The sequence below is a fragment of the Muntiacus reevesi genome, chromosome 5 (assembly GCF_963930625.1).
Source record: "Muntiacus reevesi chromosome 5, mMunRee1.1, whole genome shotgun sequence".
Classification (NCBI taxonomy): Eukaryota; Metazoa; Chordata; class Mammalia; order Artiodactyla; family Cervidae; genus Muntiacus; species Muntiacus reevesi.
This window is the reverse complement of record NC_089253.1, coordinates 1,408,947-1,553,125: the sequence shown is the minus strand read 5'-3', so window position 1 is coordinate 1,553,125 and position 144,179 is coordinate 1,408,947. Positions and strand designations below refer to the sequence as shown.

Here is a 144,179-nt window from a genome sequence, read left to right as displayed (position 1 = left end):
GCTTATTTAACTTATATGAAGGCCTACGTCATGAAAAATGCTGGGCTGGATGAAACACAAGCTGGAATCAAGATTGCTGGGAGAAATATCAATAACCTCAGATATGCAGATGACACCACCCTTATGGCAGAAAGTGAAGAAGAACTAAAGAGCCTCTTGATGAAAGTGAAAGAGGAGAGTGAAAAAGTTGACTTAAAACTCAACATTCAGAAAACTAAGATCATGGCATCTGGTCCCATCACTTCATGGCAAATAGATGGGGAAACAGTGGCTGACTATTTTTCTGGGCTCCAAAATCACTGCAGATAGTGATTGCAGCCACGAAATTAAAAGACGCTTACTCCTTGGAAGAAAAGCTATTACCAACCTAGACAGCATATTAAAAAGCTGACATTAAATAGACATTATCTTTCCAACAAAGGTCCATCTAGTCAAAGCTATGGTTTTTCCAGTAGTCATATATGGATGTGAGAGTTGTACTATAAAGAAAGTTGAGTGCTGAAGAATTGATGCTCTTGAACTGTGGTGTTGGAGAAGACTCTTGTCAGTCCCTTGAACTACAAGGAAATACATGTCCATCCTAAAGAAGATCAGTCCTGGGTGTTCATTGGAAGGACTGAAGCTGAAGCTGAAGCTCCAGTACTTTGGCCATCTTATGTGAAGAACTGACTCACTAGAAAAACCCCTGATGCTGGTAAAGATTGAAGGCAGGAAAAGGGGACAACAGAGGGTGAGATGTTTGGATGGTGTCACTGACTCAATGGACATGAGTTTGAGTAAACTCTGGGAATGGTGATGGACAGGGAGGCCTGGAGTGCTGCAGTCCATGGGGTTACAAAGAGTAGGACATGGCCGAGGGACTGAACTGAACTGAATAGAATTGGGAAATTTAATATTTTATCTAAAAGGAGTTTTGTTTCATCTGTTCTGGTTCCTCCCATTCTGTCAAAACACATTTGATAAGGAAACTGAGCCCTTTCTCCCTTTTTTACAGACTTGGTTTTTATTTTTTATTTTTGAGCAGTTTTAGGTTTACAGAAAAAGTGAGCAGAAAGCTGTAGAGTTCCTGTATAGCTCCTCACTCTCCACTCAGTTTCTCCTATTATTAACATCTTGTACTAGTGTGGTGCATTTGTTACAAATGATGAACCAATACGGATGCATAATATTTTTGACTATTAGAGTTCATTCCTGGTATACAATCTATGGGTTAGGACAAATGTATAATGACATATACCCACAATTTCAGTGTCATACTGTACAGTTACAATGTCCTTAAATAATCACACTGTCCTAAAATCCCATCTGTAGCTCCTTTTGCTCATTTATCTTGACGTTCTCAGGGTCTGCCTCCCTACCTCCTCTGCCCACACCACAAGGTAAGATTGCACTCCCCTGGATGCAGATCAAGGTGCAACTTATATTCAGGTCACCTTGCCCCACCCCAGTATCTTGGCTATCTCACTTTCCAGACATCTCTAAATTTCCGCTAAACTTGACAAAAAAATTCACCCTGCCTGCTCAGTGGAAAGACCCATAGGGAGAGTAAGAGTGAGTCTCTAGGCTCTGAAAGTTACCAAGAATCCAGCTAGCTAGCAGGGCGATTTAATTTTCTGCTGAACAGCCTCAGGGAATTTCTCAAGAAATGCCAAGATTGTGGAATTGGCTTTTCTTTAATCGTTATGACTCATTCCTCCTAAGCCAGCCCTAGTCCTTTAATGAAGCGTTTTTTGCAGATGTAATTTTGGTGGTGCTACAATGTGTCTAATGAAGTAATAATTTGTGGGTGTGCAGGGTGTTATGAGGCAGCAGGGGGCCAGTTTAGGCAGTTTCTGCAGGAAGCAAAGCCAAGGCACCCACCCCATTTGAAAGCTGTGCATTTCCCAGGCCCCACTGTCTGCTGCATGTTGGGCATTTTGGAAACCCACAGTTGGCAAGGATCTGAACAATATATTCTATATTTTATCTTTCAAATCATTGTTCCAGGAAGGCAGCAGGGCAGACAGCAATCATTCCAGTTTGAAAGATATTATCTGAACCTGCTGGCAACAGGTTCTACTGGGCTTGGGAGCTGCTAATTTCCTCCTTAGAAGGACGTTGATCTTTGGAAGGCAAGATTCCTCATGGTCTGCAAGGCCACTCCACGTGACAGTTCAGGAGGCCAGGACCGTCCTCAGGTCTCTTCCAGGCCCTCCTGCTGCTGCTCCCCCATTCCGGATTCCATGACCTCTGCTACAGACGCCCCCTCCCCCCATTTCCCCATCACAGAGCGCTTCATAACTAATTGTCACTTGCTCCTTACTTGTCCAGGCCCCTTTGGACTGTTTCGTCACTGAGGTCTGGACAGCTCTCTCCACAATAATGTTGGCAACGTATACAGATTAGTTGAAGGAATGAATGAACTGAATGGCTGTGATGGTTCTTTACCTCCATGAATGGCCCTTCTGTGTTGTAAAACAAGCCTCAATGCAATTCATACGTCCTCTCTGTTCAGCACAAGCTCATTCCATTTGGTCACCAAGTCCATTAGATTAAATCCTAAAATATCTCCCGAACCCTCTGCATTACTTTGTCCCTACCTGAGTTTAGATTCTGTGCATCTCTTGTGAGGGTTGCCACATAAAATACAGGATGCCCCATTACATTTGAATGTTAGGAAAACAGCACATTAATTTTTTTTAGTATAAGTTGATCCCAGGTATTGCAAGGGGCTTCTGCTAAAAATTATTCATAGCTTATGTGAATTTCACATGTAATTTGCTGGTCCAGTGTTTAAATTTTCTTGTTATAAAATAATGCATTTTTATTGTTATAAAATCTATAAAATTTTACTCATTTAGCCATTTTCACGTGTACAATTCAGTGGTGTTAAGTACATTCACAATATGCCACCACCACTGCTATGCATTTCCAGAACTTTTCCATCATCCCAAATAGAAACTCTACCTCTTATAAAACAAATCCTCACTCCCCACTCCCTACATTCTCTGTAGATGTACTATTACTTCCTGTCTATATGAGTTTCCCTATTCTAGTACTTTATGTAAGATGAGTCATACAGTATTTGGTTTTTGTATGTGGCTTATTTCACTTAGTGTATTATCTTTCAGGCTCACTCATGTTGTAGCATAAACCAGGATTTCATTTCTTTTAAAATCTAAATAATATTCCATTGCATGTGTATACTATGTTTTGTTTATCCATTCATCTGTTGTTCCATCTTTTGGCTATTGCAAATAATTCTGCTATAAACATTGGTCTGTAATTATTTGAGTTCCCGCTTTTCCTGGTGGCTCAGAGGGTAAAGCATCTGACTACAATGCAGAAGACCAGGGTTTGATCTCTGGGTCAGGAAGATCCCCTGGAGAAGGAAATGGCAACCCACTCCAGTATTCTTGCCTAGAGAATCCCATGGACAGAGGAGTCTGGCAGGCTACAGTGCATGGGGACACAACTGAGCAACTTCACTTTCTTTCACTTTTAAAATTCTTTTGGGTACATGCCTAGACATGAAATTGCAGATCATAGGGTAATTCTATGCTTAACTTTTTGAAGAACTGTCAAACTGTTAGTACATAATTTTTTATTTCCAAGTTTTTGACTGCAAGGTCAGCAACTCTCATGTCCATGACTCTCATGTCCATGTGTTAAAGGATCAACTGTAACTGAAAACTCAGCTGCCAGAGAAGCTGCCACCAAGATGAGGTGGACTTCTGTGTCTACCTTGCTGATGAAAACTGGTTTTAATTTAGTAGTGGCACAGCAAGGATTGAAATAGCTAGCAAGCATTCTCAATATTAGACGAGTTCAATATTTGCCATCAAAATCATAGCAATCAACATTACATCTTTGAAATTATCATGTAAAAGTAAAACCAGAATAATATCTGCCTAGGTCAAACTAATATAGGAGGTACTGATAGGTACTGTATCAGCAGGTTAACCAAGAACACATCCCAGAGTTGATTTCTGATTGTCCAAATTTTGAACAAAAACTTCATTCAACAAATTGAGTAGACCAGCTAAAGCAAAAACTCCTAATGCAATATGAAAATCTTCTCTGGTAACCAAATAGCCCTAAAGTGGAGGCAAGCCAGTTTTCACTCACAAAACATCTAGACTTGTCCATGGTTTCACATGGCCTGGTTGTGCTTTCCTAGCCCTGCCATTGCCTGACCCTCGGCAGTGATACTGCCATTTTTTCCCAAGAAGGCACTCCAGTTAATTTTTAAACATTTGTCATTTGGGTGCTTTATTGTCTCTTCATGTATCTAATAACCTATTTTACTCATTCATTACATGTAATTATGAGAGCTATAGTTTTATTTCTAGAAATTCTATTCTTTAAAAAAAAAAACTACTAATTATTTTCTCTTTTTCATTAAAAATTATTTATTTATTTATTTATTTGACTGCACTGCATCTTAGCTGTGGCACATGGGGTCTCTAACTGCAGCATGCAAACTCTTAACTGTGGCATGTGGGATATAACTCCCCAGCTAGGGATTGAACCTGGGCCCCCTGCATTGGGAGCTGGGAGCTTTAGCCACTGGTCCACCGGGGAAGACCCTCATTGTTTTTCATAGTGACACTCTTTTCTTAGTGTTTATTCCTTCATTGATTAATTTAAATATGCTTATGCCATGACTTTTAGAGTTACATTATACTATCTCAAGTCTTTAGGGCTCTAATCCTGCTGTTTACTGTGTCTGTGAACTCATGCATAGTTTTTCCTTATGTATTTTTTAAAAATTTTGATTGTGAGCTCATCATTTGATTGATGAGACTAGCTTATGGCCTGGATTGTGAAAGTCTCCTCCTAGAGAGATGTTCCATTTAGTTCTGGGGTATCACTGGCCTGGTGAAAATTGTATCACTAGTGGTATAAACTGTTATAAGAATTTCATGGTCTAGAGGTTCTGGGACCATGAGAATAACCAAAAATGAAATAGCCAAGAGAAAAGCAAAACCAAAGCCCCATGAAACAAAGCTCCAGGTTTTCCATCTCAACTGAAAGTATTGTATTTTAATATTTTTCTCATTTAAAGTCTAAGCAAAAAGTAGTGATGTTCCTTGTTATTCAGCATTGGTGGATGGATTTTTTTCCTAGGTCACCTTTTTTTACTGAACATTCTGCTTATAGATGATCCTGGCTGTGTGTGTGGGTCTTAGGTCCAATTTCCTAGTCTTTGCAGAACTAAAAACTTATCTCCAGATCTTACAAGGTGGTAAAACCTAAGCCCTTAAGTTACTGAGTTCTATCATCTTCCTTTGAAGCCCCAGAGTCTCAGTATTCTAACTACTCTGTGCCTTTCTCTTGTCTCTATGTATATTTCTTCTTGTGTGTTCATCTATGTGTGTGTGTGTTTGCGACCTGACTGACTAAATCCAGCTTGAACATCTGGAAGTTTTCGGTTCGTGTACTGTTGAAGCCTAGCTTGGAGAATTTTGAGCATTACCTTGCTAGCATGTGAAATGAGTGCAATTGTGTCTGACTCTTTGTGACCCTCTGGACTTTAGCCAACCGGGCTATTCTGTCCACAGGATTCTCCAGGCAAGAATACTGTAGCAGGTTGCCATTTCCTACTCCATGGGATCTTCCTGACCCAGGCATCCAACGTGTCTCTTGCACCTCCTGCATCGGCAGGCATCTATACATTTAAGCTTTTATCTTTTCAGTCATAATTTTATCCAACATTTCCAAGGCATGAAAATGGAGAACTTTTAGGTACCTTACCTAATTATTTCTTATTTTGCAAAATTAGAAGGCACTAGGAATTTTATGAATCCATTGAACCCCAAATCTCTCATTTTTAAAATAAGAATCATTATACTATCTCACAGCCTTGTTTGGACAATTCAGTTAAAATATTCACCTACTCACCTAGCCCAGAAACTGGCATGTGGTGAATACTAAGTGATCACCTAGTGTTTATTCTCTTCATGGAACTCTAAAGTGTTACAGCTACATCTCACCCTACTCTGCAATACTGACCAAGGAAGGACCTAGGGTGGCAAATACCATGACCTCTGGATGCTTCTAGTGTATTAACTGATATTGCTGTTGACACCAGAAGCATTGAAAAGATGTATTTTAAGTCCATTCTAGAAAGTAAAAAGTAAATATTTAAAGAAGCATTTTAGATAGTGTCATTCTATTAAGCAGGGCTCGGTAGTGAGAATAAACTAGGGGCTGCATCCAGGTCAGAATTTTTTTTCTGTTCCTTTTCAAACATTTCCAGACTGATTTGTCCTTGAACCCTCATGGTAGGAGGTATCTCTGTGCACTTTTTGGTTTTTCTATGCTCCTTTTTAAAATTCAAACTCAAGATTTGAGAAAGGGATAGAGTAGACAATCACTGTCTAATGACACCAAAAATGCTTTACAAATATTATTAAAATTACAAGCAAAAGAAAGAAAATATTCCTGTATAATCCCATAATCTTACAGTGTTATAATTTTAATTATTCTTGATCCACGTACTCCTTTTCACCTGTATACAGTTGGCATTCTTAAATCATTCCAATCCCAAAGAAGGGCAATGCTAAAGAACGCTCAAACTACCACACAATTGCACTCATTTCACATGCTAGCGAGATAATGCTCAAGTTTCTCCAAGCTAGGCTTCAATGGTACATGAACCGAGAACTTCCAAATGTTCAAGCTAGATTTAGAAAAGACAGAGGAACCAGAGATCAATTTGCCAACATCTGTTGGATTACAGAAAAATCAGGAGAATTGCAGAAAGACATCTACTTCTGTTTCATTGACTACGCTAAAGCCTTTGACTGTGTGGATCACAACAAACTGTGGAAAATTCTTAAAGAGATGGAAATGCCAGACCACCTTGCCTGCCTCCTGTGAACCCTGTATGCAGGTCAAGAAGCAATAGCTAGCACCGGACATGAAACAATGGACTGGCTTCAAACTGGGAAAGGAGGGCATCAAGGCTGTATATTGTCACCCTGCTTATTTAACTTATATGCAGGGTACATCATGAGAAATTCTAGGCTGGATGAAGCACAATCTGGAATCAAGATTGCTGGGAGAAATACCAGTAACTGCAGATATGCAAATGACACCACCCTTATGGCAGAAAGTGAAGAGGAACTAAAGAGCCTCTTGATGAAAGTGAAAGAGGAGAGTGAAAAAGTTGTCTTAAAACTCAACATTCAAAAAACAAAGATCATGGCATCTGGTCCCATCACTTCAAGGCAAATAGATGGGAAAACAATGGAAACAGTGACAAACTTTATTTTTCTGGGCTCCAAAGTCACTGCAGATGGTGACTGCAGCCACAAAATTAAAAGATGCTAGGTTGCTCCTTGGTAGAAAAGCTATGACCAACCTAGAGAGCATATTAAAAAGCCGAGACATTACTTTACCGATAAAGGTCTGCCTAGTCAAAGCTATGGTTTTTCCAGCAGTCATATATGGATGTGAGAGTTGGACTATAAAGAAAGCTGAGCAACAAAGAATTGATGCTTTTGAACTGTGGTGTTGGAGAAGACTCTTGAGAGTCCCTTAGACTGCAAGGAGATCCAACCAGTCAATCCTAAAGGACATCAATCCTGAATACTCATTAGAAAGACTTATGCTGAAGCTGAATGCTTTGGCCACCTGAAGCGAAGAGCTGACTCACTGGAAAAGTCCCTGATGCTGGGAAAGACTGAAGGCGGGAGGAGAAGGGGATGACAGAGGATGAGATGGTTGGATGGGATCACCAACATGAGTTTGAGCAAGCTCTGGGAGATGGTGAAACACAGGGAAGCCTGGTGTGCTGCAGTCCATGGGGTCACAAAGAGTCGGACTGAGCAACTGAACAACAACAATGACAGTATGGATACAAGTTTCTGTCATCCTTTATATCAGAAATATTTTTCATTATTCTTTAGAGCTTTTTTTTACAGACTTGTGGTGAAGTATATTTAACACAAAATTATTCTTTTAACATTTTAAAATGTACAATTCAGTGGTAAATATACTCATATCATTGTGCGACCATCACTGTTCTCTATTAATTTCCAGAACATTTCATCATCCCAAACTGAAATTCTAATCTGTGAAACACTAGTTTCATGTAACCTTCTTCCTTCAGTCTGTAGTAAAACTACTGCACTTTCTGTCTCTGTGAATTTGTAGGTTTATAACCTTTATGATTAAATAATATTCTATCAAAGTTTCATATCATAAAAATCCTCCCTCTACTTAATTACCAAATTTTTGGTTATGACAAGTTCTGCTGTGTTGACCATAACTATACATAATGCTGTCTCCTTTTGGACTGTCTTGGAATTTTTTCTTATGTGTAATGACCAGCATCTTTTGACCATGCTTACTTCACCCCATATTTGAAGAGTTTTGCACATACTGAGAAACACCTCCCCAAAGTGGACGCTAAATCTCACTCTCCCAGTGTCCCTGCTATGTGAAGGACCTGGGAACGTCCACATATACATCTATAAGAGACTCCAGTTTGGAAAGGAGCAGCGTGAGGGGGAAGTGTAGGGTCTACCCACTAACAAGCTTGTGGGGAAAGGCTTCAGGCACCTTGGAGGCAATAGCTTGGTGCTGGATGTCCAGGACCTGAGCTGTCTGGAGACTCAGGTCTGTCCAGGCAAAGTGGTGGTGCTTCTGGAGTACCTTCTGGTGACCCATGATGTGGTTGGCCCTTCTCCCTGGATGCATTGCTCCCAAGGCTCTTCTTTATCTTGCATCCCAGAGAGCCTATAAGTTTCCCGAAGTCTTTTAAGAAGTTCCCTTCCTGCTTGAACTAGCCAAGGTGGAGTCTGTTGTTTTCCATTAATCATATAGATTATTTCCTTAGACTATAAAAAACAGAGGTTACTGCCTCAAAGGGTATAATTTTTAAAAAATGGCTCTGCTAAACGTTTTTATTATCTTCCAAAAGGATTGAACCAATTGATAATATGTTACCAGAAACATATCATTATGCTAGATTCAACACTATTTTCTAACATGTATTAATTAACACGTAAAAAAATTAAGGTATAGTTGATTTACAATAGCATGTGAGTTTCAGATGTACAATACAGTGATTCACAATTTCAAGTGGGTATATTCCACTTGTACTTATTATAAAATATTGGCTATATTCCCTGTTGCTGTACAATCTATCCTTGCAACTTATTTTATACTTAGTAGCTTGTATCTCTTAATCCCCTACCCCTAACTTGCCCCCCGCATACTAGTAACCACCAGTTTGTTCTTTGTACCTGTGAGTATGTTTCTTTTTGTTATAATTATAGTTAGTTTCATTTTTTTAGATTACACATATAAGTGGTATTATACAGTATATATCTTTCTCTAACTTATTTCACTAAACATAATACCTTCCAAGTCCATCTATGTTGTTACAATTAGCAAAATTTAATTCTTTGTTATGACTGAGTAGTATCCTGTTGTGTATATATACCACATCTTCTTTATTCATTAATTTGTTGTTGAACACAGGTTGCTTCCACATCTTGGTAATTGTAAATAATGCTGCTATGAACATTGGGGAGGAAGTATCTTTTTTCCCAATTAGTATTTTCATTTTTTCTGTATTTATACCCAGGAGTGGATTGATGGATCATAGGGTAGTTCTATTTTTAGTTTTTAAAAGAACTTCCATACTGTTTTCCATAGGGTCTGTACCAATTTACATTTCCATCAATAATGTATGAGGGTTCTCATTTTTTTTTACATCTCCAACATATGTGATCTGTAGACTTTTTTATGATAGCCATATAGAGAGGTGTGAGGTGGTATCTCTGTGGTTTGGATATGCATTTCTCTGATGACTAGCAATGTTGAGCATCTTTTCATTTGCCTGTCAGCTATCTGTATATCATCTTTGGAAAATTGTCTATCCAGGTCTTCTGCCCATTGTTTAATCATTTTTTTATGTTAATTGTATGAGCTGTTTAGTTACTTTGGATATTAACCACTTATTGATTATATAATTTACAACTATTTTGGTTTATTCAGTTGGTTCTATTCCATTCTGTCAATGGTTTCCTTTGCTGTACAAAAAATTTTCAGTTTAATTAGGTCCATTTATTTTTGCTTTCATTTCTTTTTCCTTAGGAGACAGAGTAAAAACAATCCCCTATGAGTTATGTCAAAGAATGTTTAGCATATGTTCTCTTCTAGGAGTTTATGGTTTCAGGTCTTACATTTAGGTCTTTAATCTATTTTGAGTTTATTTTTGTGTGTGCTATTAGAGAATGTTCTGATCTCATTCTTTCACATGTAGCTGCCTAGTTTTCCCAGAACCACTTATTGAAGAGATTGTCTTTTCTCCATTGTATATTCTTGCCTCCTAAGTTGGAGATTAATTAACCATAAATGTGTGGGCTTATTTCTGGGCTCTCTATTCTGTTCTATTGATCTATGTGTCTGTGTTTGTGCCAGTACCATGCTGTTTTGATTACTGTTACTGTGTGGTATAGTCTGCATTCAAGGAGGATAATACCTCTAGCTTTGCTTTTTTTCCTCAAGTTTGCTTTGGCTATTCTGGGTCTTTTGTGTTTGCATATAAATTTTAGGATAAATTTTTCTAGTTCTGTGAAAAATGTCATGAGCATTTTGATAGAAGTTACATTAAATCTGTAGATTTTTCTGGGTAATACGGCCATTTTAACAATATTTATTATTCCAATCCAAGAACATAGTATATCCTCCCAATTTTCTGCATCATTTTCAAATTTCTTCATCAAAGTTTTTATAATTTTCAGAGTATAGGTTTTTCACCTTCACTATTAGTGTACAGGAAAAGCAACAAATATTAATCTTATTTACAGAATTCATCTATTAGTTCTAATGGCTTTTGGGTGGAGATTTTTGTTGTTGCTGTTGTTGTTCAGTCACTAAGTCGTACCTGACTCTTTGTGCCCCATGGACTGCAGCACACCAGGCTTCCCTGTCCTTCACTGTCTCCCAGAGTTTGCTCAAATTCGTGTCCATTAGTCAGTGATGCCATCCAACCATCTCACCCTTTGCCATCCCCTTCTCCTCCTGCCCTCAGTCTTTCCCAGCATCAAGGTCTTTTCCAATGAGTCAGCTCTTCACATCAGGTGGCCAAAGTATTGAAGCTTCAGCTTCAGCATCACTCCTTCCAATGCTTATTCAGGGTTTATTTCCTTTAGGATTGACTGGTTTTGATCTCCTGACAGTCCAAGGGACTCTCAAGAGTTTTTTCCAGCTCCACAATTTGAAAGCATCAATTCTTTGGTCCTCAGTCTTCTTTATGGTCCAACTCTCACATCCATACATGACTACTTGAAAAACTATAGCTTTGACTCTATGGAAGTTTGTCATCAAGTGATGTCTCTGCTTTTTAATATGCTGCCTATGTTTGTCATAGCTTTCCTTCCAAGGAGCAAGCATCTTTTAATTTCATAGCTGTAGTCACCATCTGCAATGATTTTGGAGCTCAGGAAAATAAAATCTGTCCCTGCTTCCACTTTTTCCCCTTCTATTTGTGATGAGCCTGAATGAAGTGATGAGCCTGAATGCCATGATCTTAGTTTTTTGAATGTTGAATTTTAAGCCAGCTTTTGCACTCTCCTCTTTCACCCTCATAAAGACGCTCTTTAGTTCCTCTTCACTTTCTGCCATTAGAGTGGTATCATCTGCATATCTGAGATTGCTGATATGGATTTTTATGTATAGAATCTTGTCATCTGCAAATAATGACAATTTTACTGTTTTCCCTTCCAATTTGGATGCTTTTTATTTCTCTTTCTTGTCTGATTGCTGTGGCTAGGACTTCCAATACTGTGTTAAATAGAAATGGTAAGTCTGGACATCCTTTCTTCCTCCTGATTTGAGTAAAGGATTTCAAGTTTTCACTATAGAATAAAAAGTTGTTAGTTGTGAGTTTGTCATAAACGGTTGCTATTGTGTTGAGATACACTTCCTCAGTACCCACTTTTTTCCTTCTTTTTTTTTTTTAAATTGAAGTATAATTGGTTTACAATGTTGTGATAGCTTCTGGTGTACAGCAAAGTGATTGCTCTGTTCAGATTGTCTATTTCTTCCTGATTCAGTCTTCATTTATTGCTTGTTTCCAGAAATTCATCCATTTCTTCTAGGCTGTTCCATTCTTGGTAAATAACTGTAGTATTCTTTTATTATTCTTTATAACTTAAACTTAATTTGGTGAGCCACATTCATCATTTGCTTTAGAAAGTAATTATTTCATTCATGGGTTATACTTTTTATTTCTTATCTAATTTATTAATCATTTTATAAATACTTCATTAAATAATACTGGTAATAGTGGTCTAATTCAATTTAGTATATTATAATATAAATCTTAAAACTTCTTTCTCCATTACGTAAAATGCAGACTGCTCCGAATAAGTATTATTTAATTGACCTGAAACATTTTAGCAGCATACTCACAGGTTATGAGGTAAAATCTTGGCATCATTCAAAATGAATATAGATGGGTAGAGCTTAACAACCCTATGTAATTCCAGTGACTTGGTTTTGCCTATGATTTTTACAGATAAGATTATCATCCAACAATGAGTTCTGCTGTCTATCTGAATAAGAGAAGTGGCCTCTGGAGGCCATGAGGACTAAATACTGGTGAATAAAGGCTGAGTAGCCACTACATAGTGTCTTAATTAAGTCCAAGTCAAAACAGAAACTAACTTAGCATGGACATGGTCATGGTTAGCAATTCAACAGACCCTGCAACTAAGAGACCAATAATATAGGACTTGTCATGGGAATGCAGACAGGTGTTTGAGGAATGGCAAGCTGGTGTGTGTGTCCTTTTTAAAATGTGGTTTGGGATTTTATATCTACAGCATAGCTCCTGGGCACTTGGAATATGTATATTCATATTCAATAGATTTCAGCCAATATTTAGTGGATCCCTAATGTGTACTAGGGCACTGTGCAGTGGGATAGGGATACACAGATCACCAAGATCCCTGACACCTCCCCTGGTCTCAGAGAACCACAGGGTTACTGCAGATGGGCAGAACCCCCTCCCCAAAAAAACAGTAAAGAACAATAGAAAAAGTTGCTAAAATAAAACACTTCTTCCCACAACTGTTTCATGTTTTCTCATGTAATCCTTTCAACAACCTGATGAGATACATTATTATTGCTATGCTAGAATTAAAAAAATACTGAGATAGGGCTTCCCCGGCAGTCCAGAGGTTAAGACTTCAGACTTCCAAAGCGGGGGGTGCAGGTTTGATCCCCAGTCAGGGAACTAAGATCCCACATGCTGTGGGGCATAGCCCACCCAAAAGTACTCTTCAAAAAAGCCACTGGGATACACTTTATGCCTTGGTTTGTAAGTTAGAATGTTATTAGGTATCAGACAGAAGATAAAACTGAGATAACTAGACCAGGTGTCAGATGATAGGAATTGGCAGGGATTGTGAAGAACTATGCTTTACTTGAACATGTTCAAAGTCAAGACTAACCAAAACAAAAACAACCTTGTAAGCTGCCAGATCTCAAACAAAACCAAACTGTAGGGTAGGTGCAGCAGCCAGTTCCTGGTGTCAACTCTGTTCCATCACAGCCGCCCCAATTCTGCAGATGGGGAAGAAAGCTAAGGCTCCTTGACCATTCTAGCTTTCAGCCTTCTCATCCTCCACCCCTGAGAAGTGGGGGCAAGAATATCAAAGACGTCTAAGATCAGTAATAACGCTCCTCCCACTCTAGTAGATTGTAAAGTGTGTTGCAAAGTACCAGTGATTAAAACCATAAAGACTTGGATTTGGAAGATTCATCATTGCAATAGAATAGGAATTTCAGAAATTCGAAATTGTACATAGCTTTATAACATGTTAGAAACAGTATCACATAGGGAACAGATTGACTATTCAGTGTTTTGAAGAAATCGAATCTCAGTAGGGAAGAGAGTAAATCCAGAGCTATACACTACAGTAGATTCTCAGTAAGTCAAAGAATGAACGATTTAAAAACCACCTGTCAAAAGGAGCTTGAAGTAAACAAATTAGCTTGACTGAATGCTACTGAAGACTCATGGGACATCTTGAATGTCAGTATTGCCTGACTCCTGGGGCACATTCCATGTACAAAAATCCAAGGTAGCCAAAAATGCTGTAAAACACATATCAAAAAGAAAATACATAGATTAGAGAAATTTATATCTGAAGAAGAATAAAGATGATATAAATATATAACTTTGCCATTTGGTTCCACTTTGAGTGTAGTAAAAATGGGACGTTTTTGCTGACGGAAAAAAATGCAGTATCTTATCATGTTATAAAATGTCCATCCTCAGAGTAATTAAAAGCATACAAATAAGAACAACTTGGAGGTGCTATTATATCCCCATTAAAGTAATAAAACCAGTGATAAAATCCAGTGATGACAAGTCAGGGGGAGAAATAAGTTCATGAGAAATTATATATTTGTCTGGTCTCTTCCAAGAGCAATGTGGTTCTCTCTCTCAAGGGCTATGAAAATATTAATATGTTTTGATCAAACAATTCCTTGCTCCCACAAGGAAATATTTGTTAATGCCTAAAATGTTTATAACAAAATCAACTATAAAAATATAAAAGGAAATAAATAACACATATGTAGCTACTTAAACGGCAAAAGTGTGAATGATATAAAGTGAAAGATTAAAATATGGAACAATGTTCTGTGCTGACTTCATTGATAAATAATAGAATTTTGAGTCATATTGAGACATACCAAAGGCTATAATAAAGGTCATATATGACAAACCCACAACTAATATCATATTTAATGGTGAAGAGCTGAAAATATTTTCTCTAAGATCAGGAACAAGACAAGAAAGTCCTCTTTTGCCACTTTCACTCAACATAGTTTTGGAAGCCTTATCCACAGCAGTCAGAGAAGAAAAAAAAAGGAATCTAAATCAGAAAAGAAGAAGTAATACTGTCACTATTTGCATATATATGTTATAGTATAAATGCTATACTATAGTATAGATGCTATAGTGTATATATATGTATATGTGTATGTATATATATATAATAGATGCTATACATAAAAAATCCTAAAGATACCTCCAGAAAACTGCTGGAGCTCATCAATGAATTTGGTAATGTTGCAGGATACAGCATTAATGCACAGAAATGTTTTGCACTTCTGTACACTAACAACAACAGATCAGAAAGAAATTAGGGAAACAATCTCATTTACCATTGCATCAAGAAGAATAAAATGTCTAGGCATAAAGCTACATAAGGAAACAGAACACCTGTACTCTAAAAACTGTAAGACACTGATGAAAGGAATTGAAGATGACATAAATAGATGGAAAGATATACTGTGTTTTTGGATGGGAAGAGTTAATATTGTCAAAATGACTATATTACCCAAAGCAATGTACAGATTCAGTGCAATTCCTGTCAAATTATCCCTTATCAAGTTATCAATGGCATTTTCCACAGAGCTAGAATAAAAGATACTAAAATTTGTATGAAAATACAAAATACATCAAGCAACCAAATCCATCGTGAGAAAGAAAAATAGAGCTTGAGGAACCAGGCTCCATGACGTCAAACCATGCTATAAAGCTATAGTAATCAAAACAGTATGGCACAAGAACAAAAACAGACTTATAGAAAGTGAAGATAAAGTCGCTCAGCCCTGTCAGACTCTTTGTGACCATATGCACTGTAGCCTACCAGGCTCCTCCGTCCATAGGATTTTCCAGGCAAGAGTACTGGAGTAGGTTGCCATTTCCTTCTCCAGGGGATCTTCCCAACCCAGGGATCGAACCCTGGTCTCCTGCATTGCAGGTAGACGCTTTACTGTCTGAGCCATCAGGGAAATTATAGATCAATGGAACAAGAGAGAAAGCCCAGAAATAAATCAACACACCTATAGTCAATTAATCTACAACAAAGGAGGCAAGAATATAAAATGGACAGCCTCTTCAATAAGTGGTACTGGGAAAACAGAGCAGCCAATGTAAAAATAAGAATTTAGAATATTCCCTAACACCATACACAAAAACAATCTGTAAATGGATTAAAGAACTAAATGTTTAAGACTGGATACTCTAAAACTCTTAGAGGAAAATATAGGCAGAACATTCTTTGACATAAATCACAGAAATATCTTTTTTAATCCACGTCCTAGAGCAATGAAAATAAAAACAAACAACAACAACAACAAAAAACAGATGGGACATAATTAAGTTAAAGTCTTTTACACAGCAAAGAAAACTATAAATTAAAGAAAACAAACAAACAAAAAATCCCAAAGAATGTGGAAAATATTTGCAAACAAAGCAACCAACAAGGGATTAATCTCCAAAATATACAAACAATTTTTGCAGTTCAATTTAAAAATTCCAATCAAAAAATGGACAGAAGATCTATATAGAAATGTCTCCAAAGAAGACACACAGATTGACACAAAAGCACATGAAAAGATGCTCAACATCACTAATAATTGTAAAAATGAAAGTCACTCAGTTGATTCCAACTCTTTGCAACCCCATGGACTATACAGTCCATGGAATTCTCCAGGCCAGAATACTGGAGATCCCCTTCTCCAGAGGATCTTCCCAACCCAGAGACAAACCCAAGTCTCCTGCATTGCAGGCAGATTCTTTACCAGCTGAGTCACAAGGGAAGAAATAATTGGAGAAGTGCAAAAAAGCTACAATGAGAAATGCAAATCAAAACTACAATAAGGTATGACATAACACCGGTCAGAATGGCCATCATCAAAAAAAGTACAAACAATAAATGCTGGAGAGGTTATGAAAAAAAGGGATCCCTCTACACCGCTGGTGAGAATGTAATTTTGGTGTAGCCACTATGGAAAACAGTATGGAGTTTCCTTAAAAAACTAAAAATAGAACTGCCATATGATCCAGCAAACCCACTCCTGGGCATATACCTGGAGAAATCCATGATTCAAAAAGATATGTACACCCTAGTGTTCCTTATCACACTATATACAATAGCCAAGACATGGAAGCAACCTAACTGTTCATTAATAGATGAATGGATTAAGAAGATGAAATATGCCAATGAAATATTACTCAGCCATAAAAAAGAGTGAAATAATGCCATTTGCTGCAACATGGATGAACCCAGAGATTATCGTATTAAATGAAGTAAGTCAAAAAGGGAAAAGACAAATATCATATGATATCACTTGTATGTGGAATCTAAAAACATGATACAAATGAACTTATTTACAAAACAGAAACAGACCCACAGATATAAAAAAGCAAACTAATAGTAACCAAAGGGGAAAGATAAGGCAGAAGGATAAATTAGGACATTGGGATTAATGTATATACACTAACATATACAAAATAGATGATCAGCAAAGACCTACTCAGTATAATAACACATAATAGAAAGAATCTGAAAAATAATAGATATGTATGCTCAACCACTCAGTTGTGTCCGACTCTTTGTGGCCCCATGGACTGTAGCCCACCAGGCTCCTCTGTCCATGGGATTTTCCAGGCAAGACTGCTACTACAGTGGGATGCCATTTCCTCCTCCAGGGGGTCTTCCAAACCCTGGGACTGAACTCATGTCCTTTGTGTTTCCTGCATTGGCAAGCGGATTCTTTACTACTAGTGCCATCTAATAGAATGATCTGAAAAAATAGAATCTACTATTCTTAGTAGATAAGAATCTACTTATCTGCATAAGTAGATGTATGTGTGTGTATATACATAGATAGTCTCCGCTGGTGGCTCAGTATTCCTGCCTGGGAAACCCCATGGAGAGAGGAGCCTGGCAGGATACAGTCTATGGGGCTGCAAAAGAGTCAGACACAGCTTAGTGGCTAAAAAACCTGCACAGACATGCATAACTTCATATAAGGTGTATATAGATATATTTGCATGTATAGCTTTGTATAAGGTGTATATGGGTATGTGCATGTATAACTTTGTATAAGGTGTATATAGATATGTGCATGTATAACTTTGTGTAAGGTGTATATGGATATGTGCATGTATAGCTTTGTACAAGGTGTATGTAGATATGTGCATGTGTAACTTTGTATAAGGTGTATGTAGACATGTGCATGTATAACTTCTTATAAGGTGTATGTAGATATGTGCATGGATAACTTTGTATAAGGTGCATGTAGACATGTGCATGTATAACTTCGTATAAGGTGTATATAGACATGCGCATGTATAACTTCGTATAAGGCGTATGTAGACATGTGCATGTATAACTTCGTATAAGGTGTATAGAGATATGCGCATGTATAACTTCGTATAAGGTGTAGAGAGACATGCGCATGTATAACTTCATATAAGGTGTATATAGACATGTGCATGTATAACTTTGTATAAGGTGTATAGAGACATGCACATGTATAACTTCGTATAAGGTGTATATAGACATGTGCATATATAACTTCGTATAAGGTGTATATAGACATGCGCATGTATAATTTTGTATAAGGTGTATAGAGACATGCGCATGTATAACTTCGTATAAGGTGTATATAGACATGCGCATGTATAACTTCGTATAAGGTGTATAGAGATATGCGCATGTATAACTTCGTATAAGGTGTAGAGAGACATGCGCATGTATAACTTCGTATAAGGTGTATAGAGATATGTGCATGTATAACTTCGTATAAGGTGTATAGAGACATGCGCATGTATAACTTCGTATAAGGTGTATAGAGATATGTGCATGTATAACTTCGTATAAGGTGTATAGAGACATGCGCATGTATAACTTCGTATAAGGTGTATAGAGATATGTGCATGTATAACTTCGTATAAGGTGTATAGAGACATGCGCATGTATAACTTCGTATATGGTGTATATAGACATGCGCATGTATAACTTCGTATAAGGTGTATAGAGACATGCGCATGTATAACTTCGTATAAGGTGTATAGAGACATGCACAGGTATAACTTCGTATAAGGTGTATAGAGACATGCGCATGTATAACTTCGTATAAGGTGTATATAGACATGCGCATGTATAACTTCGTATAAGGTGTATAGAGACATGCGCATGTATAACTTCGTATAAGGTGTATATAGACATGCGCATGTATAACTTCGTATAAGGTGTATAGAGACATGCGCATGTATAACTTCGTATAAGGTGTATATAGACATACGCATGTATAACTTCGTATAAGGTGTATAGAGACATGCGCATGTATAACTTCGTATATGGTGTATATAGACATGCGCATGTATAACTTCGTATAAGGTGTATAGAGACATGCGCATGTATAACTTCGTATAAGGTGTATATAGACATGCGCATGTATAACTTCTTATAAGGTGTATAGAGACATGCGCATGTATAACTTCGTATAAGGTGTATAGAGACATGCGCATGTATAACTTCGTATAAGGTGTATATAGACATGCGCATGTATAACTTCTTATAAGGTGTATAGAGACATGCGCATGTATAACTTCGTATAAGGTGTATAGAGACATGCACATGTATAACTTCGTATATGGTGTATAGAGACATGCGCATGTATAACTTCGTATAAGGTGTACATAGACATGCGCATGTATAACTTCGTATAAGGTGTATAGAGACATGCACATGTATAACTTCGTATATGGTGTATAGAGACATGCGCATGTATAACTTCGTATAAGGTGTACATAGACATGCGCATGTATAACTTCGTATAAGGCGTATAGAGACATGCGCATGTATAACTTCGTATAAGGCGTATAGAGACATGCGCATGTATAACTTCGTATAAGGCGTATAGAGACATGCGCATGTATAACTTCGTATAAGGTGTATAGAGACATGCGCATGTATAACTTCGTATAAGGCGAATAGAGACATGCGCATGTATAACTTCGTATAAGGTGTATAGAGACATGCGCATGTATAACTTCGTATAAGGTGTATAGAGACATGCGCATGTATAACTTCGTATAAGGTGTATAGAGACATGCGCATGTATAACTTCGTATAAGGTGTATAGAGACATGCGCATGTATAACTTCGTATAAGGTGTATAGAGACATGCGCATGTATAACTTCGTATAAGGTGTATAGAGACATGCGCATGTATAACTTCGTATAAGGTGTATAGAGACATGCGCATGTATAACTTCGTATAAGGTGTATAGAGACATGCGCATGTATAACTTCGTATAAGGTGTATAGAGACATGCGCATGTATAACTTCTTATAAGGTGTATGTAGACATGCGCATGTATAAGTTCGTATAAGGCGTATAGAGACATGCGCATGTATAACTTCGTATAAGGCGTATAGAGACATGCGCATGTATAACTTCGTATATGGTGTATAGAGACATGCGCATGTATAACTTCGTATAAGGTGTATAGAGACATGCGCATGTATAACTTCGTATAAGGCGTATAGAGACATGCGCATGTATAACTTCGTATAAGGCGTATAGAGACATGCGCATGTATAACTTCGTATAAGGTGTATATAGACATGCGCATGTATAAATTCGTATAAGGTGTATAGAGACATGCACATGTATAACTTCGTATAAGGTGTATATAGACATGCGCATGTATAACTTCGTATAAGGTGTACAGAGACATGCGCATGTATAACTTCGTATAAGGTGTATAGAGACATGCACATGTATAACTTCGTATAAGGTGTATATAGACATGCGCATGTATAACTTCGTATAAGGCGTATAGAGACATGCGCATGTATAACTTCGTATAAGGTGTATATAGACATGCGCATGTATAACTTCGTATAAGGCGTATAGAGACATGCGCATGTATAACTTCGTATAAGGCGTATAGAGACATGCGCATGTATAACTTCGTATAAGGCGTATATAGACATGCGCATGTATAACTTCGTATAAGGTGTATATAGACATGTGCATGTATAACTTCGTATAAGGTGTATATAGACATACGCATGTATAACTTCGTATAAGGTGTATAGAGACATGCACATGTATAACTTCGTATAAGGTGTATAGAGACATGCGCATGTATAACTTCGTATATGGTGTATATAGACATGCGCATGTATAACTTCGTATAAGGTGTATAGAGACATGCGCATGTAAAACTTCGTATAAGGTGTATATACACATGCGCATGTATAACTTCGTATAAGGTGTATAGAGACATGTGCATGTATAACTTCGTATAAGGTGTATAGAGACATGCGCATGTATAACTTCGTATATGGTGTATATAGACATGCGCATGTATAACTTCGTATAAGGTGTATAGAGACATGCGCATGTATAACTTCGTATAAGGTGTATAGAGACATGCACATGTATAACTTCGTATAAGGTGTATATACACATGCGCATGTATAACTTCGTATAAGGTGTATAGAGACATGCGCATGTATAACTTCGTATAAGGTGTATAGAGACATGCACATGTATAACTTCGTATAAGGTGTATATAGACATGCGCATGTATAACTTCGTATAAGGTGTATAGAGACATGCGCATGTATAACTTCGTATATGGTGTATATAGACATGCGCATGTATAACTTCGTATAAGGCGTATAGAGACATGCGCATGTATAACTTCGTATAAGGTGTATAGAGACATGCACATGTATAACTTCGTATAAGGTGTATATAGACATGCGCATGTATAACTTCGTATAAGGTGTATAGAGACATGCGCATGTATAACTTCGTATATGGTGTATATAGACATGCGCATGTATAACTTCGTATAAGGCGTATAGAGACATGCGCATGTATAACTTCGTATAAGGTGTATAGAGACATGCGCATGTATAACTTCGTATAAGGCGTATAGAGACATGCGCATGTATAACTTCGTATAAGGTGAATAGAGACATGCGCATGTATAACTTCGTATAAGGTGTATAGAGACATGCGCATGTATAACTTCTTATAAGGTGTATATAGACATGCGCATGTATAACTTCGTATAAGGTGTATGTAGACATGCGCATGTATAACTTCGTATAAGGTGTATGTAGACATGTGCATGTATAACTTCTTATAAGGTGTATGTAGACATGTGCATGTATAACTTCGTATAAGGTGTATGTAGACATGCGCATGTATAACTTCGTATAAGGTGTATGTAGACATGTGCATGTATAACTTCTTATAAGGTGTATGTAGACATGTGCATGTATAACTTCGTATAAGGGGTATGTAGACATGTGCATGTATAACTTCTTATAAGGTGTATATAGACATGCGCATGTATAACTTCGTATAAGGTGTATGTAGACATGTGCATGTATAACTTCTTATAAGGTGTATGTAGACATGCGCATGTATAACTTCGTATAAGGTGTATGTAGACATGCGCATGTATAACTTCGTATAAGGTGTATGTAGACATGTGCATGTATAACTTCTTATAAGGTGTATGTAGACATGTGCATGTATAACTTCGTATAAGGTGTATGTAGACATGTGCATGTATAACTTCGTATAAGGTGTATGTAGACATGTGCATGTATAACTTCTTATAAGGTGTATGTAGACATGTGCATGTATAACTTCGTATAAGGTGTATGTAGACATGTGCATGTATAACTTCGTATAAGGTGTATGTAGACATGTGCATGTATAACTTCTTATAAGGTGTATGTAGACATGCGCATGTATAACTTCTTATAAGGTGTATGTAGACATGTGCATGTATAACTTCTTATAAGGTGTATGTAGACATGTGCATGTATAACTTCGTATAAGGTGTATAGAGACATGTGCATGTATAACTTCGTATAAGGTGTATATAGACATGCGCATGTATAACTTCTTATAAGGTGTATGTAGACATGCGCATGTATAACTTCTTATAAGGTGTATGTAGACATGTGCATGTATAACTTCTTATAAGGTGTATGTAGACATGTGCATGTATAACTTCGTATAAGGTGTATGTAGACATGCGCATGTATAACTTCTTATAAGGTGTATGTAGACATGCGCATGTATAACTTCTTATAAGGTGTATGTAGACATGTGCATGTATAACTTCTTATAAGGTGTATGTAGACATGCGCATGTATAACTTCTTATAAGGTGTATGTAGACATGTGCATGTATAACTTCGTATAAGGTGTATAGAGACATGCGCATGTATAACTTCGTATAAGGCGTATATAGACATGTGCATGTATAACTTCGTATAAGGTGTAGAGAGACATGCACATGTATAACTTCGTATAAGGTGTAGAGAGACATGCACATGTATAACTTCGTATAAGGTGTAGAGAGACATGTGCATGTATAACTTCGTATAAGGTGTATAGAGACATGCACATGTATAACTTCGTATAAGGTGTATAGAGATATGTGCATGTATAACTTCGTATAAGGTGTATAGAGACATGCACATGTATAACTTCGTATAAGGTGTATAGAGACATGTGCATGTATAACTTCGTATAAGGTGTATAGAGACATGCGCATGTATAACTCCGTATATGGTGTATATAGACATGCGCATGTATAACTTCGTATAAGGTGTATAGAGACATGCGCATGTATAACTTCGTATAAGGTGTATAGAGACATGCACATGTATAACTTCGTATAAGGTGTATAGAGATATGTGCATGTATAACTTCGTATAAGGTGTATAGAGACATGCGCATGTATAACTTCGTATAAGGTGTATAGAGACATGCGCATGTATAACTTCGTATAAGGTGTATAGAGATATGTGCATGTATAACTTCGTATAAGGTGTATAGAGACATGCGCATGTATAACTTCGTATAAGGTGTATAGAGACATGTGCATGTATAACTTCGTATAAGGTGTATAGAGACATGCGCATGTATAACTTCGTATATGGTGTATATAGACATGCGCATGTATAACTTCGTATAAGGTGTATAGAGACATGCGCATGTATAACTTCGTATAAGGTGTATAGAGATATGTGCATGTATAACTTCGTATAAGGTGTATAGAGACATGCGCATGTATAACTTCGTATAAGGTGTATAGAGATATGTGCATGTATAACTTCGTATAAGGTGTATAGAGACATGCGCATGTATAACTTCGTATAAGGTGTATATAGACATGCGCATGTATAACTTCGTATAAGGTGTATAGAGACATGCGCATGTATAACTTCGTATAAGGTGTATAGAGACATGTGCATGTATAACTTCGTATAAGGTGTATAGAGACATGCACATGTATAACTTCGTATAAGGTGTATAGAGACATGCACATGTATAACTTCGTATAAGGTGTATAGAGATATGTGCATGTATAACTTCGTATAAGGTGTATAGAGACATGCGCATGTATAACTTCGTATAAGGTGTATAGAGACATGTGCATGTATAACTTCGTATAAGGTGTATAGAGACATGCGCATGTATAACTTCGTATATGGTGTATATAGACATGCGCATGTATAACTTCGTATAAGGTGTATATAGACATGCGCATGTATAACTTCGTATAAGGTGTATAGAGATATGTGCATGTATAACTTCGTATAAGGTGTATAGAGACATGCGCATGTATAACTTCGTATAAGGTGTATAGAGACATGTGCATGTATAACTTCGTATAAGGTGTATAGAGACATGCGCATGTATAACTTCGTATATGGTGTATAGAGACATGCGCATGTATAACTTCGTATAAGGTGTATAGAGACATGCGCATGTATAACTTCGTATAAGGTGTATAGAGACATGCACATGTATAACTTCGTATAAGGTGTATATAGACATGCGCATGTATAACTTCGTATAAGGTGTATAGAGACATGCGCATGTATAACTTCGTATAAGGTGTATAGAGACATGCGCATGTATAACTTCGTATAAGGCGTATAGAGACATGCGCATGTATAACTTCGTATAAGGCGTATAGAGACATGCGCATGTATAACTTCGTATAAGGCGTATAGAGACATGCGCATGTATAACTTCGTATAAGGCGTATAGAGACATGCGCATGTATAACTTCGTATAAGGCGTATAGAGACATGCGCATGTATAACTTCGTATAAGGTGTATAGAGACATGCGCATGTATAACTTCGTATAAGGTGTATAGAGACATGCGCATGTATAACTTCGTATAAGGTGTATATAGACATGCGCATGTATAACTTCGTATAAGGTGTATATAGACATGTGCATGTATAACTTCGTATAAGGTGTATAGAGACATGCACATGTATAACTTCGTATAAGGTGTATATAGACATGCACATGTATAACTTCGTATAAGGTGTATATAGACTTTTGCATGTATAACTTCGTATAAGGTGTATATAGACATGCGCATGTATAACTTCGTATAAGGTGTATATAGACATGCACATGTATAACTTCGTATAAGGTGTATATAGACATGCGCATGTATAACTTCGTATAAGGTGTATATAGACATGCGCATGTATAACTTCGTATAAGGTGTATATAGACATGTGCATATATAACTTCGTATAAGGTGTATATAGACATGCGCATGTATAACTTCGTATAAGGTGTATATAGACATGCGCATGTATAACTTCGTATAAGGTGTATATAGACATGTGCATGTATAACTTCGTATAAGGTGTATATAGACATGCACATGTATAACTTCGTATAAGGTGTATATAGACATGTGCATGTATAACTTCGTATAAGGTGTATATAGACATGTGCATGTATAACTTCGTATAAGGTGTATATAGACATGCGCATGTATAACTTCATATAAGGTGTATAGAGATATGCACATGTATAACTTCGTATAAGGTGTATATAGACATGTGCATGTATAACTTCGTATAAGGTGTATAGAGACATGCACATGTATAACTTCGTATAAGGTGTATATAGACATGCGCATGTATAACTTCGTATAAGGTGTATATAGACATGCACATGTATAACTTCGTATAAGGTGTATATAGACATGTGCATATATAACTTCGTATAAGGTGTATATAGACATGCGCATGTATAACTTCGTATAAGGTGTATATAGACATGCGCATGTATAACTTCGTATAAGGTGTATATAGACATGCACATGTATAACTTCGTATAAGGTGTATATAGACATGTGCATGTATAACTTCGTATAAGGTGTATAGATACATGCGCATGTATAACTTCGTATAAGGTGTATATAGACATGCACATGTATAACTTCGTATAAGGTGTATAGAGACATGCACATGTATAACTTCGTATAAGGTGTATATAGACATGCGCATGTATAACTTCTTATAAGGTGTATAGAGACATGCACATGTATAACTTCGTATAAGGTGTATATAGACATGCGCATGTATAACTTCGTATAAGGTGTATATAGACATGCGCATGTATAACTTCGTATAAGGTGTATAGAGACATGCGCATGTATAACTTCGTATAAGGTGTATAGAGACATGCGCATGTATAACTTCGTATAAGGCGTATATAGACATGCGCATGTATAACTTCGTATAAGGTGTATATATACATGCGCATGTATAACTTTGTATAAGGTGTATAGAGACATGTGCATGTATAAGTTTGCTGTACATCTGAAACTAACACAACACTGGAAACCAACTGAACTCCAATATGAAATAAAAATTTAGAAAAACAATTTCTTCAGTTTATAGAACACTTGCTAGTGACCAGAAGGTCTGGCTAGGTTCTTGGAGACAATGGGAAAAAACAGAGTTATTTAATTTGGAACAAGGTGGTGGAAGAGTAGGTGGACATGGAGTACATCTCTCTCCTTGGATACATCAGGAACACACCTTTAGACACAGAAGTGCACACAGAACACCAGCTGAGAGTGGACAGGAGTACCTGACCACCAGAAAAGAATATGTAGAGCCACGTAAAACTTGGTAGGATGAAGGAACTAGAGGGAAAAACAGGAGTGTTAGTAGGACTCGACCTTACCTCAGTGGGTGGGGGACCTGAAGCAGGGGTCCGATCCCCACAGCAGGGCAATTGTCTGAGTCAGAGGAGAAACAGTTAAGGCTGAGAGTGAAACAGCTGATCTGTGGCAGCCTAAATGGAATGAGAATCAGACAGTCCTTGCTGCAGCCATGCATACCCCGGACAGGGACGCTGGTCTCCTGGAAGGCACAGCGGCTGGGAGCTGGGGTTTAGGGATTGTGGAGTTGGGGTTGACTGCTGTTGACTGTGGAGAGATGGATCGAGGGGATGTGAGGGAGGAGATCGTGGTGGGAAATGATTGTGCAGGAAAGCCAGGCACCATGGAAGTAAGGTTATACTGCTGAGTCACGCATAGGGGGTGGAGCATCACCATGGCCTCTCTCCCCACATGCCAGCATCTGTAGGGGAACAATAGAGAGGCTGGCCCATCAATCGCCTGACGAATGAACTCTGTAGAGTAGGACCGCACCCAGGTGCCCCTTTAAGTGCTGATGTGCCAAACAACTGAGAAGAACCCCAGGCAAGGAAGCCCACTAAGTGCCTGAATGGGCAGAGCTACAGAGAAAGACTGGGCCAAAGAGGCCTTCTGATAGCCAGCTACAAGAGGTTGGAAAAATGATAGAGCCATAACTCCTGTGGTGGAGGCAGTCTGTGTCCCTGCACACTTGGTGTCGCCAGGGTCCCTGCAAGCCAAGCAGCTGCGCCACCTTCATGCTCAACCCTCATTGGGGCAGAGCTGCCACAGGCAAAAAAACCTTGCCTCTATGAGTGCAGGGTCGCTTCAGTTGTGTTCAACTTTGTGACTCTATAGACTATGGCTTGCCAGGCTTCTTTGTCAGGGATGGGGGTTCTCCAGGCAAGAATACTGGAGCGTATTGGCCAACACTGGGTGCCATACCCTTCTAGAGCACTGTATTTCCTGCAGCTGCCAACCCCTCTGAGTTCCTGGTGCTGCCAGAACTCCTGAGACTGAAGCAGCTGCACCACCTCCACACCTGGCCCTCACTGGGGCAGACCCAAGTCCTCCATGGCAACCTCAGGAGCAAACCCCAGTGGACGACCCACATGCAGAGGTGGAAATAAAGTCACAACTGCAATCCAGGGGCAGTGTGGCTAAGGAAGAAGACCCAAAACCTTCCCACCAGCTGTACAAGCTGCAGATTAAATCCACATGATCAACTAGGCAGACTCTGTCTATGGAATATATGAAAGGACATTGAACACTCCCACAAAAGAAAACTCACTAGCTCTGATAGCTGTGGGCATTGGAGGCAAGGACATACAGGAGTAGGACCAGATTAGAGCCTGAGCTGCCCCCACGGCAGGTCCAGATATCAGCACAGTGTTGGAGGGCATCATAGGGAGGTGAGGTGGACTGTGACTCCCAGCGAGGGAAAGGGCTCTGACAGCAGTGACTCAAGAAAAGCATTAATATTCTTATTTTTTGACTTGTTCTGTAGATTCTTTCGGATATTTTTCTTTTTTTTTTCCTTCTCCTTCCCAATTCCCCCCTCCCCCAACTTCTGTTGTAGCTGTTGATTTTATTGACACTAAGAAATCTAGTTAAGCTTTTGAACTTATTCTTTTTTCCCCCAGTCACATTTTTAAATTGTTGTCATAAACCTCTGCCTCTACAATGGTCTTTGCAATTCTGTGGAGTTTTCCTCTTTTTTTCTTTCCCCCTTTTTTAATTTTAATTTTTAATTAAAAAAACCTACTATTATTTTTTCTACATTTACTCCTTTGTTTTTCCTACTGTTCTTTCCCCCTTGCAATTAATCTTTGATGTATGTAAATCTTCTTCATTTACCTCTATTTAACTTTGCATATCTATTCTTTATTTTCTTTCTTTCTTTTCTTCTCAACGTATTTGTTAGTTTTATTTTCATTGATTTATTCCCCACTTGGCACCTTGCTTTAGTTTTGTGTTCCAGTTTGTGCTTAAGTTAGTTTTGTTTTTAACTGGTAAATATAATTTTTTATTTCCTTTGTTCTCCAGGTCAATCTACTGTACTTTATTTTTGTTGGACTGTTTTCCTGTGCTCATGGGAGTATATGCATATGTGCATATTCCATTATTTTAATTATTATTTGACTGATTTTGTAACTGCCATTTGTCTGGGGTTCATCTTTGTTTCTCATTTTTGGATATTTGTTTTAATCTCACTTAATGCCATAACAAACCACCTGTGGAATCTTTGTTCCTGACCTGATATCAAGTTGTGTTTTTGGAGTGGAAGCACTGACTCCAAGACCCTAGATTACCAGAGAACTAACTCTAGGAAGTATCAGATAGTGATAACTCACACAAAGGAAACCACTTGAATACGAGACCCTGCATCACTCAACCACTAGTAGCACCCTGTGCAGGATGCCTCATCTAAACAGCAAACAAAACAAAAATACTAACCCAATCATCAGCAGACAGGAGGACCACCTCACTCAGCCTTGGCCAGCAGAGGGAAAACAAACAAACAAAAACTTCACACAAATCTCACCCTATAGTAAGCTCACACACATACAAACCATTGGACTAATCTTAGGAAGGCAGAAACCAAAAGGAAGAAAGAATTCAACTTTCTTCAAGGAAAGAATTCAACTTTCCTGAAGCCTGGGAAAGGAGACCTCAACATATTAACTTAGAAAAAAATAATGAAAAGGCAGAGGAATACTGCACAAATGAAGGAACAAACCAGAAACACAGAAGTCCAAATAAAAGAGAAAATAGGCAAACCACTTGAAAAACAATTCAGAATAATTTTAGTAAAGATGATCAAAAACCTTGAAAACAAAATGGAGAAAATGCAAGAATCAATTAACAAAGACCTAGAAGAATTAAAGAATAAACATACAGAGAAAAACAACACAATTATTGAAATTAAAATTACTCTAGAAGGAATCAATAGCAGACTATCTGCCGAACAATGAATCAGTGAGCTGAAAGATAAAATGGTGGAAATAACTTCTGAAGAGCAGAATAAAGTAAAAAGAATGAAAAGAGCTGAGGACAGTCTCAGAGACCTCTGGGACCATATGAAACACACCAGCATTTGAATTACAGGGGTCCCAAAAGAAGAAGAGAAAAAGAAAGAATATGAGAAAATTTTTGAAGTGATTATAGTTGAAAATTTCCCCAACATGGAAAAGGAAATAGTCAGTCAAGTCCAAGAGGTCAGAGAGTCCCATACAGGATAAACCCAAAGAGAAACACGCCAAGACACATATTAATCAAATTAGCAAATACTAAACACAAAGAAAGAATATTAAAAGAAGCAAGGGAGAAGCAACAAGTAACATACAAGGGAAACCCCATACACGTAAAAGCTCATCTTTCAGCAGAAGTTTCGCAGGCTAGAAGAGAATGGCAGGATATATTTAAAGTACTGAAAGGGAAAAATCTACAACCAAGATTACTGTACCCAGCAAGGATCTCATTCAAAATTGATGGAGAAATAAAAAGCTTTTCAGACAAGCAAAAGTTAAGAGAATTCAGTACCACCAAACCAGCTTTACAACAAATGTTAAAGGGACTTATATAGTCAAGAAATACAAGAGAAAAACGATCTACAAAACCAACCCCAAACAATTAAGAAAATGGCAATAGGAACACATGTATATCAGTAATTACTTTAAATGTAAATGGATTAAATGCTCCAACCAAAAGACACAGACTGGCTGAATGGATACAAAAACAAGACCCATATATATTCTGTCTACAAGAAACCCACTTCAGACCTTAAGACACATGTAGACTGAAAGTGAGAGTATGGGAAAATATATTTCATGCAAATGGGAAGCAAAAGAAAGCTGGATTAGTAATATTCATATCAGACAAAATAGACCTTAAAGAAGATTACAGGAGATAAGGAAGGACACTACATAATGATCAAGGGGTCAATCCAAGAGGAAGATATAACAATTGTAAATATCCATGTGCCCAACATAGGAGCAATTCACATAAGACAAGCATTAGCAGACATAAAAGGAGAAATTGACAGTAACACAATAATAGTAGGAGACTTTAACACCCAACTCACACCAATGGACAAATCATCAAAACAGAAAATTAATAAGGAAACACAAGTCTTAAATGATATGTTAGATGAGATGGATCTCACTGATATCTTCAGGACATTCCATCCAAATGTAGAAGAATACACCTTCTCAAGTACACATGGAACATTCTCCAGGATAGATCACATCTTGGGTCACAAATCAAGCCTCAGTAAATTTAAGAAAATAGACATTGTATCAGGCATCTTCTCTGACCACAATGCTATGAGACTAGATATCTATTACAAGGAAAAAAGTGTAAAAAACACAAACACATGGAGATTAAATAACACATTTCTAAATCACCAACAGGTTACTGAAGAAATCAAAAGGGAAATTTAAAAATTTCTAGAAACAAATGACAATGAAAACACAACAACTCAAAACCTATGGGATGCAGCAAAAGCCGTTCTAAGAGAGAATTTATAGCAACACAATCCTACCGTAAGAATCAAGAAAAACATGAAATAGACAACCTAACTTTACACCTAAAACAACTGGAAAAAGAAGAATAAAAAACCCAAAGTTAGTAGAAGGAAAGAAATCATAAAGATTCAAGCAGAAATAAATGAAAAAGAAATGAAAGAAACAACAATAAAGATTAATAAAACTAATTTTATTAATAGGATAAATAGGATTCACAGAATTCTATCAAACATTTAGAGAAGAGCTAATGTCTATCCTTCGAAAACTCTTTCAAAAAAATTGCAGAGGAAGGAACAGTTCCAAACTCATTCTACAAGACCACCATAACCCTGATACCAAAACCAGACAAAGACAACACAAAAAAAGAAAACTACAGGCCAATATCACTGATGAACATAGATGCAAAAATCCTCAAAAAAATTTTAGCAAACAGAATTCAGCAACACATCAAAAAGCTGATACACCATGACCAAGTTGGGTTTATTCCAGAAATCAAGGATGCTTCAATATATTCAAATCAATCAATGTGATACACCATATTAACAAATTGAAAGATAAAAACCATATGATCATCTCAATAGATGCAGAAAAAGCCTTTGACAAAATTCAGCACCCATTTATGATTAAAGCTCTTCAAAAAATGGCCATAGAAGGAACCTACCTCAACATAGTAAAGGCCATATATGATAAGCATACAGCAAACATTCTCAATGATGAAAAGCTGAAAGCATTCCCCCTAAGATCAGGAACAAGACAAGAGTGTCCACTTTCACCACTATTATTCAACATAGTTCTGGAAGTCCTAGAAAAAGCAAACAGAGAAGAAAAAGAAATAAAAGGAATCCAAATCAGAAAAGAAGAAGAAAATCTCTCACTGTTTGCAGATGACACGATACCATATATGGAAAACCCTGAAGATAGTATCAGAAAATTACTAGAGCTACTCAGTGAATTTAGCAAAGTTGCAGGATACAAAGTCAAGACAGAGAAATCACTTGTATTTCTACATACTAACAATGAAAAATCAGAAAGAGAAATTAAGGAATCAATCACATTCACCATTGCAACAAAAAGAATTAAATATCTAGGAATAAACCTACCTAAGGAGACAAAGGAAATGTACACAGAAAATTCAAATACACTAATGAAAGAAATCTAAGATGACATAAACAGATGGAGGGATATTCCATGTTCCTGAGTAGGAAGAATCAATATTGTGAAAATGAATATACTACCGAACTTAATCTACAGATTCAATGTGATCCCTATGAAATTACCAATGGCATTTTTCACAGAACTAGAACAAAAAATTTCACAATTCATATAGAAACACAAAAGACTGTGAATAGTCAAAGCAGTCTTGAGAAAGAAGAATGGAGCTGGAGGAATCAACCTTCCTGACTTCAGGTTATACTACAAAGCTACAGTCATCAAGACAGTATGGTACCAGCTCAAAAACAGAAATATAGACCAATGGAACAAGATAGAAAGCCCAGAAATAAGCCCATGCACCTATGTGTAGCTTATTTTTGACAAAGGAAGTAAGAATATACAATGGGGCAAAGACAGCCTCCTCAATAAATGGTGCTGGGAAAACTGAACAGCTACATGTGAAAGAATGAAATTAGAACACTTCCTAACACCACACACAAAGATAAACTCACAATGGATTAAAGACCTAAATGTAAGACCAGAAACTATAAAACTCATAGAGGAAAACATAAGCAGAACACTCAATGACATAAATCAAAGCAAGGTCCTCTATGATCCACATCCTAGAGTAGCAGAAATAAAAACAAAGATAAACAAGTGGGACCTGATTAAACTTAAAAGCTTTTCACAGCAAAGGGAACTATAAGCAAGGTGAAAAGAAACCCTCAGAATGGGAGAAAATAATAGCAAATAAAACAACTGGCAAAGGATTAATTTCCAAAATATGAAAGCAGCTCATACAACTCCATACCAAAAACAAACAACCCAATAAAAAAAGTGGGAAAAGACCTAAACAGACATTTCTCCAAAGAAGACATGCAGATGGCTAACAAACACATGAAAAGATGCTCAACATCACTCATTATTAGAGAAATGCAAATCAAAACTACAAGGAGATATTAGAATGGCCCTCATCAAAGAGTCTACAAACAATAAATGCTGGAGAGGGTGTGGGGAAAAGGGAACGCTCTTGCACTGTCAGTGGGAATGTAAATTAATGCAGCCATTATGGAAGATGGTATGGAGATTCCTTAAAAAACTGGGAATAAAACCACCGTATGACCCAGCAATCCTGCTCCTAGGCATATACCCTGAGGAAACCAAAATTGAAAGAGACACATGTATCCCATTGTTCATTGCAGCACTATTTAGAACAGCTAGAACATGGAAGCAACCTAGATGTTCATCGACAGATGAATGTTTAAAGAAGTTGTGGTACATATACACAATGGAATATTACTCAGGCATAAAAAGGAATACATTTGAATCAGTTCTAATTAGGTGGATGAACCTAGAACCTTTTTTATTTTTTTAATACATTCAGTTCAGTTCAGTCACTCAGTCGTATCTGAGTCTTTGCAATCCCATAGAGTGCAGCATGCCAGGCCTCCCTGTCCACTGCTAACTCCCAGAGTTTACTCAAACTCATGTCCATTGATTTAGCAATGCCATACAACCATCTTATCCTCTGTCATCCCCTTCTCCTCCTGCCTTCAATCTTTCGCAGGATCAGGGTCTTTTCCAATGAGTCAGTTCTTCGCATCAGGTGGTCAAAGTATTGGAGTTTCAGCTTCAGCATCAGTCCTTCCAATGAATATTTAGGACTGATTTCCTTTAGGATGGACTGGTTGGATCTCCTTGCAGTCCAAGGGACTCACAAGAGTGTCTTCTCCAACACCACAGTTCAAAAGCATCAATTCTTCAGCGCTCAGCTTTCTTTATGGTCCAACTCTCACATCCATACACGACTACTGGAAAAACCATAACTTTGACTAGACGGACCTTTGTTGGCAAAGTAATGTCTCTACTTTTTAATATGCTATGTTGGTCATAACTTTTACATTATCATATGTAAAATAGATAGCCAACGGGAATTTGCTGTGTGGCTCAGAAAACTCAAATAGGGGCTCTGTATCAACCTAGAGGGGTGGGATGGGGAGGGAGATGGGAGGGAGGTTCAAAACAGAGGAGATATATGTATACCTATGGCTGATTCATGCTGAGGTTTGGCAGAAAACAGCAAGATTCTGTAAAGCAATTATCCTTCATAGAAAATAAATTAATTTAAAAAGAGAGCTATATACCCAGATAAGTGCACAGATATTTTCAATGTGGTAATTTCAACCAAATTAAATATAATAGCTATTATGTAAAGATTGACTAATATGTCCCAGGCACTATTCTAAGTGCTTTACATAAATCTCAAGTAATCATCTCAATAAACTTGTGGGATTGAAACTATTATTATCCTATTTTACTGATTAAAAAACTGAGGTGATGCCTGACTTCAGACTCTACTACAAAGCCACAGTCATTAAGACAGTATGGTACTGGCACAAAGACAGAAATATAGATCAATGGAACAGAATAGAAAGCCCAGAGATAAATCCATGAACCTATGGACACCTTATCTTTGACAAAGGAGGCAAGGATATACAATGGAAAAAAGACAACCTCTTTAACAAGTGGTGCTGGGAAAACTGGTCAACCACTTGTAAAAGAATGAAACTAGAACACTTTCTAACACCATACACAAAAATAAACTCAAAATGGATTAAAGATCTAAATGTAAGACCAGAAACTATAAAACTCCTAGAGGAGAACATAGGCAAAACACTCTCCGACATGAATCACAGCAGGATCCTCTATGACTCACTTCCCAGAATATTGGAAATAAAAGCAAAAATAAACAAATGGGACCTAAGGAAACTTAAAAGCTTTTGCACTACAAAGGAAACTATAAGTAAGGTGAAAAGACAGCCCTCAGATTGGGAGAAAATAATAGCAAATGAAGTAACAGACAAAGGATTAATCTCAAAAATACACGAGCAACTCCTGCAGCTCAATTCCAGAAAAATAAATGACCCAATCAAAAAATGGGCCAAAGAACTAAACAGACATTTCTCCAAAGAAGACATACAGATGGCTAACAAACACATGAAAAGATGCTCAACATCACTCATTATCAGAAAAATGCAAATCAAAACCACAATGAGGTACCATTACACGCCAGTCAGGATGGCTGCTATCCAAAAGTCTACAAGCAATAAATGCTGGAGAGGGTGTGGAGAAAAGGGAACCCTCTTACACTGTTGGTGGGAATGCAAACTAGTACAGCCATTATGGAAAACAGTGTGGAGATTTCTTAAAAAACTGGAAATAGAACTGCCATATGACCCAACAAAACCACTTCTGGGCATACACACTAAGGAAACCAGATCTGAAAGAGACACGTGCACCCCAATGTTCATTGCAGCACTGTTTATAATAGCCAGGACATGGAAGCAACCTAGATGCCCATCAGCAGACGAATGGATAAGGAAGCTGTGGTACATATACACCATGGAATATTACTCAGCCATTAAAAAGAATTCATTTGAATCAGTTCTAATGAGATGTATGAAAGTGGAGCCCATTATACAGAGTGAAGTAAGCCAGAAAGATAAAGATCATTATAGCATACTAACACATATATATGGAATTTAGATAGATGGTAATGATAACCCTATACACAAAATAGAAAAAGAGACACAGATGTATAGAACAGACTTTTGGACTCTGTGTGAGAAGACGAGGGTGGGATGTTTCGAGAGAACAGCATGTATATTATCTATAGTGAAACAGATCACCAGCCCAGGTGGGATGCATGAGACAAGTGCTCGGGCCTGGTGCACTGGGAAGACCCAGAGGAATCGGGTGGAGAGGGAGGTGGAAGGGGGGATCGGGATGGGGAACACATGTAACTCCATGGCTGATTCATGTCAATGTATGACAAAACCCACTGCAATGTTGTGAAGTAATTAGCCTCCAACTAATAAAAATAAATGAAAAAAAAAATGAAAAAAAAAAAAACAAAAAACTGAGGTGAAAGAGGTCAGGTCCTGGCCCAAGGTCATGTGACTCTGATAGAGGTCAGACCAAGGCTCCATGAGATATTCAAGATGGATCAGCTAACCCAAACTGGGGAGGATCAGAGGCATTTCCAGAGAAGGTGGTATCTGCTGTGAGTCTGGAAGGACAGGAAGGAGTTAGATGGGGCAAAGGCATTTTTAGGAGATTATTTAAGTGAGTGAAAGAAAAGATGACAGACATGATGTATTCAGGGACTATCAGCAGGGTATATTGCTGAAATACAGAATTTCATGGGGAGCATGGCAGGTTTCTGACGTGATCAGGGGTCAAATCAATAGGGCTTTGCAAGCCATGCTGAAAACTCTGCCCCCCTCTTTTTTTTTTTTTTTTTGCTTCACTATGTGGCTTGCAGGATATTGATTTCCTGACCAGGAATTGAACTGGGCCCATGGCAGTGAAGGCTCCAAGTCTTAAATTAACCACCACACCACCAGGGAATTCCCATTAAAACTCTGGACTTTGTTTGTTGAATTTTAACTTAATGGTAGAAGGGAGAAGAACTAGCATTTATTGCTCACTACCGTGTTACAAACCCCTCTTTCAGGTATTTGATGCAAGTTATTTCAATCTTTTTTTCTATAAAATTTCTTCTCAAGAAATAGGGATCACAAATTATTTTAAGTAGACCAAAGGCTCTGTGGAAAACTATTCCATTTCATCTTGACACTGTACGAAAGATAAATTAATGAGAAAGTAATAAGAATAATATTCCTGCATTCTTTATAGTAGATAAAAGCTTTGTAAGTACCATATTAACCTTAAAGTGACAGAACCCACTAACCAGAACCCAATTTATTGGAACCACAAATTATCTCCATCTCATCCTGTGATTCCATTATAAGGAGAGATAAACAGGAAACAAGAAAACAGTTGGTATGAAAGATATATGAAGAGAAAAACAACTTCTAGATCAAGTCCTGAGGTCAATAAACTCTTGTTCCAGCTCACTCTCTTTACCTACAGAGTGTACAATGAGTAAAGCATGGAAATTTAACAGACAATATAGAATAGTGTTTTCCAAGATTCATTCACTTATTTTAACAAATGCTTATTGTCTGTTTAACTTTGTACTAGGCCTTTCCAGGAGCTGGGATTTCCTCCAGAAGAAGGGAGTTCCAGAGCTAAGACCTGACGTATGGAGTTTACCAGGTAGAAACGACGATGTGTGCTCCAGACCAAGTGAAAGTGAAAGTCGCTCAGTTGTGTCTGACTCTTCGCGACCCCATGGATTATACAGTTCAGTCCATGGAATTCTCTAGGCCAGAACACTGGAGTGGGTAGCCTTTCCCTTCTCCAGCGGATCTTCCTGACCTGGGAATTGAATCGGGGTCTCCTCCTTTGCAGGTGGATTCTTTACCAACTGAGCAATCAGGGAAGCCCGCTCCAGACTAAGGGATCCCACCCCCTAAGTGGGAAGTCCCTGAGCCCGCTGGAGGGCTGGAGACATACAAAGAGCTCCCCGTGCTGTTGCTGCTTAGTCATTAAGTTGTGTCTGACCCCTTGTGACCCCGTGGGCTGCAGCACACTAGGCTTCCCTGTCCTTCAACATCTCCCAGAGTTTGCTCTCCATGGTGGAAGATAGAGTCATAAGACACATGTGCAAGTGTTGAGGCCAGTTTGCGCTCAGGGGCCAGACTATAGGAGACCTTCAATATGACAAAGAAAGTTGAGCAGGGTGGATGCTCACGATCAGATTCAGACAATTCGTAGGTTACTCAGGGGACAGAGAGGAGCTGCCATGAATGGGGGCCTAGAGGAGACCTGAGTCCAGGGAAGACTCAAGGCCCACCTATGGCTGCTGCAGTGAAGGAAAAGCAGTAGAGCTGCTGGGGAAGGTGGCAATGATGAGTGTGGCAGAAAGCAAGAGGAGAGACTGAAGAAGGAGTCCTGCTCTCAGGCCTAGGCCACTGGGATGGTGGCACTTGTCTCTAAGATGGAAACAGGAGGACCACATTTGGTGGCTGAGACCTAAGTCCAAATTAGGTACGCCAGACCTAATTCTGTCCTTTGATAACCACATGTCCAGCCTAACTCCTGGTTTTTGGTGGTGGAAGGGCTCAAGTCAGACTGAGCCTGGACATAAGTCTGTCATTTTGCAAGGCCCCATTTTTCAACTCAAAGAAGCCAGCCAAAACAAATCTCCATTCACTTTTTTCCTTGTTAAAAAATTAAGCAACTTATATGTGAATATAGGTTTACTGAAGAAGTTCAAGTAATACAAATTTACCTTTGCTAGATTTATTAGAATAGATTAACAGATATCAAACTTTTGAACTCAAGACCTATTTATACTCTTAAAAATTATTGTAGACCCCAGAAAGCTGTAGTTTATGATGGCTATATCTACTGATATTTATTAATATTAATAATTAACTGAGCCACAAGGGAAGCCTGATATTTATTAATACCATTTCAGAAATTGAGTGAGAAATTTAAAACTGTGTATTCATTTTTAAAGGATAAAGATAAATGTTAATGGAAGGCCTAATATAAATAGCATGTTTTTAAATAAAAATACATCTTCTGAAAAATTTTAATGAGAACAGTAGCATAGTTTTGCCTAGGCAAACCTGTTTAATTATAGGCTTAATATTCCTGTATCTACTAATATTCTTAGTATCTACTTATATCTTGAATCTGTTGCAATATCACACATTTTTAAATTTTCTTTTCTGTTTTTATTGATATATAGTTGACTTACAATGTTGTACTGTGAAATTTTCTTCTTTAAAATTTAATTAATTTAATTAAGAAAGATGTGGTACACATACACAGTGGAATATTACTCAGTTATTAAAAAGAATGCATTTGAAAAAAAAAAAAAAAAGAATGCATTTGAATCAGTTCTAATGAGGTGGATGAAACTGGAGCCTATAATACAGAGTGAAGTAAAATTAATTGGAGGCTAATTATTTTACAATATTGTAGTGGTTTTTGCCATACATCAACATGAATCAGCCATGGGTGTACATATGTCCCCCATCCTGAACCCTGCTCCCACCTCCCTCTCCATCCCATCCCTCAGGGTCATCCCAGTGCACCAGCCCTGAGCACCTTGTCTCATGCATCGAACCTGGACTGGCAGTCTGCTTCACTTATGATAATATACATGTTTCAATGCTATTCTCTCCAACCATCCCACTCTCACCTTCTCCCACAGAGTCCAAAAGTCTGTTCTTTATATCTGTGTCTCTTTTGCTGTCTCACATATAGGATCATCATTACCTTCTTTCTAAATTCCACATATATGCGTTGATATACTGTATTATTGTTTTTCTTTCTGATTTACTTCGCTCTGTATAATAGGCTCCAGTTTCATCCACCTCATTAGAACTGATTCAAATGCATTCTTTTTAATAGCTGAGTAATATTCCACTGTGTATGTGTACCACATCTTTCTTATCCATTCATCTGTTGATGGACGTCCAGGTTGCTTCCATGTCCTGGCTATTTGTACCTCTGGAAAATTCAACATAGATTCATGAGAGTGAGGGTGACAAAAGCAAATAGTAGTTTTGTACCATTGTGAAGACAGGTGTGACCTCATAGCTGCCCTGAAAGGGTCATGGGGACCCCGGAGACCCTGGGGCTTCACTTTGAGAATCCCTGAGCTAGGCATTGGGGAGTGCGTGCTCATAGCGTAATCGGGTTTTAGAGAGGTCCCTGGCAGTCTCAAGAGAGACAGCCGCAACCACAGAGCAGCTTGGTATTGTCACATGTCACGCAACTACCTGCACCTCACTTATATTACCCGTGAGGCGGTAAGCAAGAGTATCTCCAAGGGATCTTCATGCTCTAAAATTCTGTGTATTTACAAGTCAACCTATGCCAGGTACTCAGTACATATTTTTTAAGGAATATATGAAAAATGAAAGAGCAAAGAATGTATGATGTTGTTGAAGGATTTTTGCACTGAGTAAAAAATTGGACTAGAATCCAAGGGTCAAAAACACACATAGCTTTGGGCCAGCTGTCTTAAACAGAAGTAGATGCAGGCCGGTGAGGGTGGTGGGCTCTGTGATGGACTGGGGAACTCATATCCCACTCAAAAGACAGAAAGTTCTGATTTTGTATTAGACATCATCCTAGGCCAACAACACAGTCTGAATTTGCCCTGTGGACTGTAAATTGGGACTTTTTAAAACTGGAGTATAGTTGATTTACAAAGTTGTGTTAGTTTCAGGTGTGCAGCAAAGGGTATCAGTTACACACACACATATCTCCACTCTTTTTTATTTTCATTTATTTTTATTTGTTGGAGGCTAATTACTTTACAGTATTGTAGTGGTTTTTGCCATACATTGACATGAATCAGCCATGGATTTACATGTGCTCCCCATCCTGAACCCCTCTCCCACCTCCTTCTCCATCCCATCCCTCTGGGTCATCCCAGTGCACCAGCCCTGAGCACTTGTCTCATGCATCCAACCTGGACTGGCGATCTGTTTCACACTTGATAATATACATGTTTCAATGCTATTCTCCCAGATCATCCCACCCTCACCTTCTCCCATAGAGTCCAAAAGTCTGTTCTATACATCTGTGTCTCTTTTTCTGTTTTGCATATAGGGTTATTGTTACCATCTTTCTAAATTCCATATATATGCGTTAGTATACTGTATTGATGTTTATCTTTCTGGTTTACTTCACTCTGTATAATGGGCCCCAGTGTCATCTGTCTCATTAGAACTGATTCAAATGTATTCTTTTTAATGGCTGAGTAGTATTCCATGGTGTATATGTACCATAGCTTTCTTATCCATTCATCTGCTGATGGGCATCTAGGTTGCTTCCATGTCCTGGCTATTACCTTTTCCCATGTAGGCTCTTAGAGAGTACTGAGTAGAGTTCCTTGTGCTACACAGCAGGTTTTTGTTAATTGTCTATTTTTTATATAGTAGAGTGCATATATGTCTATACACTCTACTATATAAAAAATATGTGTATATGTCAGTCCCAGTCTCCCAATTTTTCCCTCACTTGTTATCCCTTGGTAACCAAAATTTGTTTTCCATGTTTGTGACTCAGTTTTGTAAATAAGTTCATTTAGACTCTATTTTTTTTGATTCCACATATTAATGATATCATATGATGTCTGTCTTTGTCTGACTATGTCTGACTCAATATGACAATCTCTAGGTTCATCCGTGTTTCTGCAAATGACATAATTTCATTCTTTTCAATGACTGACTAATATTCCATTGTATATATGTACCACATATTCTTTATCCATTCCTCTGTTGATGGACATTTAAGTTGCTTTCATGTCCTGGCTATTATAAATAGTGCTGCAATGAACATTGGGGTGTACGTATCTTTTTGAATTATGTTTTTCTCTGGGTATATGCCTAGGAATGAGATTGCTGGGTCAAATGGTAGGTTTTTTTGTTTGTTTGTTTTTTAGTTTTTTTTTTTTTTTTTTTTTAAAGAGCATCCATACTGTTCTCCACAGTGGCTGCACCAATTTACACTCCCACCAACAGTGTGGGGGGGGGGTGCGCCCTTCTCTTCACACCCTCTCCAGCATTTATTATTTGTATATTCCTTCATGATGACCCTTCTGACCAGTATGAGGTAGTTTTGATTTGCATTTCACTGAAAACTAGTGATGTTGAACATCTCTTCATGTGCTTTTTGGCCATCAGTAAGTCTTTGGAGAAATGCCTTGAATTGGGACTGCTGAGTCAGACAGTCACTTACATTCCTTTCGATTTGTCACAGAGCCTTATTAAACCTCTTCTGGAAGACCAGATACCTTGTGGTGCTTCTTCCCTTCCTCCTCCCAATCTAAACCTATTCATGGCAAAGGATGTAGTTATCTCATTCATTGAAGAAAACTTCAATCAGTGAGACTACTATCATGAGGTATTTCCATTTTTATATGGTTTACCTCAAGTCAAAACCAGGATGCCCTGATTGTGGAATTTGGGCAACAGTCATCAGGCCAGAATGGGGAGCTTTGGCTGTGCTCCAGAATCTACCACATGTGCCTACGTGCCCAAACCTGGGAGCTGAAGCAATGCCTATAAAGACCTATTCTACAGAATCACTCTACAGGCGCTTTGATGGTCAGAAGCATTTCTCCTGGGAATCTATGTCTCAAGAAGGTCTCAGCTAATGCAGGCCCCACCTGGAGCCAGTTCCTCCTTTCTAACAGGAATTTACTTCCTACAGCCACCCAAACCCAGAAATTTGCTATAGTTAACCAGCATCTTTGATGCCATATAACAGGGCTTCCTGAAAAGCTTCGCGCCTCAGGTAGGATTTTTAAGAAGTATTGAAAAGAGCAGTTTGTTATTTTCCCAGAAAACAGGTTAGGAAGTTGGCAAACTCCTTCATGAGTGCTCACCCTGCTCCTCTGCATTCCATTGGCCCAGGTCGCTGGGGTTGAAGTGAGGACAGTTTCACTGAGCCACTACTGGAAGAAACACAGAAGAGTGGGAGAAGGGAGCGGAGCCTTCCATCTCCTGAGAAATGGGGGATCTAGAGTCTGGACTGACCTTCCAGCCAAACCTATATGGTCCCCTGATTTGCCAAATACTTTCACACAGACATCACTCTAAAACCCAGAGGCCTCAGATAGCAGAACTCTCTCTGACTCTATGACTTCTTCTCTGGCCACTAATGATGAAGGGAAATGAAACTTTCTTCACAAGTTCAACCAATGCAAGATCATTATAAAACCAAGCTGCAAGACTCAGGAGTAAATGAATGCCTGACCCTTTAGTCATAGAAAGAGGCAGTGGATGGGTCTCTGGGGGCTTTCCAGTTCTTTGCTTTGGTTTTTCTCTTTTAATGAGAAACAGAGTATTACCCTAAAGGATGTAGAAGAGTCACCAAAGAGATGGTATGGGAAAACTCTTTGTTGAGCCACAGAGGCCAGATTGTTCCCCTCCCTCCACACACACACACACTCACACACACACACACTCTGGAGCTGGGAGGAGAGCTAAACCCAGTACTGTCCTTACACTTGAGCAATGGGACCCTCCTCTGAGCCCTGGTCCCGAGGAGGTCCCTCATTCTGGAGTGTCTTTCTTAAAGAAGATTCCCTTCTGGTGTCCAGGAATATCTGGATGGGCAGTGCCATTGGGAAGGGTGCCTTGGGCCCAGACAGAAACCTACATGGGCCTTGGTCTCTGGTCCTGTTTCTCCTCTTCATGGCACTCTCCAATACTTCAGTGTGTGCATGGGGTTGACCAGTTGCCTCTAGGGGCTCTAGCCCTTGTGTCTATGTGGTTGTCCCAGGGCCCTATAGTCAGTTCAATTCTAGGAGGGTGGCCTGGTGGGCAAATTTCTGCTGTTGGCAGGCACGCTTGTTTTGTGGGATTGTGTAAGACTGGCCATCAGAAAGGGGCTAACACTACTATTATACTTAGATTGCCCTCCTCCTGATCCTGCCACACACCCCAAGGGGGCAGTCCTGCTTGAACCCCTCAAAATCCATGCCTCTTTGAATCACACCCTCAGCTGTGTTGGTTTGTGTGTAAGGAGGGAAAACAAAGGACTTTGAGGATAGAGTGTTTGTTCTTCTTTTTACTACATCTGTGATTGAAGGCCAACTCACTGGAGTGTCTGGCACCAAGGTTTGCCTCAAGTATGTGGGCTCTGAGGCACTTTCCCAGCAGAGGGACAAACAGATGCCTGAAAGTGGAAGCTCCCACTGGGTAGGAGTGTGGTCCATCATTAACTTTCCTCCCAGAACTCAACCAACTTGCCTGTTACATCAGACCTTGTACTTTACCCTCTTCCCTCCCTTTCTCCCTTCCTTCCTACATTTCTTCCTTCCATCTTCTCTTCCTCCCTCTCTTTTTCTTTCTCTCTGATGGCGGGGTGGGGTGGGGGTGGGGATGGTTATGGATGGGATTTCCACATGTTTTATCCCACTCTATAAAATGGCAGCATGCTTCAGAGCTCGCTGCCAGACCATCTCCCTGAACAGCTGAAACGCCTGGTGCAGCCCTAATGTTCTCCCCATGCCATTCACGTAGGGTTTAACTTGAACCTCACTGAACTCATCATGATATTTAGTTATAGTTTAAAACTTGGTTCGTATTGACAGTCTGTTTCCCTCACTAGAGCATAAACTTTTTGAGGGCAAGGACCATGCATGTCTCGTTCTCAGTTAACAAAATAGGTGCTCAGCAAATACTTTCAAATAGTGGCTTGAATGATTTCATCACTGGATTTGCATTTGGTGGAGGGTTTGTCCATGTGCATTCTACATTCTATTTCTTTAAAAACCTTAGGTCATGTCCATGCTTGGAGAAATTTCTTGTATGTTGCTAGTGTTTTCTTCCTTGGAATGGTCTCCTAAACTGACTTCCAGTTCCTCTAATATGAATCAAGTGTGCTGGTCTAGAGTATAGGCTTCTGCATCAGATAGATGTGGGCTTGAATCCTGGCTCTGGACTGTTTTCTACCTGTGTGACCGTGGGCAGGCCATTAAGCTTTCTAAGCTTTAGTTTTCCCACTTACAATACAAGGACAAAAATTTCTACCTTAAAGAGTATTATGGTGGCAAGGAGTATGAGATGAGGTGTGCAGAGCAGTTTGTATCTTGGCTGGTATATTATAAACACTACAGTCATTAATCCTGGTTTTTCTTCAGTGCTGTGTGCTTGCTGTTCATAGTCACCCAGTTGTGTCTGACTCTTTGTGACCCCGATGGACTGTAGCCTGCCAGGCTCCTTTGTCCATGGGATTCTCCAGGCAAGAATACTGGAGTGGGTTGCCATGCCCTCCTCCAGGGGATCTTCCCCACCCAAGGATCAAACCCAGGTCTCCTGCATTGCAGGAGGATTCTTTACCATCTGAGCCACCAGGGAAACCCAAGAAGAGTGGAATGGGTAGCCTGGCTAGGAACTGAACTGGGGTCCCAGGAACTGAACTGGGGTCCCAGGAATTGAACTGGGGTCCCAGGAATTGAACTGGGGTCTCCTGCATTGCATGCAGATTCTTTACTAGGTGAGCTAACTGAGAAGCCCTTTTCTTCAGTGCTTTCTGCTAACCACTGGTTCTGTGCTTACCCTGAGGATACAGAGATGAACAGAATGCCTTTCAAGTCTCCCAATCCGTAGATGAAGGGACCTGAGCATAGACCTGGACATGGGGATGAGGCAGGACTGGCTCTCAGACCTCAGAGATTGGACCGGAAGCCTGAGGGAAGATAGGATGGTGGGAAGAAGGAAGGGAGGGGAGGAAAGAGAAAGTGAAAGTGCTAGACACTCAGTCGTGTTCAACTCTTTGCAACCCCATGGACTATAGCCCTCTGAGCTCCTTTGTTCATGAAATTCTCCAGGCTGAAACACTGGAGGCGGCAGACATTCCCTTATTCAGGGGGTCTTCCCAAACCAGGGATTGAACCTGGGTCTCATGCACTGCAGGCAGATTGTTTAGCATATGAGCCACCAGGGAAGCCCAGGGAGGGGAGAAGGGAGGACAAAATCCCATCCCAGGTGAGTGGATGGTCCAAAAAATGATGGACAGAAGAGAGAATTAGGAAAGTAAGAGTGAGGGATGGGGGCCACAGAGGTGTCAAGTGAAGGCTGAAGCCGGCCCTGAGTGGAAGATTCTTTTACTAAGCCTTAGTAAAACTTCAGGTAGAGTGGGAAGGAGGTGTTGAGGGCTGGTCAGACACTATTCTCAAGGAGTTTAGAGCCTAGTAAGTAACGGGAACTTCCCTGGTGGCTCAGACGGTAAAGCGTCTACCTGCAATATGGGACAACTGGGTTCAAACCCTGGGTCAGGGAGATCCCCTGGAGAAGGAAATGGCACCCCACTCCAGTACTCTTGCCTGGAAAATCCCATGGATGGAGGAGCCTGGTAGACTACAGTCCATGGGGTCGCAAAGAGTTGGACACGACTGAGTGAATTCACTTTCACTTAAGGGAGCCTGACATATAAGCAAATAACCATATAAATAAGGATAAGCATGTATGCAAAGTCCAGAGGAAGCACAAAAGAAGGACAAATGGGAGGGAAGTTGCTTGGTGGGTGTGACGGGAGGAACCAAGGCAGGGCTTCCCAGAGGAAAAGCCTAGGAGGGTTTAGGGGGATGGGGGGGAATTTACTGAGAGGCAGAATTGGGTGGAGGGTCAGAACATTAAAAGGAGGAATGAAGTAGAATGGCATGCTTGGGTGTTCCATAATAATTAGGGCTTTCTCTGACTATCAGAAAAAAAAACATGAAAAAGGCAAAATGGTCGTCTGAGAAGGCCTTAAAGAAAGATGAGAAAAGAAGAGAAGCTAAAGGCAAAGAAGAAAAGGAAAGATAAATCCATTTGAATGCAGAGCTACAAAGAAGAGCAAGGAGAAATAAGAAAGCCTTTCTCAGTGATCAATGCAAAGATATAGAGGAAAACAATAGAATGGGAAAGACTAGAAATCTCTTCAAGAAAATTAGAGATACCAAGGGAATATTCCATGCAAAGATGGGCACAATAAAGGACAGAAACAGTATGAACCTAACAGAAGCAGAAGATATTATGAAGAGGTGGCAAGAATACACAGAAGAACTGTACAAAAAAGATCTTCACGACCCAGATAACCATGATGGTGTGATCACTCACCAGACATTCTGGAATGAGAAGTCAAGTGGGCCTTTGAAGCATCACAATGAACAAACCTAGTGGAGGTGATGGAATTCCAGTTAATCTATTTCAAATCCTAAAAGACGATACTGTGAAAGTGCTGCACTCAATATGGCAGCAAATTTGGAAAACTCAGCAGTGACCACAGGACTGGAAAAATGTCAGTTTTCATTCCAATCCCAAAGAAAGGCAATCCCAAAGAATGCTCAAACTACCACACAATTGCACTCATCTCACATGCTAGTAAAGTAATGCTCAAGATTCTCCAAGCCAGGCTTCAACAGTATGTGAACCATGAACTTCCAGGTGTTCAAGATGGATTTAGAAAAGGCAGAGGAACCAGAGATCAAATTGCCAACATCCATTGGATCATTGAAAAAGCAAGAGAGGTCCAGAAAAATATCTACTTCTGCTTTATTGACTATGCCAAAGCCTTTGACTGTAGATCACAACAAACTGAAAAATTCTTAAAGAGATGGGAATACCAGACCATATTACCTGCCTCCTGAGAAATCTGTATGCAGGTCAGGAAGCAACAGTTAGGTAGCGCCCCAGCCTCCAGGGGTAGAGCACAACTCTCCGCCTCTAGTGTGGGCTGCACACATGACATCCTTTGAAAGAGTGCAAGGTGGAAGAGAGAGAAGTGCACCTGCAGCTTCACAGTGGAGAAGCCTGAAGAGCTCCACCTCAGCCCGTGATCAAGGTCCACAGCCACAGTGATGAGTCACGTGCTGTTCATATGATGCAACTAAAATGGGACTTCACTGCTGTGGTCTTTCTCTCCAAAACCTATAACCATAGTCTAATCATGAGAATATCAGACAAATCCCACTGAAAGGACAGTCCACAAAATATCTAACCAACACTCCTCAAAACTGTCAAGGTCATCCAAAACAAGAAACATATGAGAAACTGTCACAACCAAGAGGAGCCTAAGAAAACACAACTGTATAAATGAAATGTAGTAGCTAAAAATATAATGTGGCATCTTGGATGGGAGCCTGGTACAGAAAAAGAACGTGGGGAAAAGCTGAAGAAATCGGAGTAAAGTATAGACATCAGTTAAGAACCATTTTCAATATTGGTTCATTAATGTCACAAAAGTTCCATACTAATGTAAGATGCTAATAATAAAGGAAACTCGACATGGACTATGTGCAAACTCTACTATTTTGCAATAATTCTGTAAATCTAAAACTGTTCTAAATGAAAAAAAAAAAAAAAAGCAACAGTTAGAACTGGACATGGAACAACAGACTGGTTCCATATCGGGAAAGGAGTACGTCAAGGCTGTGTATTGTCACCCTGCTTATTTAACTTATATGCAGGGTACATCATGAGAAACGCTGGGCTGGATGAAGCACAAGCTGGAATCAAGATGGCTGGGAGAAATATCAATAACCTCAGATATGTGGATGATACCACCCTTATGGCAGATAGCGAAGAAGAACTAAAGACCCTCTTGATGAAAGTCAAAGAGGAGAGTGAAAACGCTGGCTTAAAACTCAACATTCAAAAAACTAAGATCAATGGCATCCGGTCCCATCACTTCATGGCAAATAAATGGGGAAACAATGGAAATGGTGACAGATTTTATTTTCTTGGGCTCCAAAATCACTGCAGATGGTGACTGCAGTCATGAAATTAAAAGACACTTGCTCCTTGGAAGAAAAGCTATGACCAACCCAGATAGCATATTAAAAAGCAGAGACATTACTTTGCCAACAAAAGTCCATCTAGTCAAAGCTATGGTTTTTCCAATAGTCATGTATGGATGTGAAAGTTGGACTATAAAGAAAGCTGAGCAACAAAGAATTGATGCTTTTGAACTGTGGTGTTGGAGACGACTCTTGAGAGTCCCTTGGACTGCAAGCAGATCCAACCAGTCCATCCTAAAGGAGATTAGTCCTGAATATTCATTGGAAGGACTGATGCTTAAGCTGAAACTTCAATACTTTGGCTACCTGATGGGAAGAACGGACTCATTGGAAAAGACCCTGATGCGGGGAAAGATTGAAGGCGGGAAGAGAAGTGGATGACAGAGGATGAGATGGTTGGATGGCATCACCGACTCAATGGACATGATTTTGAGTAAGCTCTGGGAGTTGGTGATGGACAGGGAAACCTGGTGTGCTACAGCCCATGAGGTCGCAAAGAGTTGGACATGACTAAGCGACTGAACTGAACTGAACTGGCTGTCAGGGGTGCAAGGACTGGGCTGGGAGAAGGCATTTGGTGAACCTTCTTCAATGGACACGTCCTTGAACAGTCCTGACATATTTCTTAAACTAAGCAAGTCCTCCTATAGAATGAAACAGGAAACCGTAACCTCTGGTGCCTCCCGTCCTCCTTGGTCAGTGGACCAGGTAGATATACTGACACTGGCATCTCACAGAACTTTCCTGCTCACCACTGTGGGAACTGAGCAAGTTCCAGAACCTCTCTACACTCTGGTTTCCTCATCTGTAAAGCAGATAAAATGGTGCATATCTGATAAGGATGTTGTTGCAATTAAATGAGATAATGCATGTAAAGAATTTTGCATAGAAACCGATATATAACATGCCCTTGGTACATATTGGTAGCATCTAACATTTATGTATCATTCATTCATTTATGCATGTGTTGGTTCACCATTTAATATCAGACACTGGGAACACGGGGATTAATAAAGTTTAGTCCCTGCCCATAAGAAGTGTCTGATGGGTGTTTGTGTGGGAGGGCAGACAATCAAACAGATGATTACTCTGCTGTGTGAGTGTGATAAGTGCTATGGCAAAGGCATCTACAAAGTGATGACGGCAGCACAGATGAAGGGCACACCGGTTGCCAAGGTGGCGATGATGATGATCAGAGCCTGCGCTAAATGTTGAGGAGAGGGCTCTAGCCCCTAGGAGCCAGATCAGGGCCAGCCTTAAAAGTCAAGTCAAGGCCGTCAGCCCTTATCCTGAAGGCCATAGGAACCTGCCAAAAAGTCTCAAGTGGTGGAGAGACCAGATGCCATCTGTGTACAAGAAGGTCACCCTGGCCCCTGGGAGAGCAGCCAGCAAGCCCTAAGGCTCTGAGTGAGAAATATCAATAAAGAGGTCCCATCAAGGAACTGGGGGTCCCAAGGAGGTTGAAGAGCTAAGATCTACTGTGGCAGGGCAGTTAGAGGCCTGGGCTGGTGAGAGTTTTTGGTCAGAGTTTGGGATATTGAAAATCTATTAAGGAGTATTTAATGTGTCTCTTAAAACATGCAAAAAGGCTAAAGAACAAGACAGTCAACTTGGTCATTCACAGTTTATTTTTTATTTAAAATGACACCTCAGCTAAGACTAACAGGAATACTATTTATCTGAATTGGCTTCTCACACTGAAAGTTTTATTGTCTAAATATTCCATACTATGTTTCAGAGAAATAAGATTTGATCCAAAAATATGTTTCTCTTCTACTGATGCCTGACATCAAGATTTACCATATCTTAAACCTGGTGAGCATATTGAAGAATCATGGAGTGAATATCTGGAATGTCCATCTCACATAGTGTGTGCTTTATAAATCTTGCATTTCTCTGCTTTATCTATGTCTGAATAGTGTCCAATGGAATTGAAAGTATTTGTTCACGTGGTTACTTACAGAGTTCCTAATCAAATTCTTGACATTGTCCATGACACCTTGTATTTATTTATTTACTTGTTATTTGAATGCTTATTTATTTGGCTGTGTCAGATCTTACTTGTGGCACACAGGGTCTTTGCTGTGTCATCCAAGCCCCTTGTTGCTGCTCATGGACTCTTGCTGTGGCGCGTGGACTCCAGAGTACTTGGGCTCAGCAGTTGTGGCACGTGGGCTTAGTTGCTCTGAGGCATGTGAGGTCTTGGTTTCCAGACCAGGATCGAATGGTATCCCCTGCACTGTATGGTGGATTCGTATTCACTGGACCATCAGGGAAGTTCCAACACTTTGTATTTAGCAAATGGGTTTTCAGAGATGGATGTCATAGGAACACAGCATCCACTCACACACTTTTGTACTTCTGAGCTCTTATGTAATTCAGGTACTTGTTGAGTAGCATATTTATCGTCAAAGAGTAAGGAAGAATGTTAGAGAAATTTCTAGAACTTTATTTCATTGCTTTTAGTAAACTCTTTCCTGGGCCCTTGTGCCACTCAGTAACCATTTCTCTGCTTCAAATAGCTTGAGCGCACTGATCTCATCAGCTCCAGCACCTCCTGTGCACTGGGTCCTCTCTGTGGGCTTTGTTTTGAATCAGAAGCTAGGTGGTGCCTGCCTCGGGCGGTATCCTGCACAGAAAAGTTAACTTGTGTGTTTTTGATCAGTGTTATTTATGCCTCTGCTTCTCCAGTCTAAAAGAATTGTGTAGCATATGTTCTAATAATGTTTTTGATACCATACTAAGCCTGTGTGCTTCTTTGCGGTATAAACAAAAAGCTATTTGGTCTGGGATATTTCCAAATGTCCATGCATGCTCAGTCATGTCCTACTCTTTGTGACCCCATGGATAGTAGCCTGCCAGGCTTCTCTGTCTATGGAATTCTCCAGGCAAGAATACTGGAGTGGGTTGCCATGCCTTCCTCCAGGGGATCTTCACGACTTAGCAAGTGACTTAGCAAGAGTTATTTGTATATTTTTAGATAACAGTTCTTTATCAGACATGTCTTTTGCAAGTATTTTCTCTCAGTCTGTGGCTTTTCTTCTCATTCTTTTGACAGTATCTTTCACAGAGCAGACATTTATTTTTGAAGTTAAGCTTATCCATTATTTCTTTTATGGGCTGTTCCTTAGGTGTTGTATCTAAAAAGTTATCAAGCCCAAGCTCATCTAGATTTGCTCCTAGGTCATCCTTTAAAATTTCTGAATAATCCCTCCATCCCCATTTTACAAACGTGGAGAGGTCGAGTTATTATCCAGTGCCACTCAATCAGTAAACGGTGGGACTGGATTCAAACACAGGTCTGTTTAACCTCAAAGCCCAGCCAGGAGGGCGTCTCCTTCCTCCCAGGGTTGCTGTCTCAAAAGCAACTCTGCAGGGGAATCAGACTGGCTGTCTTCCAGGGTTGGATGAGGTCTCTTTCAACACGGAGATTCTAGGTCACAGATCCGAGTAAACAGGTGAAGGGGCATTCTCCCTCTTCTCCCTTATGATTTTTCTTCATCCTGAGAAAGGCAGCTCCCTGCCCTTGGGGTTGATGGACTGTAAAATTTTGACTGAACTGGGAGGTTTGAGTGCCTCCTTTTTGTTGGTGGGATTTGAGAGAATCTGAGGGAGATGGTAGCATGAGCAAATGGAGAATTAGTGAGGTTTTACAATGTTGTTATAAACTTTATGATGTGAGTTGATTGTTTCATGTAGCCTTGTAAAACAAGCTGGAGATGGCGGGGGGCGATTACATCACTCCCTCTGCCTGTGGGTCAGAGATGAAGCCTTCCTTGGTGCTCAGGATTGTTTCCTGGTGCTCCATGCAGACCAGCCTAGTTTTCCAATCTTAATATATATTCCTTTAAGTAGGTGTAGAGAAAAAAAGAGAAAGCAGGAGGAACGTATCAGCTTAACTTTTTGCACCGACATTCTTCCTGGAGAAGGAGATGGAAATCCACTCCAGTATTCTTGCCTGGAGAATCCCAGGGATAGTGGAGCCTGACTGACTGCACATAGTCCATGGGGTTGCAAATTCTTGGTAAACATAAAAGACCAATGTCTCAGCAAAGCACCAAAACTTACAGAACCAAACCTGTTTGGTTTGTACAGTAAGCAAATAAGCCAGTTACGCATTTCCTGGACAGCTGGCAAAAGTTTGGTCACCATAGCCACTACCCCATCGAGCTGCTCTGCTTACACAAGTTGTCAGCCTCTGTCCCAACCCCAAACTCTCTGAGGAGGAGGAGCTGGGCCTTGTCCATTTATTATTTATAACTGGCTGCAACTGAGGGGGAGGGACAGGCAGGGTTGGTCCCTGTGCAGGCTGCTGGCCTGAGTTACATCCACAAATGCCTCAGAAGCGGCAGGCTGCCAGCATCCTTCTTCTCACATTCCTGGGTCTGTCTGGGCTGGTTGGCGCAGTTACCAGGACATACCACATTGGGATTGTGGAAGAATACTGGAACTATGTACCCCAAGGGAAGAACGTTATTACTGGGAAAAGTTTCGCAGAAGACAAGTGAGTGAAACTGGGGTCCTCAGAGACTCCAAGTTTGTATTCCTTGGGCCGCTACAATGGATGGTGGTGGTGGTGTTTAGTTACTCAGTGGTGTCCAACTCTTTGGGACTCCATGGACTGTAGCCCACCAGGCTCCTCTGTCCATGGGACTTTCTTGGCCAGAAAACTGGAGTGGGTTTCCATTTCCTTCTCCAGGGGATCTTCCCCACCCAGGAATCAAACTCCTGTCTTCTGCATTGGCAGGTGGGTTCTTTATCATTTAGCCACCTGGGAAGCCCATACAATGGGTATGAGTTGATCTAGATCAAAAGGAAGGCTTTGTGTTTGCTTAGCGTGCACTTGCATGGGCAAGTGTATAATTTGGGAGAGATATTCTTAGTTCTATCTGTTCACTTTGTCTGTAAAGAGTCATATACAGAACCAAGTGTTCTGAATAATAACCTATTTTTTTATATGGGTAATTTTCTCTAGATGCCACTAAGAACTTCCAGGGACTCTGGACTCACTTTGTCAAAAAAAGGTTAAACTTTGGGATAAAAATTTGAGAATTTTCAAGAATTCTTCACTGCTTTAAAATACACAGTGTTTTCTTACTTTTAATTTTTGGAATGAAACATAATCATTAGAGATATGCCGTAGGTAGTTACACTTTGGTTTTGGTTTGCAGTGATTAAAAGAGGGGGCCAGTTGTAATATATTTGGCTGGTATTTTAAGAGTTTCCTTGAGCCCACTTAAAAATGGCTTTATTTTGCTGATAAGAAATTTGTTCCAGCCCCAATCCATTCAGTCTGAGGGCAGTATTTATCCTCAGAGCCTGGGGCATAGCTGGGTGAGATGGTACTTCAGTGTTCTCTGTCCCTGACTTTATAATTTTTGCACAAAGCAGCCCTTGCTCCCCTTCGTCCTCCCAGGATGCTGTGTCTTAAATCTCAATTTATTCCCTTGAGGTCCCTCTGAAATCACCTTCTGATTCCAGAAGTCCCATCATGCATATTTTCAACATTGTAGTTCTTAGAACATCTTTGGACATACTCTGGCAAATAGTGGTATATTTGCATGCTTGTTCCTTTCCTTTTTTTTTTTTTTTTTAAAAGATCTATTTAGTTATGTTGTGCTGGGTCTTCATTGAGGTGTTCGGGCTTCTCTAGTTGTTGCACATGGGCTCCAGAGAGCAGAGGCTCAGTAGTTGCCACTCGAGTTCTCCATTGTAGTGTGTGGGATCTTATTTCCCCGAACAGGGTTCGAACCCTGGCGGCCTGCCTTGGAAGCTGAGAGTCTTAACTACTGGACCACCAGGGAAGTTCTGTTCTCTCTTTCCTGATAGGCAGTGCCCAACGCATTCAACATCCTGTTTTCATCTTCTAGCTGCTAAGATTCATGGGGTCTGTCAGATCCGTAAGAGTCAGGTCCTCCTGCCCTGGGGGAAGACCAAAGATCCAGTTGGCTTGGACCCATGGCTTCCAAGCTTTCTAACAACACAAAAGGGGCATAGTCGTGTTTTGTTTCTTCAAAAAGGATGCTGCTTATGCCAGGCTACCGAGAAAGACTTTTTCTTAAGCTTTGTACCAGGAAATTTCATGTCCAGGGGGCTATTTCCAGAGAAGACTCTTGACTTCTTTGTATTCACATCTGCAGACTGTGGATGGTGGTAGTTTGTATGTGACAAACAGAGCTGAGATTGTAACGCTCCCCTAGCTCCCAGCAGCCTTCCCTGAAAGTAGAGCTCGGTTATCCTCAAAAAGGGTTCGATAAAACAAATGATCACTGTCAGCTGCTATTGGATGGGAAGCTATTCAAGACATATGCGTTGAGGGCTCTGAGCATAGACTTTAAGTTCAATGGGATATTGGACTGCCTTTCCATAGGCACAGAATTTTTTCTCCTAAAATGCTCATGTCATTATTGCTGTTCGGTAGCATTGATTCTGACTCAGGGATTCCACCAGCGACTTTCAATTCATTACTGCATACAGTTGTTATTATTCCCACTCTACAAACAAGGAACTGAGGCTCTGAGGTTAAGTACGTGCCAGAGTTTACAGTGTAAAATGCATCACCAAACACATTCCTTTGGCTTCAGAGCTAATATTTTTTCACTGTGAAACTTTTTCTTGGCAAAGGTGATCCTTTCCCACTGAATTAAACTCAACTTTGAGGGAAGTAGGAATTCCAGTAATAACAACTTTCTAGAGAGACCCAATTCTTTACCAAGGGCAGGTTTATTCTCACTTGTCACTCTTTTCAGAAAAACGTTAAAAATGATCACTGGTGTCAGTGACCAAACCAGTCACCTGGGTTTTATTATTCAAACACCCAAAGTACTTTATCTAGTTTTCAAATTTTATTTTATATGGGGCTACAGTTGATTTACAATGTTGTGTTAGTGTCAGTTTACAGCGCTGATTCAGTTTTACATATATCTATTCTTTTTCAAATTCTGTTGCCATTTAGGTTATTACAGAATATTGAATTCCCTGTGCTACACAGTAGGACCTTATCTATTTCGATTGTAGGAGTGTGTATATGTCAATCCCAAGCTCCCAGTTTATCCCCCCACCCACTTCCCTTTTGGTGACCATAACTTTGTTTTCTATGTCTGTGAGTCTGTTTAAAGACTCAAAGTACTTTAAATAATCAAATACTAAGATGCCATTTTCACAAGGCTGGGTGCAGGAAGAAGTTAGGGGCTTTCTGTTGATCATTTCAGCCAGTAGATGGGGCTTTGAAGAAATTACAGTAAAATGTACAAAAATCGTTATGGTGAAAAAGAAAAAAGAGAGCAGGCATGACTAAAACACAGTTTGGCATCATATTAGAGTGAGGTTGTTTAACAAATGCTGTGGTTCCCTGGAGGAGGATTCCTGCCCTTTAGGAGCAGCTGGCATGCTAGACATCATACCTGGAATGCCAAGGTTCTCATGTGTTTCCTTCTGCTGTGTCGAGGGGCAGTGTTTATGCAGGGCAGACTTCTGACTCAAAAGGGGAGCGTGGATGAGGCTGTGGCATGTGCTGGCTTTTAGTAGTAATCATGCCAGGAAGTAATCATACCACTCTTGTGGCTGGTGGTTCAGGGCAAGTTTCTAAGAAGGCACAGTTGTGGTTGGCTGCTGACTCTTGCTTGAAGACCACAGGACACCTGTCTCAGGGGCTATGATTCATAAGTGTCATGGAGCCACAGGTGACACCTATGACGTTGTCACAAAATACGGAGTTCACTATGTGCACTCTCTGTTGCAACACCTTTCCCTGGAGAAGGGGTCATCTTGGGTGGTGTGACTGTGCCTCTCACTCGGCTTCTGCAGGATGAGTAGACAGCATTTCTGAGGACACTCTGCTGCTTAGATATTCACAACCAGAAAATATCCAGTGTTTAGAAATCCACGACAGCCGGATTTCTGTCGTCGCTGTTTCCACTGTCGTGGATCTTGGAAAGAGCCTAGAATAGGAATCAAGAGGCCTGACTTCTAGTCCTTGCTTTGTCCCCAATTTGCTGTGTAACCTTGAACATGTCACAATCTCTGTGAACATGTTTCCTTACTTTGTATAACATGCATGTGTGTGCTAAGTCGCTTTAGTCATGTCCGAACCCTTGTGACCCTATGGACTGTAACCCACCAGGCTCCTCTGTCCATGGGGATTCTCCAGGCAAGAATACTGGAGTGGGTTGCCATGCCCTCCTCCAGGGAATCTTTTAGATCTAAGGGTTGAACGTGCATCTCTTACACCTCCTGCCTTCTTTACCACTAGCACCACCTGTGATGCCCAGAAATATAATCCTTAAAGTCACCTGAGAAGTATAATTCCCAGGCATCAGAAATAATTTTCAAAACTAAATGAAAACTATCTTATCTGACTTGCTGGTTGGAGAAAATTTTTTGCAATACAAGGAGAAAGATGCTTTACAAATGTTCCACCTAGAAATCACGAGTTGGAGAAGTTGAGGTTTGACAGAAAACTACAAAATTCTGTAAAGCAATTATCCTTCAATTAAAAAATGAATTAAAAAAAAAGAGTTGGGGAAGTCCTGAGAGTGGGGATAAGTGACAATTTTTAAAGTATTCTATACTTTTATTTACCCATTCATTTCCCCCCTGCCCTTTAAGAATGATCTCCAATTCTTCACCCTCAAAGTGTTTTCTTCCCCAGAGTCCTGGCTTATTCTCATAAAATTCCTTCCCAACCCCTCATGCAGCTTGGTGACTTTATCTGGCCTTGGACACTGCAGGTACCCCTCCCTGCTCTGATCTTTAGGGATTTGGTGTACCCCAGTCACCTCCATACCTGGAGGAGGAGGATGGTGGAGAAGAAGGTCCAGAGTATGTATAATAAACTCCCCAACCCTACACAGAGCTCTGTCAGTGACAATGACCCATGGAGAACTAAGCAAGGCCAGTCACTTGGGATCCTTACTGTAGGAACTAATCACTGTCAGTTCTGGTTACTTTGTGTTTAAATAAGGGGAATGGGCAAAAATTAGGGGGAAAGGAAGGTGAATGCCAAAGTTTCAGTGATATAAAAAAGCTTGGAAACCAAAATTAGGCAGGGCCAAGAGCCTAATAAATCCTGATTCACAGGGATGAGATAGGAAATAAATTGAGATTCTTTCACCAAGATATGACAGCAGTCAGATGGTGCAATTTAACTTCCCAAGTTGGTACCTTTGCTTGATCATAGCGGTCAACAATGTAATTGAGACTATAAGCAGTAATATTTCCTAGAAAGTATAAGATTTAGGAGTCATAGTCTATTTAAAAAATTTTCTCCCAATGAATGTATTCCTCCTCTTCCCCACTGGGCGTAATGAGGACACACGGCTCCTTTAACTGGACTGGGGATGATGTCAGCATTTGATGCACTCCTGACAGTGCTGCTCATAAAATACTTAATGAAGGTGTGACTGTGCTTCGTGGTGGAGCCAGGTCTTTAATGGAGCCAGAGAGGATCACTTTACTTAAGTTACAATTCTCATCAAGCTCTCCTTAGGCCACCAACACACAGGCAGGTTTTTTTTCTTCCCAGTGAAATATAGGGGTTTTCGTGGGTGCTGACTCATGGGCAGAATCATTCTTGGACATAAGTGAAACTGATCACTGCTCAAACTCCACTTAGGGTCTGTGAAGGGAGTTTACCCACCTCCATCATCACCGTGGTAGCCCAGCTGATGGCAAAGTGTTTTGAGCATCGCCTATGAGCAGGCCCTATGATGGGAGTGAGGACGTTCCTATATGTTTATCTGAAAGAAGAGCCAGTGAAGGGAAGCTGGTGGGGGAAGAGAAAGGCTTTGGTAAATTTTGAAATAATCACCTCATTAATACTTCATTTTATACAGATGCTCACTTTCAAATTTCAGCGTCTATCTTGTCAGCAAAAAAAAATTATGTGTTCTGCCTGGTGCCTTGTGAATCTCTTGGGGTTGCTGTTATTTTCTATATCAATTAGTGGTTGCTTTTGGCTGCCAGTAAAGATAAGACTGCTGCTGCTGCTGCTGCTAAGGCACTTCAGTTGTGTCCGACTCTGCGACCCCATAGACGGCAGCCCACCAGGCTCCCCCATCCCTGGGATTCTCCAGGCAAGAACACTGGAGTGGGTTGCGATTTCCTTCTCTAGAGTGGCTTAAATAAATGAGAGCTTGATACTCTTATGAAAGAAATTTAACAAGATGCCAGAATAGCTTGGCCTGCTGGTGAGTGGGGCTCTGGCATTAACTTGAGAGGCCTAGGATTCTTGCTCTGTTTACTCAGCAAGTAATTAAATCTTTTTGAAAAAAGTTATTTTTTGTCATGTTGGGTCTTCATTGCTATGCAAGCTTTCTCTACTTTGGCTGAGCCGGGGCTCCTCATTGTTAAACTGAGTGTGCATCTCATTGCGGTGACTTCTCTTGTTGTGACTGGTGGGCCCTAGCCACGCAGGCCTAAGTAGTCCTTACGCACTGGCTTAGCTGCTCCGCCGCACATGGAATCTTCCAGAGCCAGGAGTCAAAACTGTGTCCCCTGCATTCACAGGCAGACACTGTACCACCAGGGGAGTTCCAGTTGAGTCTTTATTTTTCCCTTAATTTTCTCATCAGTGATATGGGGATAATGACAGTACTTGCATGGGGAAGTGATATATTCATTTCCTGTAGCTACTGTGACAAATTACCACAAACTAGGTGGTTTAGAACAACAGAAGTCTGTTCTCACCCTGTCCTGGAGGCAAAACGTCTGAAATGAAGCTGTTGGCAGGACTTTCTCGCAATTCCTCTGGAGGTGCTAAGGGAGAGTCCACCCATTGCCTCAGTTTCTGGGGGCTGCTAATAATCCCTGGCTTGTGGTTGCATCATTCCAACCTCTACCTCCATCTTCATATCATCTCCCCTGTGTGTGTCTAATCTCCTTCCTATGAGAACATTTTTGGAGCAACCAAGACACTTGCTTCTTGGAACTAAAGTTATGACAAACCTAGACAAACCTAAAAAGCAGAGACATCACTTTACCAACAAAGGTCTATTTAGTCAAAGTTACGGTTTCCAGTAGTCATATACGGATGTGAGAGTTGGACCATAGAGAAAGTTGAGCACCAAAGAATTGGTGTTTTTGAATTGTGGTGTTGGAGAAGACTCTTAAGAGTCCCTTGGACCACAAGGATTGGATTATCTAGGACCATCTTCTCATCTCATAATCCTTAACTTAATTATACCTGCAAGGACTCTTTCTCCAAAGAAAGGGATTAGGATGTGGACTTATCTTTCAGAGTCATCATCAGCTATCACAGGGGGCATCAGGAGATTTGTCAGTGCTCAGGTGTGGCGCCTGGCACTGGGTTAGCACTCAGGAAATGTTTGTCACCATATTGCTCACCTGTCTTGAGGGGCTCTCTGGAGAGCAGGATATTTGTGCCAGAGATATCTCAGATGGTCACATTTTCTTCTTTCCTTTTGAGGTGGACCATTTTAAAAGTCTCTACTGAATTTGTTACAATACTGCATCTGTTTTATGTTTTGGTTTTTTGGCCACAAGGCATATGGGCTCCTAGCTCCCCAACCAGGTATGGAACCCACACCCCCTGCTTTGGAAGGTGAAGTCTCAACCACTGGACTTTCAGAGAAGTCCCATATTTTCCTCTTTTCTAATTAGAGCTTTGCCAGAAATGAACGAAACTCCCTTGACTCCCCCGATTGAGTGCTCACTCTCCCAGAGGCCATGTGTGCGGCTCCACATCTCATTCACCCCTCGTGTTGGCTCTGCCATGCTCAGCGGTTTACAGCCAAGGAAACTAGGGTTCAGAGAAGTCAAGTAACTTCCCCAAGATCTCAAGTTGTTAAGTGGGGCACTGGGATTCAGGCTCCTTCTCTTTTCCCTTTACCGTATGGATTTGGCACGTGGGGGACTTCTGTGGAAAAGAGTGGGAAGAAGGGGGAACTCAAGACGTAAGTGATGTTGGAGGAACCAGGGTGAGTTCCCCCTTGAATTAATACTTCAAAAACTATTCATCTAATTAGGAAGGGTTTGGCTGCCCCTGAAGTGCAACTTGAAACCACCATCTTCACCCTTCCTTTTGCCAAGTAGCACTCATCCCAGTCTAGTCCTGGTGAGTGTGTTTTCTCCTTGGTGAACTTCGTCCCACCTCAAGCTCAGGCAACACCACTTGTCCTTATTGTGACTGTATGATCTCACATGTTTGCTCTGACCACACCCTCCGCTGATGTTACTTTGCTGCTCATCCTCATCCTCAGTTCAATTCAGTCACTTAGTCGTGCCTGACTCTTTGCGGCCCCATGGACTGCAGCACACCAGACCTCCCTGTCCATCACCAATTCCTGGAGCTTGCTCAAACTCATGTCCATCCAGTCAGTGATGCCATCCAACCATCTCATCCTCTGTTGTCCCCTTCTCCTCCTGCCGTCAATCTTTCCCAGCATCAGGGTTTTCAAATGAGTCAGCTCTTCACATCAGGTGGCCAAAGTATTGGAGCTTCAGCTTCAGCATCAGTCCTTCCAATGAATATTCAGGACTGATTTCCTTTAGGATAGACTGGTTGGATCTCCTTGCAGTCCAAGGGACTTCCAAGAGTTTTCTCCAACACCACGGTTCAAAAGCATCAGTTCTTTGTTGCTCAGCTTTCTTTATAATCCAACTCTCACATCCATACATGGAAAAACTATACTTCTGGAAAAACCATAATTTATACTAGACGGATCTTTGGCAAAGTAATGTCTCTGCTTTTTAATATGCTGTCTAAGTTTGTCATAGTTTTTCTTTCAAGGAGCAAGTGTCTTTTAATTTTATGGCTTCAGTCACCATCTGCAGTGATTTTGGAGCCCAAGAAAATAAAAACTGTCACTATTTCCATTGTTTCCCCATCTATTTGCCATGAAGTGATGGGACTGGTTGCCATGATCTCATGTTTTTGAATGCTGAGTTTTAAGCCAGCTTTTTCACTCTCCTCTTTCACTTTCATCAAGAGGCTCCTTAGCTCTTCTTCATTTATCCTATATCCCCCCAACACTCACTCAGACATCTGGGCCCTATATGGTTGCATGCATGCTTAGGCGCTCAGTCACGTCCTACTCTCTGTGATCTTTGGATTATAGCCTTGGACTAGGCTCCTCTGTCCATGGGATTTTTCAAGCAAGAACATGGAGTGGGTTGACCATTTCCTCCTCCAGGAAACCTTCTCAACCCAGGGATTGAACCCGTGTCCCCTGCATCACATATGAATTCTTTACCCACTGAGCCATCAGGAAAGCCCACTGTATGATTAGTTGTCCCTTAATATAGAAAACTTTTTGTTGCTATATATTTGCCAAAGCATCTGTTTTGTCTTCATAGCCAGGCGGGACACATCTTGAATACAGGGACTGATAATTATACATCTTGGCTCCAGTTTCTAAAGTCTCATATACAGTACAGGTTCAAAAACTGCTTGATAGTTGAATGAATAAGGAATAATTTCCACTAAAAGATCCAGGTTGTAGGGAAATGGTGATGCTGGTGAGCTGCACAGCTCCTGTGAGCTACAAAGCCCTCGGAATTTAACCTGGCAGCCCACCTCTGCATTGGTTAGATGTTCCCACAGGCAGGTTCATTCTGACAATGGTTGATCTGGCCTGCTTTTGGGAGGTGTCAACCTTCATGCTATTGCCCTTGACCTTGGCAATGTGAGCATCTTGTCTTTAAAGCAGTAGCTAGTCTGAAACTTTCTTAGGGATTGGAATGAAAACTGACATTTTCCAGTCCTATGGCAACTGCTGAGTTTTCCAAATTTCCTGGCATATTGAGAGCAGCACTTTCACAGGATCATCTTTCAGGATTTGAAATACTTCAACTGGAATTCCATCACATCCACTAGCTTTGTTTGTAGTGATGCTTTCTAAGGCCCACTTGACTTCACATTCCAGGATGTCTGGCTCTAGGTCAGTGATCACACCATTGTGATTATCTGGGTCGTGTATATCTTTTTTGAACAGTTCTTCTGTGTATTCTTGCCACCTCTTCTTAATATATTCTGCTTCTGTTAGGTCCATACCATTTCTGTCCTTTATTGAGCCTGTCTTTGCATGAAATGTTCCCTTGGTATCTCTCATTTTCTTGAAGAGATCTCTAGTCTTTCCCATTCTGTTGTTTTCCTCTATTTCTTTGCATGGATCACTGAGGAAGGCTTTCTTATCTCTCCTGGCTATTCTTAGGAACTCTGCATTAAAATGGGAATATCTTTCCTTTTTTCCTTTGCTTTTTGCTTCCCTTCTTTTCACAACTATTTGTAAGGCCTCCTCAGACAACCATTTTGCCTTTTTGCATTTCTTTTCCATGGGGATGGTCTTGATCCCTGTCTCCTGTACAATGTCATGAACCTTCATCCACAGTTCATCAGGCTCTCTGTCTATCAGATCTAGTCCCTTAAATCTATTTCTCACTGCCACTGTATATTCATAAGGGATTTGATTTAGGTCATACCTGAATGGTCTAGTGGTTATCTGTACTCTCTTCAGTTTAAGTCTGAATTTGGCAATAAGGAGTTCATGATCTGAGCCACAGTCAGCTCCAGGTCTTGTTTTTGCTGACTGTATAGAGCTTCTCCATCTTTGGCTGCAAAGAATTTAATCAATCTGATTTCCGTGTTGGCCATCTGGTGATGTCCATGTGTAGAGTCTTCTCTTGTGTTGTTGGAAGAGTGTGTTTGCTAAGACCAGTGCGTTCTCCTGGCAAAACTCTATTAGCCTTTACCCTGTTTGATTCCGTACTCCAAGGCCAAATTTTCCTGTTACTCCAGGTGTTTCTTGACTTCCTACTTTTGCATTCCAGTCCCCTATAATGAAAAGGACATCTTTTTGGGTGTTAGTTCTAAAAGGTCTTGTAGGTCTTCACAGAACCGTTCAACTTCAACTTCTTCAGCATTACTGGTTGGGGTATAGGCTTGGATTACCATGATAGAATGGTTTGCCTTGGAAACAAACAGAGATCATTCTGTCATTTTCGAGATTGCATCTAAATACTGCATTTCAGTCTCTTTTGTTGACTATGATGGCTACTCCATTTCTTCTAAGGGATTCCTGCCCACAGTAGTAGATATAATGGTCATCTGAGTTAAACTCACCCATTCCAGTCCATTTTAGTTCGCTGATTCCTAGAATGTCAACATTCACTCTTGCCATCTCCTGTTTGACCACTTCCAATTTGCCTTGATTCATGGACCTATTCCAGGTTCCTATGCAATATTGCTCTTTGCAGCATTGGACCTTGCTTCTATCACCAGTCCCATCCACCACTGGGTATGGCATCTGGTCCCATCACCTCATGGGAAATAGATGGGGAGACAGTGGAAACAGTGTCAGACTTTATTTTTTTGGGCTCCAAAATCAGTGTAGATGGTGACTGCAGCCATGAAATTAAAAGACGCTTACTCCTTGGAAGGAAAGTTATGACCAACCTAGATAGCATATTAAAATGCAGAGACATTACTTTGCCAACTAAGGTCCATCTGGTCAAGGTGATGGTTTTTCCAGTGGTCATGTATGGATGTGAGAGTTGGACTGTGAAGAAAGCTGAGCACCGAAAAATTGATGCTTTTGAACTGTGGTGTTGGAGAAGACTCTTGAGAGTCCCTTGGACTGCAAGGAGATCCAACCATCCTGAAAGAGACTAGTCCTGGGTGTTCATTGGAAGGACTGATGCTGAAGCTGAAACTCCAATACTTTGGCCATATCATGTGAAAAGTTGACTCATTGGAAAAGCCCCTCATGCTTGGAGGGACTGGGGGCAGGAGGAGAAGGGGACGACAGAGGATGAGATGGCTGGATGGCATCACTGACTCGATGGGCATGAGTTTGAGTAAACTCCGGGAGTTTGTGATGGACAGGGAGGCCTGGAGTGCTGCGATTTTTGGGGTCGCAAAGAGTTGGACATGACTGAGCGACTGAACTGGACTGAACTGAGTCTGAAACTTCCCATCCCACTGGATTCCTTCACAGCAGGAAATAGACACCTCCCCAGCTTGAGTCACAGTGTTAGAATGTAGATTGGGAATGAATTTCAAGGTTGGTGATTACTCAGTTGCTCACAGTGGGATTATCCTGCGACTACACCGTAAATATAATATACAACCCTTCCACATGGGCATTCTAATGAGTGCACTCGAGCTAAACTGGAGGCTGCTTCCTATGGATGACTCCTTGAAGTCACCCACTTGCTTTGTTACTTGGGCCAAATTTGCATCTTCTAGAGCTCATGGGAGCTGGAGCTTCTGTCACAAATGCAAGATGTATTCTTAGGGGTGGTTTGCTGTAAAGACACTGAAAAGACTTTCTCTTATTTCCACCCCTCCTTTACTTTTTCCACTTTCGATAGATCCTGTGGATTTAAATAGCTCCTACAGTTTCAAGTAGTTACTGTGGATTTTGTGCTAAGCACTACTGTTGTTCAGTTGCTCAGTTGTGTCAGACGCTTTGTGACTCCATGGACTAGCACACCAGGCTTCTTTGTCCTTCAGTGTCTCCTGGAGTTTGCTCAAACTCATGTTCTTTGAGTTGATGATGCCCTCCAACCATTCCGTCCTCTGCATTCCCTTCTCTTCCTGCTCTCGGTCTTTCCCAGCATCAGGGTCTTTCCCAGCATCAGGGTCTTTCCCATTGAGTTGGCTCTTCGCATCAGGTGGCCAAAGTATTGGAGCTTCAGCTTCAGCATCAGTTCTTCCAATGAATATTCAGGGTTGATTTCCTTTAGAATCAACTGGTTCAATCTCCTTGCAGTCCAAGGGACTCTGAAGAGTCTTCTCCAGCACCACAGTTCAAAAGCATCAAATGTTTGACACCCAGCCGTCTTTATGGTCCTACTCTCACATCCATACATGACTACTGGAAAAGGCCATAGCTTTGACTAGATGGACCTCGGAGTGACCACTGGCTGTTTAGGTTGTCAACTGAAAAAAATACAATCTAAAAAAAATGCAGTCTAAAAGTTGAGAGTTGTTTATTCAGTGGGAATTGTTAGGACTTTAAACCCAAGATATAGCTTCTCAAGTGATCCTGAGAGAACTGTTTCCAAGGAGGTGGGTGGGCAAGGAGTCAGACAATATAGAAGTTTGCAGTCAAGGGTCAGGCAATTTGAATATCAAAAGATTATTGTTAATTAAGAAAAACCAGATGTCTCAAATTAAGGAATTTAGCACTCTTCTATGTATCAGAAGATGCAAGCGTCTGGGCTCACTGAAATCATTCCTTTCATTTGCGTCGCAGCTATCTGGGACCAGCGACCTGCTCTGTATCCTTGACTCGCCGCTCACTGCAGGGAGGGGCAGACATGGCCACACTGCTCCCCACCCCCTCCCCACCCCCCCAACCCCCGTTCCCCCAACTGCTCAACTGCTCAGCCCTTACGGGGAGTTGGGGTTGGGGTGGGGAGGGGATGGCTAATGGCTGCGGACAGATGACACTGTTCTTCAGGGTCTCAGAAATTTACATTTGAAAGGCTGAAATCCCTTAGGGCTGTGACATCCTTGTTTACTGATATGGCAGGAAATGCTCCATTTCACAAGGTGATAAGACTGATACCCAGCCAGGAATGTGCAAAACAAGTTGATATACAACTCACTGCTGAAATATGCAGTATATGCCCTTCCCCTCCCTGTGATATCCTCACCTTCTGTCTGGGTGGCTCTGCAGACAACTCACAGTGAGGAACTCTTGCTCAGCAGACATTTGCACGTGGGTATATGCACATGTGCATATATGCACACACTGCGAACTCAGAGCAGAGAAGTGAGGAGGGGCAGAGGTGCGTCTCTCCCTGCAGAGCCTGCAAGCTCCTACGAATAACTTCATTATAACTTTTTACCCATCAAGCTGAGCTTAGAGCGGACACCAGAAATTCTGAATCTAACCCTTGCTCAGGCGTTGGCTTACTTGGTGACCAGTATAATGCCAGACAACTCCGCCTGCTTCGGGACCAGTTAGTGAGGATGACTCAGTTCTCCTCTGCTCTTCCTCTTCCTTCTCCTTCTGAGCAGCCTTCTCGATTAGGATTTATACTCAGCTGCTAGTTAACAGAAGCCCCCCAAACACTGGCTTAAGTCTATTTATTGATTTACACAATAGAGGTCCAGAGGTTGGCAATCTTTAGGGTCCCAGGTTCTTTAGGATTTCCAATTGACCGTCCCTAGGGTATGACTTTCTTCTTCAGTTTCTCAGGAAGGCTGCCAAAGATCCAGTGATCATGTCTTCATTTTAGGCATGGATAATGGGAAGTCAGAGAACAGAAAGGGTCTCTACCAGCTGCGTTCAGAGATGCACCAAGGAGTGATATGTGTTCACATCTTTTTGGCTAGAACTATGTCACGTGACCATCCAAGCTGCAAGTGAGGCTGGGAAACACAAGAGCCTCTATAATAGAGCCCCACTGTCAGGCATCCAGACTTTTGATCCCATTCCCTTGCACAGGGAAATGTAGGCTTTGGCCCTATGGACCAGCAGAGGTGAATACTTGCAGCTGGGCAGACACATGTACGCTCAGTGGAGGAGGAAGACCAAGTGTGCACAGATCCAAGTGTTCCCAAGACCTCAGTCCTGAGACTGACAGAGTGGACTTAGACTTGTCAGTCCAGAGGCTGAGCAGGTGCTGTGCTCCCGGGTCAGGACGCCAAGTCTTCCCTGTGGGGAAGGAGAGCTCATCCTCACAGCATGCTTCGTGGTGCCAGCTGGGTTTTCAAAGGTAGAAGTCACATAGGAGGAAAGTTTGACCCCTCAGTAGCCAAGTAGGCTGCACTCTCTTGTTTAAATAAAATGTGGGCTTGTTTTTATTATGAAAGTAAGTACAATGGTACTGAGTAAAACATTCCCACAGTAGGGAAGAGGGTGAGTAAAAGTAAACTCTAAAATTTTTTGTTGGAGTATGGTAGCTTTACAATGTTGTGTTAGTTTCTGCTGTATGACAAAGTAAATCAGCTATATGTATACATATATCCTCTTTGTTACCTTTTCTTCCCTTTAGGTCACCATAGAGGATTGAGTAGAGTTCCCTGTTCTATAGAGTAGGTTCTCATTAGTTACCTATTTTATACATAGTAATGTAAATATGTCAATCCCAATTTCCCAATTCATCCCACCATCCCGTTCCCTCCTTGATGTGCATATGTTTGCTCTCTACTTCAGCATCTGTATTTCTGCTTTGCAAATAGGTTCATCTGTATAATTTTTCTAGATTCCACATATGTGTGTTAATATACAATATTTATTTTTCTCTTTCTGATTTGCTTCACTCTGTATGACAGTCTCTAGTTCCATTCACATCTTTGCAAATGGCTCAGTTTCATTCATTTTCAAGGTTTAGTAATATTTCATTGTATGTATGAGTCACATCTTAATTTTTAAAAGTAGCATGGAGAAATAAAAGGAAATACATAGAATTAAATGTAAAAAAGTAAACGTCTCTTCCCTTCTTGCTCCTGTCTGTGGCCTCAGTCCCAAGTCCCAGAGGCTACACTTTATGATTTCCCTGGCCACTTTTCAAATGTTTTCTTTGCATATGTGTGTATATACACTGTTTTAAAAATACACAAATGGCATACTTTACACACTTTACATGCTAAAATTTGCTTTTACCATTTAGTATTTGATAACCACACCATCCTGCTACCTGTAGAAATATCTAATTCTTTTGTATGGCTAAGTGGTATGTGGGGGTGTATACTCAGTCGATAAATCATATCCGACTCTTTACGACCCCTTGGACTGCAGCCTGCTAGGCTTCTCTGTCCATGGGATTTCCCAGGCAAGAATACTGGAGTGGGTTGCAGTTTCTTCCTCCAGGGAATCTTCCTGACCCATGGATCGAACTTGTGTCTCCTGCATTGCAGGCTGATTCCTTACCACTGAGCCACCTGGGAAACCAAGTGGTACGACTGTGCCATAATTTACCTAGTCAGCAGCTGAAAAAATTTCGATATGTCAAGGCTTTTGACACGAAAATCATTGTTATAATTCTCCAGTTCTTTTGTCAGGATTCCTGTCTCATTGGCTCCATTATCTGGATTGGAAGCTGAAGCTGGCATCTGAATGAGAGAGAGCTTTGCTTCCTCTGGGAGGACTGGCTCTATGATTTCTGGAGTGCTGGCATTTCTCAGGTCGGGCTCACCTCTGGCTCTTCTTTGGGGGGCCTGAACCCATGGCTTCCTCCTTTGTCATAGGAACCTCCCCCCATACTGACTCTACAACAAAAGCAGGGCAGGTTGGCACATGTGGGTGCCTGGACAGACTAGTAATCTGGTGCTCTGGGCAGATAAACAATATGGGGCTCTTTCAACTGATATCTGCTAAAACATTTGTTCAACTCTTATTTGAAGGAAAGGCTGAGTGCTGAAGTGTGGAGCACATAGATCTCTGGTTCCATCATCCTGAAAAGTCTGCAGGGTGGGCAAAACTGCTGTTCTCACTAGAGATTGCTCGGATCTTTGTCAAAGGGACTGCTTGGGAGCTTGTATTTGATTCACTTATATCTGATAATTTGTTGATCTCTTCAAGGAAATGAACATGAAGCCTTGAAGATACCTCTTATTTAACCTTTTGGGCTATAGTGTTTCAGTTCAGTTCAGTGCAATCATTCAGTCGTGTCTGACTCTTTGCAACCCCATGGACTGCAGCACACCAGGCCTCCCTGTCTATCACCAATTCCCAGAGCTTTCTTAAACTCACATTCATTCAGTCGGTGATGCCATCCAACCATTTCCTCCTATGTCGTCCCCTTCTCCTCCTGTGTTCAATCTTTCCCAGCCTCAGGGTCTTTTCAAATGAGTCAGCTCTTTGCATCAGGTGGTCAAAGTATTAGAGTTTCAGCTTCAGCATCAGTCCTTCCAATGAATATTCAGGACTGATTTTCTTTCAGGATGGACTGGTTGGATCTTCTTGCAGTCCAAGGGACTCTCAAGAGTCTTCTCCAATACCACAGTTCAAAAGCATCAATTCTTCGGCGATCAGCTTTCTTTATGGTGCAACTCTCACAACCATACATGACTACTGGAAAAGTAGTGTTTAATGAAGTGCTAATCTTAATGAGGTTAACAGATATCCAATACAATACAGAGACTATCAGACCTGCTATGGATCCATCTACCAGGAAATTCTAGGGAGATTCCTGACAGTCCAGTATTTAGGACTTGGCCCTTTTACTGTTTTGGCCTGGGCTCAATCCCTGTTTGGAGAACTAAAATCGTGAAAGTCTCACAGTGTGCAGCCAAAAAAAAAAAAAAAAAAAAAAAAATTATCCACTTGAATAGGACCCAGAAAGAGGGAAGAAGAGAGGAGGAGAATTTGGGAAAGATGATGCAGAAGTAAAGAGAGACAGTGAATCTTCTCCAGTTGGCTAAAGAAAGAACCAGATCTGACAAGGCAAGCAGATGCCACATTCAGGCCACTGGGAGAGGGGGTCTCAGCCAAGCTGTGGTCAGATACCAAGGAATAAAATTCTGCAAATCAGGCATGAAGGTAAACATAAGGTAAATACCAGCCAGGCAGGCTTGGTATTCAGAGGTAGAAGCTCAGGAAGTTTTCTCAAGTGAGCAGACACAGGTGGGTGAAATCAGATGAAGAAGATTTAGATATGGGAAAATTGTCTTCCTGAAACAAAGATATATGGTCAGATTTCCCTGCTCAAGAATCTTCAGTGACTATTAATTAGAGATATAATTATATCCTGGGCTTCCCAGGTGGCGCTACTGTTAAAGGACCCACCTTCTGATGTAGGATACCCAGGTTTGATCCCTGGGTTGGGAAGATCCCCTGGAGGAGGAAATGGCTACTCACTCCAGTATTCTAGCCTGGAGAACCCCATGGGCAAAGGAGCATGATGGTCTACAGTCCGTGGGACTGTGACAAGTCGGACACGAATAAAAGAGAATAGAAGATACAGTAAATGAGCAAGAGAAAAGCGAAGAGATATATCATGATGAAAGCAAGTAGGGGTTGATTAGAGAAGAAGAAAATAGCAAAATTTAAGAGACGAGAGGAATGTACAAGTTCCCAGCAGATTCTCTGCTTGGGTTGGCCATATGGTTGCCAAAAGCTCTAGACTCACATTCCCAGTTTTGAGTACACAAAATGCTATCCTTCACAAGTTCCTAGATTCCCTCGGATTTAACCAACCAGACATGTCCCTGAACTAACCACTGTGGTCGAGGGTGGGTTGGTTGGTTGGAATTGTCCAGACCTAGATTAGAGCCATCCCTCTACCAAGGACGGTGTGCTCCACCAATGACATGGGGCTTGGTGTGCTGATCGGTTAGGTTGAGTCACTTTCTCCGTTGCTGGAGGTGAATGCGGAGCCCCACCCATGCATATAGAATGAGAAGGGGGAAGACTTGCTCTTAGACCAAAGAATGTGGTGTGGGTGCTAAGTTGGCAAAATGTCTGCCATATCAGCCCTTTCCATCTTCTTTCTCGGGTAACTTGTCTCTGCTCTTTGAGACCATATTTAGGCATTACTTCATCTAGGAAAGCTCACCTGATACATTTTATGCCCCAGATTAGATACCTATGTTCTCATAATGTTACTGAACCAAACATGGATCCACTTACCCAATGCGTAGTAAAGCATATCTACCGATCCCAGGCTGCGGTGAAGGAGAGTACAGCATTGGCTGCAAGGCACTCAACCTGGGGCCAAGCAAAGACAACAGGCAGCTCGCAAATTCCCCAGGGGTTTTCAGGGAGGGTTTTTTAAAGTGAGATCGAGGGGTGTGTGATCAGTTCACGTACATCCTTCTGACTGACTGGTGGTGAGGTAATGGTGGTGTCTGGGAGTCAACACCATCAACCTTCTGTTTCCTACTCATCTGGGGTTGACATGCTGGTGGTCAGCACGTAGTTAACTTCTTCCTCTTGGTGCAGGTTTTAGTATCTGCAAAACAACTCAAGAATATGACGCACAATATTGTCTGTAGCTCTTGAGGAGGAACTAAAGGTCCTTGACTTTGTTTCATAGCTAAACTATTATTTTGTCTTACTTGTCTTTGTTTCTGCATTTTCTCATTTCTCTGGTTAAACTTGCTCTTTGGATCTTGGGGAATACCTAGCAGACTAAAACTTTTCTACAAACAAGAGGCAGGGGACACCAGGGATCTGTCACTGGGAAGGCCCCACAGGGTCCTGCTTGGTTTCAATAACTCTTCCTTCTAGAATGAGAGCTCCTTCAAGTCTTTGCCTTTTTCTCTGTATCCCCAGAACCGAGCACAGGGCTTGAGATACTTAGTTTGTTGAGTGACTGAGAGGGAATGCATGCACACAGGCAAGAGTGTGTGCCACAGTGGGACTTGCCTCTCATCACCTGATTAGACACAGCTACACAGGGATGGCTGCACCCAGTACTTCTGGGATTGGAGTCCCACACTAAGCACATAAGCTGAGAGTGGGGAAGGGGGTTCCACCTCCCAGAGGAAGATGGTATGGCCACTTCCAGAGTAGAGTCACCAGCACTGCTATTGTCTCAGGCTCTCAGACTCTGGGACTGAGTGTCCCTTTTACCCTGGGGTTTCAGGAGGGCATCTGGTCACTTCACACCCTAGAATCTTATTTGTTTCACATCCATCTCTTTTCTATTGCATCACACCCTCCTGGTCTCCAAACAGCCTCCCTGCCCCCCCCATCTTTGCTATTCTCTTTGCCTGACTCCTTTAAAACTTGCACACCACTGCAATAATACTTATTGCACCATCCTTAAATACTGATTATCATGTCACCCATTTTATGAAAAACCTCAGTGAGTCTTCAGAGCTTCCAGGATCAATTCTAAATTCTTCAACCTATGATAACCATATGATAAAGTTCATTACCAGGCTTTCCCCAGATTTTGCATGCAGCCATACTTCTCACTCCACACCATCCACCCCTGAGCCCCAGCTCATAAACCTCTCTCCCCCATATCACCCATACTTCTTCCTCCTTGTTGCTCAAGCTCCACCTCTGCTTAGTATCCTCAACTTTTCCATTTTGTTACCCGTTCTTACTTCTCCTTAATCTCTGAATTTTTCATGAGGTGTTTCTGACCTCTTTGATCCACAGCAATCTTTCCCTTCTGTGAATAAATATACCCCTAGAAAAATGGAGCCTATATCCATTGCATCAACCAGTCAGTTGGCACTTAATCATAAATTGCTCTGTGCAGTTACTTAATTTTTTTCAATATTAGATCATAAACTTTTACTTAGAATGCAGTAAGTGCATAGGAAGTATTAAATGAAAAAGTTAATGGGAATGTGTTGAATGAAAAGGGGCAAATGAACAGCAAATATATCATTGGTTCTGTTTTAGTTTGGTTGTGAATACTATTTGTGCCTTTCAGCTTGTCACTTAACTCTTAGCCTCCATTTTCTCTCTAATAAATTGAGGATAATCTTACCAACTCTACAAAGCTTGCAGTGTTACGGTGAACACCAAATGAGAAATTATACTTGTAAGCACTTGATGGACTATTAAGGTAAGCTATTAGGATTTCTCTTTTAGCTTTAATTATAAAATATTTTCCTTACTTTCAGGCTTGCAACCTTATATCTGGAAAGAGGGCCCAACAGGATAGGAAGTCTTTACAAAAAGGCTGTTTACAGACACTACACAGATGAGACCTATTCCAAGGAGATCCCCAAGCCTCCCTGGCTTGGATTTTTGGGCCCCATCTTGAAGGCTGAAGTGGGTGATGTGATTGTCATCCATTTAAAGAACTTTGCGTCCCGCCCTTACTCCTTGCATCCACATGGCGTTTTCTACAACAAGGACTCAGAAGGTAAATATCAACCTTATATTATAGGTGTCTTGTCTCTCCTTCCTAAGTAAGGCAATTGTCAGCTACAGTGAGCAGGATACTAAGAGCACAGTGGTAACACGTGTTCTTTTAACTTCTCCCTGCCTCCTCCTCACCCCACCTGCCTCTGTCCCCACCTTCTCTTCCTCTTCTTCCCTTTTCTTTCCCTTATTTCTTCCCTCCCTCCTTTCTTCCTCTATGTGGTTACACAAGAAGTGCTGAGGTCCCTTGGCACGTGCTCCAGCACAGCCCCAAGGCACACTAACCTTCCTTGTCAATCAGTCATGACCGGGTCCCACGTTGGATAAAGACCAGGATATGAATGCCCATATCCTGTCACCAGTAACAGCCTCGGCTGTGAAAAGAGTGTCTCAGTGCCTGTGGGCCTCAACTTCCTTGCTTAAAGCTACTGTCTGTGGTGCTTCCTTTCTGAAGCTGCCCTGTCTTCTGGTTTGCACTTCAAGAGTTTCAACAGTGCAGCTCCCTGAGTCTGCACTGTTTTTAAAAAAATTATAAGCAGCACTCTTGGACTTTTGAGATGGGAAACATTTCTCAATCTTCAGAAGTATTTTTCTCATCTCTCATTGCATTCTTGCTTGTGATCAGGTGGAACGGATTAAATGGTACTACACCTGCTACAGCCTGACTCTGAGGAATGTGCCAGGAGCAGTAACGTTACCTTGGATGCAGTTCACTTTATCATAAAGGAAGCTTCTGGATTGTGGTGAATGTCTTAAGGCAGCCAGACTAGCTTGGCAGTTGCCACGACCAGTCTGTCTAAGTAGCCAGAGGAGGCACCGCTGATGATGGACAGGAGATGAGGAATGCCCTTTGCTCTTGGCCATTTTCCTCCACCTGAAGTGCAGCAAAGCTCTTGGTCACAGATTTGGCTAGTTCTGAATAGTTGAAAGTGAGCACAAAAAATTCTTTACCTTCCTGAACCTTCCACTGGGTGCCCACCAGATGCCAGAGACTGACTCTAGGTATTGGGAAAAAGATAAATGAATCATAGGCTATAGTAGAACATCAATGACTATAACTCTAAAGGCTTATTTCAGGGTTCTCAATACCGTTCTACTGATTCTATATGCTTATCCTTTCACCAACGTTGTGTTATCTTGATTACTATGAATTTATAGTAAGTTTTTAAATTGGGAAGTATAAAATCTCCAACTTTGCTTTTTTAAAAAAGACTTTTAAGCTTTTCTAGGTTCTTTGCATTTCCATATCAACAAATATCAGATCAGCTTGTTAATTTTTACAAAAAATGTTAATTGGATTTGATGAGGATTGCGTTGAGTTTCTCAATCAATTGGGGAAAAACTGTTGCCTGCACTGAAAGATGAATTACCATCTTGAAAATATTGACTCTTCCAACCTGAGCATGGAATTTAGATCATAAACATCTCTAAACAATGTCTTAGATTTTAGTACACAAGATTTGCATTCTTTTGTTAAATTTATTCAGAAGTATTTTATTCTTTCTGATACTATTGTACATAGAATAGTTTTATTAATTTCATTTTTGATTGTTGCTAGTGTGAATAAATACAATTGGTTTTTATATGTTTATCTTGAATCCTATTATCTTGTTAAACTTGTTTTTTAATAGATGCTTAAAGGGTTCCTTGGAATTTTCTAAATACTGAATCATGCCACTATGAATAAACAGAGTTTTATTTCTTCCTTACCAATTGGTAAACCTTTGATTTTTCTTTTGCCTTATTGCACTGGCTAGAACCTTCAGGATAATATTTAATAATAGTGGTGAGAGCAGACATTCTTGCTTTGTTCTCAATCTTAGGAAGAAAGCATGTTGTCTCCCTCCCATTATTCAAGAGGCTAGCCATGGATTTTTCTTAGATATACTTATCAGGTTAAGGAAGTTCCCATCTACTTCTAGACTGTTAAGAGTTTTTAACTTGATAAGTACTAGAGTTTGTTTGTTTTCTGCCTCTATTGAGATGAGGGTGTAGCTTTTGTCCTTTATTTTATTAATATGTTTTATTACCTTAGTTCATTTTTGAATGTTAAACCAACTTTACAGTCATAGGATAAATTCCATTTGGACATGGTGTGTAATTCTCTTTATATGTTGCTGGAGTCTGTTTGCTAGTATTTTGTTAGAATTTTTTGGTGTCCGCATATGAGGAATACTGGTCTATAGTTTTCCTTTCTTGTGATGTTTTTAATCTGATTTTGGTATCAAGGTACTGTTTGCTTCACAGGGTGAATTTGGAACTATTCCTTTCTCTATTCCCTGAAAGATTCTGTAATGGGCTGGCATCATTTTTTCTCAGTATTTCATAGAATTTATAAGTGAAAACCATCTGAGCCTGGGTTTTCTTTGAAGGAAGAATCTTAATTGTGAAACTGTTTCTTTGTGTATTAGGTCTACTCCAATTCTTTATTTATTCTTAAGTCAGTTTTAGTAATTTGTTTCTCTCTAGAAATTTGTCAATTTTATCTAAGTTGTCTAATATTTTGGCATAAAATTATTTGCAATAGTCCCTTTATAGTCTTTTTAATTTCTGTAAGTAAGAGTGATGCCCTATTTTTCATTCCTGGTTTTGGTAACTGGGGCCCTCTCTTCTTGGCAGTCTAAAGTTTTCTCAATTTTGTTGATCTTTTTTCAAGGAAGTAACTAACTTCTGGATTCATCTATTTTACAGTTTTCTATTTCCTCCTTCACTGATTTCTGCTCCAAAATTTACGTGTGTGTGTTAGTTGCTCAGACAAGTCAGACTCTTTGGCTGTAGACCACCAAGCTCCTCTGTCCATGGAATTCTCCAGGGAAGACCCTGGAGTGGAGAGCCATTCCCATCTGTAGACCATTTTCAGTGCTGTGTGGTTTTCATCTGGTGCTTCCCAGGTGGTACTACTGGTAAAGAACCCGCCTGCCAGTGCAGGAGACATTGGAGACTTGGGTTCAATCCCTGGATTGGGAAGATCCCCTGGAGGAGGGCATCGAAACGCACTCCAGTATTCCTGCCTGGAGAATCCCATGGACAGGAGAGCCTGGCAGGCAACAGTCCACAGAGTCTCAAAGAGTTGAACTGAAGCGATTTAGAATGCACACACAGAGTTTTCCTCTACATCAGGGATTGGCAACCTGTGGTCCACGGGACATGTTTTTATATATCCATGAGTTAAGAATGCTTTATATATATATATATATATGAAGTTGGGGAAAAAACTAAGATTTTGAGACAGAAACCTGCAAAGCCTAAAATATTTATACTCAGACTCTTCACAGGAAATGTTTTCTGAACCTAACTGTATGTGAATATACTATCATTTACTTTTCTGTTACGTTCTTGATGGGTATCTGAGTGGTCTGCTGTGTTTTGGCTCCTGAGAAATGCTGCTGTGAACACTCTTATACATGTTTTCTGCTCCAGTTGCATATGTTTCTGTAAGAAACATATCTAAGAGGGAAAATATACATACATACATTCAAATTTAGTATATAACTCTGGTTTTCCAAAGTGGTTGTACCAATTATATTCCTAACTGAAATGTATGAAAATTCCAGTTGCTGTACATTCCCAACAACACTGAATAATACCAACTTTAGAAATTTTTTCCTATTTGGTAGGTCCATAGTGATATATCATTGTCATTGTAATCTAGGGTTTCCCTGTAATGAAATTTGTTAAATTTATTAAATTAAGTATTTTTTTTCTAAATACTGATCCCATACCAATACCTTTACTATTATCCTGTGGGATTTTCTGTTTTTTGGTCACTTAGTTGAAGGAGTACTTTATTTTGAATATGAATCTTTTCATCAGTTATGTATGTTGTGAATATGTGACTTGATTTTTCATTCTTTTAAGGTATCTTTTAATGAACAGAACTTCTTAACTTTCTTTTTTTGTTTGTTTTCTTTTAAAAATTAATTTATTGATTATAATTGGAGGCTAATTACTTTACAATAGTGTAGTGGTTTTTGCCACGGCTGATACATGAATCAGCCATGGGTGTACATGTGCCCCCATCCTGAACCCCCTCCCACCTCCCTCTGCATCCCATCCCTCAGGGTGGTCCCAGTGCACCGGCTTTGAGTGCCCTGCTTTCATGCATCGAACTTGGACTGGTAATCTGTTTCACATATGATAATATACATGTTTCAATGCTATTCTCTCAAATCATCCCACCCTCACCTTCTCCCACAGAGTCCAAAAGTCTGTTCTTTATATCTGTGTCTCTTTTTCTGTTTCATATATAGGGTCATCATTACCATCTTTCTAAATTCCATATATATGCATTAATATACTGTATTGGTGTTTTTCTTTCTGACTTACTTCACTTTGTATAATAAGCTCCAGTTTCATCCACCTCATTAGAACTGACTCAAATGCATTCTTTTTAATAGCTGAGTAATATTCCACTGTGTATATGTACCACAGCTTTCTATCCATTCGTCTGCTGATGGGCATCTAGGTTGCTTCCATGTCCTGGCTATTATAAACAGTGCTGTGATGAATATTGGGGTACACATGTCTCTTTCAGTTCTGGTTTCCTCAGTGTGTATGCCCAGCAGGGAGATTGCTGGGTCATATGGCAGTTCTATTTCCAGTTTTTTAAGGAATCTCCACTCTGTTCTCCATAGTGGCTGTACTAGTTTTCATTCCCACCAACAGTGTAAGAGGGTTCCCTTTTCTCCACACCCTCTCCAGCATTTATTGTTTGTAGACTTTTGGATAGCAGCCATTCTGACCAGTGTGAGATAGTACCTCATTGTGGTTTTGATTTGCATTTCTCTGATAATGAGTGATGTTGAGCATCTTTTCATGTGTTTGTTAGCCATCTGTATGTCCTCTTTGGAGAAATGTCTGTTTAATTCTTTGGCCGATCTTTTGATTGGGTCACTTATTTTTCTGGAATTGAGCTGCAGGAGTTGCTTGTATATTTTTGAGATTAATTCTTTGTCAGTTGCTTCATTTGCTATTATTTTCTCCCATTCTGAAGGCTGTCTTTTCACCTTGCTTACGTTTCCTTCATTGTGCAAAAGCTTTTAAGTGTAATTGTGCTCAAAATTTATCAGTGCTTTCTTTAACAGTACATTTTATAATTATTTTAAAAGGCTTCCTACTCTAAAATCATAAAGATATTCTCCTGTTTTATCTTCTTAAAGCTCTACAGTTTTGCCTTTTTCCTTAAGGACTTGAATACACCTGGAATTGACTCCTATTTAGTCTGTCGTTGCTGTTGTTCAGTCACTAAGTAGTGTCTGACTCTCATGACCCCATGAACAGCAGCATGTCAGAATTCCCTGTCCTTCACTATCTCCCGGAGTTTGCTCAAACTCATGTCTATTAAGTCAATGATGCCATTCAACCAGCTCATCCTCTATCGCCCCTTCTCCTCCTGCCTTCAGTCTTTCCCAGCATCAGGATCTTTTCCAATAAGTCAGCTCTTCACATCAGGTGGACAAACTATTGGAGCTTCAGCTTTAGCATCTGTCCTTCCAGAGAATATTCAGGGTTGATTTCCTTTAGGATGGACTGGTTTGATGTCCTTGTAGTCCAAGGGATTCTCAAGAATCTTCTCCAGCACCACAGTTTGAAAGCATCAATTCCTCAATGCTCATCCTTCTTTATGGTCCAACTCTCACCTCTGTACATGACTACTGAAAAAGAACAACAGCTTCGACTGATGGACCTTTGTAGGAAAAATGATGACTCTGCTTTTTAATACTCTGTCCAGGCTTGTCATTGTTTTTCTTCCAAGGAGCTGGTGTCTTTTAATTTCATGGCTGCAGTCACTGTCTGCAGTGATTTTGGAGCCCAAGAAAAGAAAATCTGCCACTATTTCCATTTTTTCCCATCTATTTGCCATCAAATGATGAGCACAAATGCCATGACCTCAGTTTTTTGAAAGTTGAGTTTTAAGCCAAGTTTTTCCCTTTTGTCTTTCACCTTCATTAGAGGTTCTTTACTTCCTCTACGCTTTCTGCCTTTAGAGTGGTGTCTTCTGCATATCTGAGGTTGTTGATACTTCTCCTGGCAATCTTGATTCCAGCTTGTGCTTCATCCAGCCCAGCCTTTCACATGATGTTCTCTGCATAAATACACAAGGTGACAATATACAGCCCCGATGTACTCCTTTCCCCATTTTGAATCAGTCCATTTTTCCATGTAACGTTATAACTGTTGCTTCTTGACCCGCACACAGGTTTCTCAGGAGACAAGTAAGGTGGTTTGATAATACTTTAAGAATTTCCTGCAGTTTGTTGTGATCCCCACAGTCAAGTCAAAGGCTTTCATGTAGTCAATGAAGCAGAAGTAGATGTTTTTTTTTGGAATACCCTTGCTTTCTCTATGATTTAATTTATGTTGGCAATTTGACCTCTGGTTCCTCTGCCTTTTCTAAGCCCAGCTTGTACATCTGGAAGCTCTCAGTTCACATACTGCTAAAGCCTAGCTTGAAGGGTTTTGAGCATAATCTTACTAGCATGTGAAATGAGCATGATTGTCTGTTACTTTGAATATTCTTTGGCATTGCTCTTCTTTGGGATTAGAATGAAAACCAGTCTTTTCCAGTCTTGTGGCCACTGCTGAGATTTCAAATTTGCTGGCGTACTGAGTGCAGCACTTTAATTAACAGCATCATTTTTTAGGATTTTTAAATAGCTCAGTTAAAATTCCATAAGCTCTACTAGCTTCATTTGCAGTAATGCTTCCTGAGGCCTGCTTGACTTCATATTCCAAGATGTCTGGCTTGAGGTGACCACACCATTGTGGTTATCTAAGATGTCCTTTTCACTATAGGGGACTGGAATGCAAAAGTAGGAAGTCAAGAAACACCTGGAGTAACAGGCAAATTTGGCCTTGGAGTACAAAATGAAGCAGGGCAATGGCTACTAGAGTTTTGCCAAGAGAGCACACTGGTCATAGCCAACACCCTCTTCCAAGAACACAAGAGAAGACTCTACACACGGACATCACCAGGTGGTCAACACCAAAATCAGATTGATTATATTCTTTAGAGCCAAAGATGGAGAAGCTCCATACAGTCAGCAAAAACAAGACCTGGAGCTGACTATGGCTCAGGTCATGAACTCCTTATTGCCAAATTCAGACTTAAATTGAAGAAAGTAGGGAAAACCACTAGACCATTCAGGTATGACCTAAATCAAATCCCTTATGATTGATTATACAGTGGAAGTGAGAAATAGATTTAAGGGACTAGATCTGACAAACAGAGAGCCTGATGAACTATGGATGGAGGTTCGTGACATTGTACAGGAGACAGGGATCAAGACCATCTCCATGGAAAAGAAATGCAAAAAGGCAAAATGGTTGTCTGAGGAGGCCTTACAAATAGCTGTGAAAAGAAGGGAAGCAAGAAGCAAAGGAAAAAAGGAAAGATATTCCCATTTGAATGCTGAGTTCCAAAGAATAGCCAGGAGAGATAAGAAAGCCTTCCTCAGTGATCCATGCAAAGAAATAGAGGAAAACAACAGAATGGGAAAGACTAGAGATATCTTCAGGAAAGTTAGAGATACCAAGGGAACATTTCATGCAAAGATGGGCTCAATAAAGGACAGAAATGGTATGGACCTAACAGAAGCAGAAGATATTAGGAAGAGGTGGCAAGAATACACAGAAGAACTGTACAAAAAAGATCTTCAGCACCCAGATAATCACAATGGTGTGATCACTGACCTAGAGCCAGACATCCTGGAATGTGAAGTCAAGTGGGCCTTAGAAAGCATCACTATGAAGAAAGCTAGTGGATGTGATGGAATTCCCATTGAGCTATTTCAAGTCCTGAAGGATGATCCTGTGAAAGTGCTGCACTCAATATGCCAGCAAATTTGGAAAACTCAGCAGTTGCCATAGGACTGGAAAAATGTCCGTTTTCATTCCAATCCTTAAGAAACACAATCCCAAAGAATGCTCAAACTACTGCACAGTTGCACTCATCTCACATGCTAGTAAAGTAATGCTCAAAATTCTTCAAGCCAGGTTTCAGCAATATGTGAACTGAGAACTTCCAGATATTCAAGCTGGCTTTAGAAAAGGCAAACGAACCAGAGGTCAAATTGCCAATATCCGCTGGATCATCGAAAAAGCAAAAGAGTTCCAGAAAAACATCTATTTCTGCTTTATTGACTATGCCAAAGCCTTCGACTGTGTGGATCACAATAAACTGTGGAAAATTCTGAAGGAGATGGGAATACCAGACCACCTGACCTGCCTTCTGAGAAATCTGTATGTAAGTCAGGAAGCAACAGTTAGCACTGGACATGGAACAACAGACTGGTTCCAAATAGGAAAAGGAGTACATCAAGGCTGTATATTGTCACCCTGCTTATTTAACTTATATGCAGGGTACATCATGAGAAACGCTGGGCTCGATGAAGCACAAGCTGGAATTAAGATTGCCGAGAGAAATATCAATAACCTCAGATATGTGGAGGAACTTTCTCCACCCTTATGGCAGAAAGTGAAGAGGAACTAAAAAGCCTTTTGATGAAAGTGAAAGAGGAGAGTGAACAAGTTGGCTTAAAGCTCAGCATTCAGAAAACTAAGATCATGGCATCTGGTCCCATCACCTCATGGGAAATAGATGGGGAGACAGTGGAAACAGAGTCAGACTTTATTTTTCTGGGCTCCAAAATCACTGCAGATGGTGATTGCAGCCCTGAAATTAAAAGATACTTACTCCTTGGAAGGAAAGTTATGACCAACCTAGATAGCATATTAAAAGCAGAGACATTACTTTGCCAACAAAGGTCCGTCTGGTAAAGGCTATGGTTTTTCTAGTGGTCATGTATGGATGTGAGAGTTGGACTGTGAAGAAAGCTGAGCACTGAAAAATTAATGTTTTTGAACCGTGGTGTTGGAGAAGACTCTTGAGAGTCCCTTGGACTACAAGGAGATCCAACCAGTCCATCCTAAAGGAGATCAGTCCTGGGTGTTCATTGGAAGGACTGATGTTGAAGCTGGAACTCCAATACTTTGGCCACCTCATGCGAAGTTTTGACTCATTGGAAAAGCCCCTGATGCTGGGAGGGATTGGGGGCAGGAGGAGAAGGGGACAACAGAGGATGAGATGGCTGGATGGCATCACCGACTCGATGGGCATGAGTTTGGGTAAACTCTGGGAGTTGGTGATGGACAGGGAGGCCTGGCATGCTGCAATTCATGGGATCGCAGAGAATCAGACACAACTGAGCGACTGAACTGAACTGAAATGAAGTCGTTAAAATCTTTTTGGTATAGTTCTTCTGTGTATTCTTGTATACCTTTTCTTAATCCTTTGTTAAAGATTTATTAAATATCTGACTGTGTAGGACACAATATACAGTGCCTCACATAGTTCTTACAACTCTGTGGGATAGATGCAAACATTCCAGCTTTATTGGTAGAAAGTCAAGACAGTGAGAATTTAAGTAACAAGTCTCAAGTCCCATAGCAAATAAATTTTAGCTGATATATGTTTGATTTCAAAGCTCTAGCTCTTTCCACTATAATGTGTGATCTCTGTGTTTTAACTGTTTCATTTTTCTTGAAAGGAGCCCTGTATCCAGATGGAACATCTGGAAGGAACAAGGATGATGACATGGTTCCTCCTGGCAAAAACTATACCTACGTCTGGCCAGTGAGTGAAGAATATGCTCCTGCCCCAGCAGATGCAAACTGTCTGACTTGGGTATACCATTCACATATTGATGCCCCTAAGGACATCTGTTCTGGGCTAATTGGCCCACTGCTAGTGTGCAAAGAAGGTAAGATGTGTCTTCTCCCCCTCTGTACCTATAAATCTCTTTCCAAGTGTGCTGAAAAGTGAATATAGTCTTCAGGTCTTGTCTTGCCCACCCCCCTTGCATCACACAGAGTGTGTCTCTTCTTCCAAACTTTCTGTAAAATTAAAGAAATTCTCCTAATATAGAAGATTCATAGCAGGGACAATAACTCAGACTTTTGCCTAAAAACATCATAGCATTCTGAAACCCATATGCAAAAGCACACACTGACACCACACATAGGAAAGTGTAAAATGTACTCAAATAACCGGAGATGTTTTGCTTTATTATTTCATCCACATAATCACCTTGCTACTTTGTACCCTATTAATTGATTTAATGTATCTATGTTTTATCAATAAAGTATATTTCCTTTAAGGATAGTCAGGTTTCCAAGTCTGTGGTTGTGAGGATTTCTGTTTCAGGACTTTTCTATGGTTCTGACACTTCCATCAAAGCCCTTCACTGGTTTTATGTTGTGGGTTACTCTTGTACATATAGGTCTTTAAAAATCTTCATATTTACCTGATACCATTTTCAGGAAGAAAAGCTCATCTTGGTTTAGTCCACTTTGAACTTTTCTTACTCTTTTAATGTGCCTGATAGGTATCCTGCACAGTTATACAGGAACAAGGACTGATGTAGACCGGGAGTTTGTTATAATGTTCACTCTCGTGGATGAGAATCAAAGCTGGTACCTCGATGAAAACATCAGACAATTCTGCACTGATCCTGATTCAGTTGACAAAGAAGATGCTGTTTTCCAAAGAAGTAACAAAATGCATGGTGAGTGTTTTCCATGTTATCAAGTACATACCAACTGCCTTGGGTGTATCTGGCACTACAAGGGATACAAAACACACAAAAATAGCAAGCCAAGCTTTCCAAGATTTATAACTTAATGATGAGAATAATAAGAAAGTGATGAAACATAATACCAGTCAGAACCTAAAGCGAAGAAAGAGAGCAAAGAAGAAGAAAGGAGCAGAGACGAGTAACAAGAACAGAGAGCAATGAACAAAATGGTAATAAGCACATACTTGTCAACAACTAAGTGTAAATAGCCTACGTTCTCAAAGCAAAAGACACAGAGGGATTAAATAGATTAAACAGCAACAACAACTAAGCCGAGACCTATTTATCACATTACCTACAAGAGACACACTTTAATTGTAAGGACACACATAGACGGACGCTGAGTGGATGGAAAAAATTACTCCATGCAAATAGAAACCAAAAGAAAGCTGGAGTAGCTACACTTATATCAGACTTTAAATTGACTTTAAAATAAAGGCTATAATAAGATACCAAGAATGCTGTACATAATTATAAATGGGTAAATTCAACAAGAATGGGTAACATTTAAAATATTTATGCCCCCCAACATTGGAGAACTTATATATGTAAACCAAATATTAACAGACATAAAGGGCAAAACAGACAGCAATACATAATAGTAAAGTACTTTAACACCCTACTTATATCAATGTAGGTGTCCAGAAAAGAAATCAGTTAGAGAATACTGGTGTTAAACAATATGTTAGATCAGATGGACTTAACAGATATTTATAGAACATTCCATCCAAAAACAATAAGATACTCATCTTTCTCAAGAGCACATGGAACATTTTTCAAGACAGATCATATGTTAGGCCACAGATAAGTCTTAATACACTTAAGAGGACTGAAATCATATCGAGTATCTTTTCTGGCCACAATGGTATGAAACTAGAAACTAATTATATGAAGAAAACTGGAAAATTTACAAACATGTGGAATTAAACAACATGTTACTGAACAATCAATAGGTTGAATAAGAACTCTAAAGAGAAATTTTTAAAAAGCTTGAAACAAATGAAAATGGAAATATAATATATAAAAATTTATGGGATACAGCAGAAAGAATTCTAAGGGGAAGTTCATATTGATAAATGCCTACCTCAGAAAAAAAAAGAAAAGTTTCAAGTAAGCAAGCTAACTTTACACCTCAAGAACTAGAAAAAGAACAAATTGAGCCCAAAATTACTAGAAGAAAGGAAATAAAGAAGATTAGAACAGAAAGGGCAAAACAAAAATGAAATAGACACTAAAATCTTTAATTAGACTCACTAAGAAAAAAGAGAAAGAACTCAAATAAACAAAATCAGAAATGAAAGATGCGACACACAGAGGATCATAAAAGATTACTATGAACAAATGCATGCCAACATGTTGGATAACCTATAAGAAATGCACACGTTCCTGGGAACATACAGCCTACCAAGACTGAATCATGACAGAACAGACTCGGAACAGACTGACTAATAGCAAGCAGTAATCGGTAATCAAAAACCTTCCAACTAACAAAAGTCCAGGAACAGGTGGCTTCTTTGGTTAATTCCATCAAACATTCAAAGAAGAATCAATATCAATCCTTCTCAAAATCTTCCAAAAAACAGAAGAGGGAGAAACTCTTCCAAACATGTTTTATGAAGCCAGCATAGTGCTGATACCAAAACCAGACAAGGATGCCACACAAAAAAAGGAAAAATACAGGCTAATATTCCTGATGAACATAGATGTAAAAATCCTCAACAAAATACCAGCAAGCCAGATTCAGCAAGACATTATAAGTTTCATAACCATGATTAAGTGGGATGTATTCCAAGTATGAAAGGATGGTTCAGCTTCCACAAATCCATTAAAGTTATATGTCACAATAATAAAATTAAACATAAAAATATGCAATTATCACAATAGACATAGAAAAAGCATCTGACAAAATTCAACATCCATTTAGGATAAAAACCCTTAACAGAGTATAAATGGAACACACCTCAACATAAGAAAGACCATATATGACAAGCCCACAGCTAAGGTTATACTCAGTGGCAAAAGCTGAAAGCTAATCCTCTAAGGTCACTAACAAGAAAAGGATGCACACTGTTGCCACTTTTGTTCAACATGGTGTTGGAAGTCCCAGCCAGAGGAATTGGGCAAGGAAAAGAAATTAGGAAAGGAAAAGAAATAAAAATCATCCAAATCTGAAACAAAGACATAACTGTTTCTATTTGCAGATGGCATGATATTACATATAGAAAAGCTAAAGACTCCAGTAAATATGAGGGATATAAAACCAATACACAAAAATCTGTTGCATTTCTTTACATTAATAATGAGTTATCTGAAATAGAAGTTAAGAAAGCAATTTCATTTACAATTTCATCGAAAGGAATCAAATATCTAGGAATAAATTTAACCAAAGAGGTGAAAACCCCATATATTGAAAACTATGATATTAACAAAGAAAATTTAAGAAGACACAAATAAATGGAAAGATATTTGTGTCCATGGATTAGATGAATTAATATTGTTAAAATACTCATCACTAAAATATTTAAGGCAATCTATAGATGCAGTGTGATCCCTGTTTCAATCTCAATGATATATCATTTTTATAGAAATAGGAAAAACAATCTAAAATTTGTATGGAACCTCAAAGGTCCTGAATAGCCAAAATAATCTTGAAAAAGAACAAAGCTAGAGGCATTGTGCTCTTTGATTTTATTACAAAACTATACTAATTCAAACACCTATTTCTGCTTTATTGACTATGCCAAAGCCTTTGACTGTGTGGATCACACCAAACTGTGGAAAATTCTTAAAAAGATGGGAATACCAGACCACCTGACCTGCCTCCTGAGAAATCTGTATGTAAGTCAGGAAGCAACAGTTAGAACTGGACATGGAACAACAGACTGGTTCCAAATAGGAAAAGGAATACATCAAGGCTGTATATTGTCACCCTGCTTATTTAGCTTATATGCAGAGTACATCATGAGAAATGCTGGGCTAGGTGAAGCACAAGCTGGAATCAAGATTGCCGGGAGAGATATCAATAACCTCAGATATGTGGATGACACCATCCTTATGGCAGAAAGTGAAGAGGAACTAAAGAGTCTCTTGATGAAAGTCAAGAGAAGAGTGAAAAAGTTGGCTTAAAGCTCAACATTCAGAAGACCAAGATCATGGCATCTGGTCCCATCACTTCATGGCAAATAGATGGGGAGACAGTGGAAACAGTGTCAGACTTTATTTTTCTGGGCTCCAAAATCACTGCATATGGTGATTGCAGCCATGAAATTAAAATATACTTACTCCTTGGAAGGAAAGTTATGACCAACCTAGACAACATATTAAAAAGCAGAGACATTACTTTGCCAACAAAGGTCTGTCTAGTCAGGGCTATGGTTTTTCCAGTGGTCATGTATGGATGTGAGAGTTGGACTGTGAAGAAAGCTGAGTGCTGAAAAATTGATACTTTTGAACTGTGGTGTTGGAGAAGACTCTTGAGAGTCCCTTGGACTGCAAGGAGATCCAACCAGTCCATCCTAAAGGAGATCAGTCCTGGGTGTTCACTGGAAGGACTGATGCTGAAGCTGAAACTCCAATACTCTGGCCACCTGATGCGAAGAGCTGACTCATTGGAAAAGACCCTGATGCTGGGAAAGATTGAGGGCAGGAAGAGAAGGGGATGACAGAGGATGACATGGTTGGATGGCATCACCGACTCAATGGACAGGGGTTTTGGTGGACTCCGGGAGTTGGTGATGGACATGGAGGCCTGGCATGCTGTGGTTCATGGGGTCACAAAGAGTCAGACATGACTGAGTGACTGGACTGAACTGAACTGATAGTAATTCAATACTGGCATAAAAACAGACACAGCGATCAATGGAACAGAATGGAGAACCATGGGATAAGACCATGCAAGAATATGTAGGAGGAAAGGACAGTCTCTTCAATAAATGGTGTTGAGAGAATTGAACAGCCACATGCAAAAGAGTGAAACTGGATCACTATCTTACATATATGCAAAAATTAACTCAAATTGGATTAAAGACTTGAAAGTAAGATCTGAAAGTATAGAACTCCTATAAGAATACATAGGTGGTGAGCTCCTTGACATAGATCTTGATAGTGATTTTTTGAATCTGACACTAAAGCAAAAGTAATAAAAGCAAAAATAAACAAGTAGAACTATAACAAACTAAAAACTTCTGCACAGCAGAGGAAACCATCAGTGAAGAAAAAGCAACCAACTGAATGGGAGAAAATATTTGCAAATCATACATCTGATAAGGAAATAATATCCAAAATATATAAAGAGCTCATACAATTTGAACAGAATATCTGAATAGATATTTTTCTAAATAAGAAATACAGATGGCCAATAGGTACGTGAAAAGATGCTCAACATCATTACTCATGAGGGAAATGCAAATCAAAACCACAATGAAATATCATCTCATACCTGTTAGAATGGCTATTATCAAGAAATAACAAATGTAAATTGGTGTAACCACTATGAAAATCAGTATAGAGTTACCTGATAAGACTAAAAATAAAAACCTAACATATGATCCAGCAATTTTACTCATGGTTATTTATCTGAAGAAAATGAAAACACTAATTCAAAAGGTCATACACACCCCTCCATGTTCACTGCAGCAATTTTTTTTTTAACAATAGTCAATATATGGAAATAGCCTGCGTCCACTGATAGATGAATCGATAAAGAAGTTGTGGCATATAATAAAGGGATATTAAGTGGAATATTCAGCCATAAAAAAAGAATGATCTCTCCATTTGAAACAGCATGATGGACTTTTAGGGCATTATGCTAAGTGAAATAAGTCAGACACAGAAGGCAAATGCTATATTATCTTTTTTATATGTGGAATCTAACAAACGAGCAATCTCCTCAAAACCAAGCTCATAGATTCAGAGATCAAATAGGTGGTTACAACAGGCAGGGGATGGGGATGGGAGAAATGGCAAAAAAAAAAAAAAAAAAAAAAGTAACATGCCTCATTCCTTTAAGTTGGCTTAAAACTCAACATTCAGAAAACTAAGATCAAGGCATCTGGTTCCATCACTTCAGGGCAAATAGATGGGGAAACAATGGAAACAGTGGCACACTTTATTTTCTTGGGCTCCAAAAATCACTACAGATGGTAACTGCAGCCATGAAATTAAAAGACACTTGCTCCTTGGAAGATAAGTTATGACCAACCTAGACAGCATATTAAAAAGCAGAGACATTACTTTGCCAACAAAGGTCCGTCTAGTCAGGGCTATGGTTTTGCCAGTGGTCATGTATGGATGTGAGAGTTGGACCATAAAGAAAGCCGAGCACTGAAAAATTGATGCTTTTGAACTGTGGTGTTGGAGAAGACTCTTGAGAGTCCCTTGGACTGCAAGGAGATCCAACCAGTCCATCCTGAAGGAGATCAGTCCTGGGTGTTCATTGGAAGGACTGATGCTGAAGCTGAAACTCCAATACTCTGGCCACCTGATGTGAAGAGCTGACTCATTGGAAAAGACCCTGATGCTGGGAAAGATTGAGGGCAGGAGGAGAAGGGGACGACAGAGGATGAGATGGTTGATGGCATCACCAACTGGATGGACATGAGTTTGAGCAAGCTCCAGGAGTTGGTGATGGACAGGGAGGCCTGGTGTGCTGCAGTCCATGGGGTCGCAAAGAGTCGGGCACAACTGAGTGACTCAACTGAACTGAACTGCCTCATTCCTCCCTTCTAATCATTTCTTTTTCTTCTTGCTGCATGCTTTTGTCACTTAAGTAACTACTATATGTCAGCTTTCCCAACATGAGGTAAGACAGGGTTTCCAGTTACACAGAACAGATCTGGTGGGGAAGGTAAATATGCAAATAGAGATGAAAGTAGGAGGTGGCCAAGCTGTCCTGGAATTATAAACAGAGCTTTGGTTTATTCCTGATCTCACTGTATTCACAGAGCAGATCAAGGCTGTGTTCCTATAGTTGATCACTTTTATTGAGTGCTTTTCTCTTAAAAAGACTATTGCTTTTCATTCCTTTGGGGACTGCATTTTATCAAAGAAGCCACATTTTTTTCTGCACAAAATATTACAACCCAGTGATCTGTGCTAATTTTTCATCTGTGCTATAGTATGTATTACCATTGTTTCTGGTTCTGCTGGTCTCTTCAGAGGCATATCTTTCACTGGTGTTTCTGTTTTTCAGCGCTCAATGGATACCTCTTTGGAAACTTCCCTGAACCTGATATGTGCGTTGGTGAATCAGTGTCCTGGCACCTATTTGGGATGGGGAATGAGATAGACATCCATTCCATCTATTTTTATGGCAACACCTTCATCAGTAGAGGGCATCGGACTGATGTTGTCAACCTGTTCCCAGCCACCTTCCTGACATTAGAAATGATAGTTGAGAATCCTGGAAAGTGGATGATAACCTGCCAAGTCAGTGATCACCTCCAAGGTAAAAAGGATGGAGGCCGGTGTGGAAATACTTACAATGGTACAATTAAACCACACAGTCAGCGGTGTTCATTCAGTGCATGCTATTGGATGGATCCTTGTCTGTGTTATATTTATTACACTTAAATATTAAACATAGGGAAATGTATAATGCCTATTTGGCATCTTATCAACAGATATTTATTAATTAATTACCTCGTTATGAACCAGGTAAGAGGTGATTGAAAAAATTGATAAGACCTTCCTGGAACCTGGAATCTAGTAGCTAAATATAGTCATACATTTACAAAATGAATAAAATTTGAGGCAGAATGATAAATGCTCTTTGAGCTTTGTCACTTCACTGGAACAGTCAGAGAGGCTACTTAATGAAGGGGTTCCTAATCTGAGCCTAGAAATATGGGTAGGAATTTGATAGATGAGGAAGAAGAAAAAGGCTTTCCAAGTAGGGGAAGCAACATGAACTGGGAAAAACACATGGGCAACTTTAAATAGAATAAAATTTACAATCAGAAATTGGAATTTATAGATAATCTGGACCAACCAGAAAGGGATTTCTGGATAATCTCGGCCACCTCCCTATCCAATTCTTGAGTTCCCTTTTGGACATCTCTTTAAAGATTTTATGTTGAAGTCTAGTTGATTTATGTACGATGTGTTAGTTTCAGGTCTACAGAAAAGTGAGCTATATGTACTCAAACATCCATTCTTTCTCAGATTCTCTTCCCATGCAAGTTTCCCGTGTTACAGAGCACTGAGTATAGTTACCTGTGCTCTATAGTAGGGCCTTGTTGATGATCTGTTTTATGCAGAGTGGTGTGTATAACCCCAGCCGAGTAATGGTAGCAGCCTGTTTCGTCTCTGGGCTGCTCTTTGAGAGTTCTTTATATTGAGACACAATCCAATGACAGGTGCAAAATCCTTTGAAAGGCAAAAGATAAGCATTTGTTGACTTAAATACCTGTTGAATGATTTGGTCCAGGTTCCTTGGGACCACATGGAATAAGTCTACCTAGCTGGACCCTAGGCTCATGTCAGAGGAGTGATGAAGCAGAAGTTTTAGAGAGGCAGTTTGGGCCTCAGGGGAGCAGTTTTGAATGGCAAGGCTAAGGAACATCTGGAAGGTAATGTGTGCATGCATGCTGAGTCCCTTCAGTTGTGGCAACTCTTGGCGACCCTATGGACTACAGTCCATCAGGTTCCTCTGTCTTCAGGCAAGAATACTGGAGTGGGTTGCTATGCCCTCCTCCAGGGGATCTTCCCAACCCAGGGACTGAACTCATGTATATTACTTCTCCTGCATTAGCAGGCAGGTTCTTGACCATTAGCGCTACCTGGGAAGCCCCTGGAAGGTAATAGTGAGACCTTTTAGTTCATTAGACACAGTGATTTAGGAAGATTTAGGAAGCTAAATATGTCTTTATGCAGAGAAGACTCAATGGAGAGATTCTGGCTACTGGATGCCAGTTAAGAAACATTGGCAACATTAGAGCTATGGCATATTAAAGGTTTGGCCTAAGAAGAGAAAAGGAAAATGTTATCAATTGGATAAACATGGAGTAAATAATGTATGATTCAGTTTGGATCCTAGCTACACACAGTCACCACAGGGACAGCTATGCAGCACTTCAGGGCTGCTTTCATAACACATTTTTATTCCGCTCAACCTTAAAGCAAACCTCACATTTGTCCACTGGGTTATTTCAGGTAAATTCAATTCGGCAAATGTTGAGTTGCTCAGTTAATATGTATCAGACACTCTCCTGAGAAGACAAAGATGAGCATGACATTACTATTCTCCACCCCCACTCCAGACTTTATTGAGGTATAATTGACAAACAGGAATTGTATATAAATTCCTTGATGTTTTGATATAAGGTGTAAACTCTTTAAACTACACACAAGCTAATTAGTATATCAATTACCTCACATAGTTAAACTTGGTGATGTTGGTGATGGTGAGAACACTTGAGATCTCAAAGAATACAAAGTTTCAGTTATGCAAGACAAATGGGGCCTCAGATCTAACGGTGACTACTATGAACAATATTGTGTTGTATACTTGAAATTCCCTAAAAGGGTAGATTGTAGGTATTCTCCACAGAAGATCCTTAAATTTGAGAAGAAATTAGTCTTAAAATCAAGGCATTAGCAGCCATTTGAAATTAGTTAGATTCTTAAATTTGGCCAGTAATTGTAGACATAAGCTGGAATACATCATTGAAATACAACATTTACTAAATTGTCCAAACCCTCAGGAAAAACGTTTAAAATTGGAAGGTATGTATAATTCAATTTTATTTTTTTAATTCAATTTTAAAATTAGCCATCACCTCTAGAGATAATGGTGTCACATTTTGATGAATATCTTTCCTATTTTCTAGACCTTTGTATATAAATGCATAGTCTTTCCAAACTTTACCAGTTTGATAACTGAACAACAGTATCACTTAATTACTGTTAGGGCTGAACTTTTTTTTTGTTTTTTCTTGGGCCAATAGTATTTCTTTTGTGAATAACCTATAAATGTTTTGCTCATTTTCTATTGAAATATTTACTTTTTTCTTTCTTATTTATCAAAGATATTTACATGTTAATCTTTTATCATATGTGTTAAAACACTCCTCTACCCACTGTTTATTTTTACTTTTAACTTTGTTTATGGTCCTACATTCTGTACAAAATTTTAAATATTCATGAAATCATATAAATCAGTCTATTCTTCCTCTATGATTGCTTTTGGAGCATTTATACATTGGCTCTTGGTTTTCCTCTGTTTTATAGCTGGCATGCTGGGGCAATACAATGTTGGTAACTGCAAAAGTGGTATTTCTCAGCCCAAGATGAAGGGTCAACAAAGGCGCTACTATATAGCAGCTGAAAAAATTCTTTGGGATTATGGTCCTCAAGGCTATGACAAATTCAGCGGTCTTCCCCTAAATGCCTCTGGCAGGTAAGCTCTCTCTGCTGATGTTTCTAAGCCTCTCATAAGAGAGGCATCTGTTAGGCTGTTTGCTGTGATCTCATTTGTGTTCCGGACTCTGTCCTTATGAGTACATACTGCTTAGATGGCATAATAGCATCATTTAAGGAGCTCTGAGTCCCATAATGTATACAGTGTTGAGAATTGTATATACTGCAGATAACTGCAGAGTATCTCAAAGCTATGGTTTTTCCAGTAATCATGTATGGATGTGAGAGTTGGACTATAAAGAAAGCTGACCACCGAAGAACTGATGCTTTTGAACTGTGGTGTTGGAGAAGACTCTTGAGAGTCCCTTGTACAGCAAGGAGATCCAACCAGTCAATCCTAAAGAAAATCAGTCCTGAATATTCATTGGAAGGACTGATGCTGAAGCTGAAACTCCAATACTTTGGCCACCTGACGTGAAAAAGTGACTCACTAGAAAAGACCCTGATGCTGGGAAAGATTGAAGGCGGGAGGAGAAGGGGACGAAAGAGGACAAGATGGTTGGATGGTATCACTGACTTGATGGACGTGAGTTTGAGTAAGCTCCGGGAGTTGGTGATGGACAGGGAAGCCTGGTGTGCTGCTGTCCATGGGGTCACAAAGAGTTGGACACGACTGAGCGACTGAACTGAACTGAACTGTTGCTTTATGATTTGCTGGCCAAATCAAAGCACTAGATTCATTCATTCATCCATCAAACACTTCAGGAGCATCTACTATGGGCAAGCTGCAGTATTAAGTGCCATGGGAATTACTAAGCTGACAGAAAAGAGACTAAGGTCTTACACATATTAAGCAGACAATTTTGAAGAGGGAATAAGTCAGGACTCTTTCAGTGGAGGTGAAATAGCCAAGGAAGGTTACCCTTTGGGGTTCAAGGACAGCCTGATATAAGTGAAGCCCCTTCTGCCCAGACTTCATCTTCCTCCCTGTCCAGTACAATGCCACTTTCCCCCTTCAAAATCTAACTCTACTGTAACTTCCTAAATAAAGTCTCCCTGACACCTGAAAAATTTTCTCTGGGCTTCCATAGCATGTAATATTTTTCAAATTGAATCTAACAATTTATTAAGTGGATGAAGACCCCTGTGACTTTTATTGTAGGATCATACACAAATATGTCTAGGAAAGTATTACAAAATATACAGTATGATATCAACAAGTATTACTCTTACCCTGTAATCCTTTTCATGTTTGAGGGAATGTTTAAAAAATTGTCTTTATGATCAATAAGATTTCTTTTGTTTCTTTCATTATAAATTTCATTCATTCTTCCACCAAAGTGATAACCTTTAACCTTGCCTAAAGAATTTGTGTGGACTACCTATGAAAAACTCTTTGATATCAACATTCCCTGTTGACTAGTATTTTCCCATAAACAGAACAGTGAAAATTAACATTGAGAATTATATCTTAGAAGCCTTCCAAAATTAGAAAGCACCTTATAAAATGTGAAATATTATGCTATATTCAATGGATATTTAATGTAATATGTGAAAACACAATGTACTAAGTGACATGAGAGATGCAGGAAGGGTTCTCGATCTCAGGTACAGAAAGAAGTATAGGAGAGGAGAAGTGACTTTGCAAGTTACAAATAAGATTAAGATGAGCTGTCCAGACAGTGAGTTTTCTGGGCATTTAGAGAGAGCTAAGATAGCTGGTCAAGGCTATGGTTTTTCCAGTGGTCAAGTATGGATATGAGAGTTGGACTGTGAAGAAAGCTGAGTGCTGAAAAATTGATGCTTTTGAACTGTGGTGTTGGAGAAGACTCTTGAGAGTCCCTTGGACTGCAAGGAGATCCAACCAGTCCATCCTAAAGGAGATCAGTCCTGGGTGTTCATTGGAAGGACTGATGCTGAAGCTGAAACTCCAATACTTTGGCCACCTCATGCGAAAAGTTGACTCATTGGAAAAGCCCCTGATGCTGGGAGGGATTGGGGGCAGGAGGAGAAGGGGATGACAGAGGATGAGATGGCTGGATGGCATCACCGACTCGATGGGCATGAGTTTGAGTAAACTCTGGGAGTTGGTGATGGACAGGGAGGCCTGGTGTGCTGCGATTCATGGGGTTGCAAAGAGTCGGACACAACTGAGTCACTGAACTGAACTGAAGATAGCCAGAAATATGTCACAAAGGAAGTGAAACTTAAGTAGGATCTTTTGAATGACAGAATTTATATAAGTGAATTGTAAAGAGAGGGAAATTTTAGATGCAGGGGTTAATGCAAAACATCTGTAATAAAGCAGAATGATTAGATCAGAGAGTGAATGACATGTGAGGGATTTGGATGGGGCATGAGCACTTACACAGAGCAGTGGAAAGATTGGAGCAAACTGGATATTCTTTGCAGAGGTCCTCCAATCTGTTTGAACTTTACTTGGTTGGCAATTGGAAGCAACTGGAGATTTTGGAGCAGATAAAATGACAATGAAAAGGACAATTTTAAAGGCTTTGGAGTATCAGTGCATATGCTGAGAAAAGAACTCAAGGGAGCCAATGTGAGATAGAGGGTGCTGCGTGGACACTGTGGTCTAAACGCAAGACGAGGAGCGCATGCATGCAGTGTGGGCTGCGGGAAGAAAGGAAAGGAAAAAGGTGAATAAGGGTGTAGAAAAGGAAGGGTGCAAATAAAAGGTTGTAACCTTTGTAAAGTCAGGATGAACAAGAAAAGAGGAAAAGGCAGAAAAAGAAGACACAGCTGGCATGTCTGCAAGTGTGATGGTACCACTGACAGAAGCAGAGGAGGGATAGTACTAGGTGGAAGTTATATTATTGTACTTCACAAGTTTGAAATTTGGTATTTCGTATATATGGTTTATATGGTAACTCCACTGATTAAACTACTTGACTAACTAGATACTCCATTCCTTAACCATGCCAGATATCAGAGCTTACTATTTGCAGAGATTATTCATATTGACATCAGCAAGAGATAGAGGGATGCCCATTTTGCAAAGAAAACAGTTAGCTCTTTGTTACTTTGTAGGACACCATCTGGGACGCCAATATTGGTAAGTAAGGAGTTTACCTGTGCCTCCTTCGGTTGCTGGACCTCTGGGGAAGAAAGTACAATGGCTAAGAGAGAAATGAGCTTGAGCACCAAAAGGCTTCTGAAGACTTTTAAGGCTGGTTGACTATTCCTGGGAACTTGGCTGAAGACTGTGTTATCTTTTCTGGGGAGATGGGTGGATTAATGGTCTAGAGACAATACAATAAAGCTCCCTAATTAAGGCACTTAATTATGTATGAGTTGTATTCCCAGTCAACTCCCTTCTCTTTCCACAGTGACTCTGAGCTCTACTTCATACAAGGGGACAACAGAATAGGAGGGAAATATTGGAAGGCTCGGTATACAGAGTATGTTGATGCAACTTTTACTCGAAGAAAGAGATTCTCTGAGGCAGAAGCCCACCTTGGAATTCTGGGTACAGTGAAATCATCTGTCATGTTTGGAACGAGGGAGATATTTCAGTGGGGCATGTAATCTAACAGGGAATGACTCTTCAGCTCCCATTCACTTCTCTGTCTCTCTTCATCTCTTCTCCCTCCTCCTCTCAACATTTCTTAGGTCCCGTCATCAAGGCAGAGGTGGGTGACACTCTATTAGTGACATTTGCCAACAAAGCTGACAAGGTCTACAGTATTTTGCCCCATGGTGTGATCTATGACAAAACTTCTGATGCAGCCCCAAACGTAGATGGTAAGTCCTAGTCTGCACCTTGGGAGGATCCTGGGCCCTTTACTTGCCAGTCCTGTGAGCTAGCTATTTCAACTTTTTGAACCTTACTCTTCTCCTCTATCAAGTGCAGAGAATGATGCTCACCTCACAGGGCTTTGGGAAGGGATAGACGGGCTTCCTTGGTGGCTCAGACAGTAGAGAATCTGCCTGCGATGCAGGAGACCTGGGTTCAATCCCTGGGTCAGGAAGATCCCCTGGGGAAGAGAATGGCTATCCACTCCAGTATTCTTTCGTGGAGAATTCCATAGATAGAGGAGCGTGGGGGGCTACATACAGTCCATGGGGTTGCAAAGAGTCAGACACAACTGAGCAACTATCCCTTCACTTGAGACAGAATTCAGGACAGGGTCTGGCGCACAGCAGATACTTGGGAAATGTTAATGCTATTCCTTTACTCTCAGTAACACAATAAATCTCAAAGTGGGCTCATCCATAGCCTCATTCACTTCTCTAAGATGGAGAGTTTTCTGCTGCAGTTGCATGGGATTCCCTGGGTAAGGCTAAGGGGAAAATCTGATTTCCAATGTTTTGTTGAAATGAAAATCTTACACATGGGCTTTGCTTTGTCTCTATGGGCAAATATTTATTTAAAACTTTCGTGGGCTTACAGTCACATATGTATCCCCCAATCACAGAGTATGTAGCACAGACTGTCTGCATGTAAGAAAAACAGCTTCTACCCAGTGGCTACAGGAACTATCCTTCCGTTCATGATACTGTTCTTGGGAAATCCTGGCTGTGTGGGAAGCCTTTCTCATCGCTAGAGCAGACTCCATGACTCCTGAGATACTTCTTTATTCCCAAGTATGAGGCTGGTCCCAGTCCAGAGCAGGCTTTGCGATGCTGGGGAGGGAACAGAGAAGGAAAGGATGGAGGCAGTATTCCCCATTCCCTAGTCTCCCCCACCCCGCACCCCCTGCCCGCTGCAGCAATGTCTCCTCTGCCCACATTCTCTTCCTTGGTCAAAATGCTCATGATGACTTTTGCAGAAACAACCCTAATGACAGCCGAAATGTCTACATTTCTATTGTTTATCTCAGTAAACTTACTGGGTGCCGTTTGCAAGCCCTGGACGAAATGCAGGAAGTCTCTGGCCTCAGTCTAGCTGAAGAGATTCATTGTGTTCATTTGACAATACAACATGAGGGTCAAGTACAAAGTCTTTGGAATCAGCCCTGCATTTAATCCCAAATCTGCCATTTACCAGTTTTGTTACCTTGTGCCTTTGTTTACCTCCGCTAACTTGTAGTTTATTTGGGTTATTTCCTAGTTCAACCTTCTAGATTTAAAACTCTTTAAAGGTAGGTCCCTTGTTTAACTTTTTGGGGTATCCTCTAAAGGGCCAAATATAATAAATTCCACATCATAGAAGGTATTAAATGCTATTTTATGGATTTACATTTATACATAAATGGGTAATTATCACTCTTTAAGATAATTTAAAGACAATTATCACTCTTTTAGTATTTGCTAAACTTGAGATTTGAGTAAGAAGTAGTACCTATGAAGATATTAAGTATAAACTGTGAAGAAGTTAGTCCTTTGATATAAGCATCTATCTCATGAAACAGCAGATGGTGGCACTGACCTCTCTGATAGGATTCAGTGGAAACAACTGTCCTTCCGCAAAGCACATCCTCAGACAGAGACGCACTCTGAGCTGGAAGACCCAGTCTGACAAGTTCCTCATTCCTGGCTGTTGCTTTGAGTAGCTGTTTTACTTGTCTCCACAGGATTCCTGAAGCCAGGGGCACATGTTAAGCCAGGTGAGATCTTCACATACACATGGACGGTGCCTGAAAGTGTCAGCCCAACAGCTGATGACCCACCCTGTCTGACTTATCTTTACTTCTCAGCCGTTGAACCGATCAAGGACACGAGCTCAGGCCTTGTAGGGCCTTTGCTAGTCTGTAAAAGGGGTGTTCTCAATGCTGATGCGACACAGGTAGGTCTCAAAGGTCACCAGGCTCACAGGGTTGTATGTAAGAGAGATCAGGAATGTGGCTAGAGAGTAAATAGTAATCGTCCATTACAAAAAGGTGAATATTTTCCTCATTGCTCTCGAAATCGACTTCTACATAATGAGGATTTTGTTTTATTTTTCATAAATTTAAGATGCAAATTTTAATTTAAGGTAATTTAGTGTAAACTTAAGATCTGAAAGTTACTGATGCCTATGCAGAAACCCAGGATCTCTGCTTGTTTGGTTGGAATTTGGTAACTCTCTTTCCCTGGGCATTGCTTTGATTCTAGAATCTCCGGAGACCTATACAGAATGCAAATTGGGATTTTTTGGGGAACAGGGGGCAAATTTTCTCAAGGTGGTAAAGAACCTGCCTGCTAATGCAGGTAGACATAAGAGTTGCAGGTTAGATCCCTGAGTCAGGAAGATCCCCCGGGGAAGGGCGTGGTACCCCACTCCACTATTCTTGCCTGCAAAATCCCATAGACAGAGAAGCCTGGCAGGCTTTAGTACATACGGTTGCACAGAGTCAGACAAAACTGACGCAACTTAGCATGCATGCAATTTTCTCAAACTTGTCTACACATTAGACTTACCTGCCCCCCCCCCCTTAAAAAAAAACAACCTGGGGCCCTTTTAAACATCCTTTATTCAGGTGTTTCAGACCAATTAAGTCAGAATCTCCAGGTGATTCCAATGTGCAACCAAGTTTGAGAATCACTGTAGCTTACCACTATAATCCGGGAGTTAATCACTGTGACCAAAGAAACAAGAAAACAAGTAGATATTTTCTTGCAAGTCCCAACTTGGAGGCTTTGATTGAGCCACGCTGGTTAGTGTGGCAAAGCATAACATTTCAATCTATTTCTACATGATATTAAACACACTGATGGAAGAGGAAAAGTCAGCTACTTAATCATTTTGAATTATTTTACCAAGGGAAATAGCAAGCTATTTGTTTAAATGGTATATTTTATATTTGGCATTAATCCTAGTTCTGTAGAAAAGAAGAACTATTAGGATGTATATATAGATAGAAAGAAAATTATGATAAGGAGCAGGCTCACATGACTATGGAGGATGACAAGTTTCAAGATATGCAGGGTGAGTCATAGAAAGAGACTCAAGAGACCCAAAAGACCAGCAGGGTCTTGAAAGGAAGAGCCTGTGTTTGAGTTTGGGTTCAAACGCAAGCAAAAGCTGATGTTCCAGTTCAAAGGCAAGAAGAATCCCCTTTTACTTATGAGAGGGTCAGATTTTTTGTTTTTCTGTTAAGGCCTTCAAATGATTGGATGAGGCTCACCCACACTAGGGAGGGCGATCTGCTTCACTTAGTTACTGAATCAGATGTTAATCTCATCCAAGCACACCTTCATGGAAATAGCTAGAAAAAAGTTTGACCAAATATCTGGGCACCCCAACAAGTTGACACAAAATTAATCACTACACAGGGTCCTATACCTACCTTCTAACCTCCCCCTGGGCTAATTTCCCCTTTCATAGACCCAGTTACCCTACAGATGACTCTCAGATGATGAGGCTCTCCAACTGAATTCCTCTCAGTGGTTCCTTCTCATCCTGCCTACAAACACAACCACAGTTAATAGCAGTTAACACCAGGTACTTAGTGTTTGCTAGAGGATGCATCAAGTGCTTTGCCTATAGTATCAAATTTAACCCTTCAAAAAATATGAAATAGGGACAACTCATATCCTCATTTTGCAAATGAGGGAACTAGGACTTAGAGAAGACAAGTCATTTGTCTCAGTTGTTATAACATGTAAGCAAAATGGCACTAGAACCCGATATCTTTCCCAATATATTTGATCCCTTTTTCCCCCTCCAGTTTTAATATTTTATTTTGAAAAATCTTAAGCCTATATTGTTTCTTTTCATAGCCCCAAATCTAAAGCTATTGCCTTCTAAAACACCGTGTGATAAAAGCAGTAAATGTACATAAGTTATAGTAAGAACATAAAGTAAAAAATAACCTTACCTTCAATGAGGAGTTAAGAAAGCATCACAGAGCTGGGACAGCTAAGCTGCCCCTTGCAGTTGGATTAGGGTGGTAGACCATCAAAGTTGAGGGAGAACACGCATAAAGGACAGAGGCCTGCTGAACACAGCAAGTTCAGATTGCTGCAAGGATCTTGGGCTTGCGTTGGTTCAGGTGTCAGGAGGGAAGGGCCAAGAGATGAGGCTGAGAAGGTAGGCAGGGACCTATCACTGTGAATTACATTGTATTGTCCAGATTGAGTAGGAGAGAGATGTGATCAGATGGCACTGGTGTGGGTCCCTCTGGAGTAGGTGACAGGATGAAGGGTAGATTGGGAGGGAGTCCATTAGAGGTGGGAAGATGGTTGAGAGACAGAAAACACAGTTACCTCTCTGGTTCAGCTTTAAAGAAAAGCAGATTTTAACAATTCAGTATGCTGTGTGGTCAGTAATATTCAAATAGATGGCTTAGGAATATCCACAATGGGAATTAGTTCCTCATTATCAACTCAAATTAATATAATTTAGCAAAGCCATGAATGACATGAATTCATTATCTCACTCAAAAACTTGTATTAAGTGCTGAGTTTTTCAGACATTTTTGTTGGAGCTGGGAATGCATAGAGATACGCAAAACTTGCCTATCCTATCAAAGCCTACATTACAGTGGGACAATAGTCAAAAATTTAAGTGCATACTTAAAATATTTTAGGTGGAGATAAGTGCTACAAAGAAGAGTAGAGTGTGGAAAAGTGAGTGAGTTTGTAGGCAAGAGGGAAGATGAGGGACTTTTAGCTAGGGTGGGGAGAGAGTGCTCTGGGGAGGTGATATTGGTGCAGAGAATGGAACAGAATAAGGGAGGGAGCCGGGCAAGACCTAGGAGAACCTTCTAGACAACGGGAACAGCATGTGAAAATGTCTTGAGGCAGGAATGAAGTAGGTGTGTTCACAGAGGGGCAAAAGATCAGGGTGGCTGGAGTGAGCTAGGGGGTGAATACAAGGAGATGAGGTCAGAGAGGCCGAGGCCAGGACACGGAGTTTAGAGTGACGAAAATAACGTGGTGATGACCAGCCTGAGAACAGGAGTACCGAAGATTAGGAAAGCTTCTGAACAGGGACTTACTTCCTCTGAGGAGGTCACATGGGGAGGGGAAAGGATGTAATGAGGAAGATGAATTTATTGGGTGTAGAATGAATTTATCAGAATCTTGATTTACAAAATGATCCAGTAAATCTATGGCTGATGTTGATCCTAATTTACTTTGTGTTACTTCATGTTAATTTTGAAAGTGAAGCAGAACTAAGAAGTCTTCCAAGCTATACTTTAATACATTTATTTCTTTCTTCTCTGTAGAAAGGAATAGACAAGGAATTTTACCTACTAATCACAGTCTTTGATGAGAATCTGAGCAGGTATCTTGATGAAAATATTCAGAAGTTTACCTGGCATCCCTTCAGCGTTGACAAGGAGGATAAAGAGTTTGTGAAGTCCAACCGAATGCACGGTATGAAAAATCTTTTCCTCCTATAAAGTCAAGTCATAATCACATTTGAAGTGAAAATGCTTGGAATGCTTTAGTTATCTTAAGCTTGGTTTCTTGAGTATTGTCCTTGGTCATGACTAAAATATTTTGTGGCTCTAGCCTCACAAGGTATGGTGAAACTTCCCCATCTCAAGAGATGTGAAACTTAATTAGTACTTCTAAAGCACTTCATCAGCTTTAGATAAAATAATACAAAATTTGAACTAGCAAAGGTCACAGTACATAATAAATGTAGAAAATTACAGTTATGTATATATCTATCTGTGTATATATACAGATATATATATAAAATTTCATCCAAGAGTAACAGAATACACATTCTTTTCAAGTGCAAACAGAACATTCTCCAGGATAGATTATATGCTAAGCCACTAAACAAACCTCTGTAAATTTAAGAAAATTGAAGACACATCAAGCACCTTTTCTGAAAACAATGCTATATAAGACTGGAAATTAACTTTGAGTAAAAAACTCCAAAAAAACACAACATGTGAAGGCTGAACAACCAATGCATCACTGAAGAGGAAATTAAAAAATACCTAGAGATAAATGAAAATAAAAACATGACAATCTAAAACTTATGAGATAGCAAAAATGGTTCTAAAACAGAATTTAAAAGCTTACTTCAGGAAAAGAAAAATTTCAAATAAAAACCTAACTTTATACCTAAAAAATCTAGAGAAAGAGCAAATAAATCCTAATGTTAGTGAAAGATAAGAAGTCATAATGATAAGAACAGAAATAAGTGAAATAGAGACAAAAATAGAAAGGATCAATGAAATTGAAAGCTGGTTCTTTGCAAAGTTAAATAAAATTGATAAACCTTTAACTAGACTCATCAAGAAAAAAATAGAGAGGACCCAGATCAATAAAATCAAAAATGAAAAAGGAGAGGTTACAACAGATACCACAGAAATATAAAGGAACATAAAAGACTACTACAAGCATCTATTTGCCAATAAAATGGACAACCTGGAAGAAATGGACAAATCCTTAAAAATGCACAATCTACTAAGACTGAACCAGGAATAAATAGAAAATATGAATATACTACTTACCAGTAATGAAATTGAGTCACTAATTAAAAAACTCCCAACAAACAAAAATCCAGGACCAGATGGCTTCACCATAGGGTAGAATTGGAATTCTACCAAATGTTTAGAGAAGAGTTAACACCTACATTTTAAAACTATTCCAAATAATTGCAGAGAAAAGAATGCTTCCAAACTCATTCTATGAGTCCACCATCACCCTGATACTAAAACCAGATGAAAGTATCACACACAAAAAAGGAAAATTACAGGCCAATATCACCAGTGAACACATATGCAAAAATCCTCAACAAAATATTATCCAACTGAATCTAATAATATATTAAAAGGATAATGCACTATGATCAAGTGGAATATATCTCAGGGATGCAAGGATTTTTTTAATACCCACAAATAACCAATGTGATATACCACATTAACAAACTGAAGAGTAAAAACAGTATGATCCTCTCAATAGATGCAGAAAAAGCTTTTGACAAAATTCACCACCCATTTTTGATAAAAAATTCTCCAGAAAGTGGGCATAGAGGGAACTTACCTTAATATAATAAAAGCCATATGTGACAAATCCACAGCTAACATTATACTCAATGGTGAAAAGCTGAAAGCATTTCCTGTAACATTAGGAATGAGACAAGGATACCCACTCTTGCCACTTTTATTCAACATAATAATGGGAGTCTAAGTCACAGTAATCCAAAGAAAAGGAAATAAGTCATCCAAATTGGAATGGAAGAAGTAAAACTATTACTGTTTTCAGGTGGCATACAATACATTAAAAATCCTAATGAAGTCACCAGAAAACTACTAGAGCTCATCAATGAAGTTAGTAAAGTTGCAGAATACAAAATTAATATACAGAAATCTGTTGCATTTATAGACACTAACAATGCATTATAAAAAAAAAGAAATTAAGAAAACAATCTCACTTACCATCTCACCAAAAAGAATAAAATACCTAGGAATAAACCTATCTGAAGAGGCAAAGGACTTGTACTCAGAAAACTATATGACATTGATGAAAGAAACCGAAGATGGAAAAGACAAAAACAGATGGCAAAGATATACTGTGACTTTGGTTGGTAAGAATCAATATTTTTAAATGACCATTCTGCTCAAGGCAATCTACGGATTCAATGCAATCTCTATCAAAATATCAAGGGCATTTTTCACAGAACTAAAACAAATAATTTTAAAATTTGTATAGAAACACAAAAGACCCCAAAAAGCCAAACGAATTTTGAGAAAGAACAGAGCTGAAGGACTCAATGCTGCTTGACTTTAGACAATCAAGGGGCTTCCCAGGTGGCGCTAATGGTAAAGAATCCACCTGCTAATGCAAGAGACATAAGGGACACAGAATTCCATCCCTGGGTTGAGAAGATCCCCGGAGGAGGGTAAAGCAACTCACTCGAGTATTCTTGCCTGGAGAATCCCATGGATAGAGGAGCCTGGAGGGCTACAGTCCGTAGGGTCACAAAGAGTTGGACACAACTGAAGTGAGTTAGCGTAGTAATCAAAATAGTTTGGCACTGGCACAAAACCAGACACAGATCAAAGGAACAGAATAAGCTTTGCGCAGTGGCAGTATTGTAGCCAATGAGGTTTATCCGAGGCGTGATTATTGCTAATTGAAAACTTTTCCCAAAGGAACAGAATAGAGAGGCTAAAAATAAACCCATGTGATTCTGGTCAATTACTCTATGACAAAGGAGGCAAGAATATAGAATGGAGAAAAGACAGTCTCTATAATAAGTGTTTCAGGGAAAATTGGACAACTGCATGTAAAAGAATGAAATTAGAAGATTCTGTAACACCAGAATACAAAAATAAAATGAATTAAAGATCTAAATGTAAGACTGGATACTATGAAACTCCCAGAGAAAAACAGAGGCAGAACACTCTTTGACATAAATCCCAGCAATAGTTTTTTGGATCTGTCTCCTAAAGTAAAGAAAATAAAAGTAAAAATAAGTAAATGAGATCTAATTAAATTAAAAAGCTTGTGCACAGCAAAGGAAAACATCAACAAAATGAAAAGACAACATACTGAATGGGAGAAAATGTTTGCAAATGATATGCCTGACAAGAGATTAATAGTCAACAAATATATATAACTTGTACAACTCAAAATCAAAGAAACAAACAATGTGATTAAAAATGGGGCAGAAGAACTGAATAGACATTTTTCCAAAGAGGACATACAGATGGCCAACCAACAGGCACCTGAAAAGATGCTCAACAACACTGCTACATCAGAGAGATGCAAATCGAAACCACGATGAGATATCAGTGCACATCAGTCAGAATAACTATCATCAACAAGGACACAAACAGCAAATGCTAGAGAGGATGTGGAGAAAAGGGAACCCTTATACACAGTTGGTGGAAATGTAAATTGATGCAGCCATTGTGGAAAACAGTTTGGCAGTGTCTCAAAAAAATAAAAACAGAACTACCATATAACCCAACAATTTCAGTTCTGGAAACAAAAAACTCCAAAACCACTAATTCAAAATGATGCATGCAGCCCAATGTTCATGTATATATATATACATACACATACATATATATAGATACACACACATATATAAGGAATAAAACTCAGGCATAAAAAAAGGAATGAAATTCTGCCATTTGCAACAACATGGATGGAACTAGAGAATATTATGCTTAGTGAAATAAGTCAGACAGAGAAAGACAAATATTGTATGCTTTCACTTATATATGAAATCTAAAAAATAGAACAAATGAATATATACAACAACAGCAGAAAACCAAATTCACAGGTATAGAGAACAAACTAATGGTTATTGGTGGGGAGAGGGAAGGGTGAAGGGGTAAGGTAGGACTCCGGGATTAAGAAAAAGATACTACTATGAATAAAATAAATAAGCTACAAGGGTATATTATATAACATACAGAAATATTGCCATAATTTTATATTAACCTTAAATGGAGTATAATCTATAAACATATTGAATCACCATGTTGTACACTTAAAACTAATATAATATTATAAATCAAATATGTTTCAATAAAAATTTCTTTCAATGCCTAAAGCAAACATGGCAATATAACAGACCTTCTTTTAGGATCAAGCATAGCATCTATTTATTGTCTTTAAAACATTATGAGAAAATAATGAAATAGCCTTCCCCTTCTCTCCCAAAGAAGTGCAAAAAAAAGTCTCCCTTTCTCCCATGGAAGTCCAAAAATGTTCAAGGTTCCAAGTGACTCACAGTACCAGCTCAGACTTCTGTGGTTTCAGATGCTCTGTTCCAACTGAACCCCTTCTTGGACCAATGGAAAACAAGGTATAATGCACTTTCAACATCATCTTCTACAAAAAAAATTTGTTACAGCTGAAGACAAAATTTGTTACCAACCTTTCTAATAGTCAGTAAAAAGGTAAACTAAGCTATAAATTAGAAAACATAGCAATTCCTTAATGGAAAAGCTAGACTGCAAGAGGGATCTATATACAGAGAAGCCTATATATAGAAAACAGAAAACAACCTAATGGATCATGTCAAATCTAGTCCCTTCTTGGTTTGGCAATTTGAAATACATTTGTATATTTTAGACCTGCAGAATGTGTCATGTTTAAGGCAAAATTCAAGGAAATTATGTATTTAGTTTAAGCTTCACATTTAGTTCAGTTCAGTTGCTCAGTCATGTCCAACTCTTTGTGACCCCATGAATCGCAGCACACCAGGCCTCCCTGTCCATCACCAACTCCCGGAGTTTACTCAAACTCATGCCCATCGAGTCGGTGATGCCATCCAGCCATCTCATCTTCTGTCGTCCCCTTCTTCTCCTGCCCCCAATCCCTCCCAGCATCAGGGGCTTTTCCAATGAGTCAACTCTTCGCATGAGGTGGCCAAAGTATTGGAGTTTCAGTTTCAGCATCAGTCCTTCCAATGAACACCCAGGACGGATCTCCTTTAGGATGAACTGGTTGGATCTCCTTGTAGGAGAAGGGACTCTCAAGAGTCTTCTCCAACACCACGGTTCAAAAGCATCAATTCTTCGGCGCTCAGATTTCTTCACAGTCCAATTCTCACATCCATACATGACCACTGGAAAAAATAAAGCTTCACATTAATTATAAATTAAATTTTGTCTCCAGTCTTGCTTGCATGAGTAGGAGATAGTTGGCCACAATACCAAAGAGACAATGCCTTACATGGCATACAATGTTTGCTTTGCTCATGTTATACAGTCTATGTTCCAATCTGTTTGTTAAATATATAAATGAATGAATGAATGTTCCTGAAAAAGAGGCTTTTCTAGAGGGGGTGAGGGCATGCCACACAGCTTTGTGGTATCTTAATTTCCTGACCTGGGCCTCCAGCAGTGAGAATGTGGAATCCTAACTACTGAATCACCAGGGAATTATCAGGAAAGTGAAGTTCCAAGGCAACAGAGAATTCTCTACCAGCCAGCCAAGGGCTAAATTGTTAGCACTACAATTTACAATGGGATGGGGAGGGAGGTGGGAGGGAGATTTGGAATGTACACCCTTGTACACCCATGGCTGATTCATGTCAATGTATGGCAAAACCCACTGCAATATTGTAAAGCAATTAGTAATTAAAATACATAAATTAAAAAAATTACAATGATATCTATTTAACATTCAATGGACAAGACAGTTTATTTGCAACAGCATGATCAAAGGTTTTCTTCAGAATGTGTGATATTCTTCTCAGCAGCTTCAGGGCTTCTTGAAATTTCTGCTAATAATTCCAGACATTTGAGTAAAATTACCAAACACCACTCACCCCTTAGATAAAGAAACAAAAGGTAATTTTATTTGACAACGAGATTCTAACAGGAGACCACTTATGTGTGTGGCGGATGGGCCGTAGAAGGAGTGGAGTGGGGGGTGTCTCTCTCCGGGACATCAAACCTGAGACACAATGAGGCGCAGTCACCCCTCAGTGTACTGTCATAGCGGTCATTCCCCAGAGGGGGCGCATGTAGCCGCTGTCAGTGGATTGAGGTTGATGTCAAAGAGAAAAGCAATTTGCATTTCTGGAGGTACAAAGACTTTTCATATCTAAGTGATCATTATTCAAAGTCTTGTCAGTTATTTTACTGAAGTTGGAAAATCAAAATTATCATAAGGCAAAATTATTTATTCAAACTCAGTGTCCCTTCCCCACTCCTCAAATCCCTCTTCCCTGACCAGACATGCAAATATGATATCAATCAATTGCAAGTCTTTCAAGTGATGCAAGATTCATAAAATCAGTGAAGGGATGTCTGATAACTTCTAGAATGAAAAGCAAAACCATTGGCAAATGAGGATCTGACAGAATTAAATGAATAACTGAGGAAAAGACGCTTAACAAGGGAGATGACAGGATAAGAACCTTAAAAGAAAATGACTTCCACATCAACAGTTTTTAAAAAAGACTTTTGGGAAATTCATGAAACCTTTTAAAAATATCTTAATATTTAATATTAATATTAATTAATATATTAATTATATAATATTAATATATTATGTGCTAGTTGTATATAATGAATATATAATATATTAATATTCAATAATACAAATATTTAATGTTTTAATATATTTTAATTAATGTTAAATTTTGTTAATGCTTGTTAATGTTAATGTAAATGTTAAATTAATGTTAATTTAATGTTTAATATATTATATAATTAGTATATTGGTATTATATTTAATATTTCAAATATTTAATATTTAAATATTTTTAAATATTAAAACATTTTTTCAAGGATGATGCTCTTTATAATCTGCAAAACTAAAATGTGAAATGAAGGATATTATATAATGCTATCAAATAATTTTGTCAGAAAAAATATTGCTTCAGAAAGTAACTTGTTTATTTCTTATTAATTCTTAGAATTCATGTCCTGTGTATACATTGTTAAATAGAACAGTTTCACTGTTTTAGTGTATTTTCATTATTCATTATTAAATTCAGTCTCCATTTAAATTTGATACACCATCTGACTTTTTCCCCATACTCTTCATTCTCTGATAGTAGGATCTTCTGTAAATTTTGAACTTGAACACCACTGCCCCCATATGCACTGATAATCTTTCACTAAGGTGATGCGCTTTTAGCATATCTACAGAATAACAGTGGGCTCTGCTCTTCTTTTCCTTCCATTTAGCTATTAATGGCTACATGTATGGCAACCAGCCAGGCCTAACCATGTGCAAAAAGGATAGAGTCTCCTGGCATCTGATTGGAATGGGCACCGACACGGATATGCATGGAGTTTATTTTCAAGGGAACACAATCCACCTACGAGGGACTCACCGGGACTCCCTGGCCCTGTTTCCCCACGTCTCCACAACGGCATTCATGCAGCCAGACCGTGCAGGTAAACGTGGCAGGGCCAGCTCAGGTGACCAGATTCCTATCTTCAGGCAAGTACTCTTAGGGTCTTCCCCCAGAAGAAACTGGTTGAATTTGGGCACTTCTGGGTGTGCAGAAGGAAATATAGCCTTGAGTAGAATCAGAGAATCCTGACTATTGTATTTCAAACACTTAATGTGAAGGACAGAGGAAAAGCATCTAATAACATCCGTAAAGGAGAAGTAGAAGTCCTCTAAACGACCTGGCCTCACAAATCCTAGGAGAATGCTCTTGATTTATATCCATGAACAATTCAGCCCCAAGAAAGAGTAATTTTGTTTGCTTGTTTATTCTCTTTAAACACAAACTTCATTTTAGTTGCTGCTCGGAAGCATCAACCAGACATGAGCAGCCTGATGGTTGCTTCCAGTTTGTAGACGTGAACTTGACTCCCTTCTCTAGATATCGATAGTGGTCTCTTGATGAGTCCAAACAGGGACTTGCCTATTGTCACTCGCTTGGGTGCCCAGCAAGTAAGCTGTGTTGAATCCGGAGTCCATGGAGAGCCCATTAAAGTGCCAGTACCCATCCCTTCTCTTAGAGATTAACAAGTCAATTAGGTCACCAGGGTATTTTAATAAAAGATAAAGAGTAATATTTGGCAGCATATGCTCTCTCATGGAAAATAAGAATAGTAAATGCTGTGGATATTCAACATGGTTCTCCAAACCAACTTTTTCATTGGTCTTAAAATGAAACCAATATGCTACTCAAGATAAGTACTTGCCTGCTCTGTCTCCTTTATGAAGAGGTATTTATTTCTTTCCTTCACACTGGAACTGCATTTTAGATGCTACTCCCTGTCACTGGTAAAGAATTTGAGACTTGAGGGGAAAAAAATTCAAAGAGAAAAGAAAATAAAGCTCTTCAAAGCTAGTCTTTTCTATTAACAAGTAGTAACTATGACTTATGTCACCACTTTAAACGTTAAACATTTCTACCTGAGACAAATCTAAAATTTTAAGTCATCAAAGAAATATATAGAAAACATATGGACCCTGGGAGCCACCTAACCCCACCTCAACATTCACTTCTGGCCGCTGTGAGTGTAAATGCATCTTTTCTCCATGATTTTACATTCAGTTATCAGGTTGAGAGAGGAAAAGTCTCCATGACTTACCTACCAAATAAAATACATGGATTTTTAAAGAAAAAAGAGGTTTGAGCTTCAAAACTTTTGCCAAAGAACTGCCTCAGACTAGGAGCTCCATTAATCCTTGCCTTGTAAGCTTCTAGTATTCAACCTTTCTATATTAGTTGATTGATCAATTATGAATCACCCCAAGGGATGCCTTTGGAACACTTACTTTTTAAAAATTCACTCTTCAAGACCACACAGGGGACAAGAGGGAAACAGCCAAATAGTTTTAATCCATAGAAACAGCATTCAAAGCTAGGGAAGGCTGGAATAATTTTAGGGACATGGTTACTTACTCATGGGCCCTACAGGCTTCTTAAGAGTTACATGACAATGCTTTCCAGTTTATGTTTGGCGGTGAGCATAAATCAGTGACTGCTGAAAAGCTGAGTCATTTCACCTATTGCCGTCCCATCCTCTAAGCTAAAAGGAGTACCCAAACATGGGTAGAGTAGCCTGTCAGCTGAAAGTCAAACATTTCCTCTTTGATCTTTTTTTTAAAAACCACTTTATTGATGTATGACTGAAACACAAAAAGCTGTATATTTAATACATGTAAACTGATGAGTGTGGAAGTAGTACGCATCTGTAAAAATATCACCATAATCAAGCCTTTAAGCTCCTCTTTCTTCTTAGAAAAGAAAATACCTCCTCTGCTGAAGGGATGGTGAGCACACAAATAGTGGGCTGCCTGGAGACCAGCACCCGCAGAGGAAGCTCAGGCCACCTCTGTTGTCAGAAGGGTCTTCTCTTTGTTTTTACAGAGGGTCACTGTTTGTGCCTGGGCGTGCTAGGGTACCCTATGAACCAGTGGTCTGGGCTCATCCTGAAGGGATAATTTGGCAATATTTAGATATGATAGATGCTATCTCTGTGTACTGTAGATAGTTAATGAGACCCACACTCTCATTCACCTCTGAGAACAGAGTCAACTAGAGGAGATTTGTTGATCCAAAAATTTCCCTGAATTAACATCTTCCAATAATTTGATTTTGTGTGATTTTATTGTGAATTTAATTAAAATATGTATATCTGATGCCAAGGCATCTAGAAAATTCAGCTTAAAAAATCATATAGTTCTCAGTCAGATATGATGGTTGCTATTTCTTTTTCCTTTTCATCTGGCATAATGTCGACCTACCACTGGAAATGAGACTCTCCTCTGCTTAAGGAAAAATACGTTTAGCTTTAAGAGTAATAGCTTATTTGTATATTGCCCCTTGTAGCTTATGAAAGCCTTTAGGGCAAAAGATATGACTTCAGAAGCATGACCTAATTTGAACTTTGTCTAGACAGGTAATTAGTTCCTTTTAAACTGGAGTGACTATCCTCTAATATTGTGTACAATAGGGGAGACCCAGAGAAACCATTTCTTGGCAGCAACTTTGCAAGTTTCTTTTTTATTTGTTTTCGGACATGACAGATGAATTTCAGATGGTATTTTTTCCCCATATGTAAATATATTTACAAGTAATTTATTCCTCTTAGGGTCTGATTTTTAAATGCTATAGGATGTTGATATCTTAAAAATTCACCTGACCGGTTATTTTGTAATAATTACGGAGGTTTGCTAGCAAACCAAAAGCAAAACGCCAAGCCGTGTCTCTTCCAGGCGTCTTCAGGGTCTTTTGCTCCACCCTGCACCACTTGGCCAGAGGCATGCATCAGATATATGAGGTCAGCAGCTGCGGCAATAAGGACCCTCCTGAGCAGCCCTATGGGATGATAAGAACCTTTTACATCGCCGCTGAAGAGGTAGAATGGGATTATGCCCCTAACAAAAACTGGGAGTTCGAAAAGCAGCACTTGGACGCAGGAGGGGAAAGGTACCACAGGCCGAGCCGCCGCCGTCTCTGGGGTGGGTTAGCACACGTGCGTGGACGTTGGGCGTTTGCCGAAGGGTGTTGTCTGCCCAGTCCTGGCAGACAGACATGTCACCCAGGAACACGAAAGCCTAGGGAAGTCGCCGTCCCCCTCCAAGGGAGCCGTCTGAAGCCAGTCTGGTCCCCAGGAGGCTGGCGAGCGCGGGGCAGGTCAGCGCAGGGGCTCGCCTCCCGGGACCGGGGGAAGCGATGCAGCGAGAAGCAGGGCCGCTGCGCAGAGCTGGGGGTCGGGGGGTGGGCGCTGCAGATGGGCGGGGTGGGGAAAGGGGGGGCGCTGCAGATGGCGGGGTGGGGAAAGGGGGGGCGCTGTAGATGGGCCGGGGTGGGGGCGGCCGCCGGCAGTCACTGGCCGCGGGGACACCCGAGGGGCGGGGGAGGCGGAGAGCCCCGAGCTGGGGCAGGAAGGTCCCGTTGTTGACCTCGTCTCCAGAGCATCCGCGAGGCTGGCCCTTCTGTGAAGGCGCTGCTCGTGCCGAGCTCCGAGGAATCCGTGGGCTCGAGGACCTTGCGCGCTGCTGAGCACGGGTGCTCTCCGACCCGGCCTTCAGGGCTGAACTGTCTGGGGGGGGGGGGCAGGCCTGCAGGCCTCCTCCCCGGGGTTAGCACCTTCTGCCTGGGTGGCACCGCCCCATGTATGCAGATGAGGACTGGTTCACTCAGTCACTACAGAGGTGGAGTTGGACACTGACTTTTTTGAAGGACAAATCCGTGTTCTCATCACCATGCCATGCTGACGTTCATGCCCTGGTCCTCTTTGATATTTGTTATCACCCTTCCCTTGCCTTCTCTTCCCCAGCCCTCACGCGCCCTCATGCATCTTCTGTTGTTATGACCCCCACCAACTCCTCTACACTCGCTATTAGGAGTCATAACCAGTTCTGTTTTTCTTACTCGGCCTGTTTTGAGGGTTCAGGCTCATGGAAAGAGTATAATGGTGCCACCTTGTGGATAAATGAAGAAACAAAATCACCCTTCAGTTTTAAAAGATTTGCCTCAAGGGTAGGATGATTTAAAATTCATTCAAAGATTCACCAGGTTTCCCTGGTAGCTCAGTTGGTAAAGAGCCCACGTGCAATGCAGGCCACCCGGTTCAATCCCTGGGTCGGGAAGGTCCGCTGGAGAAGGGGTAGGCTGCCCACTCCAGTACTCTTGGGCTTCCTGGTGGCTCAGACAGTAAAGAATCCACCTGCAATGTGAGAGACCTGCGTTTGATCCCTGAGTTGCAAACATCCCGTGGGAAGGGCTGCTGCTGCTAAGTCGCTTCAGTCGTGTCTGACTCTGTGCGACCCCATAGACGGCAGCTCACCAGGCTCCTCTGTCCTTGGGATTCTCCAGGCAAGAATACTGGAGTGGGTTGCCATTTCCTTCTCCAATGCATGAATGCATGCTAAGTCGCTTCGGTCATGTCCGACTCTGTGCGACCCTATGGACAGCAGCCCTCCAGGCTCCTCTGTCCACAGGATTCTCCAGGCAAGAACACTGGAGTGGGTTGCCTGGATGGGTAGCCCTTCCCAGGAAGAAGGAAATGGCAACCCACTGCAGTATTCTTGCCTGGAGAATCCTGTGGACAGAGGAGCCTGGCAGGCTACAGTCCATGGGGTCACAAAGAGTCAGACGTGACTGAGTGACTTTCACTTCACTTCACTCCAATTATTCACCAACACGTTTTATTAAACCAGACACGCCCCCTGCCAAAGTAGTGCTGCCTATACAAGTTAAAAACGGATAATTCAGTATAAAGTGAAATGAACACTAATTTGGTCTTTTCTAAAATAATTATTTCATTAACAGGCTGCTATCTCTGAAGACATTCTTGTATAATAATTGTCACATGTACAGTCCTAGCCAATGAGTGTGTAAGAAATATATCCTTCTTTTCTTGAAACTCAGTGTAATTTCTATTTTCAGCCCCATCCCTCCAGGCTGACAGAAAGAGCTAGCTTTGATCTTCTGGGATTGTCTTTCAAGCTTCTTAGAGAGATAGAGGGTGGTGGGTATGTCTGCACCCTGTCCCTGCCATTCTGGTCTTGCCCATAAATAAATGACAACAGAGTGAAATGAAACCATTTTCATCTATTAAAAATACAACAGAAGAGCCACAACCACAGTCTTCTAGATCAGCACTAATATAGTAGACTGTATCCATACTTGGCTACAGAACACTTGAAATGTGGTAGTCCAAATTGAGATGAGGTGTAAGTATAAAACATACTCTGGATTTCATAGAATCAGTATGAACAAAAACATAAACTATATAACTAATAAATATTTTACAATTATCACATGATGAAATGATACATTTTTTGGTTGTGTTGGGTTAACTGAAATTGTTAAAATTGATTTCACCTGTTTAAAAAGCAGCAGCTCTGTAGATAAAATTGCAGGACAGAGTTGCAGTGGCAGGTCGTCCCAGTGACAGTCTGAGGCACCCCTGTAGATCAGAGCCCAGGAGCAAATGCCCTCCTACCCGTTACTCTGCATCTACCGTTTGACCCAAGGCCGTATCTTAGGACACCTCTGGGTTCCAAACCACCCCTCAGTATGGGTTTTCCCTGAAACATTTATTGTCCTGGTCAGCACAGACCCTCTGCCTCACCTTGGAACCTGGAAGTCTTTCCCTGTGGCTTCTTAAGAACATAGTGGGGAGAACTCAGGATCCCAGAAAGGCAACAGATGGGACTGTCAGCACAATGCCAGGGTCTGTGCAGTGAGAGGGAATTTGAAAACAGAGAGTAGGTTGCTATAGAGAATTCCCTTATATCTCATCTGGTAAAGAATCTGCCTGCAATGCAGGAGACCCTGGTTTGATCTTTGGGTGGGGTAGATCCACTGGGGAAGGGAAAGGCTACCCACTCCAGTATTCTGACCTAGAGAATTCCATGGACTGTATAGTCCATGGGGTTGCAAAGAGTTGGACACGACTGAGCGACTTTGACTTCACTTCCTAGCACTCTTGAACTTGTGGACTGATGTGCATGTAATTTAACTAACCTGGGATTTGAGGTAAGACTCAGCATCTATTGAGCACCACCCTTCATAAGCCAGGCCTTTTGCTGAGCATTTCCCATTCCATCAGCTTTGGCCCAGGACCGTCACATGACCTCCCAGTGAGATGACGATAGAGTAAGCACTCAGGTGGTTCTTAACAGGTGTCTGACGCTGACACAGCTTTACAGGTCTCAACTTCTATGATCCTCACATCACTCCTGGGAGTTGGGTGAATTATTATCACCTCATTTAGGAGGGAAGCTAGGAAACAGCACAGGTAGCTCAAGAGTCTGGGCTTATCACCACCACACATGCTACTAGGACTCCTGGAAAATAAAAGTAGAAGAAAATTTTCTTCCTTGGAAAGCACACAGTGGGGGGTAGAAGGTATACGTGCATTTGTAAAATACCTACTGTGTGCTCAGGGATTGTGCAAACAGTGCTGAGAAGGTCCTTTCTGCACAGATTTCATGTTCCAGGGGGAAGACATTAGAGCAAACACGTTGAGTCATGCAGTCACTGTGGTAGGGGCAGAGGGTGGGTGGTCAGGGAAGGCTTCTGGGAGGAGGTGGTCTTTGAAGGGAGGGCCCGTTAAAGAGGTGGACAGTACAGGAAGGCAGCATGGGGAAGCTCTGCAGGTGTGGAGGGCCTTCGGGGTTCAAGAGAGGGAGTGTGCCGAATGGTGTGAGCATAGAGTTTGTGGGTAGTGGTGATGGGAAACCAGGCTTGGGAGCTTGGCAGAGGCAAGTGGGGAAGTTTTGTTGTTCAGCCACTAGGTCATGTCAGATTCGTTGCGACCGCATGGACTGCAGCCCTCCAGACTCCTCTGTCCTCCACTGTCTCCCAGAGTTTGCTCAAATTCTTGTCCATTGAGTTGGGGATGCTACCTAACCATCTCATCCTCTGCTGCCTCCTTCCCCTTTTGCTTTCAGCCTTTCTCAGCATCAGGGTCTTTTCCAATGTGTCAGCTCTTCGCTTCAGGGAAAGGGGTATGAGAGCTAAATCAAGGAGTCTGCCAGTGGGAAGCCATAAAAATCTTTTCGACAAGGACTGATGTATTCAAATGTGTAGTTTAGGATCTCTCTATCTCTGTAGACAGGAGAGGGAATGGAGGAGAATCAGGAGCAGAGAACACGGTGAGGAAAAGTTTCAGTTAATACGGGTGAATCAACAGATGAAGTCGGTGACTTAGGTTATAGTGTGGGCAGTTTGACCATGGAAAATGTGAGGCACAATTTATTTTGGAGATGAAGTTGGTAGATTTGTTTCTGTCTTTTGTAGTGATCTAGGTTGGTACTAGATAAAATATAGAGTTGATCCTCATTATTTGCAGATTTCATATTTGCAAATTTGCCCACTTGCTGAAATTTATCTGTAACCCTCAAATCAATTCTTGTGGTGCTTTCGTGGTCACTTGTAGAGCAGTGAAAAATTTGTGTCACCTGATGTTCACATTCCCAGCAGAGGTCAAACCAACAAGGCATCTCTGTTTCCTTGTTTTAGCTCTCCCAACTGTCCTTTTAGTCATCTATTTAGTGTCACTTTTTTCTTCCTTGTTCTTTTTGTTGGTGACTTAGCTGTTTAAAATGTCCCTCCCCATCCAGTGTAGGGCTGAAATGCTGTCTAGGATTCCTAAGCACTGGAAGGCTGTAATATACCTAACAGAGGAAAAGCAGGTTTTAGATAAGCTTCATCTAAGCATGAGTCAGTGTATTATTGGTCATGAGTTCAGTGTTTATGGATCAGCAATATATATCACATGAGATGTCTTTAAACAGAAACACACATCTATCAAATTTATATATTGATCTGTTAATAAATATATTGTAACCAGAGATTTTAAGGAACCTAACCCTGTATTTCCCTTAGGAACAATGGTTCAGTATTTGTGGTGACTCTCTAGAGCACACTATTGTGAATAACAAGAATCAACCATATTTATATTTGTATATAAGTATATGAAGAATACAGGGCTTCTCTGGTGGCCCAGTGGTAAAGAATCTACCTACAATTCAGGAGCCACAGGAAGCACGGGTTCGATCCCTGGGTTGGAAGATCCCCTGGAGGAGGGCATGGCAACCCACTCCAGTATTCTTGCCTGGAGAATCCCATGGACAGAGGAGCCTGGTGAGTTACAGTCCATAGGGTCACAAAGAGCCTGAGCTGACTGAAGAGACTGCACGCATCCATATGCACAATACACAACCCAGATTTTCTTGAGATCTTTACAGTGGAAAAACATAGCAAGGTACAGAACAACATACGAAATCTGAAGGAATGCAAGGTGGTGGGGTGTGCGCAAGTGCATGGGTGAGCATGTGTGTGAGGTTGGTTGGTCCCAGGAACAGAATGTAACCTCAAAGTGCCTTTAGGAGTCTCTGAGTAAGTTTGGCCCTATGCAGCACCCAGCAGGGTTTTGTGTTTTTTTTTTTTAACTGAGACTAATTGCTTTACAATGTTGTGTTGGTTTCTGCCACACAACATGAATCAGCTGTAAGTATGCATATATCGCCTCCCTCTCGAGTCTCCCTCACTGCTCTCTCCCCATCATTGGTCAGGCCATCACAGAGCATCAAGCTGAACCCCCAGTGTCACAGAGCAGCCAGCTGGCTCTCTGTGCAGCACCCGCCCTCTATTTTATACATGGTGGTGTGTATGTACGTCAATGATACTCTCTCAGTTCATCCCGCCCTCTCCCTCCCCCACAAGTCTGTTCTGTGTCCCGCCAGGGCTCTAGAGCAGTGGTTTGCAAGAGTGGAATGTAGGCCAATGCTGGACTGCCACATCTAAAGCCCCAGAGATGCTTTCAAATGCAGATTCCTGGCCCCACTTCCACAAAGCCTGATGTAAAGGGCCAGCTCCCCAGGGAGATCCTGATCATAGCCAGGTTTGGGAAGCACTGCTCCAGAGCCCACACCTCCAAATCATGCAGAAGCACTCAAGGTTTCTCTACCCTCTAACAACTTTAATTCTTGTTGCTTCTGATTTGCAGACACGGAGATATATTCATGAACCACACTGAAAACTGGATCGGCTCTCAGTACAAGAAAGTGGTTTACAGGGAATACACCAATGGAGAATTTGTGGAGCTCAAAGCTCGACCGCCACAAGAGGAGCATTTGGCACTCCTGGGTATGGCACAGATCACAGCCGTGCACTGCCAGCGCGCACACGCGTGCGCACACACACACACACACACACACACACACCCGGTTAGACATCTGCCCAAGAAGGAATGGAAGTAACAGAGTAGCCTGACCGCATTCATCCCAGGGAGACAGCTTTCTGCTCTCCCATTATCAGGGAGTGTGCTGTGTGCTCAGCTCGCACAAACAGTAGCATAACAAACAGGAATCCCTGTCATCCAGGCAGTCTAACCAGCACCTGCTGCCACAAAGGTCCTTGGCCGCCCCTCTGCTGAGCCAGAAAACTTTCATCCGAAATACCAATGCCTCGGAACCGCAGGCAGAGCATTTAGATAGCTTCTCCAAGGTTATCAGTCATCCATGGCCAGTGCCTTAACAACACACCATGAAAATCATTCTGACAAAAGAGGAACCTTTCACTCGAGAAGCAGTGGTTCGGTGAACAGCAAGGATTCAGTGCCGGGGGCCCTGACTTCCTGACCTTCTCAGAACTGACTCCATCTGTCTGACACCCTGGGCTGCCCAAGAGATCGGATAAGTTCTTCCTGCTAACCTTCCCCACTTGTCACCTGAATGTCACCCCATCGTGAAGATGAGATCTTAAAGCAGAGGGCTAATCTAGATGACTTTGCAGTTTTTAAATATAGAAGGCAACTTATAGAACTACTAAGGCTTTAATATGTTTCTCATTATCAAAATAATGCACCACATGATTATTTGCTTCATAAATTATTAACCACCCCATCCATCTTCACCATCTGCTAACATCAGCTCCCATGCTTGTTTTTCATACTAATGAGTCATCTGCCATGGGAACATTCCTTCTTTTGAGTCTCCGAGTCAGAGAACAGATCTCTGAAAAATGGGTGTTGATTCTGCAGAGGGGGCTGGGCTCAATTTGGTTTGCTCAGGAAAAGGAAACAGACCAGCAACTTCATCAGAGGCAAACCCAGCACCACTTCAGTTGGGGGTGCAGAAGGCCCATCTGTTCGTTCACTGCAGATCAGGGAGAGGCCTGAACCCCGGAAACTGCCAAGGCCCCAGGACAGGCACACTGGTCATCACTGCTCCCTGGGACCCACCGGGCAGTAAACCAGAAGGCATTCACCCCTTCTCACCAAAACAACAAAGCATGTGCAATCTAAGTGGTAATGAAAATATATTGATTTTACTACATGTATGCACATGCCCCATCTGTAACTACCCCAAAACTGCTTTTAAAAACATGCCTAAAATTTTCTTTTCTAGCTTTATCATTTAAAAAAACAGTGTGCTTTTCAGACAATGTCTGATTCATACTAAATATTTGTTTTAAAGGTAATAATAGTCCAACAAATTCAGATTTATTTAGGCCTTTATCAGTACAGTCCAGGACTGGTTCCAGGAGATTGGTTCCAGAAACTTCACAGGCACCAAAATGCTCAAGTCTCTTGCAGTAAATGGCTTAGTACTGTTGGCCCTCTATGTCTGCATCCATGAATACCGACAACCAATTGCATTTCTCAGGAAAGCATTAAAACCACGATTGAACCAGTGAATGATGGATGAGTGTGGTCAGTCTCTCAACTGTGAGTGTACCTCACTGTGAACATACTGTGCAGACACATCCCGAGAACCTCAGGGATCAGCTCTGTGGTGCTTCCACTGAAGTCTGTTTCCACCTCTCTCAAGTGATCCCTGTGTGAGTGATGCTCTGTCAGTGTGGCTGAGCAAACTGCGTCTGTGCCTTGTTCTGGGGACCAGTGGGCACCTGTGCTGGGTGAGGGCATCCCACAGCAATGAGGGTGCAGACCTCTCCAGGGATGTCTGTGCTGACTTCCATTGGCACTCAGGCTGGCTGCTTCTAACAGAAACGTGTACACACTTTCTGAAGAGTGCATGTCTCATGCAGGTATCCAAATACTGAGAAATAGCATTGGATGTTTGGAATACAATTTCATTAGTGAAATCACCATATTGATCATAAATCAATATGCTTATGTTTTAATTTTGTTGTTTTAGAAATTCCTTTTATACTCATTATTTCATTGCATCCTATTATTATGTCTATTTCCAGATACTGAGCAGTTTTAAACTAACCAAAGGTTACACACAGGGGGATTACAATGGAAAGTCACCATGTGTTGTGGATATAGTTTTTCCTGGAGGGTATGTCTCAGCAGTAGTAAAAATTTAAGCATTTATTGAGTACTTACTATGTCTCAATTTACTGAAATTAGCACTTTACATATGTTATTTTATCTAATCCTTACTGTAAACCTTTGAGAAAGGTAATATTAAGACCATGTTACAGATGAGGAATTTGACTCAGGTAGGTTACTTGACTTATTCAAAGCCTCTCTAATAAATAAGTGAAGGAGGCAATTGATCCAACTGCAAAACATGACATGATATTTAATGCTACCCAATGTCACCTGATAGAGGAAATACACTAATAACAAGACTAACCTTTGTTTATTTTGTCAAATATGACCTACACGTGAATTACACCAATGTGGAAAAGAGCAACGATAATGCACACAGACCTGTGTTTTGCCTTTAGGCCCAATGATTCACGCCGAGGTGGGGGACACCATCCTGATCATATTTATGAACAAGGCCAGTAGGCCCTACTCCATCTCAGCCCAGGGCGTGGAGGACACGGATAGTGGGAAGCGGCTCCAAGTGCCCGTCACAAAGCCAGGTAACTTACCCCAGAGGTCTGCTCCATGCGATGAGTACCCCAGGCTCAACTCCTTTCTTTTCTGATCTCTGAAGGGTCTTGGAAAGCTCATTGTAACATCATTACTCCATTACGTTCCATCTATTACCCCGATATGAAATTACTATTCAGCCAATGACTGTTTATGGAGTTTCTATAATCAGGGCTCTATTAGAGATCTTAAAGGGTATTAAGACATAATAACAGCTAGCACATATTGAATGTTAACCTTGTGCCAGCTTTTAAATTTAGAAAGAAATTTAAAAACTCACTTATTTTTGTAATAACTCAGGGAGGTAGACACTAACATATTTCATTGAGCCTAATACCATTGATTATAATGGCCATTATTACTTTGATATTAAAGAAAAAAAAAAGTGCTATCAGGACTTCCCTGGTGGTTGAGTAGTTAAGAATCTGCCTCCCAATGTGGGAGACTTGGTTCAGTCCCTGACTGAGGAGCTAAGACACCATGTGTAACTAAGCCTGCACACCGCCACTAATGAGCCGTTGAACTCTGGAGCCCACGCACTGCAACAAAGATCCTGTGTGTTGCAACTAAGACCCAAAGTGACCAAATAAATAAATACATTTTTTAAATGCTGCCAATTAAACTTTAACATGCCACTGATGGAAAGATACATCTTGGCATCAGATATGCTAAATTGTGAAAATGCACATCCTGTTATTGATGAAATATGGTAGTGTTACATTCATTTAACAGATAACTGAGGCAAAGAGGAGTAAAGAGTTCAACCTGGACAGACATTAGTAATGGTGGAGCCTGTTTGACCTCAGGTCCTGAACTCGTAACCATGAATTTCTCTCAAGATACTTAAAATGAGTTTGGAAGAAAAAAAAAGACAGACAAGACGAATCATTTCAGCAATAATACAGATAATACATGTTGAAATTCTAAGTGGTGAAGATTTTCAAGAATATATCTGAGAGGGTTGATAAAATTTCAGAGAAAGAAAATTCATGAAGACTCATTTAATTAGGAACAGTTAAGAAAAGCTTTATAAAAGAGATAGAACTCTAATTGTGTTTTTTTAATTGAAGTATATAGTTGATCTACAATGTTGTGCCAATCTCCAAAGTATAACAAAAGTGACTTAGTTATACACATGATATCATTTATATGTGGAATCTCAAATATTGCACAAGGGAATCTATCTACAAAACAGAAACAGACTCATTGCCATAGAGAACAGACGTGTGTTGCCAAGGCACAGGAAGGGAGAGGCATGGACTGGGAGTCTGGGGTTAGTTCAGTTCAGTTGCTCAATCGTGTCTGACTCTTTGCAACCCCATGAACCGCAGCATGCCAGGAATCTCTGTCCATCACCAACTCCCGGAGTTTACCCAAACTCATGTCCATTGAGTCGGTGATGCCATCTAACCACCTCATCCTGTGTTGTCCCCTTCTCCTCCTGCCCTCAATCTTTCCCAACATCAGGGTCTTTTCAAATGAGTCAGCTCTTCGCATCAGGTGGCCAAAGTATTAGAGTTTCAGCTTCAGCATCAGTCCTTCCAATGAATATTCAGGACTGATTTTTTCTAGGATTGACTGGTTATAACTCTTTGCAGTTCAAGGGACTCTCAAGAGTCTTCTCCAACACCACAGTTCAAAAGCATCAATTCTTCAGTGCTCAGCTTTCTTTATGGTCCAACTCTCACATCTATACATGACTACTGGAAAAACCATAGCTTTGACTAGATGGATCTTTGTAGGCATAGTAATGCCTGTGCTTTTTAATATGCTGTCGAGGTTTGTCATGGCTTTTCTTCCAAGGAGCAAGCGTCTTTTAATTTCATGACTGCAATCACCATCTACAGTGATTTTGGAGCCCAAAAAATAAAGTCTGACACTGTTTGCACTGTTTCCCCATCTATTTGCCATGAAGTGATGGGACCAGATGCCATGATCTTAGTTTTTTGAATATTGAGCTTTAAGCCAAATTTTTCACTCTCCTCTTTGACTTTCATGAAGAGGCTCTTTAGTTCTTCACTTTCTGCCATAAGAGTGGTCTCATCTGCATATCTGAGGTTATTGAATTTCTCCTGGCAATCTTGACTCCAGTCTGTGCTTCATCCAGCCCAGCATTTCTCATGATGTACTATGCATAAGGGTTAATTAAATAAGCAGGGTGACAATATACAGCCTTGACGTGTTTTTGATGCATTGAAAGGCGAGAAGATTTCACAATTTAATGAGCTTCCATAAATTTTACACAGTTGAAATGTGGTTGTAATAAGTGTTAAGAGCCACTGTTACAAAACTGATAGCAACCCCATAGGAATAATTATGAGGGAGTTATATTCCATTTTACCTTTTCTGACTACATAATAACATTATAATAATACTATCAGTTCAGTTGCTCAGTCGTGTCCGATTCTTTGCGACTTCATGGACTGCACACGCCAGGCTTCCCTGTCCATCACCAACTCCCAGAACTTGCTCAAACTCATTTCCATCGAGTTGGTGATGCCATCCAACTAGCTCATCCTCTGTCATCCCCTTCTTCTCCTGCCTTCAATCTTTCCCAGCATCAGGGTCTTTTCCAATGAGACAGGTCTTTGCATCAGGTGGCCAAAATATTGAAATTTCAGCTTCAGCATCAGTCCTTCCAATGAATATTCAGGACTGATTTCCTTTATGATGGACTGGTTGGATCTCCTTGCAGTCCAAGGGACTCTCAAGAGTCTTTCTCCAACACCACAGTTCAAAAGCATCAATTCTTCGGCACTCAGCTTTCTTTATAGTCCAACTGTCACATCCATACATGACTACTGGAAAAACCATAGCTTTGATCAGATGGACCTTTGTTGGCATAGTAATGTCTCTGCTTTTTAAATGCTATCTAGGTTGGTCATAGTTTTTCTTCCAAGGAGCAAGTGTCTTTTAATTTCATGACTGCAGTCACTATCTGCAGTGATTTTGGAGCTGAAACAAATAAAGTCTTTCACTATTTCCATTGTTTCCCCATCTATTTGCCATGAAGTGATGGGACCAGAAGCCATGATCTTAGTTTTCTGAATGTTGAGTTTTAAGCCAACTTTTTCACTCCCTTCTTTCACTTTCATCCAGAGGCTCGTTAGTTCCTTTTTGCTTTCTGCCATAAGGGTTGTGTCATCTGCATATCTGAGGTTATTGATATTTCTCCTGGCAATCTTGATTCTAGCTGTGCTTCATCCAGCCTGGAATTTTGCGTGATATACTCTGCATATAAATTAAATAAGCAGGGTGACAATACACAGCTTTGACATACGCCTTTCCTAATTTGGAACTGGTCTTGTTTCATATCCAGTTCCAACTGTTGCTTCTTGACCTGCATACAGACTTCTCAGGAGCTAGGTAAGGTGGTCTGATATTCCCTACTCTTTAAGAATTTTCCACAATTTGGTGTGATCCATGCAGTCAAAGGCTTTGGCAGAGTCAATAAAGCAGGGGTAGATGTTTTTCTGGAACTCTCTTGCTTTTTTGATGATCCAGCGGATGTTGGCAGTTTCATCTATGGTTCCTCTGCCTTTTCTAAATCCAGCTTGAACATCTGGAAGTTCTGGGTTCATGTACTGTTGAAGCATGTCTTGGAGATTTTGAGCATTACTTTGCTAGTGTGTGAGATGAGTGCAATTGTGTGGTAGTTTGAGCATTCTTTGGCATTGCCTTTCCTTGGGATTGGAATGAAAACTGACCTTTCCCAGAAATGGTGTGGACCTAACAGAAGCAGTCCTTCCAATGAACACCCAGGACTGATCTCCTTTAGGATAGACTGGTTGGATCTCCTTGCAGTCCAAAGGCCTCTCAAGAGTCTTCTCCAACACCACAGTTCAAAAGCATCAATTCTTTGGCGCTCAGCTTTCTTCACAGTCCAACTCTCACATCCATACATGACCACTGGAAAAACCATAGCCTTAACTAGATGGACCTTTGTTGGCAAAGTAACGTCTCTGCTTTTTAATATGCTGTCTATGTTGGTCATAACTTTCCTTCCAAGGACTAAGCGTCTTTTAATTTCATGGCTGAAGTCACCATCTGCAGTGATTTTGGAGTCCCAAAAAATGAAGTCTGACACTGTTTCCACTGTTTCCCCATCTATTTGCCATGAAGTGATGAGACTGGATGCCATCATCTTAGTTTTCTGAATATTGAGCTTTAAGCCAACTTTTTCACTCTCCTCTTTGACTTTCATCAAGAGGCTCTTTAGTTCTTCACTTTCTGCCATAAGGGTGGTATCATCTGCATATCTGGGGTTACTGATATTTCTCCTGGCAATCTTGATTCCAACTTGAGCTTCTTCCAGCCCAGCATTTCTCATGATGCACTCTGCATATAAGTTAAATAAGCGGGGTGACAATATACAGCCTTGACGTACTCCTTTTCCTATTTGGAACCAGTCTGTTGTTTCCTGTCCAGTTCTAACTGTTGCTTCCTGACCTGCATACAGTTTTCTCAAGAGACAGGTCAGGTGGTCTGATATTCCCATCTCTTTAAGAATTTTCCACAGTTTATTGTAATCCACACAGTCAAGGGCTTTGGCATAATCAATGAAGCAGAAATAAATGTTTTTCTGGAACTTTCTTGCTTTTTCCATGATCCAGCGGACGTTGGCAATTTGATCTCTGGTTCCTCTGCCTTTTCTAAAGCCAGCTTGAACATCTGGAAATTCATAGTTCACGTATTGCTGAAACCTGGCTTGGAGAATTTTGAGCATTACTTTACTAGTGTGGGAGATGAGTGCAATTGTGTGGTAGTTTGAGCATTCTTTGGCATTGCCTTTCTTGGGGATTGGAATGAAAACTGGCTTTTTCTAGTCCTGTGGCCACTGCTGAGTTTTCCAAATTTCCTGGCATATTGAGTGCAGCAGTTTCACAGCATCATCTTTCAGGATTTGAAATAGCTCAACTGGAATTCCATCACCTACACTAACTTTGTTCATAGTGATGCTTTCTAAGGCCCACTTGACTTCACATTTCAGGATGTCTAGCTCTAGGTGAGTGATCACACTATCATGATTATCTGGGTCATGAAGATCTTTTTTGTACAGTTCTTCTATGTATTCTTGCCACCTCTTCCTAATATCTTCTTCTTCTGTTAGGTCCATACCATTTCTGTCCTTTATCGAGCCCATCTTTCCATGAAAATTTCCCTTGGTATCTCTAACTTTCCTGAAGATATCTCTAGTCTTTCCCATTCTGTTGTTTTCCTCTATTTCTTTGCATTGATCGCTGAGGAAGGCTTTCTTATCTCTCATTGCTATTCTTTTGAATTCTGCATTCAGATGGGAATATCTTTCCTTTTCTCCTTTGCTTTTTGCTTCTGTGCTTTTCACAGCTATTTGTAAGGCCTCCTCAGACAGCCATTTTGTTTTTTGCATTTCTTTTCCATGGGGATGGTCTTTTTCCCTGTCTTCTGTACAATGTCACGAACCTCCGTCCATAGTTCATCAGGCACTCTGTTTATCAGATCTAGTCCCTTAAATCTATTTCTCACTGCCACTGTATAATCATAAGGGATTTGATTTAGGTCATACCTGAATGGTCTAGTAGTTTTCCCCACTTTCTTCAGTTTAAGTCTGAATTTGGCAATAAGGAGTTCATGATCTGAGCCACAGTCATCTCCTGGTCTTGTTTTTGCTGACTGTATAGAGCTTCTCCATCTTTGGCTGCAAAGAATATAATCAATCTGATTTTGGTGTTGACCATCTGGTGATATCCATGTGTAGAATCTTCTCTTGTGTTCTTGGAAGAGTGTGTTTGCTATGGCCAGTGCGTTCTCCTGGCAAAACTCTATTAGCCTTTGCCCTTCTTCAATCCGTACTCCAAGGCCAAATTTGCCTGTTACTCCAGGTGTTTCTTGACTTTCTACTTTTGCATTCCAGTCCCCTATAATGAAAAGGACATCTTTTTTGGGTGTTAGTTCTAAAAGGTTTGTACGTCTTCATAGAACGGTTCAACTTCAGCTTCTTCAGCGTTACTGGTTGGGGCATAGGCTTGGATTACCGTGATAGAATGGTTTGCCTTGGAAACAAATGGAGATCATTCTGTCAGTTTTGAGATTGCATCCAAGTACTGCATTTCAGACTCTTTTGTTGACCGTGATGGCTACTCCATTTCTTCTAAGGGATTCCTGCCCACAGTAGTAGATATAATGGTCATCTGAGTTAAAGTCACCCATTCCAGTCTATCTTAGTTCGCTGATTCCTAGAATGTTGACGTTCATTCTTGCCATCTCCTGTTTGACCACTTCCAATTTGCCTTGATTCGTGGACCTAACATTCCAGGTTCCTATGCAATATTGCTCTTTACAGCATCGGACCTTGCTTCCATCACCAGTCCCATCCACAACTGGGTATTGTTTTTGCTTTGGCTCCACCCCTTCTTTCTTTCTGGAGTTATTTCTCCACTGATCTCCAGTAGCATATTGGGCACCTATCGACCTGGGGAGTTCCTCTTTCAGTATCCTACCATTTTGCCTTTTCATACTGTTCATGGGGTTCTCAAGGCAAGAATACTGAAGTGGTTTGCTATTCCCTTCTCCAGTGGACCATATTCTGTCAGCCCTCTCCACCATGACCCGACCGTCTTGGGTGGCCCCACACGGCATGGCTTAGTTTCATTGAGTTAGACAAGACTGTGGTCCTTGTGATCAGATTGACTAGATTTCTGTGATTATGGTTTTGGTCTGTCTGCTCTCTGATGCCCTCTTGCAATACCTACCATCTTACTTGGGTTTCTCTTACCTTGGACATGGGGGATCTCTTCATGGCTGCTCCAGCAACGTGCAGTCACTGCTCCTTGCCTTGGATGAGGGGTATCTCCTCACGGCCGCCCCTCCTGACCTTAAATGTGGAGTAGCTCCTCTTGGCCCTCCTGCACCCACGCAGCCACCGCTCCTTGGATGTGGGGTAGCTCCTCTCGGCTTCATAGGAAGAACTGATGTTGAAGCTGAAACTCGGATACTTTGGCCACCTCATGCGAAGAGCTGACTCATTGGAAAAGACCCTAATGCTGGGAAGGATTGAGGGTGGGAGGAAAAGGGGACGACAGAGGATGAGATGGCTGAATGGCATTGCCAACTCGATGCGCATGGGTTTGGGTAGACTCTGGGAGTTGGTGATGGACAGGGAGGCCTGGCGTGCTGTGATTCATGGGGTCACAAAGAGTTGGACACGACTGAGTCACTGAAGTGAAATGAACTAACAGAAGCAGAAGATATTAAGAAGAAGTGGCAAGAATACACAGAAGAACAAAAGAACTATAACAATACTATAGCAATTTCAATAAAGATCATTAAATCAAAAATTTAAAAATGTAAAAAATAAGAAAAGAAAACAATCTAATGAATCAAAAAGTTAGAAAGCTACCTGTTTAAGGATGGGGTTGTAGGAAGGAAAATCTTTTCTGCCACCAGAAATTTCCTACAACAGTATCAAAAGCTGCTTCAACCTGCATCAAGAAACTTTTCATGAACATCTAAATGTCTATATACAGAGAAACAAGTAAATTTTGGTATCTTTTTATAGCGGACCATTGTGTAGCCATTAAATGACATTTAAGAAAGATTTAACGAACAAGTTTTAATGAAAAAAAATGTTTTACACTACATGGGAAAGACTTGTTAAGCAAAGTACAAATATAGAAGAAAGACCAGAGGGAAATAAGCCAAAATGTTAGTAATGGTTTCATCTTCATGGTGGTATTTTAAATAGCAATGTGATCATCTTTTCTACTTCACAATTTTTGTACTTTCTTCTTCCCTTCTTGCTTTGATGAAGAGGGAAATGGTTTAAAATGGATCAAAAAATTATTAAATATATTTATTTTTGATGGTTGAACCAGCTTCAAAGGGAGGAAGAAAGGTGCCTATCAGGCATGAGAGTTGGGAGGTGGGGGCTCTGGTAGGGCTGTGGGCAAGCTGGCATGACCCCTCCTGGTGGATGGACCCCAATGGTGAAGAGTGACAAGGGACACAGCTTCACTCCTCTAGGCTGACAGGAGTTCTAAGAGTCCTAGATGTGAGGGCTGTCAGAGTAGGAAGAAAAATGATTATAGACTGTGGCAATGGAGCATTTTTTCTTTTTTTAATTGAAGCCAGAGGTATTCAGTCCCCACAGCAGTCTCAAATAAGTCTGAAAGGTTTGGGAGAACCCAGAGATTGGGGGTAGGAGCAAGAAATTAATTTCGTTCAGGCAAGTTGGATAAGAAAGTTTAATCAGGGTATGCATGTGATGAAGAGTACAAGTTAGCATTTTAAGAAAAGTAAGCTCTGTCATCTTGGATTGTTTTGTGTTAATTTCCTGCAAGAACTACAAAATCGCAACTTGCTTCTGAACAACCATTGACAGGAGAGTGTTGGATCCCACCAAAAAAGGATACCCCATGCACAATAAAAGATAGAAATGGTATGGACCTAACAGACGAAGAAGATATTAAGAAGAGGTGGCAAGAATACACAGAAGAACTGTACAAAAAAGATCTTCATGACCCAGATAACCATGATGGTGTGATCACTCACCTAGAGCCAGACATCCTGGAATGTGAATTCAAGTGGGCCTTAGGAAACATGACTACAAACAAAGCTAGTGGAGGTGATGGAATTCCAGTTGAGCTATTTCAAATCCTGAAAGATGATGCTGTGAAACTGCTGCACTCAATATGCCAGGAAATTTGGAAAACTCAGCAGTGGCCACAGGACTAGAAAAAGCCAGTTTTCATTCCAATCCCCAAGAAAGGCAATGCCAAAGAATGCTCAAACTGCCACACAATTGCACTCATCTCCCACACTAGTAAAGTAATGCTCAAAATTCTCCAAGCCAGGTTTCAGCAATACGTGAACTATGAATTTCCAGATGTTCAAGCTGGCTTTAGAAAAGGCAGAGGAACTGGAGATCAAATTGCCAACATCCGCTGGGTTATAGAAAAAGCAAGAAAATTCAGAAAACCATCTGCTTCTGCTTTATTGACTATGCTAAAGCCTTTGACTGTGTGGCTCACACCAAACTGTGGAAAATTCTTAAAGAGATGGGAATACCAGACCACATTACCTGCCTCCTGAGAAATCTGTATTCAGGTTAAGAAACAACAGTTAGAACTGAACATGGAACAACAGACTGGTTCTAAATAAGAAAAGGAGTATGTCAAGGCTGTGTATTGTCACCCTGCTTATTTAACTCATATGCAGAGTGTATCATGCAAAATGCTGGGCTGGAAGAAGCACAAGCTGGAATCAAGATTGCCAGGAGAAATATCAGTAACCCCAGATATGCAGATGACACCACCCTTATGGCAGAAAGTAAAGAGGAACTAAAGAGCTTCTGGATGAAAGTGAAAGAGGAGAGTGAAAATGATGGCTTAAAACTCAACATTCAGAAAACTAAGATCATGGCATCTGGTCCCATCACTTCGTGGCAAATAGATGGGGAAACAATGGAAATAGTGAAAGACTTTATTTGTTTCAGCTCCAGAATCACTGTAGATGGTGACTGCAGCCATGAAATTAAAAGACACTTTCTCCTTTGAAGAAAAGCTATGACCAACTTAGACAGCACATTAAAAAGCAGAGACATTACTATGCCGACAAAAGTCCATCTAGTCAAAGCTGTGGTTTTTCAATAGTCATGTATGGATGTGAGTGTTGGATCATAAAGAAACCTAAATGCTGAAGAATTGATACTTTTGAACTGTGGTGTTGGAGAAAACTCTTGAGAGTCCCTTGGACTGCAAGGAGATCCAACCAGTCCATCGTAAAGGAAATCAGTCCTGAATATTCATTGGAAGGACTGATGCCGAAGCTGAAGCTCCAATACTTTGGCCATCTGATGCGAAGAGCTGACTCATCGGAAAAGACCCTGACTCTGGGAAAGATTGAAGGCGGGAGGAGAAGGGGACGAAAGAGGACAAGATGGTTGGATGGTATCACTGACTCGATAGACATGAGTTTCAGTAAGCTCCGGGAGTTGGTGATGGACAGGGAAGCCTGGTGTGCTGCAGTCCATGGTTCAGAAAGAGTCGGACACGATTGAACTGAAGCCCCCTCAGATTTCCTCTCTCCTTCTTCTCCCCTTCCTCCATCTTCTTCCTCTTCTTTTCATTTTATCACTCAACAAACATTTACTGAGCATCCTCTTTTTGTTGAGAACTTGGCTTCCAGGTGGGTGGACAGTGGATTTTTTCAACTTTAATAATCCCGCACCCATAGTCACTTGCATTTAGAAAGGTAAATATCAGCTGTTTATCTTGTGAATACCAAGGCATGGGGTAAATCATGGAAACTAGACCTAAGATGATATTGCTAACCAACTGCTTCATGAATGAACACAGACCAAAATTTCACAAAAGTCTTCCATTACTTTTGTTTTGCTTTGTGACTCAGATTCATCTATAAATTATTTGTTCTTATAGGGTGAGGATGGGACTCAGATAGTTCAAAAGGAGATAATTTAAATGAGCCTTTTACAATGTGGTTATCTTGATAACTCATGAGTAATATATGGTTCCTCTGCAAGGTTCTGGGTCAGTCACAGGGGATTCACAGATATGGGGCCTGACCAGAGGGAGTGCATGCATTTGTTGCTAGCATACATACAAACTAACTCTTGCATGGTGGCTCAGACGGTAAAGAATCTGCCTGAAACATGGGAGACTTAGGTTCGATCCCTGGGTTGGAAAGATCCCCTGGAGAAGGGCGTGGCAATCTACTTCGGTGTTCTTGCCTGGAGAATTCCATGGACAAAGGAGCCTGGCGGGCTACAGTCCATGGGGTTGCACAGAGTCGGACATGACTGAGCGACTAACATTTAGGGGTTTCCCAGGTGGCGCTAGCAGTAAAGAACCCGCCTGCCAATGCAGGAGACATAAGAGACATGGATTTGATCCCAGGGTCAGGAAGATCCCTTGGAGGAGGGCATCGCAACCCACTCCAGTATTCTTGCCTGGAGAATTCCCATGGACAGAGGAACCTGGTGGGCTATAGTCCATTGGGTTGCACAGAGTTGGACACAACTGAAGTGACTTAGCATGCACACATATATGCACACTGATAATTATTGACTGACCTCAATGTGAGGCACTTTCCTAGATATTTTATTTCATTTAATCTTCACAACAGTTTGAAAACTGTGTTGACTAATCCACTTTACAAATAAGGAAACTAAAGGTCTGTGAAGGTTAAGTAGCTTGTCAAAAGCTAAGTGAAAACCAGGCATGCATCTGGACTGGGTAGCCATTCCCTTCTCCAGGGGATCTTTCCTATCCAGGGACCAAACCCAGGTCTCCTGATTTGCAGGCAGATTCTTTACCATCTGAGCTACCAAGGAAGCCCTCACTTTCCAAAGGTCAGTGAAGTAAAGTAACTTGTCAAAGGTTGAATGAAAACAAGTCATTAGGGTTGAGATTTGAAACTAGGCCTCTCTGATTCTCTCTGGTTCCAGCTAGATCTCACTTGCCTGCACATTAGAATTGCCTGAGAAGCTTAAGGAATATATTTGTACACCAATAATAGATTGCAGATATTCTAATTTCATTGGTTTGGGATGAGGTCTGAGCAGTGAGGGTTTACAAAGCTCCCTGGTGATTCCACAAGAAGCTAAGGCTGAGGCCCATGGCAACTCAAGTGTGCTCAAGCATAACTCTTGGGAAGGAGATACAAAATTTGAGGAGAAAAAGCATCAGACTAGGATGGAAGGCTGAAATGAAAATCTATCATTTTGAACCTGCAGAAAATCAAGGTATGAGTTTAACAGGAACATTTCTATTGAATGGGTAATTCTCCCTAGCAGTAACTTAAATCAAAATATACAAAGAATCTGTTTGTATTTCTTCAGGTTAATTGTCTGGAACAGAGATCACATAATTAAATTTTTTTTCTATTTCTTCTTATTTGTTTCAGGAGAAATAAAAACTTACAGATGGAATGTCCCTAAAAGGTCCGGTCCAGGGCCATCTGACCCAAATTGTATTCCATGGGTTTACTATTCAACAGTAAACTTTGTGAAGGTAAGGTGGAGAGAGCCGCCAAAATGCTCAAAGTGATATGGTTTTCAGTTGACCATTCAAGTTATCACAATTACGGTGGGTATATATGAAGAGGTGTATTGGTTTCAAGCAGGGGTCTCAAACTGTGGCCATGCCCATTTGCCCATTTATTTGCATTATTGATGATGAAGTTGAGTAGCTGTGATGGAAATGGTATGATTCACAAAGTAAAACATTCTTGCTATGTGAAGTGAAGTGAAGTGAAGTGAAAGTTGCTCAGTCATGTCTGACTCTTTGCGACCCCATGGGCTATACAGTCTATGGAATTCTCCAGGCCAGAATACTGGAGTGGGTAGCCTTTCCCTTCTCCAGGGGATCATCCCAACCCAGGGATAGAACCCAGATCTCCTGCATTGTAGGCAGATTGTTTACCATCTGAGACACAAGGGAAGCCACTTTACATATGGCACTTAACAAAAACAAAGTTTGCTGGCCCTTGATCTAAAGTGTAGGGGAAAGAAAATAAGATCTCAAATTACTAAATTTAGAAGTTTTAAGGAAGATTGAAGCAAGAGAAGATATGTAAATTAGATAACCAAAAAATAAATATATATTTTAATTTTTAACATGGTTTATGATGTTACCCAATTTTAAAATCTTTTCCAGTACCATCAGGGTTCAGGAAAGAACACACTCCACAAAAACTTAATAAACTCCAAACTGTCTGAGTGATAAATAGGCTAACTTTACTTAGAAATTAAAGGCAAAGATTCAATATTGAACTTGAGTCAGATATGTATGTATAAAACATCTAGTCTTGAATTATATATCATAATTGAAGTCCAAACTAAGGTCATATCTGATATAATTAGTGTCTTTGAGGTGTACTGGACATCCCAATAGTTTAGGGGAAACATACCAGGCACTTGAAACAAAAACCAAAAACCAAAGTAGAATCATGGGAAGTCCACATTTTTTGTTGATTGCTTTGTGCATACCAACAAATATTTATTGAGCCATTGTGATGTGCAAATGACCTCACCAAGTACTATGAGGGCTGAAAATATTCTTGTCTTAAAGGAATTTATCATCTTTGGGGGAAATAATACATGTGCACATCCATAATTATATCACAATTCTGAATCTGGTAACTTTTGTAGGACAGGTTCGATCCCTGGTCCAGGAGATAATATCCCACAGACTGTAGGGTGGGGCCAAAAAGCAAAACGATCTTACACTAGAAGGATGGTGGATAGAATGAAGAGAAAGTCACAGGACGAAGAGACACTGTGAAGGGGAAAAAATTTAAGATTTGATAGTGAATGAGATGGGACAACCCCTGGCGGAGGAAATAGCGACCCACTCCAGTATTCTTGCCTGGAAAATTCCATGGACAGAGGAGCCTGGTGGGCTACAGTTCATAAGGCTGCAAAGGGTCCAACATCACTTAGCGACTGAGCACACACACACGCACAACATGGGACAAAGTGAGGAAAATGAGGAATTAAACACTGATAATCGAGTTTTCTGACCTAAGTGACAGGGAACATCATAGTGCTACTAACAGAAACAGGGAATTCAGGAGAAGGAAATGGTTTGAGGGAAATACACCTTAGAAAGTCTCATTAGCAGATTGAATTGTTGCAGGAGGCATCCAGGTGGAATATTTAAATAGGCAGATGGAAATGTGGGAGTTCAAAAGAAAGCTCAGGGCTGAAAAACTCGATACGAAAATCATTCATGGGCTCATATCAGTTCCCAAGAAACCGTAATTTACCCATAGAAAATGGAATATAAGCATTTGTATATAGTTATAAATACAGTCCCACTTGGGTATCACCTCACACTGGTCAGAATGGCCATCATCAAAAAGTCTACAAATAATAAATGCTGGAGAGGGTGTGGAGAAAAGGAAACCCTCCTACACTGTTGGTGGGAATGTGAATTGATGCAGCCACTGTGGAGAACAGGATGGAGGTTTCTTAAAAAACTAAAAACAGAGTTAGCATATGATCCAGTGATCCTATTTCTGGGCATATAACCCAGAGAAAACCATAATTCAAAAAGATACATTCAGTGTTCATAGCAGCACTATTTACAATAAACACAACAGGCAAGCAACCTAAATGTCCACTGACAGATGAACAGATAAAGAACATGTTGTGTGTGTATATATACACACAATCAATGTCTGAATATTACTCAGCCATTAAAAAAATGAAATAATACCATTTGCAGCAACATAGATGCATCTAGAGGTGATCACACTAAGTGAAGTCAGTCAGACAGATAAAGACAAATATTGTATGAAATCACTTACATGTGGAATCTAAAAAAAATGATACAAATGAACTTACTTATAAAACAGAAATATGCTTACAGACATAGAATACAAATTTATGGTTACCAAAGAGGAAAACGAGGGGTGGGGGATAAATTAGGAGTTTGGGATTAATACACACTGCATACAAAATTGGAGAAGGAGTTGGCAACCCACTCCAGTACTCTTGCCTGTAAAATCCCATGGACAGAGGAAGCTGGTGGACTACAGCCCATGGGGTCACAGAGTCGGACACGACTGAGTACACACCACCTCCACATACAAAATAGATAAACAACAAGGACTTACTGTATATCACAGGGAACTCTATTCAATATCTTGTAGTAACTGATAATGGAAAATAATCTGTAAAATAATATATATATATATGTGCATAACTGAATCACTTTTTTGTACATCTGAAACTAATACAACCTTGTAAATCCACTATACTTCAATTAAAAAATATAGTCTTACTTGAAAAACACACAGGAAAATAGAAATAAGCATTCATTTATTCAACAAATATTTATTGCACACCTTCTATGTAGTAGACAGCCAAGCTCTGGAAACTCAACAGTGAGTAAAGGACACAGCCTCAGCCCTCATAAAACTCACTCTCAGCAAAGTTTTGGAAATAATATTAAATTTTAGCAAAGATCGCCCTGATTCTTCAGGGTTTCTTAGTACTTATTTCATGGTCAATTGTCTTTTAGTCTTTTTGCAATGACTCTTACAAGCAACTAATCTGTATTATTAAATTATTTAAAGGCTCTTCTAATTCAGTTTATTTTTCTTTTAGGATACATACAGTGGTTTGATGGGTCCTCTGATTACATGCAGAGAAGGAGTGTTGAATGAAAAGGGAAGAAGAAGCGACGTTGATTATGAATTTGCTCTCTTGTTTTTGGTATTTAATGAGAATGAATCCTGGTATCTGGATGACAATATTAAGAAGTATCTTAATAAAGATCCACGAGATTTTAAGCCCTCTGATGATTTTGAGGAGAGCAACAAAATGCATGGTATATCAGAGGTTTTAAAAGGAGACCCTTATTGAGATAAGTCCATAGAAATCTGTGGAAGGTCCCAGCCTCCTTCTCTGAGCCCTTCTCCATTCCCAAGGGCACCTTGATGGAAGAAAGTCCTCCAAAGCTTTCCTTCAGAGGGAACCAGCCAAGTCACTGACTGGCTGCCGGCAAGGTCCATTAAGGTTCTGGACCATTTGTCTAGGCAGCTGTGTCTCTGAATGCTAGGATCCCTAAACTATAAGACTGTAAAGTAATTCTTAGGAAATGAATGATTACTTATTGGTATATTTCTATAAGGATACAGGATAACCTGTACTTGATCAAATTTAAGGGCCTGGTTTAACTGTCTCTGGAACATGAAACACTATCATCAAATTTCTGTTTTAATGTGTCTGTTATTTAATTCTTTGAAATTTAAGGTACTTCTTGTTTTTTAAGTGGAAGTAATGTGTTCTAATTGACATATTTATATTCTCTCACCAAGATCTACTTTTGATCAACAGTGTGCAAAAAGATAGGTCCTGCCCAAGATAAGAAAGCTAGTTAATTGCTAACATTGATTAGAATATGGCAACCTGATTTCTGATTCAGCTACTCTCTCCCCTATAATTTTGCCTCCCTCTATGCAGTTTCTTAGGGTCTCTCTTTTTAATGAATGTAGCTCATTTAGTTGTGTCATGATGCACAGAATAAAAAGTTCGTAGAAAACAGAGGAGTGAAAGTCCCTATCATGTCAGCCTAGCTTGAGCTTGCTTTGTCATTGTTAGATCATGGGCTCAGGCCTGTGGGAAACTTTCCTTCTCTTGGAACCTTTCCTTCTCTTGGAGATTTAGCCAAGTTTAGCAACTTGCCCCAAGCTAGTTCTCAGAAAATGAAATATTAATTGAACCTTTTAAATGGTTCAATTTTGATTTACATAAACTTGATTCTCCATGCTTGTGCTCACTCAGCTGTAGAATGGTGTAAATCTGGTGACCCCACACACGAGTCTGTAATCCACTCCATAAAAAGAATATTTCAAATAAACAACCAACCAACCAACACGTACTGCTACCCAAGAGACAGCTTTTAAAAACAAACTGCTATTTCCATTTTCTGGCTCTCTTTTATAAAGATTTCTTACTAATCTGAATTCTGGGTCTAAAATGGTGGGGCCATTGGTAAGTGTGAGTGGGATGGTTACATGTTTATCAGGCAAATGAAAATGTTGGTGACATAAAGATCTTGAATTGTTTCTAAAACCAGATTAAGTAATCATCATTAATGAGAGGCTGTTTTCTTTTACCTTCTTAGCTATTAATGGGAAGATTTTTGGGAACCTTCATGGACTCGTCATGAATGAAGACACAATGACCAACTGGTACCTGTTAGGAGTAGGATATGAAGTGGACATACACACCATTCATTATCATGCTGAGAGCTTTCTTTTCAAGGTACGTGTAAGAGAAATGCTTTGGGGAAGACACTGAATTAACAGATTCAACATATTTCCATTGTGAAATTTGAGTTATTTGACAATAAGGCTTTCACAAACCACAAGGGGTGGTAGTGAATGATAGAGAATGAAACAGAGAAATATGATTATGTCCTTTCCCTAACAAATATTTCTTAATATGTATTTTATTGTGCTTTTTAAAAAAAACAACAACACACACACTCTCTGAGCTTCAGATGAGAGTTTTCTTATCAGTTATATGGGGATAATTCCAGCCACTCTGGAGTATACCACTAATATCGCAAATGAAGGCATCCACAGTATTTCCTCCCTTTTTCTTTTTCTCTTTCTTTTTCTTTCCCTTTCCCTCTCCTGTTTCTTTTCTATGTGCTTAGCCAACAGCCTAGCTCTCTCTAGTAAATGAGATATTTCACGCTTTGTCTTGGGTCCGAAATGTTACCTTGACTTTTGCCCTAGTGGACTGGGCTCTACCACATGTAGCTTCCTGCCTTTCAAGCATCAAGTTGTACCATCTGAGTGGTGAATCACGGAGCAGTTTAGGAAACACATGGCCAGGCTCCAGACCTGATGAATCAGAATCCCTGGGATAAGATCCAAATGTCTGTCATCTCAGGTGCTGTGCAGTCTACAAGGAAGCAGATAGAAATGAAAGTCACGTCTAATCTGCAAGGAAAACCTGCACTGCCCCCTTTCCAGTTACACGGAAATAAATAGTAACCAATGAAACATCTAATATCCTCTCCCCTCGGTATATTTATTCTACACAGTTTAAGATAGAAAGTACTAACCTAACAGTGATTATATTAAGTTTCATATATTAAATTAAATTTCATATATTAAATGCCTATGATGCTTTTCAGAATTTTGCTGTTTTAATCCACATTTTAAAAATTATATTAAAATATATAAAATTTATAAAAACAAAATTATTTTATATACATATAAAATTATTATATACATAAATATTTCAAAATAAGGTATAATTTACACTGAGTAGAATGCACCCTGGGGCTTCCCTGGTGCCTCAGCAGTAAAGAACCCAGCTGCCAACACAGGAGACATGGGTTTGCTCCCTGGGTTGGGAAGATACCCTGGAGAAAGAAATGGTAACCCTCTCCAATATTCTTGCCCGGGAAATCCCATGGACAGAGGAGCCTGGCTGGCTACAATCCATGGGGTTGCAAAGAGTTGAACACAACTTAGCGACTAAATGACAACAACAGAATTCACCCGGTTTAGTACACACTTCTGTTGTCATAAGCACATACAGTGGTGTAACCAACCCTAATCAAAATATAAAACACCTCCATCAACCCCGAAAATGTCCCCTTTGCACCTTCTAGAGTCAACTCCTTTCCCGTGTTTAACCCCTGGCAACCACTGATCTGTTTTTGTCTCTATAGTTTTGCCTTTTCTGAAGTGTCTTATAAATGAAATCATACAGTCTATAGCATTATTAATCTGGCTTGTTTCATTTTGTATCGGCATTTAAAGTGCATCCACCACGTTGTATACACAGTTTGTTCCATCCTTTTGTTGAGCAGTATTCCATTGTATGAATGTATTGCAGTTTGTTTATTTGTTCCCCTACTGAGGGACATTTGGGTTGTTTCCAGTTTGGGGTTATTAAAAATAAAGTCATTATAGACATTTGTGAATATGCTTTCATGTGAACATAAGTTTTTCCTTTCCCTTGAGAAAATACCTAGGGGGTAGATTGCTAGTTGTTGTTGTTAAGTTGCTATGTTGTATTTGACTCTTTACAACCCTGTGGACTGTAGCCTGCAAGACTCCTCTGTCCATGGAATTCTCCAGGTAAGAATACTTGAGTGGGTTGCCATTTCTTTCTCCAGGGGATCTTCCTGACTCAGGGATCGAACTCATGTCTCCTGCACTGGCAGGTGGATTTTTTACCACTGAGCCACCAGGCCAGGTGGTACATATATGATTAACTTCAAGCCAAACTGTGTTCCAGAGAGACAGTATACTTTTCTCTCCTACCAGACATGTATGAGGGTACCACTTTTCCACATCCACATCAACACTTGCTATCTTTCATTCTTATTTTTTCTTAGCCATCCATTTAAGCATTGGGTTGACCACAAAGTTCATTCACATTTTTCAATACTAGCTTATGAAACCTGAATGAACTTTTTGGCCAACCCAATATATATATTGGTATCTCATCATTTTTCATTTGCATTTTCCTAATGGCTAATGATATTGAATATCTTTTCATATACTTTTCTATCATCTGCCATCTGTAAATCTCCAAAGTTGGAGAATTCATGGATAGTTGTTCATAACATTCCTTTACTATCCTTTTTAATGTCTATAAAGTCTTAGTGATAGACTCCCTTTCATCTCTGATATTTGTAATCTGTGGTTTTTTTTTCCTCTGTCAGTTTGTCTAGAGTTTTACTGCATAACAAATTCACCCTAAGATAAATACCCTAAAGCAACACACACTTATTATCTCACAATCTCTCTGGGTTAGGCTGGAAAGAGTTTAGTTCATTGATTCTAGTTCAGCATCTCTTGTGAGGGTACAATCAAGATGTCAACTGGAGCTAGTCATCAGGTTTGACAGCAGCTGGAGGATCCATTTCCAAACTCACTCACAGGACTATGGGCCAGAGGCTTCAGTTCTTTACCATGACATGGGAGCTGGCTTCCCTAGGGTGAGCGATCCAGTGGGAGAGAGAGAGAAAGGGAAGCAGAATGCCATTTGTTTCTGCCATATGCTGGTGGCTTCAAGGACCAGCCGTCAGACAGTAGTGTGAGAGGGGCCTGCCAAGGTAATGAGTACCAGGAGACAGGGGTCACTGGGGACCCTGTGGGTTTCTATACAGTTCACCAATTTTACTGATTGGTTCAAAGAACCAGCTTTTGGATTCTTTACCTTTATTATGTTTCTATTTTTCATTTAATTGATTTCTGGTATTATCTTTATTATTTCCTTCTACCTGCAGATAGGTAAATCTTATCGAGAAGATGTATATGACCTCTTTCCAGGGACATTCCAAACCATTGAACTGTTTGCAGATCACCCAGGGACGTGGTTGTTACATTGTCATGTGTCTGACCATATTCATGCTGGCATGGAGACAACCTACACAGTCCTTCGAAACATAGGTACTGTTTTCTGTCTGTGATGCCAGCTGATAGTACCAGGCTTCCAGCAGACCTTGAAAACAGGAAGCATGAGGGCCTCCAAGGAGCTCAGAGTCAAGTAAGAGAGACAGACATGTAACCGTAGTGGACTATGATACATGCCAAGATAAAGTGCAGGGTACAGGGTTCAGTGACAGCAGCAGGGAGCAATGATTAACGGGCGGGGGGACATGAACCCAGGTTTCATGGATGGATATCTTAACAGGTGAGCAGAAACTTGCAGGGTGGATGGGGTAAGAACAGCATGTATACTAGCATGAAATAGGCACAGTGACTATCCAACAAAGACTTACAGAGACTGATAAGATCAAGTCTTTGTTGGTGAAATGACTTAACTCTGGAAACAACTCATGTGGTGAAAAGAATCTGCTTCTATTGCTTATAAACCATCACATTGTCTTCTTTGTCCAGACAACAGGATTCCATACTCCACCAAGTCTCCTTCCGGAGGTGCATCCGGATCCGCGTCCTCTAACGGTAACGATGTCCACCCGACCCTGTAGTCAATGGTCTGGATTCAGTCCCTAGCGAAAGTGGCCTGACCGCTCGCGTTTCTTTTGCACAGAGGCCGGCAAGGAGCAGCTCTACTTCTTTGGCCAGAGTCTGGATCCCAGAGGAGCCCGAGCAGCCTTGGTCGTCCTCTTCGTCCTCGGCCTCCTCCTCCTGGTCCTCTCGGTGGTCCTCTCGCTCAAGCTGTGCTCCGCGAGGCCGCGGGCGGCGTACCAGGAGGTCCAGTCCTGCGCGCTCCCCACCGACGCCCTGTGACCCCCGCGTCCTCGGCAGGGAGACGGAACAGAGCATCGCTCCCCGAGGACCCTGCCGCCGCTTCCCGGGTCAGGCTCCGATCCTCTGGAACAGATTCAAAGCAATGTGGTTTTATTTATTTTTTAAGGGGCTGTGAATAATCCTCAGGTATAAAATAGAAAAAGAAGAGTGGGCATGACTGAGAAAGCAGACCCAGTCTGTTCTCTGAATGAGCTCGTCGAAGTGCGAAGACCCTCTGAAAGAAACATTTGTTTTCCATCTTTCATAATTCCTAGATTAGACAGTGCTTCCTTACCATCAAAGTCTCTATAGACGGCCAGTTTCAGGAAAGAGTTACACTGCCTCAGACATCTAACTGGAATGGCACTGATTTTTCATCTCTGTTATGGAAGATGCTTCCCTTAGTGGTTCCAGCAAAAATAACTTTCTGGGGTGCCCCTGAAAATGTCTAAATCAGTATCTACTGATAAAATTTGACCAAATGACTTGTTGGAGGCTTTAGCCAGCTCCCCTGGCCTTCTCCCTTTTAATATAAATAGCCTGTGCACTGTTTGCTATACAAGAAGCAAAGTTACATGCATTTTAAAAAAATATTGTTTTTATGCAAACCTGTAGAGATACTTGAATGTTTACATTGAGTTGAACGTTTACCACTCACTTCATTTATACATTTTTTACAATATGTTTCTGTGGCAATGTTTGTATTTTCAAAAATCAGTCAGAGAATTTGTATTTCAGAATGTGGAGGGCTGGACTCTGCAATAGCAGGCTAGGTTCTCCCACTGTGAGTCAAGACACTCCCTGAGAGTTTAGTGCGAGCTTCCAAGGGGAGGGAAACTTGGCGGGAGGGAAACTTCGCAGGAAGCAAGCCTGGCCTTGACTCTTGAGTCTGATTTTTCACTGTTAGGAGGAGCTTTCCCAGGCTCCATCTTTTATGAAATAAAGACAGTGTCATCATGTGAAAAACACCAGAAGGAATTAATCAATGCAGCTGACTGACTGGGAGGAGAAAGACGTAGTCTTTGATGGGAAGAGGAAAGAAAAGGCTAATAAAAGAGAGTCCCAGTAGCAAATTTTTAAACCAATAAATCAACTTTGAGATATATTTTTACAATTTTCAAGTCTCAAATGCCAAATAAAATATTGAACAACTAAACTCAACCCATTAAGAGGCAATCCATACTCTCTATATGTATGCCTCAGCTCTAGGTGTAAGATTGATAAGAACAACATTGTTTATTACTAGACTGAGAAATTGCCCTTAGCCCACGCTGCTGCGAGATGGGGGCTATTAGTACATCTGCCTTAGCAGTGGGTCATGGGGCTGTTCAAGTGAACAAGTAGGACCTAATAAATACTGGTGGAGGGACCTTTCATACT

General features: G+C 40.4%; 1 protein-coding gene and 1 pseudogene across 1 annotated transcript; both read left to right on the top strand.

Moving 5' to 3' along the window:
- Positions 1-53,059: 53,059 nt before the first annotated feature.
- Positions 53,060-142,861, top strand: HEPHL1 (hephaestin like 1). Its single transcript, XM_065936785.1, has 20 exons — positions 53,060-53,229; positions 73,225-73,469; positions 83,017-83,229; positions 83,854-84,033; positions 90,293-90,547; positions 93,331-93,499; positions 96,807-96,946; positions 97,090-97,221; positions 98,994-99,205; positions 102,573-102,723; positions 109,971-110,183; positions 112,969-113,182; positions 119,220-119,359; positions 121,916-122,056; positions 133,968-134,074; positions 137,176-137,398; positions 138,698-138,837; positions 141,833-141,995; positions 142,446-142,519; positions 142,602-142,861. Exons 1-20 carry the CDS (start codon positions 53,060-53,062, stop codon positions 142,797-142,799), a joined length of 3,480 nt encoding a protein of 1,159 aa, XP_065792857.1. The 3' UTR covers positions 142,800-142,861.
- Positions 105,385-105,466, top strand: LOC136170189 (U4 spliceosomal RNA; annotated as a pseudogene).
- Positions 142,862-144,179: the final 1,318 nt, after the last annotated feature.

Coding starts and splice junctions, on each gene's coding strand:
- HEPHL1 (XM_065936785.1), top strand. CDS start 53,060: ATGCCTCAGAAGCGGCAGGCTGCCAGCATCCTTCTTCTCACATTCCTG. Junction 90,548..93,330: donor AGTCAGTGATCACCTCCAAG/GTAAAAAGGATG, acceptor TCTGTTTTATAG/CTGGCATGCTGGGGCAATAC. Junction 102,724..109,970: donor GAAGTCCAACCGAATGCACG/GTATGAAAAATC, acceptor CCTTCCATTTAG/CTATTAATGGCTACATGTAT.